At 34.6% G+C, this 144,179-nt stretch overlaps 4 protein-coding genes, 1 long non-coding RNA gene and 1 pseudogene across 22 annotated transcripts; 1 reads left to right on the forward strand and 5 right to left on the reverse strand.

Moving 5' to 3' along the window:
* Positions 1-11,323: 11,323 nt before the first annotated feature.
* LOC120069595 (disease resistance protein RGA2-like) lies at positions 11,324-29,885 on the forward strand. 3 transcript variants are annotated; one of them, XR_016524190.1, is made up of 3 exons: positions 11,324-14,504; positions 25,507-25,626; positions 27,156-29,885. XR_016524190.1 is itself a non-coding variant. In XM_090306565.1 (3 exons), the coding sequence occupies exons 1-3, from the start codon at positions 11,400-11,402 to the stop codon at positions 25,543-25,545; spliced, it is 2,214 nt and encodes a 737-aa protein (XP_090162691.1). In that variant the 5' UTR covers positions 11,324-11,399; the 3' UTR covers positions 25,546-25,732. The 3 variants fall into 3 exon arrangements, 2 of the variants coding, with proteins under 2 accessions (XP_090162691.1, XP_090162465.1); XM_090306565.1 differs by lacking the exon at positions 27,156-29,885 and having other exon boundaries at positions 11,324-12,219; positions 13,150-14,504; positions 25,507-25,732; XM_090306339.1 differs by lacking the exon at positions 27,156-29,885 and having other exon boundaries at positions 25,507-25,732.
* Positions 25,979-27,610, reverse strand: LOC150038691 (FCS-Like Zinc finger 6-like; annotated as a pseudogene).
* LOC120073618 (akuammiline synthase 2-like) lies at positions 27,684-31,446 on the reverse strand. The gene is made up of 3 exons (XM_039026429.2): positions 31,010-31,446; positions 30,276-30,715; positions 27,684-28,401 (listed from the first exon to the last, which is right to left on the reverse strand). The coding sequence occupies exons 1-3, from the start codon at positions 31,410-31,412 to the stop codon at positions 27,886-27,888; spliced, it is 1,359 nt and encodes a 452-aa protein (XP_038882357.1). The 5' UTR covers positions 31,413-31,446; the 3' UTR covers positions 27,684-27,885.
* Positions 31,447-44,891: 13,445 nt separating this feature from the next.
* On the reverse strand, positions 44,892-48,561 carry LOC120072941 (disease resistance protein RGA2). The gene has a single exon (XM_039025476.2). The coding sequence runs from the start codon at positions 48,407-48,409 to the stop codon at positions 45,212-45,214; it is 3,198 nt and encodes a 1,065-aa protein (XP_038881404.1). The 5' UTR covers positions 48,410-48,561; the 3' UTR covers positions 44,892-45,211.
* Positions 48,562-49,100: 539 nt separating this feature from the next.
* Positions 49,101-55,339, reverse strand: LOC120085809 (protein CYTOSOLIC ABA RECEPTOR KINASE 5-like). Of its 2 annotated transcripts, none has more exons than XM_039042019.2 (8): positions 54,987-55,339; positions 53,727-53,904; positions 50,817-51,073; positions 50,566-50,692; positions 50,212-50,485; positions 49,918-50,050; positions 49,722-49,808; positions 49,101-49,610 (listed from the first exon to the last, which is right to left on the reverse strand). In XM_039042019.2, exons 2-8 carry the CDS (start codon positions 53,818-53,820, stop codon positions 49,485-49,487), a joined length of 1,098 nt encoding a protein of 365 aa, XP_038897947.1. In that variant the 5' UTR covers positions 53,821-53,904; positions 54,987-55,339; the 3' UTR covers positions 49,101-49,484. The 2 variants fall into 2 exon arrangements, with proteins under 2 accessions (XP_038897947.1, XP_038897939.1); XM_039042011.2 differs by having other exon boundaries at positions 54,580-55,173.
* A 57,112-nt stretch (positions 55,340-112,451) lies between these two features.
* On the reverse strand, positions 112,452-121,596 carry LOC150038692 (uncharacterized). 15 transcript variants are annotated; one of them, XR_016529502.1, is made up of 8 exons: positions 115,385-115,715; positions 114,955-115,083; positions 114,745-114,836; positions 114,610-114,668; positions 114,442-114,521; positions 113,494-113,652; positions 112,815-112,945; positions 112,452-112,729 (listed from the first exon to the last, which is right to left on the reverse strand). It is a non-coding gene; the product is annotated as an uncharacterized LOC150038692 (long non-coding RNA). The 15 variants fall into 15 exon arrangements; XR_016529501.1 differs by having other exon boundaries at positions 114,745-114,862; positions 114,955-115,091; positions 115,385-115,693; XR_016529500.1 differs by having other exon boundaries at positions 114,930-115,091; positions 115,385-115,691.
* Positions 121,597-144,179: the final 22,583 nt, after the last annotated feature.

A 144,179-nucleotide genomic window follows, 5' to 3' on the forward strand; every position in this document is an offset into this window, starting at 1 on the left:
ACCTAAAAGTCCCTTGACTATTGGATGAGTATTTGAACTTTATGTGGAGACATAAAAGTGGATTAGGTTCCAGTAAATAGTTAAAATGATTTATAGTATATGAATAAGGTTGGGTACCTTATTCTGGTAACACTATTGGATCTGGCCTACTCTGTAGTTGTTACAAGGACTTGTAAAGTGCTACAAACGAAGTGATCCTAATTCGTTCATGTTGGGACATGAGGTGTGGGGGTGTCCTTGTGCAAAAGGGTTTGTACAAGATCGAACCACGAAAATCAGTCACTCTTACTTTATAACGTTGTTTACTGTTTAAGACTGACTATTTCAAAGCGATGACCTAGGTAACTTGACCTTAATCCTGAGCTAACAATGAACTTCTGTTTATTCGGGATTACCCTTAGATTTGCATAGGTGAGAGTTGGCTCAACAGTGTCGGCTTAATAAAACTCCCATTTTAGGGGTAAGATTGGATAGATAGCTGGGGACATAGGGTGCAAGATGGAATTCACTCCTACCCGCTTTTAGGGATAGTAGAGAGGTTGTTCCCTTAAGTGTTCATTCTGGGTCTTGAATAAGGGATCCTACCCTCTCATTGGCCTGAGAGAGACTCGGTTTTGTTGATTAGATCACAAAACAATTGTTCATTAGGGGATCAATGGGGACCTAAGAAACAAGAAGTAATTTTAAGGGTAAAATAGAGAGTTGACCCAGCCGTTATTGCGAACAACCTGTGAATGGTTGACTTAATAATCATGGTTATATCGAGTGAACATAATATATCTACAGTGAGGGGAGTTCAAATTGGGTTTGGGCTTGGGCCCAATATCTTCTTTGACTCAAATTTTCACTACGGTTTGACTTGGGTTGGACTTTGGATTCGAGTGACTTTGATTACTTGACCCGATTCAATTTATATTTCAAGGCCCAATCGAGCCATTAGCCATTTTATCGATCGTGGTCCAGGCTTAATCACCATTGAATTTGATAAGCCCATTGTTGTGATCATAGAAAGGAGACACGTGACATGACATTCTTAAGTTTACCACTTATTTGTCGACGTGTCAACTTGTGATTAGCCGACATTTCTCATTCAATAAATAGTAATATCATTCTAATTGTGATAGAAGCATAGTAGTGATAGTACTGCCATTTTCTTAACATATAGGAAACCATTCTAGAAAGTAAGAAAAAAATTAAGTTCAAATGAAAGAAACAAATATTGAATCGAATTTTAGAAAGAGAACGATTATAATGATGAGGTTATTGAAGTCATATCTATGTGTGGGCGGTTATGATTCTGTTGTGGTTTTCATTGAAGTCTATCTATAAAATGAGTATGTCAATTACCATAAATAAAAACTTACCTTTGATACTATCTATAAATAAAGTCTATCACTTATAGAGTCTATCACTAATATACTTCAAAAAATGAGAATTGAGTCTCCACACTATAACATTTTTTGCTTTAGATGTCAGTCCTCAAATTACATTGTATAAGTACGATGATAAATTATAAATCGTATTATATAGCATGTTATTTTAGGGTACGATGACGAATTATATTTTATGCGGTTTAAAACCAACATCAAATTTTCTAACATCGTATAAGTAAGATGATGGTTATTTTCATGCCTTTAGTGGGGCATTTGGACATTTTATATTGGGTGAATATAAATTTTGTTATATTTACAATTAGTTTTAGATTTTTCTATTTTTGCAATATTTTAGTCGCATTTTGTTGTATTTGCAAGGAGCCCTATATTTGTTGGTCACATTGAACTTAAAAGTATAAAATTATTATATACTAGTCATGTCTTTGTTTTCTTAAAGGAATAATTAAAAATTTTGTTTCTTCAATCCTATATAGTAGAAAGTGAATAGAAGATCCAAGAGTGTTACAATAAAAACCAAAATATGAGATTATCCTAAATTCTAGGAAGTAAAATGTCAAGTCTGAAAACTGTTACCCAAATGCAATTTAAGTTAAACTTCATAGACTAAAAGTACAATTTTTTTAAAAAAAAATCTAAAATATTAAGTGATAAATTATATGATTGAATATTTGATGAGATTGAACAACAATAAGTGTTGGTTAACTTAAAACGATCACTTAAATATTTCCAAAATAAAAGGCACTTAAATATTTTTCTTTTACAAAAACTGATTGTGATGTGGAAAGGCAACCACTTTTTTTTCTTGCAAAGGTATTGAATTAAATACGTAGGGTGGGGAATCAAATCACTAATCTCGAGGTTAATGGTACAAGCACTATGCTAGTTGAGCTATGCTCATTTTGCCAAAGGCAACCAGTTGGAAATGGCAAGACCTGAAGGTGTTCATATAACACATGCGGAAGCAATTTTAGGATCGGAGGCACTTAACTACATCAATTTTAGAAAATGAAAGCATGTTGTCCAAATACCGTAAACAGAGAGCAGAATTTGTACCAACCTTTTTGGAGACCAATTCAACAACTCCCTTTGATTCCTTTGCTCACGAACGGTGTGTAGACCATCTCTAGTGTCTTCCCTACTATTCTCCGGGCCAAGAACGACTTGTGGGAGTCTATAGAGATAGGGAATACTTGAAGGTTCAAGCTCTAAAGAGATATATGAAGGTAGGTGAGTTTGAGACCAAATTCCAGTAACATAACAGTATGGAAATGGTTGTCTTCAGCTCTCAATCTGATTCTACCTCTACTTATTGAGTGAATCCATGCATCAAGAAGCCTCAAGATGCAAGACACATGGTGGAGATGCAAGCAATAGTGGATTCTAGGTGTTCATGTAACATTACATGCAAGAGTGCATGGATGAGTTGTTTTTCCACTTTGAATCACCATACATAAGTGGGATTCCAACAAAATCCACTATCCTTGATCCAAAATCTGATTTTAGCTTGCATTTTAATTTTAATTTCAATTCTAAATTGAAATTAATTTTTGGTAATTATTTTGAAACTTTTCCAATTAATTTCATATGATTAATCCAATTAATCATTCTAACCTTGTGCAATCCATTATATATGAATCTTTATTCATGTATATAGTATTTAAAACACTTTTAAATACTTTATCTCTCATTTAATAATTTAATTCATAATTAAATTATTATGTCAAACACAATTGACGATAATACCCTTTCCCAATTTTGAACGATTCAAAGTTTCCTATCTAATTGTTCTAGGCTTTATTCCGATATGAGCTAGAAGGGGAACCTAATGGACTTACAGATCATGGGCTCCAACGATTCGAGGTTAACCGACTAATCTCATTATCCAAGCTAACCAACATTCGTTAACTACCAGGACACTCCACTAATGCCCAATAGCTGCACTCCCCTCACCGTATATTTATTTCCGTTCACTTGATATAACCATGTTCAGTAAGTCAATCCTTCACAGGTTGTTTGTAGCTATAGCCGGGTCAAATGTCTGTTTTACCCCTATAGTACTTTTTGTTCCTTAAGTTCCACTAATTCTCTAATGAACAATCGGTTTGTGATCTAACCATCAAACCTAAGTCCCTCTCGGGCCAAGGAGAGGATGGGGCTCCTTGTTCAAGTCCTGGAGTTAGTACTTAAGGGAACAACCTCTCTACTATCCCTGAAATGAGTAGAAGTGAATTCCGTCTTGCGAGACTATGTCCCTAGCTATCTATCCGATCTTATCCCCAAAATGGTAGGCTTGTTGAGTCGGCGATGTCTGGCCACTCTCACCCATGCAGATCAAAGGATAATCTCGTATAAACAGAAGTTCATAGTTAGCTCAGGATTAAGATCGAGTTACCTAGGTCATCTTGTGAAATAGTCAGTTTCTTCAGTAAACGACGTTATAAAGAGAAAGTGAATAGTTTCGCGGTTCTATCTTATGCAAACTCATTGCATAGGATGCCCCCACTCACATATCTCTACACGAACAATTTAGGATCTCATCGTTTGTACTTAATATAAAGTGGGTCGCGTCCATAGTGTCCCCAGGATAAGGTACCCAACCCTATCCTTATACTATAGACATTTTTGGCTATATACTTGAACTTGATCCTATGATATGTCTCTACGTATAGTTCGAGTATTCATGTTATAGCCAAGGATCTTAATTTATTGGATTTAGGTTAGATATTCGCAACTTACATATTCAATAACATCTTTTACTGAATAACCTCAATAACGTCTTTATTGGAAATAGAATATGTTTAATGATTTACAAACTACGAGTTTATAGGATATTAAACCCAATAAACTCCCACTTGGACTAGAAACTCTAGTGGGGTATAGGAAGTTAGGTGTGAGAGATAATATACATAAAGACAATAAACTAGGGCATCAACCATTCTCTTACATTTCTCCCACTTGCCCTAGTCTATCAAAACTCGGAGTCCTAGATTTACTAGATGATCCTAAAAAACTTTAGCCATGAGGGGTTTTGTAAACGAATCGGCCATGTTATGCTCTGACGATATCTGGGTCACTACAACGTCTCCACGATGTACAATCTCCCGGATCAGATAGTATTTGCGCTCAATATGCTTGTCGCACTTGTGGTTTCTTGGTTCTCTTGAATTTGCAACTGCACCACTATTATCACAATATAGGGTGATAGGCACATGCATATTTGGAACGACTTCTAAATCTATCAAGAATTTCCTCAACCATACTGCTTTCTTTGCTGCTTCACAAGCAGTTATGTATTCAGCTTCCATTGTGGAGTCCGCATGACAGTTTTGCTTCACACTTCTCCACACTACTGCTCCTCCGTTAAGAATGAACACTGATCCAGATGCAGACTTTCTAGCATCTTTATCGGTTTGAAAATCAGAGTCAGTGTATCTAGTAAAGATCAAATCCTTAGTACCATACATGAGTATGTAGTTCCTCGTTCTCCTAAGATACTTGAGGATATTTTAACGGCAATCCAATAATCATATCTAGGATTGGACTGATACCTACTGACTATCCCTACTGCGTAGCATATGTCAAGTCTAGTACATAACATTGCATACATCAAGCTTCCTACTGCGGAAGCATAGGGAATGCGTCTCATATCCTCAACCTCTTGAGGTGTCTTAGGACATTGATCCTTTGACAAATGAATTCCATATCTGTAAGATAACAGACCTCTTTTGGAATTCTGCATCTTATACCTAGACAACATTTTGTCTATATAAGTTGTTTGAGACATGACTAGTGTTTTGTTCTTGCGGTTCCAAATAATCTGAATCCAGAGAACATACTACGCATTTCCTAAATCTTTCATTTGGAACTGCGTTGCTAGCCATTTCTTGATGTCAATTAGGTAACCTATTTCATTCCCAACGAGTAGAATATCGTCAACATATAAAACTAAGAATGCTATAGTAGAATTGACGATCTTCTTGTAAACACAAGGCTCATCAATATTCTATTCAAAGCCATAAGATTTGATCGCAGTATCAAATCTTATATTCCAAGATCTAGATGCTTGTTTCAACCCATAAATGGATTTTTGAAGCTTACAAACCTTTTGTTCTTGACTTTGTGCAATAAACCCCTCTGGTTGAGCCATATAGATACTCTCCTCAAGATCGCTGTTTAGAAAGGCTGTCATGACATCCATCTGCCAAATTTCATAGTCATAAAAGGTGGCAATGGATAAGAGTATTCTAATCGACTTAAGCATGGCAAGGGGAGAGAAAGTTTCTTTATAGTCCACTCTCTCCCTCTGGGTATAACCCTTTGCCACAAGTCGAGCCTTAAAAGTTTGTAGTTTACCAGCTTGGTCTCGTTTTCTCTTGTAGATTCACTTACAACTAATTGGTTGATCTACAAGTTTCCAGACAGAATTGAAGTACATAGACTCCATTTCGAGGTCTATGGCTTTGACCCATTGATCACAGTCCACATCTTTTATCGCCTGTTTATAGATCGATGGATCCTATATGACGTCATCAGATATGACAACTTGTGTTTCTGTTAAACCCAAGTAACGGTCAGGCTGATGAACAACCCTCCTACTACGTCGAGGCATTCTCAACTCTTGAGAAGGATGTGACTGACCAGATGTACTAGTTTTATCTACTACTTTAGTAGATGAACTAACTCTATTTGTAGCATTTTTGGAAATTTCATTCAATACTAGTCTACTGCGAGGTTGATGACTTCTTATGTGGTCTACCTCTAAGAATGTGGCATTTGTCGATACAAATACCTTATTCTCTTGAAGATCGTAAAATAGACCACATTTTATTTCTTTTGGATAACCTACAAATAGGCATAGTTTTGAACGACATTCTAATTTTTTAGGATTCTGCGCCAACACGTGTGCCGAGCATCCCCAAATTCTAAAGTGACATAAACTGCCTTTACACCCTTTCCATAGCTCATAAGGTGTTTCTGAAACACTTTTAAAGGGAACGAAATTCAAAATATAGACAGCAGTTTCTAACGCATGTCCCCAAAAGGAATCAGGTAACTCAGCAAAGCTCATCATTGAGCGAACCATGTCCAACAAGGTTCTGTTTCTTATTTTAGATACACCGTTCTGCTGAGGCATATTAGGTGCAGAGAGTTATGACTTGATTCCGTATTCTATCATATAGTCCTGGAATCTTAAGTCCATGTACTCCCCACCTCGATCTGATCGTAGTGTCTTAATTGTTTTACCTAACTGGTTCTCAACCTTAGCCTTATATTCTTTAAACTTTTCAAAAGAATCAGACTTGTGATGCATTAGATAAATATGACCATACCTTGAATAATCATCAATAAAACTGATGAAATATTCATACCCACCTCAAGCTTTGACATTCATCGGTCCATAGAGGTCCGAATGTACGAGTTCTAAGGGTATTGTGGCTCTGAGACCTTTTCCATAAAAGATCTCTTAGTCATTTTTCCCTCAAGACAAGACTCACATGAAGGTAAAGAATTGTTTTCTAACTGATTTAGGAGTCCATTCTTAACCAATCTCTCAACCTTTTTGAGATTTATGTGGTCAAGTCTTAGGTGCCATAGATAGGCATTAGAAGAAACTTTTTGTCTTTTATTTTGAGTTTCGACTGTTCTAAACATCTTAGTATTTAAGAAAAATTTTTTTTTAGTTGGTCTTAACTTATATAAGTTGTTTTCAAGTATAGCAGAACAAATTTGAATATCTTTTCTGAAAATGAACGCTTCATTAACTTCAAAAGATATTTATACATTTGTTCCATAATACAATCGATAGATATTAAATTCCTCTTCATAAGAGGTGCATACAAAACATCTTTAAATATGATATATCTATCGTTGAAAAACAACTTTAAATCTCCCACTACTTCGGCCAAGACAACTTCTCCTGTTTCAACCTTGAGGGTGATCTCGCCTTCTTCAAGCTTTTTCCAGGAACTAGTTTCCTGAAAAGAGAAGCAAATATGATTAGTGGCTCCTGAATCCAATATCCAAGTTGAGGTATCATCCTCCACTAAACATGTTTCAGCAACTAGTAAATCATATTTACCTTGTGCTTCTTTCGAGGCAGGGGCATGAGGACATTCCTCAGTTAAGACAAATCTAGGTCATCTATTACTAGTGTTGAATTCAGATTGTTTTTCCATGTTGAGTAATTATCGCTGTTTAGTTTCTCGGAAGCTAAGAGTTGATCTAAAGAGCTAGTCATGCTGAAAAGAAAAACATATCCTTTTTAGTAAAAAAACATTAATCTTCTAAATTCAATCAAGTTTAGCAAAAACAACTAATAATGTACCCTTCATTATTATATTTTGCAACGATATTTCAATAGTTTAGAATAACCTCCACCGAGGGGTGATCGACTATTCCTCCGTTGAACCAAGACTATCTTGACTAGATACTATCACCAGAATAACTCTTATTCCTATAGTAACTCAATTATTGCTACTTTGGTCAAGAATTCACTAACACTTAGTAATTCTCGTAAGTGTGACTCTCCATTTTCAGACCTCAAAGATCGGAATCATTATGCTCCCGAAGTTGGAAAGACAAGAATGAAAACGGACCTGAGAGACCCTATCTATTTCTAGAGTTTGCGGAGTTTCGAATCCTATAATATAGCCTTTCGATTGGTAAGGTCGCTCTAGGGCAGACATGTAGGCGCATTATAGGAATCTCATGGTGCGACCTAAAGGAAGAGACCATAGGATGTGTTGACACACTTCTTTCTCCTACTTACTATGAACAACTTCCCTTATTCACCTTGGTATTGACTCATGCAAATACTTTCCGAATGGAGTCCGCTCCCAGGGCGGTCCAAGGCCAAGCATGAATCTCATGGTGTGAACTCTCAGGGACGCTAGAGCTAAAAGTACATTACTTCTCTCCAGCTAAAGTGTTCTAGACGGTTAGGGTATAAAAAGCTTAGCGATACATTTCGGCTAACTAAACATATCCTAAGTCTAGGTGATTCATCTGAGTATAACTTTTATACAGGATTTTTAACCTACGATGTCTAGGTGATAAACAAATTTTATTATCTCACACCATTCACGCATACTCATAAAATCGATTTAACCTAACTCAGACGCCAGCTCGATCTCCATGTAGTAGGTGTTCCGTGAACCGTCAACTTAAATACCTTCAACCTTAGTCATTTTATCTGACTTTTTGCCAAGATCTTGTCGGATGAGTTTTCTTATAACTTCAATTTTACAAGATATCGATCTATTCGAATCTAATTGAAATCGATCGAAATTTGGATTCAAATTAACCCTATGTGAGCATGCACCTTATCTTTGTTATAGATTTTAGATTTCTATCTCATTTATAACAATTATAAAAACAATTTATAACAAGCCTAATTTGAATATAACATTTATAATCAAACTAAAGAAGTTTCATGCTTCATGTTTTGTATATTTTCTCTTTTAATTAATATAACTTTTATATCAATTAATCAATTTTGAAAATAACCATTCAAGCAGCATCTCCCTAAATTAATACAACATTTATATTAATTTCATGAAATTTTATACATGCATTTAATTAATATCACAACTCTTATAACATATTAATTAATGCATGATTCATGCTTTCCTATGGTGGGATTTTAAATCTAAATGACATACATTATGCACATAAAATACTATTTAATTAAAACATACATTCAATAATGCATAATTAATTAAGTTAACTAAAGTGAATTGGTTTTGAGATTTTTAATCAAGCAAAAAAAAACTAAAATTATTACAATAATAATTTCAAATAGGGCTTGGACCGCTCCCGAACCATTCGAACCGCCCTAGGATTGTTTGAACCGGACCATTTTGCCTTTAAGTGAAGAACACACTTGGGCTGGAACTAAAAAACAGCATGCTGGAATTTTCGGCCAGCTTTGTACAGTCTCTGAATTTCTTCAAATTGACAGCCTAAATGGAATCTATTGACTCTCAAAATTTACAGACTCCATATGAACACATTAATGCCCATAAACACGTAGGCAATTACAATTAATTCCAATGAATTGAATGAGAATTAAATTCAATCCCAAAACCAATTTTCTTTAGTTTCTACACAGTTTCATCATATGAAAAGCTACCCACCAAGCTAAAATTAATGCATGTTAGGTGCCTTAATCATACTCTGATACCAATTGAAGGTGTTCATATAACACATGCGGAAGCAATTTTAGGATCGGAGGTACTTAACTACATCAATTTTAGAAAATGAAAGCATGTTGTCCAAATACCGTAAACAGAGAGCAGAATTTGTACCAACTTTTTTGGAGACCGATTCAGCAACTCCCTTTGATTCCTTTGCTCACGAACGGTGTGTGGACCACCTCTAATGTCTTCCCTACTATTCTCCGGGCCAAGAAGAGGGTGGGGCCCCTTGTTCAAGTCCTAGAGTTAGTACTTAAAGGAACAACCTCTCTACTATCCTTGAAATGGGTAGGAGCGAATTCTGTCTTGCGAGACTATGTCCCCAGCTATCTATCCGATCTTATCCCCAAAATGGTAGGCTTGTTGAGTCGGCGATGTCTGGCCACTCTCACCCATGCAGATCAAAGGATAATCTCGTATAAATAGGAATTCATAGTTAGCTCAGGATTAAGATCGAGTTACCTAGGTCATCTTATGAAATAGTCAGTTTCTTCAGTAAACGACGTTATAAACAGAAAGTGAATAATTTCGCGGTCCTGTCTTATGCAAACTCATTGCATAGAACGCCCCCACTCACATGTCTCTACACGAACGATTTAGGATCTCATTGTTTGTACTTAATACAAAGTGGGTCGCGTCCATACTGTCCCCAGGATAACGTACCCAACCTTATCCTTATACTATAGACAGTTTTGGCTATATACTTGAACTTGATCATATGATATGTCTCTACATATAATTCGAGTATTCATGTTATAGCCAAGGATCTTAGTTTATTGAATTTAGGTTAGATATTCGCAACTTACATATTCAATAACATCTTTTACTGAATAACCTCAATAACGTCTTTATTGGAAATAGAATATGTTTAATGATTTACAAACTACAAGTTTATAGGACATTAAACCCAACAAGACCCTCGACGACGAACAACAACCGGTTAAGGCACGACGGTCAATCAAAGAACAAAACCTGCAAAACAAAAACTCGTTATAGGCTGAGTCGCAAAACTCACTCTCTTTAAGACGTTTCGCGGTGTTGCCCAAGTGTGCAAGCAGGTCAGGAATACTGTCACATTTTCTCCAAGATAAGACAGCTTAAAAGGAAAATTCGATCGGAAATGCACCATTACCGACCGGAACACATACCCTTTCTAACTCACTGCTCAGAAAACAGAAAATTGAGGAGTAGGAGAGGAGAGGAGAACTTTCTAATGGAAGCAAAAAGTTGTGTTAATGATCTGCTGAAGACCACAACTTTTATAGGCCTTCAACGTGGAACGGTTGAGTGAGAAAGAGGCGAGAGCCTCAGAACGTGCAGAAGACTCATTGGAAGACGCACGCGGAGGACCAAGTTCCTTCCTTTTCTCTTTTTTCCGATTTTAAAACATAATAAAAAAAAATAATCACTCGCCTCGCCGACCGGACGGCGGCGCGCATGTGAGACGTCCGCCGAACCCATATTGGTCTATCTTCTCACTACCTCCAAAACATGGATACCTCTTGGGACCCAAACCCAAAGCTTAAGGTTGAACTACATCAGGCAGGCTTCCAAAACAAAATTTTCTAATGTAAAATTCTCCAACCAAATGTTAGTTTCTCTTCATTTTTAAAACTAAAATTTTCACCCAACATAACCACTTGCCTTGCTTGCTTTTTCTTCTTAGGTCGACATCAACCGTGAAGTCAACAGTCAAAGTCGCGGCTGGTTTAATTATTTTAGAGTGGAAAAATAATAAAATCTTCTTTGGATTTTAGGTCGTCTTCATATTCAAATTGCAATTCTTTCGAGGAAGCAAAAAGCAAAGAGAATGGCTGAATTCTTGTGGATTTTTGCTGTACAAGAAGTTCTAAAGAAGACAGTGAAAGTAGCAGCAGAGGAGATTAGTATGGCATGGGGCTTCAAGAAGGAGCTCTCCAAATTGAGAAAGTGCTTACTCAAATCTGAAGCCATTCTAAGAGATATTAACAAAAAGAAATTACACCATGAATCTGTGAGGATGTGGGTGGAGGATCTTCAACATTTTGTTTACGAGGTCGATGATCTGTTGGATGAGCTTGTTTATGAACATCTTCGACAAAAAGTCGACACAGAGAAAAGAAACAAGAAGGTGCGCAATTTCTTTTCATCCTCCAATAATCCTTTTCCGTTTCGTAGGAAGATGGCTAAAAGAATGAAGGACATTACTGAAACTTTGTATAAACATTACTGTGAGGCAAGCCCTTTAGGATTGGTTGCTCTGCTTGGGGAGGAATCCATAGAAACACATAAGAATATTAATCTTAAGCAGATTCGAGAGACAACATCGAATCTTAATTTTGAAGAAGTTATAATAGGAAGAGAAGTTGAAGTTTCAAACATAGTGAAGATGGTGATTGAATCTAGCAATGAACATCCAATGTCCATCATACCCATTGTGGGTATGGGTGGATTGGGGAAAACAACTTTGGCAAAGATGGTCTTCAATCATGAGTTGGTTAAAGATCATTTTGATGAAACTATATGGGTTTGTGTGTCTGAACCATTTATCATTCTAAATATTTTGGAAGGGATGTTTCAAAGTCTCACAAAAACTTCTAGTGGCTTGAACAAGGAGAATTTACTTCGAAAGCTCCAAGAGGAGATGCAAGGTAAAAGTTATTTGCTTGTTCTTGACTATGTTTGGAATGAAGAAGCTAGATTGTGGGGTGAGTTAAGGGAATGCTTAAAAAATATTGCTGGAAAATTTGGGAATAGTATTATTGTGACCACGAGGAGTGCAGAAGTTGCAACTGTCATGGAAACAACTTCGAGTCATCACCTAACAAAACTGTCTGATGATCAATGTTGGTCATTGTTTAAAGAGAGTGCAAGTGCAAATGGACTATCAATGAGTCCAAAGTTAGAGATTATTCAAAAATTGGTTATTAGAAGAATTGGTGGTGTACCACTAGTAGCAAAGGTACTTGGAGGGGCAACAAAGTTTGAAGGAAACTATGAGAGATGGTTGACTCAAGTTGAAAGTGTAGTAACAAATATATCCAATGATGACAAAGACTTTGTTTTTTCCACTCTAAAACTTAGTGTGGATTGTCTACCACTTTTTTCATTAAAGCAATGTTTTGCATATTGCTCAAATTTTCCAAAAGATTATGAATTTGCTAAAGAAACTCTTATTCAAATGTGGATAGCACAAGGGTTCATTCAAGCACAAAAAGGAAACAACACAATGTTGGAGGAGAATATAGGAGAAGATTATATCAACTTCTTATTATCTCGCTCCTTATTTCAAGATGTCTCTAAAGATATTGATGGGACAGTTACCCACTTTAAGATGCATGATCTAATACACGATATTGCTTGTGTTATTTCAAGTCATCAAAATTTCGAATTTAAACATAGCAATTGGAGTGAAAAAAGCACAAGAAAGTTACGCACAACTGTTATCAATAACAAGATGATTCATGATAAATTGGTAGACCTTGGTTCTTTACGTGTTTTAGTTATGAATTCACCATTTCTTCGAATCTTACCGGATTCAATTGGTATGCTAAAACATTTGAGGTATCTTGACATTATAGGTTCTTCGATATTGAAGCTTCCAGAATCTATTACTATGCTTTATAATTTGCAAACACTTAAACTTGGCACAAGAGTGGATCTTCCAAAGAACTTGAGAAAATTGGTCATGTTAAGGCATTTGCAATTCTTCTACATTTACATCAAGCAAATGCCTTTATGTATAAGCCAATTGATTCATCTTCAAACATTACCTGCATTTGTAGTAGGTTCTGAGAAGGGATGTAAAATTGAAGAACTTGGACCTTTAAATAACCTCAAAGGATCATTACAACTTTCAAGTCTCAATCGAGTAAAAAGCAAAAAGGAAGCTATAGCTGCAAAGTTGATGGGAAAGAAGAATTTATGTGAACTAACCTTTGAATGGGATGTTTACTCTGAAGAAGAAAAGCATAACAACTGTAATAATGACTTTGAAGTATTGGAAGGACTTCAACCACACAAGAATCTTCGATCGTTGTCTGTTGTTCACTATGGGGGACAAGTTTTGCCTAATGGTATCTTTGTTGAAAATTTGGTTATAATATTTCTACAAGAATGTAACAGATGTGAAATGCTTCCAATGCTAGGACAACTACCTAACTTAGAGGAGCTTCACATTTCCTCCATGGGTAGTGTGAGAAGTATAGGCAGTGAGTTCTATGGAAACACTCATTACTCCAACCAAAGGGTTTCTTTTCCCAAGTTGAAGGAACTTTCCTTTCGTCTCATGCAAAACTTAGAGCAATGGGAAGACGTAACAGATGGTATTGCTTTTCCATATCTTCAAAGCTTATCTATTGTCATTTGTTCCAAACTATTGGATGTTCCACATCACTTTGCATCTCTTCGAACTTTAAGAATTGTGGGATGTGAAGAATTGGCGAAGCTACCAAATGGGCTAAACTGTCCTAATTCCATTGAGTCCTTGAAGATTTCTGAATGTCCAAATTTGGCCTTAAATTTACATAATATGCATAATTTGAAAGAAATGGAAATTGTTGGATGTATGCAAGACTACGACTTTAGTCCTCTCCTGCACCAATCTTCAATACTTACACATCTTTCCTTGATTGATAGTTTGAGAAATGCAACTGAGCTTCCTCGACAACTTAAGTATCTCACAGCTCTGAAAGCTTTAACTATTAAAAATTTTAATAGTTTGGAAGCTTTACCTGATTGGTTGGGAAACCTTACATCTTTAGAAACATTGGGACTTTTTGATTGCAAGAATTTGAAATGCTTCCCTTCAAAAGAAGTCATGCTATGCCTCAAGAAATTGAATCATCTCCATGTTCGTGGATGTCCAATGCTACTACTTGGCCAAGATGATCCAGAGAAGGCCAAACTTTCCCATCTTCCCAACAATTGTGTTGATGTAAGGTTTCAGTCTTTATTCTTAATATATTCTAAGTTTCTATTTTTAAAGGCCCGTTTGGTAATTATTTCGTTTTTGTTTTTTGTTTTTTTAAAATTAAGCTTATTTTCTCCCCATTGCTTATAATGATTTACATCATTCTTAAGTACAATAATTGAATTCTTAGCCAAATTCTAAAAACAAAACCGTTTCTTTAATTTTCAAAATTTGGCTTGGTTTTTTTAAAACCACTGGTAAAAAGTAGATAACAAATGAAGAAATTTGGAAATAGAAGTAGTGTTTATGAATTTAATTTAAAAAATAAAAAATTTAAAACTAAGATTCCATGTGGTAACTATTTTATTTTTTGTTTTTGGTTTTTTAAAATTCAGCTTATTTCCTCCTCATTTCTTACATTGATTTGCATCTTTCTTAAATATAATGGTTGAATTCTTAGCCAAATTCCAAAAACAAAAATAACTTTTGCAAAGCTACTTTTTTAGTTTACAAATTTTAGCTTGTTTTTTAAACCATTGGTAAAAAATAGATAACAAAGTAAGAAATTTGGAAGTGAAAATAGTTGTATAGGCTTAATTTTCAAAACAAAAACAAAAATAAAATTGTTAGTAAACAAGACAACTTGTTTCAAACTAAGGCTAATGATTTTGGTTGGTTTTTAGTTTTTGAAAATTAACTTTACAATTAAACTTCTCTTCTACTTCTCAGTTTTCTCACGACGGTATATGCTTTCTACCCATTCTTACTACTTCTAAATTCTTTACTCTGTTATCTACTTTTTATCATTATTTTAAAAAAATCAAGTCAAATTTTGAGAACTAAAAAAAGTAGGTTTTCAAGAAAAACTTTTTTAAAAGGTGTGGAATTCAACTCTACAAATCATGGTAAGTAATTGAGAGGAAATAAACTTATTTTTTAAGAAACCAAAAAAAAAAAAATGAAGGCCTGTAACTATTATGGTTTTTGTTTTTGTTGGTTTTGAAAATTAAGTCTATGGACATTACTTCCACCTTTAAATTTCTTCCCACCAAATTTTGAGAACTAAAAATAGTAGCCTTCAAAAAAAAAATTTTATTTTTGGAATTAAGCTAAGAATTCAACCATTGCACAAAGTTGCAAATCATGATAAGAAATGTGAATGATGTAAGCTTAATGTGCGAAAACAATAACCAAAAATAAAATTGTTACTAAACAGAGCTGAAATGGTCTGTAACTAGGCCTTAAAATGCAGTTTTTAAAAATCTGTTTTTGTTTCTGAATTTACTTAAGAATTCAACTCTTTTACTTACAAATAATAATAATAACATTTTAAGAAAAATGAAATAAAACAAGTATAAATCTTTTAAAAACCAAATGATTAACAAACAAGACTTTTGTTTTTTGTTTTTTATCTTTTATAATTATATGTTCTTTTTACTATAGATTTCATCTATTTTAAATAAACCCTTAGGGGGTGTTTGTTTCAAAAGTTGAGATTGGATGAGTTAGGCATTAGAGATGTCCAAAAAACCCATGGGGTCGGAGCCCCACGGGGACCCGCCCCGAATGGACGAGGAATCCTCGAATACATGGGGAGGGAATGGGGAATTCTTTTTCCCATTTACAATTCGGGACCGGGGATGGGGAATATATTCTGTGACCCTGACCTCGACCCCGCCTCGACTTTTGTATATAAATTATAAATTTATAATATATTGTATACTTTGTTAGGATAATATAAAGGTTTTAATTATTTAAGTTTTAAAAATTTATTATTTTAATTCTTTGGATGTTGTAATATTTAAGATATGATGTTCTAATTGTTGAATTTTAATTTATAAAAATTATGAGAATTTAGCATTTTAATTATATAATTTTAAATTGAATATATATTATTGTTTTTATTATCAAAATTGATAAGATTTAAGGAATTGTTAAAAATATATATTTAATTGAAATAAAAAAATTGTTAGAAAAAAAATTATTGCGAGGAAATTTTTCTTGAGGGGAATCCAACCCCCGCAAAATCCCCATGCAAAATTCGTGGGGATGGTGAATGGAATAAGGGGACGGGGACGGGAACGGGGAGGACTTCCCTGTCCCTGTCCCGCCCCGTGAACATCTCTATTAGGTATCCTAAGTTCAACCCTTGTTTGGGGCATGGATTTAGGAAGCCTTGGCTTCCTACGTTCTTTTCCCATGGGTTTGAATAGTGTTTACTATTCAAACCTATGGGTTATCCCTTTTTTTCCCTAATTTAATCTAGGAAGTACGTTAGCCAACCTCCAGACACCACCTTCGACGACCACTGCAGCCAACTCCAACCTCGTCCATCCAACGACCGTCGTTGACTAACTCCAGCCGCCACCCTTCGATGACCACTGTTGGCCAACTTCGACAGCTACCTCTGGTGAACGTCGCCAGCTAACTCCGACGACCGTCGTCGGCCAACTCCGGTTGCCACCTTCGGCGACCATCGCCAGCTGCCACCTCCTGCGACTGCCACTAACCAACTCCAACCGTCACCAACCAACTCTGGCCACCATCTCGGTGATCGTCGTCGACCAACCTCCAGTCGCCACTGGCCAACTCCGACCACCATTGACCAACCTCTGGCAACCCTTCTTCCCCCTACACTAACAAAATTTCGACCACCTACCTCCAACCACTGCCACTTACTATCCTTGAATAACATTATTAAAAATACTCTTATTTATAACAAACTAGACAAATTTGTATATAAAAAGACTTTTAAGAAAAAATTTCAATACATATATGTTTTTTTTTTTTTTATGTTAATGAGTTTTTATTAAAAAAAAATGTTTAATTAAAAATGAATTTTTGAAAGATATTTTTTTCTAAGTCATTCCAAACACGCCAATATACTACAATTGTATGACTATATTTATTTAAGTTATATGTGTAGAACTATATAGGTGGAAAGTTCTAATTTTATTTAATAACATTTTATTTATTTTTATTTTTTTTATTATTATTATTATTTTTTGGCGAAGACTTAGAATAATTTGCTAAACGTAAATATTTTAAATGTTTTAAACAATTTAACGATCAAATAAAAGCTCAACTCAAAATTTATGATTTTTTATTCCTCAAATGTAATTTGATAAGAAAAAAAGTATAGTTCCCAATAATTGAATTTAATATTAAAATACTAGTTTATTTCAATTTTAAATTAGCGTATTATGGTAAAAAAAACAAATGATCATTTTCAAAATAGTTAGTGACAAAAGTGTATGAAATTTTATTTCTAAATCTAATAAGATTAAAATATCAAATTACTAAAACAATAGATTAAAGCAAATTATAGTCAAAATCTCTATTTCAATTTTTTAAAAAAAATATATATTCTAAATTTTTTAGTTTATTTTGAACTTAATTATTTTAAAATAATTAAGATGACAAATTTAAACTAATCTAAAATCTAATTGATGATTAAATACAAGAAAATATTTCACAAACTAAATATTTATAAATCTATACTTCATTCCCGTGCTACTTAAGTCTACCTTCCAAACATGAGTTTCTTAAACCCAGACTTCCAAAACCACACAGTTTTCTTAAACTCAGACTATCTAAACCTCTCAGTCTAATCCCCCAAGCTTAACATTCTCAGGTTTCTAAACATATGTGCCAAAGGATTTTTTTTAACGATGGCCTTATTTGGGAGGCCCAAATAAAAAATGGTCACCCGTAGAAAAAGTAATAAAAAGTGGTCTTTTGCTTACGTCATAAGCATGTGATTTTACTGATTCGGCCCTGAGATGCACCCCTCGCGCCTGCCAATACGAATTTACTCGATCCTTGATGGATTGTCACACGTTCCTCGATGCATAGTCACTCGATACCCAGCTTCATGGTCACTCAATACGGCTGCAATCGACACATGTATGCTTGATCATATCCACATCATACTCAATGCTTGTTTACTTTATACTCGATTATTTTGTCGGAACCTGCTCTGTAGTTAATGCTCATGTACGAACATATACAAGTTTGGGAATTTTCTGACAATGTACATGATTCTTTCCAATCAATTTCTTGAAATGTGAAGTAATTTTTTTTATTAACTAAGAAGAAACAAAACTAAAATACAAAAAAGAAAATCGGGATCACTTTCCCTTCTAAAAACCCACTTCACAAAACCTATTTTTCTTGACAAAGATCAAGTTATAAAGGCATTGAGATCATTTCACTATATTGTCTCACACCTCAAGTAAGTAAACATGTTTTTTCCTGCTTATTTATTTATTTTTTTTTACTTTTCTGACGATGTACGGACATACAAACATAGCAAAGAGAGCGAGTGAGTGTGATTTTGTGAGTGTGCACTAATACATGCAAGTAGCTCCCAGTGGAGCGAGGATGAGGGGAGAGAGCTATGAAACAGTAAGCATCAATTGAGAATACCAAGTATCGGGTGACGACAATCGAGTAGCGATTAGCTAGTATCACAAGTATTTAACAAATACCTATTTTCTTAAATGCTCACTTTCTGTATTGCTTTTTTTTTCAAGGATGGATAAGTATATATTCTTACATTATGGTGGTATATGGGATGACACAAAAGAATGCTATACTAGATGTCGTTTGAAGGGTTTCCTAGTTCCAAGCATATTGACATATGATGAGCTGATAAATCTTAGATATATGATATCATGCAAGTTACTTCGACAGAGTTCAAGATTATAATGAGGGTGAAATATAAGATGGATATTGATTCTCCTTCAGTATGCTTAATGGATGATACTGATGTTAAATTTCTCCTCTCAGAGTACGACCGTATAAATCGCAGGTATTTGTAAGTCTTGAGGAAATCAAAGAAATTCATCGCGGGGCAACATACCCAGAGAGATCAGACAAACCCCATGTGTGGAGGTGATGTAAATGAGCATGATGTTTGTCCATCGACTATCTCACTGGAAAATGACAACATTGATGTTAATATACCAAATGTATTGCATCCGAATACGACAATAGAAGATGTTGGGACATGTGTAAATGAGAATGTAATGATAGAAGAGGAAGAGGTTAGGAATGAAGAACAGACAACCCCAATTGTTTTAGGGAGTAATCTTTTTATTATGCAAGAACAACCAACCCAAGTTTTGTTAGGGAATGGTCTTTCTGTCGTGAATGAAGAACAACAAACTCCGATTTTGTCAAATGATTTTGGCCATTTTGTTGGACGTGTGCCTCGCCAAAATTCGACCAATTTACCATCTAGTAGTAACACCAGAACGGGGGACTTAATTATGTAACCACAGCCGTCTATAGGGTTAATGGATAAATTTGAAGAAGGTTAGATTTTCTTCAGCAAGAGTGATGTGAAGATGAGGTTAGCAATGTTGGCCATTAAGAACAACTTTGAACTGTGAGTTAAAAAATCAAACAAAAAATTGTAGTGTTCGATGTTTACACCAAACTTGTAAATGGGTCATTCGAGGAATTAAAATGGACGGATGTGATATTTTCAAGATCATAAAATGCACGCCCAATCACATATGCTCGATTGAAGTATTGAATCATTCACACAGGAAAGTTAGCGCATTCGTTATTGGTCACCTAATCAAGGATGAGTTCGGCATTGGTCGAGGGGACAAAGCACACTTGAGGATATGTGACAGCAATACGGTGTCAATATTAGTTATAACAAGGCATGACGTGCGAGAGAAACTACTTTTGCTCTTGTAAGGGGGATGCCAGAGGAATCATGTGTAATCTTGCATGCATATGGTGAGACTTTGAAGATAGAAAATTATGGAACTGTATTTAAGATTGAGCTTGAAGAATCAAAATATTTCAAAAATGTGTTCATGGCACTAGGTGCGAGTCTAAGAGGTTTTAAAAGTTGTCGACCCGTGACTATTGTAGAGGCACTCATCCAAAGGGTAAGTATAAGGGAACAATGATAATTGGTATTGCAATGGACAGTAATAACCAACTGTACCCGCTAGCATATGCAATTGTTAATGGTGAGAATGATCGAGCCCTGAAGTGGTTCATGACGAACCTTGAAACAACAATTAGAGAATGCCCTAACCTCGTATTTGTCTCAGAACGTGGACAGAGTATAGCTAATGCCATTGATATCGTATTTCCCAATTCTTACCACGGACTTTGTACCATCCATTTGAAAAGGAACTGGAGAAATACTTCAAAGACGAGGCTGTTAAAAAATTGTTTCACGATGGTTGTAGAGCGGTTCAAGCGTCATTGGGTTTAAATAATGAATTACAAGAATGGTTCCCTTGCTAGATATTTAGAGGATGCTAGTATTCAGCGGTAGGCACGGTGTTACCAATACGAGAACTGATATGATAACATGACCAGTATAGTGTCGAATGCTTCAATGCTATTACCAAAGAAGCAAAAGCGTTACCAATAACTTCATTGCTAGAATAGATAAGAGGTCTACTTCAAGGTTGGTTTCATGAGCAGCGAACAATGTGGTCTAATAGTACATCGACACACTCAATCTATATGGAGGGGTTTAGAGTGTGAAAAAGCTAGGCGATGCTGAGTAAATCCAATCGATTGTTATAGATTTCATGTCAAGGATGGTGGATTAGATTGTATTGTCAGTCTTAACACTCGAGAATGTAGTTGCAAGAAATTTCAATGTTTGGAGATTCCGTGTTCGCACGCTATTACTGCAGCTAAAAAGCGTTATATTAATCCGTTTACTCTATGCAGCAGATTGTATAGTGTTGATTCCCTAGTACTAGCATATGTAGAATCAATAAACTCGCTTGGTCACGTATCCGAATGGAATAGGCCACCAGGGTATATCGAGGTAAAAATATTCCCATCGAAAAAGAGTGGTACAAGTTGGTAAATGAAGGGTAAAGAGGATATCGTCTGCTAGAGAGCATGTCACATTAAAGAAATGTGCACGGTGTGGCCAACTGGGGCATAATAGACAGTGCAATGAACCACTTGACACGTCCAAACTCAACAAATGGGCAAGGACGACATAGGCGACCCAACAAACGTCAATATAAATTGTTCATTCTTCATACTGTATCATATAGATTGTTCATATGGGACCCTCAAAACTCTATATTATATAGATTGTTCATTCTGTAATGTAGAGACGTTCTGATAAATACTCGATATACAGTCACTCGATACTCAATACTCGTTAAGATATACTCGTTACATGATACTCGACAATACTCGATAAACATTGACTATATAGATGGTTGATTTACATGTACTATATACTCGGTGCATGTTATACGATACTCGACAATACTCGATAAAAATTGACCATATAGATGGTTGATTTACTTGTACTATATACTCGGTGCATGTTACACGATACTCGACAATACGCGATAAACATTGACGATTTAGATGTATATACTATATACTCAGTGCATGTTACACAATACTCGACAATACTCGATAAACATTGACCATATAGATGGTTGATTTACATGTAATATATACTCAGTACATGTTACACGATACTCGAGAATACTCGATAAACATTGACTATATAGATGGTTGATTTACATGCACTATATACTCAGTAATATTGTCTTAGATTTATAAATAATGTCAAAATTTACATAGATGGTATAGATTTACAAATAGTGTCAAAATTTACATGGAAAATCCTAATAATAAAAAAATTGATTTGTCCACAACTCGGCGTCGTACTATATAAAGTTTGGATTCAGTCTGATTTACAAGTAATGTCAAAATATTGTGTCGAATTTAAAACTTGTCAAAATTCACATAGATGGTATAAAAATTCACATAAATAATGTCAAAATAATATCAAATTTTACTCGGCATAAAAATATTGTGTTTTAAAAATAATGTCAAAATAATGTCAAATATCGATCTGCTCTATAAAAAAATTTGATATGCTCATAACTCAGCACCATACTACAACCTGAAATAATGCATCTTATCCTATCATAAGTCCTCCATACTCGAATTGGTCACCAAGTACTCAAAGTACTTGAGATTGAATATCCCACAGTCTAGTGTTATTCCCTTGTAATGCACCTGTATTGATACAGCTCAGCTTCCAAGGACTGGGTGCAAGGTCGGGTTTTGTATCATATAGGCTACAGAATTGTGCCAATGAAGGGAGAGTAAAGCATAGAGGCGCTAAGAATTTTAGCAAATGCTTCGCTGTGATATACTTGGGCAATGAGTCATACAAAAGGATGCATCCGATATTCATGTCCACGACCAACATAAACCAATGTTGCTTGTAGTTGACTAGGCTATAGATGTAATTGACATCTGCCCATCCAGGCTGGTGTTCAGGTACCAGTCCGAGCACGTAATCGACATACATGTGCTCTTTCTCCCATACTTTAGCAGCTTTTTCCATCATTTTCCCACATATGGCCTCGAACAAGCTATCTGGCCCTTGGAGGTTCAAGTGATTCTGCAAAATAGATAACAATAGGTACAAGTGTATATCAAATAGATAATAATACTTGAATCTCGTAGTCGTTGGAGTGACTACGAGCATCCTCATCATGGTGTGATCTATGTGTCTCTGAGGAGGTCATCTTGGCATTAATGTGCTCATATACGGGTTGTTCATCGACCCTAGCATCCCTATATTGCCTCTCCCTATCGGACATGATCAATGGTGTGGGTATGATCCTTTTCTATACAAAACAACGAAAGTTATATGTGACATTTACCTTAAATCCAAGTAAATTGTGACTCAAACACGTCTCGCACTATTGTTTTGATTGGGAGTGAGTATGTACACTCTCACCTCAGGAATCGAGGTACGACATGTCTATTGAGTCGGGTTGCAACTTTCCGACAACTGTTGAAATGATCTCGTATGCCTACACCTACCATAATTCATAAACGATTATAAGACAAGCATAAGTAGTAAATGACATTGACACTACAATTAATAGATCTCCTATGGCCAATGAATGGATATTACCTAAAAAGCATGAGGAAACCCTGGTAGGTTGTACATGACGATGTAGTTCTTATTGATCTTGGACCTTCTGCTTGTAGTTCTCGGACTTGCCAATCAATCCTTTTTGTAGTCCAAGTAACGTCCTCTCCCACAACATATTTCCCCAATCCATGATGTTGAAGTAATCTAAATCCTCCACGTCAATTAATAAGGTCTTGTCGATATTGGCCTTCGTTTTCTCCTTTCCGTCATAGCCAATTTAGTGTAGTAGACCAATATCATCTTCACAGCATCCATATCATTCTCAAACTCCATCTCTTTATACATTGTCTCTAAGGTACCAATATGGATGTCCCCTGCGAAAATCATTCCTCAAGTACCTATTACGTAGAGATTCAGTTCCTCCAGCCCTCCTCACAACTACTGGATTAGGTAACTGCCACAATTCTGTCACCAATAGGAGGTCTTCTTTGGTGAATGTTACAACTGTACCATTCAAATCGAATGTTATTGAATCCTTCCTATAGTCTTCAACGTCCCTCTATAGAATGTAATGGACCAATAGATTATTGAAGATAATGTCCATGTCCACAAATCGCCCAAATACAACCTTCCTAAAGAGATCAAGCTGAGCAGGAGTAAGCTTCTCTTTCACAATCTTGTTAGTCGTCCCAATGTGAGAGGATAGGCTGGTCACTTGGCCCGGGAAACGATCTTGAGGAGGAATCTTGAATTGTCTAGCCATACTGCACAGAATAACAAAAAACAGGGATAAATAAGAATTTTGTTCAATACTCGATACACGATGCACGTTCCTCGATGCACGATACAAGATACTCGATTTCTCGATACCCGATACATGCTACATGGTGTCTCTTACTCACTACATTACAAGTGACTAGATGGTCGATTTTCGAGCATTCAGTTTGATTTTCCACCTTCATGCATTATCCAACTCAAACCCTAAACTTCAGACGATCAGAAATAACAAAAATAGGAAAAGTGAAATGAAACAAACTCGAAGTTCAACCAAACATGCAAGATATGAAGAAAAAAAAATGAAAATCGTGTCGGTCAAGTTTCGAGTAACATGGAAGTGCATATCGAGGAACGTGATGTAGAGATAGTCGAGTTTTGAGTGAATGATGCCAAAATACAAAAAATGAGAAGAATGTTGCATGATGATAGTCGAGTTTCGAGTGAATAATGCCAAACTACAAACAAGGAGAAGAATGTTACCTGATGCAGAGATAATGGAGTTTCGAGTGTAGAGGTGTTATCGTCAAAGGATATACAATCGGACAAATAGAGAGAATTAATAGTTTGAGGTTGTAGGAAGTGGTGAAATAATGGACTTCAAATGTCTTCAAACGAGTTATGAATTCAAAATAATCGATTATAAAATAATCGAGCATTGAGTATGACGTGGATATGATCGAGTATACACATGACGTTTGCAACCGTATCGAGTGACCATGAAGCTTAGTATCGAGCGACCGTGCATCGAGGAACGTGTGACGAGCCATTAGGCACGAGGGATTCATTTTAAGGGTGAATCGATAAAATCACATGCTTATGACGTAAGCAGAAGACCACTTCCCATTACTTTCTCTTTAAGTGGCCATTTTTCATTTGGACCTCCAAATGAGGCCATCCGTACACAAAAATCCACGCCAAACACCCCTTAGTGTTTTAGTTAAATTTTAAAATCAAAACCTACTTTTTTCTAGTTTTTAAATTTTGATTTGAATTTGAAAATCATATTAACAGTAGATAATTAACAAAACAATGAAACTCGTACGGGTGGAAGAATGTTCTTATAAGCTTAATTTTCAAAAACCAAATGATTATTGAATGTGGTTTAAATTTTTTCATTTGAGAACTTCTATATAAGCACATGTTATTGGTTGAAAATTTTCAATTTATCAATTTTCTTTACTTCATAATTCTAAAGCTTCTAAGTTCTATCACTTATAAGTAAGGTTCTTTACTTCTCCTACCTTTTGAAAACTGAAATACTAACTTCCTTTTTCTCTTCTTTTCTTTTGGATACTTTAAATCTATTGAAACTTTGGATGTGGTTTATGCATTCAGGTCTTTGAGCTTAAACATAGTCATGAATATCTATGTTGATGAAAAATTCTACTTCTACAATTTGGCGAAGGCGACTTGGAGGAAGCCAAACTTTCCCATCTGCCAATGAATTGCGTTGAGGTATCATTTTTAAACATTTTACTATTATAGAATACATTATTAAAATTGATGGATCTTATTCATACTTTTTCATTTTAAAATTATATCTATAACTATTTTATTTCAATAGATACGATCAATACTCAACCTTCTTTTCACAATCTACACCTACCAGAAAATTTCACTTTTAGTGACCTTTTCAATTTTGGAGAGAAAAAAATTTCACTTTGAAAAAAAAAAAAAAAATTAAAGCATTTGGTAATCACACAAAATAATTTTTGAAAAAATAAATTTATGAAATAAGGTAGCTTGAGAGAAATAATTGAGATCAACTTGAATTTGTATGATGCATAAAATTACCGAAAGGCCCTCACTAGTCATCTACCTCACTTCTACCATGGTTGCCAACAACCACCACCGACCTACTCCAATGAAACTTTTAGCACCTTCGTCATCCTCCATCTACGATAAACTCTAAAAACCAATTCCAATGGCCACCACCAATAACAAACTTCAACGACCACTAGAGAATAACCAACTCTAGTAGCCAACTCCATCCCAGCCCGTAGAAATCTCTAATCACTACTACCAACTCAAACAACCAACTCTAATAGTCAACTCTAATAGAAATGTCCTAAATATGTTGGTAGATATGCATTTTAAGAAACATCTCGCAAAAGAAATTATTAACAAAAATTTTAGGTTAGAAATTAGTGTGATCTATTCAGTGGAGCGTAAACATTATAAGTATTTATAAGTTAAACAAAAATGAAACATAAATGCACCAAGTAAACCACTAATGCATTGATTGAAAATTTTATTTTTTATTCAGCCCACTCCTCGTACGAAGGGAGTGGGCTGAATTTTTAGGTCACTATATCTAATGGACATATTTGGAATTGTTCATGTAAATTTTGTATATGGCTACATGGAATGCTCATATACTTTTTTGTGTAAATGTTTTGTTTATAGCCATTAGAGGCTATATACTTCAAAACAATGTATGGAAGGGGATAGATTTATAGTTTTGTGATTTTGGAATGGCACGTTTGGATTGAAAATTATTGTTCTTGTAATTTTGAAATTATCATATTGCCATGGGGTTGATAGAGAGTGTTGTAAATTTTGAAGTCATTCATATATTTGAAAGATGGAAAGAATGAAATTATTAGTTGGATATATTGGATTGATATAGACCTCAAATGTGTAATTATTTATTTTAGTTGATGAAAGTTTGTCATATTGGAATACATGTAATGTAGGATATGAGATATGGAAAATTAGTATATCTAATTTGAAAAAAAAAAAACATAGATTACATCGAAAGCGTGTCAAAAATTAAAGAACTTGTCAATTATTTTGTATCAAAATAAGAATAATAATATATGATACATAATCAATGTCAAGAATCAATAAACTTGACATGTCATTAGTGTCAAGTGTATTACATTTTTTGACACATAAATTGTATCGAGCAACATATAATTTGACATTTTTTTAGATCAAATTATCTCATTATACTTAACAGTGGATCATTCGACGTTTTTCAGAAGCGTTAGATATACAATTACTTGACATTGAAGAAACGTCAAATAACCCAGCTTCTGCAGTAGTGTTGCTTCTCTCTACACGCCGAAGTGCAAAATGTTGTGTCTCCTCTGGATGTACACGTCACATCTTCATATATATATCTATATAGACTAAATTTGCAATTTAATAAAGAAAAAGAAATCGAGGAGTACCAGTACATGTAGATGTCACGGCCAGGAGCGAGGCGGCGTTTACAGAGGCCGCATGTACGGAGGAAGTGACCGGTAGGTGGCTGAGCGAGGTGACGTGTGGACTGATTTCTTAAATTTCTAGGAGAAACTAAGGCAAAGTGATTAATGGTGGTGGTATTATGAGCAAAACCGTCATCGGGTGGTGCAGATCATTGGCGTTCTGATCGAACGATCATACTGGTGGTTCTCTTGATCGGAAGGCGAAGGCGCTTCCCAAGCAACATCTCCAAAGACGAACCGAAAATTTGAACGGGAAGAAGTTGAGGGGAGAGAGTGGGACTACGCAATAAAATGCAATTGGCGAAACAAGCTATAAAAATAATGTCGGAAAATATTACATCTAAATCGTAAAACTCGTCTCTACACCCTCAATACAATTGAGAATAATTATTTTAACAGCCACAACATCTCAAATTAAACTTAATTCAAGCACTAAAAAGTGCAATTTGTCCCCCTCAAAAAAAAAAAAAACAATTGTGTACGAACAAATTTCAATCACTTAACCTAAATGGATAGTTGGATTATTAGAAGCAAAAGCAAGGAATTGTTGATCATTTTCCAATATGTTCATCTCATCTTCATCCAACATGATCCATGCTTCAATCCCATCTCCTAAAATGGCTTCCTTCAAAACAACAACATTTTTCAGCACTGAATTTTCAGGTCCTGCAAGGCTGACCCATGAAGGCTTTCCCCACCCGAAATCGACCTCATTTAGCCCCATATTTCGCCAGCTTGTAAATCCATATGAATATGGATTTGAAGAATAAAGCTCTTGCATTCTCATGAACCATTTTGAAATTGTTTGAAACCCTTCTTCTCCCGTCATTTCTTGTATGAACTTATAGTCGATCTCGGCAAATGATTGCTGAATAAGATTAACGAGCTTGCTCAGTTCTATCTCGGTGTTCGGCGAGTCGTAATGAGCAACTGCACTCCAGAAAATGTTTCCAATGATGGTTGGTGGTAGTGGTGGTACCATTCTTCTTCGGAGGTCGACTGCATGAGTCAATACCTACCAAAAAATGGAAACGGTTTTTTTTTTTTTTTTAAGGAAAAAAAACAGACAACTGAATGAGCTACAAATTAATAGATTTTGAATGTGATCTTAATTTCTCAATTTTTGGTGTTTAATATGTCTCTCTAAGTTGATATTCATTTTTTAAAATCTATTACTGACCTTTTTAGGTAAAATCAAATCTATAGACATATAAAATTGAAAATTCATTACCTCTTAGACACTTTAAATATATGATCCATTAAATACAAAATTAAAAAATTAATAACATGTCAAAGTGGGCATAACTCAAATGAGATATAGATAGATTAGTGATCAAGAAGTCTATGTGGTTTTGAAAATCTTGCCCGACACTATATTATACTAAAATAAATAGATTAAAAACATATTAAACATTTTTATAGTGTTTAAAGATCGACCCTAATAAACCATAAAAGTTAAAGATATAGTTGGGCAAATCTTGACATTTTTTTGTGTTTGGTAAAACATATTTAAACTAAGTCTATTAAAATCACTTTTAAAAAACATGTTAATTTCATGTTACTTTTAAAATAACATCGTTCTCGCTTTTAGATTCTCCTAAAATCAGGTAATATTTTAAATTAATATTTAGTTTTCAATTTTATACTTAAAAAAAGATTTGTTTTATATATTTATCTATTTCTTACCTAATCAAAACTATTTTATATTTTTCATGAGTTAATTGCATCATTTTTTAAAAAAAGTATATTCTATTCATTTTTTTAAAAATAAAGCTATTTTCCTTATCATTTAAAAATTAATCTATAACAAACAAAATTTATTATACTAAATAATTATTTAAAATTTGAAATTAAAAAAATATTTTTTAAAAAAAAAATATGATTATAAGTATATTTTAGTTATATATGATTATAAGTATATTTTAGTTATCCTAGTTAAAATAAGATACTTTTGTATTTATTTACTAAACACTCTAACCTACTTTTTCAAATTTAATCTGAAATTTACCAAACACTATTTTACTTCTTTGTACAGCTGATTTTTCTAAAAGCACAACTGCTGTTATTTTAAAAGCTACAACAATCCCAAACGGAACTTATAACTACTTTAGTTACTAATATTGACACAAATACTAAGGCCATGTTTAATAACTAATTCATCTTTAGTTTTCTGGTTCCGAAATTTATGATTGTTTTCTTCTAATTATTTAGTAAGATTTTCAATTTCCTTTTAACACATTTAAATTTTTAATCAAAATCTAAAAACAAAAACAAGCTTTCAAAAACTACTCTCTTTTTTTTTTTTTTAGTTTTTGTAAACATTGGTAGAAAGTAAACTACAATAGAAATTTAAGGATGAAAGTAGAGTTTGGAACTTAATTTTCAAAAACTTAAAATCAAAAATAAAATAGTTATCAAGCAAGTTTAAGATTGTACCTAAAATGAAAATCCAAAATTTAAATAAGGTAGCTATTAAATACACACTTTGTAAATTTCATGGATTTATGTACACAAAATTTAAAGTAATTTATAGACTTAGACCTTTTTTTTTTAAAAAAAAAAAAAAAAAAAAAAAAAAAAAAATTCTTAGAAACCTATTCGGGTACAGTTGTGAAAATTCACGAATTACTAAATTTGTAATTCATCCTAAATTATTCTTATCACTATTTTGAAGAAATCCAAAGTTTAATCTTAAAAAATGATAAGTTGAACAATTGAAAGTATAATAAATGAATCAAACCCTTACCAACGACCCAATCAAAACCATATCATAAAATTTATAATATCTGATTTTGAGGTTTGAGCTTTGATTCTCTTTTTTCACGTATTTAAATTTAAAGACTTAAAAAAAAGATAAATTTTTAATCCAGAAGAAATAAAGAAGATTACCGATGGTCGTGGAGAACCAGATGATTTCTGTATTGCCGCTATCATCATATACTTCCATATGAAGGCAGTAACCAATTCAACACTTGTGGGATTCTTCACATTCTTCCATTTCACTAATTCCTCTTTTAGCTTTAAAATGACATCACCTTTAAACACAAATCTTCTTCTCTTAATCTTTCCTTTACCTACAAATGGTGAATATCCTTTTGAAAGCCATGAATTTCCCAACAAATCTCTCCCCGGGAACGCCGCTGTCGACGATAAGTATTCGGGTAGTCTCCCTCCTCCTCTCTCTTCTGTTGACGATCCGGCACCGGCAGCCCACCGCCTTAGAAAGTTGCTCAGTGTTGTCCCGTCGATGATCTTGTGTAAAAAACAGACCCCCACGGCCACCCCGCCGCCGTTGAAGGCGTTGAGTTGGACTGCGACTTGAGGATATACTTCAATCCAATGGCAGATCCAAAATTTAGAAATTCATATATAATTCAAAATATGTTAATAAAACAATAATTTAATGGTACGCTAGGCCTCTTTTCTTCCATATTTAAAATAGTTTTTCCAAAATAAATTAATTGAGAACTTTCAAAATGTTAAATATCAAATTGAGAATTACTTAAAAGATTATACACCATTCCAAAGAAAGAACAAGATTATTGGTTTGAAAAATTGGAAGTATTCGATAGAGTCCTTTTTTTTTTGTTTTTTTTGTTTTTTTTTTTTTTAATTAATCTTACTTGCTTCCATTGTAGACGACGACATGTTCCGTGAAGATCGAAAAGGGATGAGTTGACTCAAAGACTCGAAGCTTGGTTGGTTCAGAAACTTAAACATGGCGCCGTGAACTCTCGCAAATTGAAAGAGGGCTCCGACGCCGTTGGCGAGGATTTGTGAGTCGTCTTTGATGATGCCGGCGAGAAGGTAGAACTCTGAAAGGGCTTTAGAGAGGGAGGTTTTGAGGGCATGGGAAAGATGGAGAGGATCATTGGAGTCATTATTGAGAGTGTAGAAGAAGACGAGAGAAGTGTAAGTGAAGGGGGAGAGTTGATCAAGAACTGAGAGTTTCAAGGATTTTAGATGAAGATATGGTGGGAAGGAAGATGGTTTGATTGTTTCACTTGATATTATCTCCACTTCCATGGCTTAGGTTTAGATGAAAATTGAATTCTTTTATAATGATTTTTGTCATTATTATATATACATATATAATTTTTAAAAATTGTAATGTGGATATAAATTATATGTATGACGATCACAAGTTGCATGACAATCATTTGTTATATAGACATCGGATTATATATGGTAAATTTTTTCTTTTTAAAAAGAATATTTCTAATATTTTATTTTCTTTTGAAAGATATTCGCGAAGATGAGTGTAACTTGACCGCACTCTCTTCAATAATGGTTGGTTTGGTTAGCTAGGAAGGTGATATTTGTTTGTTTATAATTATTTGTGTTTTGTGGTCCAAAGACCCTTTATATTAAAACTAATCAATTTGCGTTTATCAAATGAGAAAGACCCAACTATTAATTCTTTTTTCATTAGCCAACTAATTATATTTTTTAAGAAAAACAAATCCAACTAACAATCATAGTTATCCTTTAAATTTTTCCTTTTTTTGCTCCTTCTATGAAAATAATTAACACTGATTTGGTTTTTGTTTTTTTTTTTTTTAATTATGCTTATCAACACCTCTTTTCACCTTTAAAATTCTTGTTTTGTTATTTATTTTTTATTAATGTTTTAAAAAATGAAGCCAAATTATTAAACTAAAAAATAGTTTTCAAAAACTTTTTTTTAGTTTGACTATGAATTTAGCTATTTTACCTAAGAAATATGCAAACCATTATAAGAAATTGAGAAGAAATAAGTTTAATTTTAAAAAACCAAATGACTATCAAATGATGTCTAAGTAATTATAGACCTAAACTTTCATATTTTTATTTCGTTTTCATTTCTAAACCAACATTGATATACAATTGTCAATTTTTTTAATGCATAAAAAATTATTTTAGTTATCATCATTACTTTCTTTTGTTTTCAAGAATATGTGACGTAGGGAATATTACAAATTTGAACTATAATCATATTTGTTATTAGATGTCATTACTATTAATTTATAATTTTTTTGAATACTACAACAATTGTGGTGTGAGGGATTGAACCTCTGACTTTCTGGGTCAAAGTGTATGTCACATAGAGCTAAGCTCACTTAACTACTTTTAATTTATAATTTATAGAGGTTTTAATCATTTTAATTAAAACAAATTCAGGAACAAAGTTACTAGGCAATATCACAGGTTTATTTTTCTTTGTAATACAATAGGGAAAACATGATAAAGCAAGATTGTATTATCAATCTTTTAGTGACGATTATTTCATACATTATAACTCGACAAATGCACTCGCGCGTGTCAAATGTAACACTCAATAAAAGCTAGCAACAATAACTAAAATAGTCTTTTTTGTTCTTGTTTCTATAATACAGTTAATTGATTAAAATAGAATAATTCTCGAAAATTTATGAATAAAAATAAAATAAAATATATAACATCAAAAAATAATTTTTAATACAATATATTTTATAAACTCTTTATTAAAATATATATAACTTAATTTCAAATTATTTATTTAAAATTTGTAGTTTTCTATTGCTGAATAAAGTTAGACAACCTCTCTTGAAGAGATGCTCATACTATTGGCTTTTATGGTGAAAGAAAGCGAAGCATTTGAATATTGAAACATAAATAAATGAATTTAATTATGTAGATTATATTCAAAGTTAGAAACTTTCAAATTGGATCGAAACATCAAACTAAGATGAAGTTTCATGTACAAATTTAACATGTATGAATGTTAAATTTGTAGTTTCTTCAATTTGAATGAGTTATATTTGATTTTTGTCAAATAATAACTCAATTGAGTTAAATTTGACAAATGTTTCAATTTGTGTATTTATTTTATTTTATTTTGTATTTTGAAGAGTTACTAAGTTGTTAGCCTATAAATAACAACTTTGTTCTTCATTTGTAACATTCCAATCCAAAGTGAAGAGTTCTCTTCTTTCATTCTTAAGTTGAGTTAAGAGCAAGTATCCAAAAATTCTGTTAGATTCGAGTAGTTTGAAATTGCAGTTCTACTGGAGTTAGTCATTGTATCCTTCTGAGATGATCGTTATAGTCTGTTTGCAACTGATGTAGAGCGAATAAGCGCTTATCAGAAGCGTGCCTCAACTACGTTTTAGTGTCTCCAAAGATTTTTAGGTTCTTTCAAGTCTTTATTTATTTTTATATCTAAGTCTTGTTACATCATCTGATTTGAGTTTGAATACTATATAATATTTTTAATTGAGGTGTAATTAGTTTGTCTAGTATATTCAGTTCTATATATACCATTTTTCCCCACACATGCAAATTGGACAACTTTGTCATTTTAGAACTTAGAGCAAATTTTTGTGCCAACGGGAGTTTTCTTATTTAATTTCTATATTTTAAATTTTTTCAATAAAAATACTAATATTTTTTATTTAAAAATAAATAAATAAACGATTTTTTTCTTCTCTTAAGAAAAAAACTCGAATTTTCTCTTTTCTTTTAGGGACAGTTGCAAATATAGACATTAGACCAAAAGTATTAGCAGATATAATATAATGTAAAAAAATTTATAAATATGGCCAAATTTAAATATTCGATAGACCATATTATTGGTAGGAGTCCATTAGTGATAGACCATATCATTGGGAGGAGTCTATCAACGATAGAGTCTATCGCTGGTAGACTTATCTATATTTACAATTTTTTTAAATGATGTTATACACTTGGTTATTATTCTTAAAAATGCTATTAATTGTAATTACCCTTTCCTTTACAACTTTTCTCTAAATTGTTGAAATATAAATGAGTATATGCGAGTATAGATTGTACTTAAAAAAATATATACTAACAAAATTTTGAATTTCCCTAAAATAAATATAAAAATCTAATTTCTTTTTTATAAAATAACATATTTATAAAAGAAATGGGAAATTACAACTTTAATAAAAAAAAAATGGAAAATTGGGCGTGTGTCCCTAGATTTTGCTTTTTGGCAAACATGTCAAAAAACTTCCACCTGAAAATTTAATTACAATCTGATTTCTATGTGATTATTATGTGATTACTGATTTTTATGTGATTGTCACATCTGTAATTACAAAAAAAGTTGAAATCTTGTCTTTGGTTTCTTAAAATATATTTTTCATATAATGCAATTTTCCTAAAAAAAAAAATTGTAGAACCTGTGGCTTTTAACATAATTAAGTAAGAGTATTTTATTTTGTACGAGAAGAAAAATATTTAAATTAATTTTTTTTTAAATGTAATTAATTTACTTTATAAAAAGGGATTTTTTTTATTTTGTTAATTTTTTAAATAAAAGAAAAACAAATCTTCTTATACTTATTTAAATTTAAAATTTTTAAAAATGTAAAATAGAAAAAACTGTTAATATTTTTATTTTAAAATAAAGGTATAAAACAAGAAAATGCATCCATATGGATTTGGACATAGGCGCAAGGGAATAATGGAAGAAAAATTAAGTGATTTATTAATTATTATTGATTTATTTCGTAGACCTCACAAAACTCTTAAATGTTATTTTTTAACAAATAATGAATAGGGAAAGTATAGAAATCGTAGTATTAGAAATTTTTACAATAATGGGTGTGTGTTTTGCCACCCTACGACTCAAATGTTGCTAAGTCATCTTTTGTCCAATTTACATGAATTTTGACTCAGCCATTTAAAATTACGGCTAAATTATTTTTTTAAAACAAATGTTTGAAATGTGTACTTTGTGTTAAAAATATTCTTGAATTTTTAAAAATATCAAAAATATCCTTAAACTTTTAAAAATGGTTCTTAGTTTTGGAGATCAAGTTCGAAAATATTGTGGATTTTCAAATTATTGACAAAAATGGGGTACATGGGAAAATTTTTTTTAAAAATAGGTAAGAATGGAAAGTATTAACAAAAATAGGGTATTTTTTGGTATGAAGAAAAATCGTGTACGGGGTACACGATTAGCATTTAATCCAGTTAGTACCATGTCGGCTCAATTGGTCGACCAGTCAAAGAGAGACTCGTGGACCAGGTCCACGATTTTTTTTTCTTTTTTTTTTTTTTAAAAATCGATTGACTAATTATTTTTTTAATTGAAGATGTACAACAATATTAAGACTCCTGGACCAGGTCCACAAATTCCTTCATTATTAAACTTAATCATATAATTAATCTACAATAAAAACATAATTATTCTGCACTCATATTAAAAAAAAAAAAATGTCATGATACTAAAGAAGATTTACAATTAGTTCTTTAATTTGAAAATAAAAGTTTACATGAAATTTAAAGACAACCCTCTTGGCCCTTACCTCACATGGGGTTGTCTTTGTGTGCCTCTAAATTAGTTTCACCATGTTGTCATTGTCATCTACGACGAATACGCCTTCGATCAGTGTCAACAACATTGAGTCGTCTTGTTTGTTGAATAATACTTTCTATGTTGACCAATGTTTGGTGACACATTGAACCCAATTTTGGTAAATTGTATTGTACTAAATATTGTTGTATATCTCCAATAAAATTATTTTGTATGATGAAAAAAATAAATATTAAACAATATTCATATCATATATTTGAAATTTTTTTTTAATCTCTTACCATGCAGTAATAATAAGCGTCGTTAGTTGTGATAAATCGCCTCGTGATTGAATCGTACCAGGAAAAGTAGTCATCTGATACAGCTAGCTCATTTGTTATTTTTCCCTACGTACAACGATTATGTCATCAATGCCAGTAGGATATATATTCCCCGTGAATTCGACGCCAGTCTTGGTCGTGTTTACCTCTCAAATCAATCCGGTGTAGTGTTGGGAATGTATAGCAACAAAGGTACCGTTTGTTGCAGACTGAACTGACACACTATTTGGATGATGTCACTCTACTATATGGAAGCATATAAAAGGGCTAACAGTCAACCAGATGTTTTCACCATCACGACAGTAATCAGGTAGTGATGACCAAATATCTTATGTGTATGGCGTTCAATTAATCTGATAAAAAAAAAAAGATAATCATACATCCAAAATGTTTTAAATATTCATTTATACATACATTTGTTACCTGATTGTGCATCAATCTGTCAAATATTTTTTGGTATACTAGCAATATATTCGCTGATTGTTTAGAGGCAACTAATACACCACTCAATCTAAAATTATAGAAGATATAATTAATTTATATTCTTACATAAAAATATAACAAAATAAATATATAAATGAAATAATACCTGGCACTAAGTGGACGATGACCTGGGGCTTGTAACTGGACTTGTGGTGCTATAATTGGAAACCTATCATAAGCTCATACCTGTAGTAGTATCAGCGACGCTTGTGCATTGGTAACCCGACAAAGTTCTCTATAAAGCCATGCAAGATAGGCATCACCCCACAAGTACGTACCAACATACTCGAAATCAAACAGTAACGGGAGAAACATGAGATGTACTAGAGTGTTCAACTTGTCATGGAACAAAAATCCTCCAATAAGCTACATAATGTATGCTCGTGCATACCTACATATACTGATGTCATCTTTAACGTAGGGAATAATACGTTGATCAAATTGGAGTATGTTGTGCAGATGTCTCCCTTCTCCGACAACTCAAAACTATGGTAGAAGAACTATCCCATATCGATTGTGAACGATGCGTATTTTGTTGATATAGTTGTACAGGATTAGAAAGATCAGGCTCCATTACCTAAGAAATTCAAATTACTTTAGTAAGTCCGCATTCGTTATTAACTTAATAAGTTCGTATCTTGCAAATTATACATCGAACTTTTTGGCTTGCCTCTCTCCAATCCATTTCATTATGAATGCACGTACTTTTTGGCCGACCCTCTTCTCTTAGTAAGTTCGCATTCGGACGAACTTCTGTAAATGATAATTCTGGCCAATAATCTAGGTGTTTTATTGGATGGAAGCGACCTTCATAACATTGCTTGAAATGGGGAAATTTGTAGCATTCACCAATAAGAGGTATATATGTCAAATACATGTAATTACAAACTGCAATTACATGAGAGCATGGAATCTTGAATGACTGCCACTTAGTACAAGAACAAGTTTCTTCTTTCAAGCTCAAAACTTATGTGTGTTGTTCTTTAGAGGGAGAAATCATACTTATGCCAGTTTGTACTTCAAAAGTTTGAGTTTCCTTATCAATAGATGTCACTGTGTGTGCAGATACTCGGTTTTCCCACCTCTTAAGTTTTCTCAGGGCATATTCTGTATACATGTCCCCATAGTCAAATGCTTCACTAATCTCTTGTCTTCGACGTTCAAAATACAGTATTGTGCGATAAAATATTAGCCTAACCAAAGAAGTAATTGGTACATTCTAGCACCTTTGAAAATACCATTTATGCATTCAGCTGCATTGTCTGTCATCCACCCATAGCGGTACCCATCGTCATGTGATTGGGTCCATTTTTCCAAGTCAATATCAGAAAAATATTCAAGGAATTCAGGGTTCAATTTTTTCAATTCTTTCATGCACCGAATGAACTTACGCCTTTGGTGTTGATTTCATGCCTTAAACACCAAATCTTTTAGTTGTTTTGATTTATATTTCGTATTGAAATTACTGGCAACATGTCGAAGACAATATCAATGGTACGCTCTAGATTCATTCCAACTAATTTCCTCATTATTAATTACAGCAAGAATGCTCTTATGTCTATCAGAAATCAAGCAAATATCATCTCTTTGGTTAACATATTCATGCAATGCCCACAAAAACCATGACCAACTAGACGAATTTTCACCTTCAACAATAACAAAAGCAAAGGAAAATATATGTCCATTTGTATCAATAGATAAGGCGGTCAATAATTTCCCCTTATACTTTCCGTAGAGATGAGTTCCATCGATCTGGATTAATGGTCTACAATATTTGAACTCTTCTCTTGCAGGACGGAAGGACTAGAAAACTCGACAAAAAATAGTCGTACCTGGCACATCAGACGGAAGAAAATACAAATCTCATCGTGTTTCTAGATTGTAATGAACAAGAGCACTCAACCAATACAGAAGCTCTAAATATGATTTCTCTCAATCACCAAACACAACAATCAACGCTTTTTTCTTGGCTTGCCACAGCCATATTATTTTTTTAATTGCTTGTAGGGCCACAGATACCCTAGGATCAGCTCTAACCAAATTTTGGATTTCGATACTCATAAAATTTGAATCAAGCTGTGAGTGATCCTGTGACAATTCTGAAAACAAACATGAGTGTTCCCCTTCAAGTTTGGTGATTTCGGACATCCCATGAGTTTTACGCCGACATGCCCGTAACCTCCAATCACAACTATCCTTCCACTGTTTGCATTTGACATACCAAATATCTTAATTTGATTCCACTATAATAATCTCAGTGTTCTGTCACATAGTATTTTTTATAGCAAGTTGTAAATCTTCTTTAGTATTAAATAACATTCCTTTTTGTGTTAAACTATAATTATCTACACATATACTCCTTTCCTCCAAAGTTAACCCTCGTTCACATGTTGAATGAGTAATTTTCCAATCTATTTGGGTGAATATAACCGATGGTACCAACTCAAGATCATGTTCCCCACTCTTATCATTTCCAAATAATTCATCAAGTTCAATATCAATATCATTATCTCCATCATTTCCAAGTTCAAGAATGACTAAATCTTCATGATACATCGACATATTTATTATGATTTTTTTCAACGGTTATAGTTGACAAAAAATATTATTTCTTCCTTTATAAGAAATCCAAATATTTTCTTAAATCAACCCAACAAATAGTCCAACAAAATCCAATTTCTAAGTTCAACATATAAGATCTAAAGATTATATATTTAAGTCAACCCAAATCTAAGATCCATAAACTATACATTTAAATTAGCCCAAAAAAAACAAAATAGTATATTCATGAATCATATATTTAATTCAGCCCAAATGCAAATAAAATGATATATATATGAAGTCATCTTCATTTTTATAAACGAATATATATATTTTCTTAAATCAACCCAACAAATAGACCAACAAAATCATCCAAAAAAAATAGCCCAACAAAATCTAATTTCTAAGTTAAACATATATCTAAATATTATAGATTTAAATCATGGATTCATAAACTATACATTTAATTCATCCCAAATGCAAACAAAATAATATATATATAAAACAATCTTCATTTTCGAACTTATCCTCATACATATATTGGGAAAAATTAAAGAAAAATTTTATTTAAGGCGGGATGACAAAGATTGGAGACAGCGGGTGGTAGATCGGCTCACAGTGACAGCAACAAGAGAGGAGAAAAAGGTAATTGTGAAGACGGTGGATTTGGCGACCGGTGGTGATGGGGAGGAAGAAAAGAGAAAAATCTCTCGGATAGGGGGAAAATAAGGGGTTGTGACCGTTTAAGGGACCACTAAATCGTGTACCTGGTACACGACTTAGGGTAATTATGGACCCGATCCACGATTACCTTGGTCAATGTTCCATGACTGCCACATTGGCAGTTTGCACATGCTAGATCATAGGGACTCGTGTACCAGGTACATGATTTAGTTCTAATCGTGTATTGGGTACACGATTAAAAACCCTATTTTTATCAATATTATCCACCCAACTCTATTTTTGTTAATAATGATTAAAATAACATTATTTTAAAAAAATTAGTTTTGGATGAAAACTATTAGTGTTTTGCTTAAAAAATACCCATGAACTTTTAAAATTTTTAAAAATACCCTTAAATTTTTTTTCAAAAAAAATAATATGTATATACCCTTAGGGTTAGTATATGAACAACAAATTGGTAATACATCATTGTAAGAATATCTTTAAAACTTTCAAATTTTTTATTGGTACACTTACCCTTCAAGAAAATTAAAAAATATATTTACTATTTATTTATACTCTCCATCAGCTCTCTCTTTAATTTCCTCTCTATCCCCTACTTCAACTCATGACTCCTATTTTCTCTCTATTTTCTCTTCTATATTCTTCATTACCCACTTCTTTTTTTTATTGATTGTTTGACATCTGTTTATCTAAAAAAACGTCATATTTATTTAAGGTATATAGACTATAATAATAAAAAAGAGAATAATGGAACCACCGATGGACCTTAAGACTTAAACACATGAATTAATAAGGTTGCATGTTAGCAATTAAGTGTGTATTAATAGCCAAATACGTCTTTTTATATTTAGTTATTTATTGTTTGGTGAGTTTTAAGGAGAGAATTTAATTTTGAGTTTTTTTCAGATTTTTTGAGATTTTATGCTTTAATTTGAAATTGTGATTTATATTTGGGTGCTAAAAGAATTGGTGTAAAGATTGGACAAATGAGAGAAAAACTAAGAGTATCTATCTAGAAAAAAATGAGAGATCTAATCTATATATATAATTTGTTTTAAAATGGGTTCTTTTTTAACTCAAAATACTTCAAATAAATTGATCACTAGACTAATGGAATGAGAATTTTTTTTAACTTTTTTAAGGTTAAGAATATTAATGTAACTTTTGAAAGTTCAATAATAATTTTTAAACGATGTATTAATAGCTTCCGTCCATATACTAATAATATGTGGAATTTTTTTTTTCAAATTTAAGGGTATTTTTTAAATGGTTGAAAGTTGAACGATAATTTTGATACAGAGTACTAACGATTTCCATCCAAAATTAATGATGATGATACTTTCATACTATTCTTCGGCTATTTTTTTTTTACCTAAAGTAAGTTCAATGGAATTCTTTATAATTTAGCATTTAAATAACTAGTTTGAAAGTTATTAAATTTAAATAAAAATTTCTATAACATACTATATTAATTTTCTTTTAAAAAGAAACTTCCGCCGAAATAGATTTAATAAACCAAGTTACTACATTTTTTCCTTATTAAGAAAAATACACAAATCATATAATGCTCCTTTCTTTTATAACAATTTAAATTTTACACCTTGTTTGATAATGATTATTTTGCTTTTTGTTTTCAAAAACAGTTCATGAAATCTATTACATCTAAATTTTAGCTTCCACATATTTATTTATATATTTATCTAATGTTATGTTGTTGTGATTATTATATAAATATTACATTTAAATTTCAAAATTGATTATTTATTGAGAAAGATAATGAATATGTTTAAATTGAATATTTAAATTTAGATTATATATGTGAATAATTCGATTTATATTTATTTATTTCTACTAAAAAATTAATTAGCTTTTTTAGGCCAAAATTTTAATAATTTATCTTTAAATTCAAATTGTCATATAAAACTAACCATAATAAACGATTTAGTGATAAAGTTAATTATTTAATTAAAATTTGCTCACATTATTGATTTAAATTAATTGATTTTTTATCTAAAAAAAAGTAGCGGGAAAAAAATTCCCATACTCGATCCCCGCAAATTTTCTGTAGGGAATCCCCGCCCTGATCCCCGTAGAAAATTTCACAGAGATGGAAAATGAAATGGGGAGCAGGGACGGAGATGGGGAATGGCATCCCCGACCCCACCCCCGCCCCATGGACACATTTAGGCTCCCCTAAACTCAACGCTTCTCTTTAAGGATTTACCCACGCACGTTAAAGAACCTACAGATCTTTCTGTTTCTTCATTTTCAGCAATGGCCGCACAAAAATGACAATAAAACATTCAGTTTTGAAAAACCTAGATGAAAAAATTCTCATACTTCCTTTTATAATAATATCAACAAGAAAATTGCGGACAAGGAAACCAACAAGATTGGAACATTCCAAAACAAACAACCAAACAGTCCATCATGAAGTCAACGGGAAAATATTCAATATTTCAATAAAAGAAAATTTACATTCCAAATAAAAACAATAACAATGCAAATATACAACATCTGAATTTACAAATGGACAATGATTAAGTGCACTCTACTTCCCTTTTCCTTACACTTCAAAATAAAGTAAAACATTTCAATCTTTTTAAATAAAAATTTTTTGCCACATGCATATTATTATTGGGTGTTGCTTAGACCGTAAAAAAAGGATCGTTACACCCAAGTTCTTTTATTTGTAAATATAGCAAAAATAAAATAATATAAAAACAAACAAACGTTTGATCAAATTAGCAATGAGGGAGAAATACCTCATGTACCTTATAAAGATTTTGTGAGATCTCTCCGATGTGAGATCATCAACATGCATGTGTGTGCATATACAATACAAGTTTTGAAAAACAAAATTTTTTGTAAAAATAATTAACAACATAATAAAAAGACATAATCATTCTTATTGGTTTTTATTTTTTACAATGGAGAGTACGGGGCGGATTTGAACCAAGGAGAACTTGTAGTTACTAATTATATACTCGTATGTCAACTGTCTGATGCTCTTCTTTTCCTATTCTTCTTAGTTATTAACTGAAGGAACCGTGAGGTTCACTACAGAGAACAAAATATGTATTATACAGAATTTATAACATGCTTTTAGAAGGAAAATGGAGAAGAGAATTAGGGTTAGAAACAAACTTACCCTTGAAGAACAACTTCTTCACAATCTCCTCCTCAATCGGTCACAACAATTAGAAAAACTCCCAAGAACATAGCAATCCAAGATAGCCACCACCACAAAATCGTCCTCTATGTTTTGCTTAGGGTAAGATGAGAATATCAGTAGTTGTGGGCTCTGAATCTTTTTGGGAGAGGGAGATAAATTTTTTAGAGATATGAACTTTTCTGGGAGAATTCGTTTTAAATCACACAGAGACCTTCTCTGTAATCTTCTTAGGAAGAAGATGAATAATCACACCCAAAAAATCACCCCCACTAACACATTATTTTTTTAGAGAGAAAATAGGGGAGGAAAGTTAATTAATAACTCCCTCCATTTAATTTTAAATTAAAACTAAATTTTAATTTAAATAATATTATAATAACTAATTTATTATATAACTATATGTTATATCAAAATATAACACATAACCTATAGTTTATATTATATCAAATATAATATAATCTATAGTTTGTATTTTCTCTCAATAAAATGTGGTATTTTATTAAATCAAATTTATATTAAATTTAATTATATGAATCCAATTCACATAATTAATATTTAAATCATATTCAAATATTTAATTCCTCTCAAATAAACTTTATATTATAATGTATCAAATACATTATATTAATTATATCATGCATAATTAATTCTCTCAATTAATTTAAACAATTCAAATTAATCTAAAATTAATTCTCAATAATCCCAGTTGAGCTATAGATGAGACCTTATAGATCTGTAGATTGAAGCTCCAATGATACTTGAATAATTAATTAAACACCTTTAATTAAATTACTCAACATCCGTTAACTGTCAGTCACTCCACTAAAGACCGACAGCTGTACTCTTCGCACTATAGATGTATTTCTGTGTCTATTAAATATAACCAATCCACAATGCGATGACCCTTCACAAATTGCTCGTAAGTACAGCTGGACCAAAATTATCGTTTTGCTCTTATAGTTACACCTAACTCTTTTAAGTGTCATTGATCCCTCTAATGAACAATAAGTCATAGTCCAACTATGACCAAACCCCTCTCAAACCAAGAGAAGGTGTGACACTACAGTGTTCAAACCTCGGAATCAGCCCTTAAAGGAACAATTTATCTACTTATCCTAACATTAGGGAAAGGGTGAATTCTGTCTTATGTAGTTGTGTTCCCAGCTCCCAAAATGGTAGGCTTATTGAGTCGACGATCTAGCCACTCTCACTCATACAAATCAAAGGACCACCTTCATAGACAGTTCACAACTCACTCAGGATTCAGGTCATGTCATCTATGATCATCCTAGTGAAATGTAAGTCTTTACTACTAATGATGTTATATAATGAGACTAATCATTTCATATTCCGGTCTTATACAAACTCCTTTGTATAGAACACCCCCGTTCACATGTCTCTACATAAATGATTAGGATCAGATCATTTGTAGTACTATACAACAATTATAATATCTACAAAACGGGCCATATTCGTAGTGTCACCAGGATAAGATACCCAACCTTATCCATCTACTACAAACTATTTAGGTTATCACTTAAACACGATCCACCTATATGTCTCTATAGACATGTTTAAACTACAGAAGATAACCTCGTATGTTAGTTTATTGGTTTTGTGGGTTAATGTTACTAAATGTTGAATAAAATGCCTCAGACTTTATTAAATGAATAAATAATTTGTACATTACAATTACAAACTACATGACCCATGAGATTTAGAGCATCAACCCCAACAATTACCTAACTAGTCCATTGAAAACATGATCAGTTACGTTATACAAGTGTATTACAAGTAGGATGTACATTAATGTAACAATTAAAATAATGGTATTGACATGACCTTCGCCCTTAAGGGTTAGAGATTCAATCCTCCATGCCCTAGTTTTATTGCACTTAAAAAAAATAATGGTTATTTTCAATGTTAAGAAAAATGTATAATCGTGAAGAAATGTTTGTTGAGAAAATGCCTGACAATGTCAATTGAACAAAAACTTGAAACTCAACTAAAATATTAACTTTGTTCACAATGCAAAAGTGAAGGAGAGAAGCTAAAAGGTGTAGAAGTGAACTTGCATGAGAGACATAACTCAAGAGTGTTTTAGAGTTCGACAATCATTAGGACCACCTATGTTGCATATAATTGCATGCATCTCTTCTTTTTACACATAACAAAAAGATTAAAAAATTCAATTAAAAAAAGTTATTACATAACAAATTTAATTGGACAACCATCTAAACTACACAAAAATAGGTATAATCCAGCCAGCACCATATCTTTAGAGTTTGTTTGAAATGACTTTTTGCAAAAGTCTCTAATTGACTTCAGGCAAGCCTTGGCCAAGTTGTAGTTGTGGACAACCATAGACGTAAAGACGAATCAATTTGGTGAGACGTAGCATAGCTGTGTTTGAAGGCAAGTGTTTCAAATTTCTACAATAGTAAAGACCCAATGTCTCCAAAGAGGTAAGGTTTCCCAACCATTCTGGTAAAGCTTCAATGTCACCAAAATCGCCAATCGTTAAAGTTCTCAATGAAGTGAGGCGCTCAAGTTGTGGAGGAAGTTGTTTGATTGCACTTTCTTCAGCATAATTAGTCAATCGAAGCTTCACAAGAGAAGGTAGGTTTAGGAGAAGATTAAAGTCATAATCTTGAATGCCTCCAATTATATCCATTTCTTTTAAATTGTTGAGATGTTGATCCAACCCTTGTGGCAATGCTTTCAACCCATCTATAAATAAAACAGACAATTTGTGCATATTTTTCAAATTCAAGGTCAAACTAGAACATCCATCTATTCTCAAATCTTCAATCGAGTTGCAAAACTGTAGCCCATATGGCAATGTTGCCAATTTATCACATTTATGAATGTGTAAAGTTCGAAGACTTTTAACACCATCTTCATTAGGAAATCCAAAAAGATTTGGGATACTTGTTAATTTGGGACAGCCACGAACGTATAGATCTTGAAGATGAGGAAAAATAGTTCCAACATTATTATCATTTGAAGCAACTTCTTCCCAATGTTTTAGGTTGTGCATTTGAGAGAGAATAAATTTTTTCAACTTAGGGAAAAGTGCCCAATGGTTTGCTCCATTTCTTCCATAGAATTCATTCCCTATACTTTTTACATGGTGTAAGGATGAAATCTTGAGTTCTTCTAGGTTGGATAATTGTCCAAGCATTGGAAGCACTTCACATCTTCTACAATATCTTAGATGTATCACAGTTAACTTGTCAACAAAAATACAATGAGGAAGAAGTTTCCCTGCAAAGTTTTCGATGCTTAAGAATTGAAGATTTTTGTGTGGTTGAAGCCCTTCCAATACTTCAAAGTCATTGTAGTTATTATTGCTACTTTCTCTTTCTGGATGCAAACTCCATTCAAAGAATAGTTCGCATAAATTCTCCTTTTCTTTCAACTTTGCACTTCTAGCTTCCTCTTTACTTTTAACTTGCTCGAGATTTGAAAGTTGCAATCTACCTTTGAGATTTTTCAAAGGTTTGAGCTCTTCGATTTTACAACCCTTTTCAAAACCTACTACAAAGCCCGATAACGTTTGAAGTTGAGTCAATTGACTCAGATGTGGAGGCATTTGTTTTGTCTTTTCAGTAAAAGGGATGGAAAATGTTAGATGCCTTAAATTGACCAGAAGTCCCAAACTCTTTGGTAGCTCTTTTATTAAGCTTCCAAGTTTTAGTATTTGTAGATTGCAAAGCAAAATAATAGAGTGTGGAAGCTCCTCTATCTCCGAATTTGATATGTCGAGATACCTCAGATGCTTCAACTTATCAATCGAGTTTGGTAAGTTTTTCATAGATGAATTCACAACTAAAACACGCAAGTGAGCGTTATTTGAAATCATATCATGAATCGTCTTATGAACCATTTTTCTATCACATATTAATGTGCGTAACTTTCTTGAACTTTTTCGACTCTCATCGATATAAAATTCTTTTAGAAAATTTTGAATTGTGCCAGCAATATCATGTATAAGATCATGCATTTTAAAATGAGTGATTCCTCCTTTTCCATCCTTGACAACATCTTGAAATAACGACCTAGATAACAAGATATCAAAGAACTTCTCTCCTATATCCTCCATCTTAATATTGCTTCTTCCTTCTTGTAGTTGAACAAACCCTTGTGCTATCCACATTTGAATTAACTCCTTTTTTTCAAACTTGTAGTCTTTGGGAAAGTTTGAACAATATGCAAAACATTGCTTTAAAGAGGAAGATGGTAGACGATCCACACTTAGTTTTAATATCGATAAAACTAAATCTTCATCTTGTAATGGAATATCTATGACACTCTCCAAAGTTTTCAGCCATCCCTCATAGACTCCTTCAAATTTTAGTGCTGCTCCTAAAACTCTAGCAATCAATGGTATCCCACCAAATTTTTTCACCAACTCCTCACGAATAACCTCCAACTTTGAAGTTATAGACAATCCATTTGTATTTGCATTTGAAGTTTTCTTAAATAATGACCAACATTGATCATCGGATAATCTTTCTAAGTGAAGCCTTGGAAGTGTCTCCATGATTCGTGCAACCTCATTACTCCTCGTAGTTACAATAATACTATTTCCACGATTTCCAATGTTAAGTAAACAATACTTTAACTCATGCCACAAAGAAGGATTTTCATTCCAAACATCATCAAGCACAAGGAAATATTTTTTACCTCGCATCTCTTTTTGGAGTTCACGGAGCAAGTTTTCCTTACTGTCCATGCCACTTGAAGTACCCCTAAGAGTTTGTAAAATTGCTTCCAAAATCATGTTGATGAGAAATGGCTCGGACACACATACCCATATAGTTTCATCAAAATGTTTTCTAACCACCTCATGATTGAAGACCATTTTTGCCAAAGTTGTTTTCCCTATTCCACCCATACCCACAATGGGTATGATTGACGTAACTTGTTGAATATTGTTACTATCAATCACCTTTTTCACCATGATTGAAACTTCATTGTCCCTTCCTATAACTTCAACATTCTCATCAAGCTTCGAGATCGTCTCTCGAATTTGGTTAAGCTCATTGTTCTCTATTTTTGTGAATTCAAGGCCTACAAGTCCTAAAGGGCTTGCCTCAGAGTAGCATTTACTCAAAGTTTTAGTAATGCCCTCCATTTTCTTTGCCATTTTGTGGCGAAAGATAATAGGATTATTGTTGAAGGATTTAAATGAAATGGAATTACACACCTTCATCATTTTTCTTCTTGTTTCCATCCTTCGCCGGAGATCTTCGTAAACTAGTTCGTCCAATAGATCATCGGCTTCGTAAACAACATGTTGAAGATCCTCCACCCAAAGCCTTACAGAATCATGGTATAGTTTTTTCCTGTCAATGTCGCTTAAAATGGCTTCAGCCTTGAGTAACCATTGCTTGAGCTTGGACAACTCCTTCTCCAAGCCCCAAGCCAAACCAATGTGCTCAGCTACAAGTTTGAGTACCTTCTTCAACACTTCTTGCACAGCAAAAGTCCATAGGAACTCAGCCATATTGTTAATTATCTCTTTTTTGTTGATCTGATCTTTACTTTACCAAAGAACTGAAGAAGATCCAAATTCCCCAGGACTTGGTCAAACAAGAATAGGACAAAAATTTTCAACACGCTTTTAATTTGTGATCGGGAAGGTGCAAGGAACCTAGTTGCTTTGAACATTGGGAAAACCAATTTGTTCAATAAATATGGACTTTTTGTTAATGCGTTTGGGGATGAAAATGACATGGCTGGAAATGACTTTGTTTTAAAAGGTATTTTTAAGTATAAAAAATGGTTAAGTACTTATAAGTCATTACCAACAGATTCTTTTGAGTTTGCTGTGAAGTTGAGTTATTAAAATAATGAAAAATGTGCAATTAGATTTTAAATTTGCCTGGTTGATTTTTGCTTCCCTTTTAACTTAATTGGTTAAAAAAATGAAGGTGAATGTGAGACTTCAAGTCAATGACCACCTGATGGCAAGGTACAAATGCTTAATCACTCTAGCTAGGTACAAGTTTAGATTGACAATTTTATTTTCTTTTTAAGATTAAGATTAGGAGAGGAGGAATTCAAACATTTGATCTCTTAATCAAGATAATAAGCACTTGAAAGACATGTAAGAGTAGAGTGATCGAACTTTGAGAATCGAAGTAAGTACTTAAAAGCAAGAGCAAATAAATTATAAATAAATAACACTATTTTCCTTGACAACCGAAAAAACCAACCCATATCCATTAATATCAAGAGTGAGGGAAAGCAAACAATAGTCCATATGTGTTTTTCCAGCACACCATGCAGCACTCCCACTGAGTCTCACTTGATGACTCCAAAAGCGAAAGGGTGAGAACATTTTTAACAACCGAGGGCTATACCAACAGGCTACACAAGAAGAATTGCTTACAAGAAAACCAACCTATTTTCAATCCAACCAAACATGACTCGAGGATCTTCACGAGAAAAAAACAACAATAATAATTGGAATAAATAATGAATATTATGAATTCTATATGGTCACCATGAAAGCAAACTTTGCAATGTAGGCGCTCACATATATCAACAGTGAGTAAGAAAACTGAGATCAATTTACTTCAAGGTTCGGCAGCCGGAGCGGGGGCAGGTGGCTTTAGAAGCGGCTGGAGAGCCTTGACGACAATGCTCATGTTTGGCCTGAACTCGGCTTCGTACTGCACACACAGAGCTGCCACAGCAGCCAGCTGCAATAACCATAATACCAAAGTCAATGTCGTAGTAATATCTACCTATTTCACTGCAATGCTAATTCTATTAGTGAAAACAACAATGTGTGCAATAGAAACAGAAGTTACCTTGGCAACTCCTTTGGGGGGATATTCACCCTTCAGCCTTGGATCAACACATTGTTTAACTTTGTCTTCACTTAGTCTTGGAGTAGCCTTGAACAAACAGAAAACCATCCTTTTAGACTCCTAAAATTTGAGCAGCTGTAGACAAAAAGTCAAGAGCACACTGAAGAACAATAAGAAAGCAGCCATATGTGCTCACCCAAGTAACAAGACTCTGCTGCCCACGAGGCATGGTGTGATCAACAGGTTTCCTCCCGGTTAAAAGCTCAAGTAGAACGACTCCAAAGCTATAGACATCACTCTTTTGTGTCAATTGTCCAGTCATTGCATACCTGGAGAAGAGAGACTTGAGCATCAGGACACTTCCTTCCTAGCTACTTATCCAAATTCCAATGAACAAAAAGGACAGAGTAAATGTCTCCATTGAGAAGTCGACATTTAGGAGAGAAAGAAAGTAAGAAACCCCAAAGAAAAGAGATTTCAGAAACATTACTCAGGAGCATGATAGCCAAAAGTTCCTAAAACTCGAGTAGAATGAAGTCGAGCAGCCATGTCAGGAGCCTGGTTTGAAAGGTTGAAGTCTGCAATCTTTGCTTTGAAGTCTTCGAAGAGAAGCACATTGCTGGATCTAACATCTCTATGTATGATAGAAGGTTGAACCTTCTCATGCAAGTATTCCAATCCTCGAGCTGCATCAACAGCAATTCTCACACGCTGCATCCAATCAAGCACCGGACCAGGCTGTGCCCCTTGCACTCCCTTTCTACCTGTGTAGAGAAACAACTCGTGAAACTAACTGGCCTATATGAAACTGAACTAAGAGACTGAACTTAATATGGTGGTGTACCATGCAATATGTCATGTAGAGAGCCCATAGTTGCAAACTCATATGCAAGTACACGGAAATTTCCTTCAACACAATATCCATGCAACTCAACAAAATTTTCATGTTTCAACCTTGAGACTGTAGAAACCTGAAACATGCCATAAACAATTAAGGAATAAGGAATCAGGACTCAGGACCCAGGAAAATAATGTATCTAGGACATGATAGATTTGTAATGTGCTAAATCTATTACATCGATACTGAAGACAAACCTGAGTCAAAAAGTCAACACTTGAGTCGGGCTCAGAGGAAACATCCAGCTTCTTTACTGCCACAGCTTTCCCATCATTTAACTTAGCATAATAAACTCGACCATAAGATCCTTCACCAATCAATGCCTTGGACCCAAAGTTATCAGTCTTTTCTTTCAGTTCTTCCAGAGAAACCGCTGGCACTTCTATGGGAGGTGGAGTTTTTGGTGCTTCAGGTTTGACAGGAGCTGGCTCTTTTGAGCCCCTGTGATTGTGACCTAACCGGCATAAAATATATAAGATAAGACTTAAATCACACAGCAAACAAATCATAAACAAAGCAACAGCTCTTAAATCCAAAAAGAACATCACATACAAAATAGTAACCCAGATACAAGACAAATCATAAACAAGGCAGAGTTACAACAAGATAATCCAAAACAGGGGTTAGGGAACATCTAAGAAGCATATGGATATGGTAAGGCTACAACGGAGATCAAAATCCTACATATTAAGAAACAAGGTTATAAAGCCAAAAACCAAAAACACGTGCCAAAAGGCTATTGAGATTCACCCTTCCATTTATCTTCATGATATAGCATGGCTATGCTATACCATGACCCAAGAGTTGCCTCAGACAAGAATGAAACTTTCATAAATATGCTTCACAAATGGTATGTTTGAATAACCATGTTAAATCACCGATTGACCCAAAAACTTAAGCTGATGGGTGAAGGTAAATTTTATATCATATCATCTAACACTCTCCCTTACCTGTGGGTTAGAAAGATGAAGAAGACTTAACAAGTGGAAATTAATATTAATTGGAGAGAAAGTAACATTGCAAGAGTTTGAACACACAACCTCTTGGACACTTGCTCTGATACCAAGTTGAAATTTGGAAGAAAGTAGTGTTATATTATTCTTCTATATAATGAATCAGATACAACGTATTCTTAAATAGAAGAAAGACCAACTATCAATAAGGAAAAAATCTTACATACATAAATGATGAATATACACAATAAACCTCCAATATTACAAGAGATAAAGGCAATCAACCAATATCATTATTATTTGTGATAATTAACTGGTAGGAACTACAGAACTGGAATTAAAACTGAACTGTTCTTTGCCTTCAATCCTCTCGGTTCCTCTTTCTATAACCACTAAATGTCCCAAATAATCCAATCATATTCCCGGAATTTCCTTACTAATTTTCCAAACAGTACTCTGCCCCCTGAAACACACTTGTCCTCCTATTGTGATTGGTCAACCAGTCTCCCAAAGCAAATACAGGAATAGTAAATGGGGCAAAATCGATAAAGATAACTGTTTTCTATCTTTCACCTTTTTCTCTGATTCGTTTGCCTCTTTAAATTCCTCCTACTAGTTCCTCAGATCACTCATCAATTTCCCAAGTCATGGAAAATATCCTCAACTCCTATTAAGAGCTTACCTTTTTTAACCTCTTTCTTATCAATAGAAGGCTGTCTGTAACTTTGTATACCCATACATATATGCATATATTGAACAAAAAGCATAATGAAACCTTCAACTGTTTAACTTGGCCACCACTGCATCTTCTCCTCAAAGGCTCAAACATAATTAAACCCACCTGGCATCCCCATTCTTGGTATTCCTTTTGTCCAGATATCAATTCTCCTCTCTTCGTGGATTTCTTCAGTTTTCCTTGCCCAAAATGACATGAATTGAGTTTGTTTTTCTTCTTCTCCATGAACTCTATTTCATTTGTCAACCTTATCTAACCCTTCTCTTTCTATTCTCAGTTTCAAGTAGCCTTCCTAAAAAGCACTTCCTCTTTCTTCTTTACAATAAGTGCTTTGGAAAACCTAACCAACCCTTCCTTTAGACTTCTCTTGCCAGAACCATAAATTCCTTCTCTAATTCCAATGAGAAGGTAAAATGTTCAGTAACCAATTGCTATCTCAATGATGAACACTAAACTTTCTTCTTGGATCCCTTCAATTATCCTTCTTCCAACATTTTCATCCAGTTACATTGCCTGCAATCAAGTATCCCAATTTGATAGCCCTCAGGATGCCACACTTATACTTGCAATTTCCAACCCATATACAAATCAATCCACTTCTCACTCCATCTGCTTCCATGCAATGATCCTCCATCTTTGATTTTTGACAACCTTGACCATTCTCTATTGGCTCCTCTCCATCTAATTCTAAGCATGATTTTGTTTCTTTCAGATTTTCCCCCTTGGACTCCACCCACCTCTGCCTCCCTCAATCACTACCTTCAAAATATTATGAACTTCCAAAAACTCCAGATTCATTCTCATAGATCAAAGTACTTTAATCCATTTTGATAGGAACCAAAGAATTGGAATAGAAATTGTATCTACAATTTAGAAACAACTTAACAAGAAATCAAGGATCTTGGACATCTTTCTAAGCAAGTTCAAGCCCAAACAATTGAATCTTTGAGAAAATCGAGGGTTTTCCACATAATAGCGTTGCCTACACCCCTCTCAGTCTCCCACTTACTCTATTTTATAACCATCCCACTAGGCACTAACAAACTCCTCAACTAAAGACAAACGTGGCCCAGATATCCTAATACTTCCCTACAAATATTCAAAAAATATATATACACTATACATACAGAGGAGAGACAACGGCGCATGTATACTATACATACAGAAATGTTAATTTCGTTAACTTTATAATCCAACTTCCATGATATTGAGTGCCGTCATTTCAACTAACATACTCGATGAGAGAACAGAAAAAGAAAAAATAAGCACATTTAAGAAATCCAGTTAACTTAATTATTCCAAACACTAAATAAATTTTACACAATATCGATATCTCAAAGACTTCAGAGTACATAGATAAGATTCACCGCAAATCCTATAAAATGGTGTAAGCATCAATTGATAGATTAGAGTATTACCATCTCCATAACTTCGTGGGCTTTTCAGGTGCTCACTTTCTGCTGATGGGTAGGCCTCTTCAACTTGACAAGTACAACAAAGCCACCTGCGCATTCTATCCCTTTTACTTAGATATAGATCGTCTTTAGTACCTGTATTCTTCAAACGTACGAAGTAACCAGGAGGAGGGGCATGCGCCTGCATGTAACCAAAAGCTCTAATAAAAACAATTCTCTTGTTTTAAAGATGTGAGACAGATTATTAGTAGTCAAACAGAAATGATCTGCAAGATATCCTTTTGCTTAATGTGAACAGCCAAAAAAAAAAAAAAAAAAAACACGAAGGCTCAAAGGAGAAAATTAATTTTTTTCATGGAAGGCAAAAGAAAAATGACAAAAGAGCAAAAAAAGGGGCAACGTTCCTCATGATAATGGTTGAGATATACTCAAGAATTCATTGATGAAGAATGCGTTAGATGTTTCTATTCCACCTATAGCTCACCTTGTCAAACTATATATTACCTTAATAATCTCGACATTATTTTATTACCACATAACTCGAACCCCCACCCTTAAATGTGATCACATCCTTGAACAATCCAACTTTCAGTCATAGTAGAACGACAGCCAATTCCAACTATTTTAAAATACAACAATGCCAAAATATCCCCTCCCACAACCAATTTTAAATTAACATCAAGACCCCCGAACCAATGCTTGAAAGTTTCCCACCTTTCAGGAAACTAATGTTACGAAGAGATAAAGAAGATATGCATATAAATGGAAATTTGAAACACTAATTCAAATGGGAAAAAAACAATTGCATGTAATGACAAAGCTAATCAAATGAAAGAAAGATTCCAACGATTCTTACCACTAAACCAAAACGATGATGATCTCGGCCGTCCATTATCAATCAAACCAGAGATTTAAAATTCAAAATCCCAACAAAATCAGCAAAGCAAAAATAAGAGAAAATAAACACACAAACCCAGATAGAGATTGATTGATCCCTTAAAAACCAAACCAAACCAAATCAAATCCCAGAAACAGAAACAGAAAAAGAAAACAAATCACTCACAACCCAACAAGCAGAAAACACAAAAAGCCCAAGATTCAACCCTGTTCCAGAAAATCAAAACCCAGATACAGAAATCGGAATTGAGGGTGAGGAAAACTGAAAGAGAAGGAAAGGAATGAGAGATTGGGGAAACGGGAAAAGAAAATAATCAAAGAAGAACAGATCGAGAAGCGAATTTAGAGGGGAGGGGAATGGATTACCTTCTGGTTAATGCCTCTCCTGGGCTTCGGGAAGAGAAATGGAAGAATAAAGGAAAAGACAGGGTGGAATTTGCGGGATAGGTTTGGCTTTGGCTTTGTTGGGTCTTCTTCGGTTTTGGCTTTTCGGTAGTTATTCGGAGAAAACGCAATGAACGGATGACAGAGAAGCAAACGCGGGGCAAATGGCAACGGCGGAGAAGTTTTCCTTTCCTTTCTCTTTCTTTTTAGAATTTATTTATTTATTTTTTTTTTATTTTTTGGCCTTTTTCTTTTTATGAATTTTGAATTTAAAAAATACGTAATTTTTGCGAATTGTAAACGTAACTGCCAGAGGGATTGTGGTGTAGATATCTACTTTTGTTCGATGGCTCTTAATTGGTATTTATTTAATTGACTCTTTCAAAAAAAAAAAAAAAAAAAGAAAGAAAGAAAAAGAAAAGAAAACTATTTATTTCATTGACTTCGTTGACGTTTACTTTTATATAGGTCATTTGTAGATTTTTAATAATAATAATAATAATCTTTTTAAAAAACAATAACAGTAATACATTTTTCGAGTAAAATCTCAAATTCTTAAAAACTAATAATTATTATGAATATTATAATAATAAATAGATGTTTATTACTTAGTATCTCAAAATCATGTGCCACTTCTGCATGTTAGTCTACTGCCACGACATTTTGTGGATCTTAAAATAACACATACATGTGAGAATTTCACTTCAAAATTCCACGAATTTTCATATTATTCAATTTTATAATTTTACTTATTTTATGTTTGTAGTTATTTTATTTTATATTATATTATATATATTTAATACTATTATATAAATATATTATTATATTATATTTTCTCTATATTCATATTCTCATTAAGCTCTTCAAATTCACATCACGTTATCAGCACGAGCTCCTTTTGTTTTCTCAGCTAAAGGTAGCTCCTAAAGGTATGTCGGTTTTTCCTTCTTCTTTATAATTAATAAATTTAATGTTATTTTTCATATTCAATATCTATTAAATTTCTAACATAAGTACAATAATTTATTATAGTGTTGTCATGACAAATCTCACAAAATTAGAATTTGTCGCCTTTGATACTAACGACAATAATTATTTGTCATGGGTACTTGATGTCGAAATCCATCTAGATGCTTTGAATCTTGGAGAAACAATTAAAAAATAAAATACGACATCCGACAGAGCAAAAGTTATTATTTTCCTTCATCATCATCTTCAGGGATTAAAAATGGAATATCTTACAATAAAATATTTCCATATCTTGTGGAAAATTTTGAAAGAGAGGTATGATCATTAAAAGACAATTATTCTTCCTAAAGCCCATTATGAGTGGATGCATTTGAGGCTACAAGATTTAAATCAGTAAGTGATTACAATTCCGCAGTATTTAAAATCAGTTCAAAATTATTGTTATACGGAGAAAAAAATTACTAATGATGATATGTTAGAGAAGACATTTTCTACATTTCATGTCTCGAATATGCTCCTGCAGCAGCAATATCGAGAGAAATATTTTAAATAGTATTCTGAATTAATTTCATGTTTTATCTTGGTCGAACAAAATAACGAGTTATTAATGAAAAATCATGAATCTCGACCAATCGGAACGACACCATTTTTTAAAGTGAATGCTGTGAATTTTAATAATAATCGTGGTTGAGGTTGTGACCATGGCAAAGGAAGAAATAATTATTATTTTCGTTTTCAAAAGAACCACATAAAATGATGATCACAAATGAAAAACTCCACAAGATAAGAGTTCAAAAGTGTTGAAAATAAATGCTTACGATACGAAATGACTGGGCATTGGTCACGTACTTGTTGTGCATCAAAACAGTTAGTTAGCCTTTATCAAGCCTCCCTAAAGGAAAAAGAGAAAAATGTGGAAGCAAATTTTGCATACCAGGATAATGGCATATTTGACCCATCCCATATGAGAAATTTAGATGTGGTGGACTTCTTTGAATCTCCTGAAGAGAAGATTGACACAGTTGGTGGCACATCAAGTGTTTCTTTTGACTTTGATAATATTTAGACTTAATGTTTTTTTTTTTTTTTTTTTATCTATCTTCATGTTGTTTTTTTAAGTATTGTTTTTCTTGTTGTAATTATTTTCTTTTAATGAAAAAACATGAATCATTTTCATATGTTGGATGTTTCAAAAATAAGCAAAGGAGATCTATGTCTGGTAGATAGTGCAACTTCACACACAATACTTACAAATAAAAAATACTTTTCTAAATTGACAATGATGAAAGCAAAAGTAAATACAATATCAGGTTCAGCAAACTTGATCGAAGGTTTTGGAAAACAAATATTATTTTACCTAGAGGAACAAAATTTACAATTGACAATGCATTGTTCTCTAGTCAATCAAAGAGAAATTTTCTAAGTTTTAAAGATATACGTTGCAGTGGTTATCATATTGAGACTGATAGTAAAAATAATGTGGAATATCTATAAATCCTATCCACTATCTTAAATGAATAACGTTTATTGGAAAAGTTGTCTGCTTTATCTTCTGGATTATATTATACTCATATACGAGTAATTGAAGCATATGCAACAATGAACCTGAAGTTCATGAATCCAGACATATTTACAATTTGACATGACCAATTTGGTCATCTAGGATCTATAATGATGAGGAGAATTATTGAGAATTCAAATGGACATCCATTGAAGAGCTAGAAGATTCTTCAATCTAATGAATTATCATGTGATACTTGCTCTAAAGAAAAATTGATAATTAGACTATCACCAACTAAAGTGGGGACTGAATCACCTGCATTTTTAGTACGAATTTATGGTGATATATGTGGACCTATTAACCCACCAAGTGGACCATTTAGATATTTTATGGTATTAATAGATGCATCCAGTAGATGGTCAACTTATTATTAAGTCGAAATCTTGCATTTGTAAGATTACTTGCTCAAATAATTAGGTTAAGAGCACAATTTCCTGATTATACAATTAAGACCATTCGTCTTGATAATATTGGTGAATTTACATCCCAAACTTTTAATAATTATTGTATGTCAATTGGGATAAGTGCTGAACATCCTGTACCATATGTTCATACACAAAATGGTTTAGCAAAATCATTCATAAAACGTTCGCAATTAATTACAAGATCATTACTTATGAGAATTAAGCTTCCTTCATCTGTATGAGGACATGCTACTGCACGCCATCACAATTAACTTATGGTCATAAGCCAAATATATCCCATCTGAGAATTTTTTGCGTGTGCAGTATATGTTCCAATTGCTCCACCACAACACACTAAGATGGGTTCTCAAAGGAGGTTAAGAATATATATTGATATGATTTTCCATAAATGACCAAATATCTTGAACCTCTGACAGGTGATGTATTTACTGCATGATTTGCTAATTGTCATTTTAATGAGGCAAATTTTCCAACATTAGGAGGGAGAAATTAAGAAGTTGGAAAAAGAAATTATATGAAATGAATCATTATTGTCTCATTTAGATCCCTGTATAGATCAAGTGAACTTGAAGTTCAGAAAATAATTCATTTGCAAAATATAGCAAATCAATTACCAAATGCATTTATAGATGCAAAGAAAGTAACTATGTCACATATACCAGCTGCAAATGTTCCATCAAAAATTGATATCCCAACACAACAAGTTGTCACTAATAAGTCTGGAACACGCCAGAAGCGTGATAGACCAGTGGGTTCCAAAGATAAAAATCCTCGAAAACGAAAATTAATTAATAATGAAAAAGACTTGGATGGGGATGTAAATACCCATAAATAAATTCTTGACATGATTAGTGAGGAAGGTGAAATACCTAAAGATAATAATGGGATTTTAATAAACTATGTCATGTCAGGAAAAAAAATGGAATCGAACTAATGTAATTATTGACGACATTTTTGCGTATAATGTTGCTCTTGATATTATATTTGAAAATGAGGATCCTAAACTAAAATTTGTTGAAGAATTTTGACATAGAAAAGATTGGCTTCAATGGAAAGAATCAATCGAGACAGAATTAAACTCACTTTCAAAACGTCAGGTTTTTGGATCAGTAGTTCGAACACCAGACGGTGTTAAACCGGTGGGATACAAATGGGTATTTATGAGAAAACGAAATGAAAATAATGATGTCACAAGATATAAAGCAAGACTAGTTGCACAAGGTTTTTCATAAAGACCTGGTATTGATTTTGAGGAGACGTATTCTCCGGTGGTAGATGCAATTACATTAAGATATTTAATTGGCTTGACTATGTATAAAAGTCTGGATATGCATCTTATGGATGTAGTCATAGCATATGTATATAGATATCTTGATAATGGTATTTATGTGAGAATCTTATAAGGATTTAAAGTACCTGAAACATATACATCGAATTCCAGGGAATGATATTCAATAAAGTTACAGAGATCACTATATAGATTGAAACAATCAGGAAGGATGTGGTACAATCGCCTGAGTGGATATTTATTGAAAGAATGATATCAAAATAATCAAATATATCCATGTGTTTTTATAAAAAAAATCACAATCAAGATTTGTTATTATAACTATATATGTTCATGACTTGAATATAATTGAATTCCTGAAGAGCTTTCAAAGGCAATAGTATTAAGAAAGAATTTGAGATGAAAGATTTTGGAAAAACAAAATTTTGCCTTGGTTTGCAAATAGAATATTTATTCATTAGTCAACTTATACAGGAAAAATTTTGAAAATATTTTATATGGACAAAACACATCCATTAAATATTCTAATGGAAGTTCGGTCATTAGATATAAAGAAAGATATATTTCGACCTCGAGAAGATAATGAAGAACTTCTTAGTCCTGAAGTACCATATCTTAGTGTAATTGGTATACTTATGTATCTTGCTAATAGTACAAGACCAGACAATGCATTTTCAATCAATTTATTAGCTAAATATAGTTCTTTCCTACAAAAAGGCATTGGAACGGAATTAAGCATATGATTCATTATCTCCGAGGAACAATCGATATGAGTTTGTTTTATTCAAATAAATCAAATTTTGATCTAGTTGATTATGTAGATTTTGGATATTTATCTAATCCACACAAAGCTAGATATCAAACAGGTTATCTGTTCACAAGTGGAGGAACTGATATATCGTGGAGATCGGTGAAACAGACTATAACGGTCATTTCCTCAAATCATGTTGAAATTCTTACAATTCACGAAGCTAGTCAAGAATGTGTATAGCTAAGGTCAATGACTCAGCACATTCGTGAAACGTGTGGCTTGTCTTCTAACAAGAATCTCCCAACGATATTATACAAAGACAACACAGCTTGCATAGCCCAAATTAAAGAAGGATATAGTGAAGAAGATAGAATAAAACATATCTCACTGAAGCTTTTCTACACTCATGATCTTGAAGAAAACGACAACATCACTGTACAACAAATTTGTTTGAAGGATAACCTGGTAGACTTATTTACGAAGGCATTACCAACCACAACTTTTGAAAAATTGGTGCACAACATTAGAATGCGGCGATGCAGAGATCTTAAATGATGTTTTCGTGAGGGGGAGTAAATATATTGTATTCTTTTAGGAGAATGTATTATATGAAATATGTACTATTTTTCCTTCACTGGGATTTTTTCCCATTGGATTTTTCCTGGTAAGGTTTTAACAAGGCATATTTCATATATATATATATATATATATGGGCATCTAAGGGGGAGAATTATGAATATTATAATAATAAATAGATGTCCATTGCTTAGTGTCCCAAAGTCATGTGTCACGCTTCATGTTGTCCACGTGCCTTGTAATTTTTCATACTTGGTGTTCATGTAAGTCCACATCCTACTTGCCACTTTGTCTATAAATAGTGGCATTTGGTGGATTTTAAAATCATATATACATTGGTGAGAATTCCACTTCAAAATTCCACTAATTTTCATATTATCCAATTTTATAATTTTAATAATTTTAAGTTTTTAGTTATTTTATATATTTAATATTATTATATAAATATATTATTATATTATATTTTCTCTATATCCGTCTTCTTGTTGTGTATCTCAAATTCACAACAATAATAATAAAATCATGGTTAAAGTGAATATAACTCCACTTACATATAGAATGTTATTAAGGATAAAAATATTTGTGGTTCGAATCTCTCCACTTTTTATTTTACTCTAAAAAAAATAATAATAATATATTTTATAATTGGAAGATTAAATTTAGACTGTAACCAAACAATAAGTGGAGACAAGGAGAATAAAACCATTTTAGGAAATTAATTTCATCAATTAGATTTATATTTAACTAGTTTTAAGTACAAAATAGTCATGTATACAACCATGATTCAAAAATGTAAATCTGGAAAACAAAATACATATATTCATAAAATAGTGTAATGAATGATATTTCAAAAAAATGGAATCTTTATATAATTAGTAGTAAATCCTAAAATATCAAAATATTACAAAATTAAAAGATGGGAGAGGATATCATATGTTAAAAATGTCTCAAAATGTTACTAAAATCTAGTTGTGGAATATTATTAAAGTTTAGGACATTTGTGAAACATTAGTATTTTGGTCCTTACTATTATTTTGACACCTAATATGTGCTTTCTAACACTTACTTCACTCTAGTCAACCTATGTAATGTCAACACGTATCTATGTCTAAGTACATTAATAAACATATTCAAAGTATATTTAAGGGAAAAAAATTACTGTCAAAGTGAGCACAACTCAACTCAATAAATGTAATGACCCGACTTCTTAGGACTTATACTAGGTCGTTACTATATGCAAGCATAAATCTCAAAACAACCATCTCATAAATTTTAACTAGAATTAAAAGAATTTTATTTAATAAATAGTTTTTTTTTTTGTAAAATCTAAATAACTGAAATTTTTTTATCGGGGTTTCCCTAAAATATAAGTTCAAAATAAATTTCTTGAAGCTTTATAAATAAAAATTTCAAACAATGAACTCTCATTTCAAACATCAATACTAGAACTTAAAATATTAAAACATGAAAACATAAGCAGAAGCATCTCTTTGGTCCCAATGGCATGATCACGGATTCCTTTTGTCATTCGTCGGTCTATCCTGGCTCTTACCTGAAAACATAACATAAGAAAGTATGAGTTTAAAATACTCAGTAAGTAACTCCACTACTGGGGTCGGGCTATGCATTTATGTCCAATAAAATGCAACTTTCTAGTGAGACATGCAAAAACCTCTACTAATCCTCGATGGCCATCTAGTGAATAGTTTAACCTGGCTTATCATAGATGGGATGTACCCACAAATCTCTGGTGAAATCCCAAAGGGGGATCACTAACCTCTAATGAAATCTTGAAAGAGATCACTAACCTCTGATGAATCCCGAAGGAGACACTAACCTCTGGTAAAATCCCGAAGGAGATCCTTAACCTCTAATGAAATCCCGAAGGAAATCACTAACCTCTGGTAAATCTCAGAGAAAACAAAAACCTCTGGTGAATCCCAAAGGAAACACTAACCTCTGATGAATCCCAAAGGAGACACTAACCTTTAGTGAATTCCGTAGGAAACAAAAACCTTTGGTGAATCCAAAAGGAAATACAAACCTCTAGTAGGTACATGTCTACAGGTAGGGGGTAACTATCACTAACATAAATATCATGCATCATAAAATAGAGTCCCACACATAAACCATAACATAAAGTTCATTCATCCTCATACATGTCAAATAAGATGTAGAGTCATGCTCTTACATTCTTGTAAAATATCTTATAAAATAAGATCATGCTCATTCTTATCACATATATCAAACATGACATTCATATGTTCATATTTCCTCTCTAATCAAATATCATGTAGTCTTAGAACCATCAAAATTATCTTTAATTTTATCACCTGACACGAAGGCGGTTCCAATAATAAGATTTCTTACCTCGAATTGAAATTCCAAAATTAATCCAAGAAATCAACATCCAATAAAAAACTTGAATTAATGTCTCAAACGCTTTGTTTACTCCAAATTTATTCCAAATTTCGCTCAAAGATTTAAATCTACATATAAACCATAATTTATGATTTAAAATCCAATTTCCAACATTTATAACTAATCCAAAACGTTATGTAGTCTTAATACTCACCACTTATGCGGCATAAAGCTATGGAACTTATTGATAGTACACTAACGACTTTCAAAAACATGAATTGATACTCCAAATCTTATGGGTAAATCAAGTTTGGTCCGGAATTCAGTGTGTACTAAAGAATCAATCAAGAAATCCAAAGAAAAATCATCAACAACTCACCAAATAAAAATTTGGCAAGCGGTGATGGCCAGCGGATGCACAACGGCGAACAACTAAAAAAATATGAAAGTAACAGAGATTTTTCTCAATAATTGACCTCCCTTTGGAATGAAGTGAATGGTTTGGAATGAAATGCATGGTTGTATTTATAGAGAAAAAATATGTTGGAGTTAGCATGCAACTAGCTGAAGAAATCAAGATCAATAAGCTGACTAATTAATCAATTTTAGCAAATAAGACAGCATGCTCATATCAGAAAAATAGGATTTTAAGAAATTACCTTTATAGAACTCTTCAATTCAGCAAATTTAACTGCAATCTCCTTAAACCACCACTTGATCTTCCTTACTATTCTCTAGGACCTTAGATTGATTTGTGGGAATCAAATTTAGCTAAATTTTTGGGAATTAAGAGGGAAAGAACTTTTGGTTATTTCTTGAGATAGAAAACTCTCTCCTCTCTTCAAAAACAGAAAAAACTCATCTCGCATGGCTTGAATTCTCAACTTAACAAGGCTGAGAATTATCTTTTTCAGCATACCATGTGAACTCACATGAAATTGACACGAAGTAGGTCAAGATTGAGTTGTCAAAGTGGGATCAACCCACTAGAAGGAATTTTCTAACTTAAAAATTGATTTTCAGATTAAAAAACAATTTTACTTTTAATTTTGAAACTAATTTTCAAAATTAATTAGAAAATTCAAAATATTAATTCTATAATTAGTATTAATAAAAAATCATTAATTTTATACCAAATTAATTCTATAATTAATTCTTAAATAATTAATTAAATAATTTAATTAATATTAATTTAATATCGAATATTAAATTAATCAAACACCAATCCCAAATATGAATCTTGATTCATGTAATTAATATTTAAATCAAATTTAAATACTATCTAATCCTCCAATTTCGTTTAATTCGATAATTAAACGTGCAATTATATCGTATATAATCACTAATTCATTTGATTCAAATTTGAACGTTTCAAATTAAATACATCACTCTATTCTAAGGTTTAATCCACTTGTAAGCTAGTAGGGCAACCTAATGGACCTACAGATCATGGACTTCAACTATCCAAGATTAATTGGCTAAACTCTTTAAACCGAATTAATCGACATTCGTTAACTACCGGGTCACTCCACTAAAGCCCAGTAGTTGCACTCCCCTCACTGTAGATATATTTTTGTCCACTTGATTTAACCGTAATCAGTAAGTTGGCCCTTCACATATTGTTCGTAATAATGGCTGGGTCAAAATGTTGTGTTACCCCCGAGATTACATATTACTCCTTAAGTTCCACTGATCATCTAATGAACAATTGGTTTGTGATCCAATCAATAAAGTGAGTCCCTCTTGGGCCAATGAGAGGGTGGGGCCCCTTGTTCAAGACCTAGAATCAGTACTTAGGAGAACAACCTCTCTACTATCCCTAAGAGCGGGTAGGAGTGAATTCTGTCTTGCACCCTATGTCCCCAACTATTCTTACCCCTGAAATAGAAGGCTTATTGAGCCAAGCTGTTGAGTCAACCCTCACCTATGAAAATCTAAGGATAATCCCGAATAAACAGGAATTCATACTTAGCTCCGGATTAAGGTCGAGTTACCTAGGTCATCAATTTGAAATAGTTAGTCTTAAACAATAAACAGTGTTATAAAATAAGAGTGACTCGTTTCTTAGTCCAGTCTTATACAAACTCATTGCATAGGATGCCTCCACTTGCATGTCTCCACATGAACGATTTAAGATCACATTGTTTATGCTAAATACAAAGTAGGTCGCATTCGATAGTGTTACCAGAATAAGGTACCCAACCTTATTCATATATTATAGACCGTTTTGGCTATTTACTTGAACTTGATCCATCTTTCTGTCTCCATATAAAGTCCAAGTATTCATATAATAACCATGGATCTTTGATTATTAGATTTAGTCTTTACAAGTGTAATTTATATATTCAATAACAGTTTTATTGAATAAACACCAATAACATCATTATTGCAAATAGAATATGTTTAATATTACAAACTGTGAGTTTCAGGACATACAATCCAACAAACTCTTGAAGAAAATCAAATCAGAGATCCTTTTGAGTAGCGGAAGTGGATTGTTCCAAATTCCATTCAGAATAAACACAAACATTTTACAGACTTAAACGGAAACAAACAGATTATGCATAAACCGAAATTACAGCATGCTACCAAAAGATATAAGGGATAAAGTATGCGTACATTTGAAGAACTACAAGTATCCCTCGATCAATGTCCAATGTGTCCAACGGTGCTCTCGAACGCAACGAACGAAACAGCCAACAACACGAACAACTGGATGCTCCTCAAACCCATTCGAGTCCGACTCGATCCACGAACAAATTTAGAACACCACCATAATGGTTACCTTGGTATTCTCGGTGTGAGAATCCATGAGTTGTCGGCTTTGTATAAACTTGGATTGAAGAAGACATGAGGTATACAATCGAGTAAGTTGGAGATAATGAAGACTGTCTATCGTATGGACGATGTACTCGATCGTTTAGAAGATGAAGCCTATCGTATAGACTTTTGCTACTCGATCCTGTAGGAACGATCAAACGAGTAACTATCGTATAGTTAACTCTTAGCTCAATCGTGTATGCTGTTAACGCTATCGCTTAGTAAAAACACTTTTTACTTAATAGCCTTTTTCATGAGATTTTTCTGAAATGAATCAACTACCAATTTTTGGAAAACAGTCTTCCTTTTTATCTCATAGTTACCATAAAACTTCCAATAACCTCCCACTCAATTCGATTATTAAAGAAAAAAAATTAATTATCATATAATTAATATATTATAAATAAATATGATAACCAACTTATCATATTATATTTATATCTATAGTTTTAATATTTCATCATATGAAACATATAATGTATAGTTCTTTTTCTATTTTATGGTATTTAATATAAAACATATTTATATTAATTCCTCCAATTAATGTATCTAATACATCATATCAATTATATCACATACAATTGAATTTCTTCTTGTTAATTTGAACACTTTAAATCAACCTAAAATATTATTCATAACTTGAACCCATTGAGCTACGAAGAGGACCTCATGGACCTGTAGCTTGAAGCTCCAACGGTATGTGAATAATTGACTAAATTATATAGTCACGAGATCCACCATTCGTTAACTATTGGTCACCCCACTAAAGATCGACAACTGCACTCTTCTCACTACAGATATATTTTTGTGACCATATAACCAATCAATAGTGTGATGACCCTTTACAAATCGCTCGTAAGTACAATTAAGCCAATTTACCGTTTTGCCCTTGTAGTTACATCTAACTCCTTAAGTACTACTGATTCCTCTAATGAACAATACGTCATAGTCCTACTATGATCGAGTTCTCTCTTCCAAAGAGAGGGTGTGGCCACTATGTTCAAGATCGGAATCAGCCCTTATGGGAGTAATTTATCTATTTATCCGTGCTTCAGAGAAGGAGTGAATTCCGTCTTGTATAGCTGAGTTCCCAGCTCCCCAATCAGATGAATTCCCAAAAAGGTAGGCTTGTTGAGTTAGCAATCTGGCCACTTTCACCCCATACTAATGAAAAGACCACCCTTATAGGCAGGAGTTCCCAACTCACTCAGGATTAAGGTCATGTCACCTATGGTCATTTTAGTGAAATGTAAATCTTAATTATCAACAGCGTTATATAAAGAGACTAATCATTTCGGGGTCCGGTCTTATACAAAATCTTTGTATAGGATACCCCCGCTCAAATGTCTCCACATGAATGGCCAAGATCAGACCATTTGTAGCACTTATAACACTTATAACACTTGTAACATCTACAAAGACCGGTTATCGTACCACATCACATACATGCTTAAGTTACATGAAATAACCAAGGATCTTAGTTTATTGGATTTGAGTAAATGCAAATAAAATAACATTTATTTTATTCATAACAATGTGTGCAAAATGTTTACAAACTACGAGACCATTGGGAGAATTAGGACATCAATCCCAACAATCTCCCATTTGTCCTATTGCCTTAGGAGACTAATGTACAATACATAAAAATAGTACAATATACAATAAACTTGGCCATACTTTATACCCCAGTATCATCTCCCACTTGCCCTAAACAAGGTGTCGCATGTCCTGTTGACCAAGACTCTCCAGATGACCCTCAAACACTTTAGCCGTGAGAGCCTTTGTAAACGGATCAACAACGTTGTGTTCCAACACAATCTTCGTGACTATCACATCACTGCGATGCACAATCTCCCTGATCAAATGATACTTCTGTTCGATATGCTTACCTCTTTAGTGACTCCGAGGTTCCTTAGAATTTGCCAGAGCCTCACTGTTATCACAATAGAGAGTGATCGACAAAGACATATTTGGAGCAACTTCCAAATCTGTAAGGAACTTTCTAATCTAAACAACCTATTTAGCAGCTTCACAAGTGGCTACGTATTTGGCTTCCATAGTGGAGTCCGCGATGCATCCTTACTTGATGCTTCGCCAAACTACGACCCCTCAATTCAAAGTGAACACTGACCCTGGTGTCGATTTTCGAGAATCTCTATCAGTCTGAAAGTCAGAGTCTGTGGATTCTGTAAGGATTAATTTCTTATCTCCATACACAAGCATATAGTCCCTCGTTCTCCAAAGATACTTGAGGAGGTTTTGACTGCCGCCAAGTGATCTAATCCTAGATTGGACTGATATCGACTGACAATCCCTACTATAAAGTAAATGTCAACAGACTAGTGAAGAGTATATAGACCTCCAATTCCAGAACTATATGATAGAACATGGGATTACGCCCCAACTCTCGGCCCCAGGTACACCTCAGCAGAATGGTGTATCAGAAAGGAGAAATAGAACCTTGTTGGACATGGTTCGGTCTATGATGAGTTATACCCATCTTCCAGACTCGTTTTGGGGTTTTGCAGTGGAGATTGCATGCTACATTTTGAACAACGTTCCCTCGAAAAGTGTTTCTAAAACACCTTTTGAGTTGTGGAAAGGCATAAAGGTAGTTTACGCCACTTCAAGAATGAGGGACTACATGCTCGTGTATGGAGATAAGAATCTGATCCTTACAGGATACACCGACTCTGACTTTTAGACTGATAGAGATTCTCGTAAATCGACATCAGGGTCAGTGTTCACTCTGAATGGAGGGGTTGTAGTGTGGCGAAGCATCAAGCAAGGATGCATCGCAGACTCCACTATGGAAGTCGAATACGTAGTCGCTTGTGAAGCAACTAAAGAGGTTGTTTGGCTGAAGAAATTCCTTACAAATTTGGAAGTTGTTCCAAATATGGATTTTCTGATCACTCTTTATTGTGATAATAGCGGAACTGTGGCAAATTCGAAGGAACCTCAGAGTCATCGTTGAGGCAAGCATATCGAATGGAAATATACCACTTGATCAGGGAGATTGTGCATCATGGTGATGTGATAGTCATGAAGATTGTGACGGAGCACAACGTTGTTGATCCGTTTACAAAGGCTCTCACGGCTAAAGTGTGTGAGGGTCATCTGGAATCTTTGGGTGTATGGGACATGCAGCATCTTGTCTAGGGTAAGTGGGAGATGATACTGGGGTATAGAGTATGCCCTAGTTTATTGTATATTGTACTTGTAATTATTCATGTATTGTACATTAGTCTCCCGAGGCATTAGGACAAGTGTGAGATTGTTGGGATTGGTGTCCTAATTCTCTCAGAGTCTCGTAGTTTCTAAACTGTATACATTGTTATGAATAAAATAAGAGTTATTTTATTTGGTATTTACTCATATCCAATAAACAAAGCTCCATGGTTATTGAATGAAAACTTAAGCATGTATATAAGATATACAAGTGAATCATGCCTTAAGTGATAATCTAAATAGATCTGTAGTATAAGTATTAATGAGGGATACCTGATCTTGGTGACACTACGGATACGACCCGTTTTGTAGAAGTTTACAAGTGGGTGAACTACTACAGATGGTAGATCCTGACCATTCATGTGGAGACATGCGAGCAGGGGTGTCCTATACAAAGAGTTTGTATAAGACCAGACCACGAGATGACTTGTCTCTTTATATAACACTGTTGATACTTGAGACTTACATCTCACCTAAACGACTATAGGTGACATGACCTCAATCCTGAGTGTTTTGGGAACTTCTGCCTTTGAAGGCGGTCCTTTGATTAGTATGGGTGAGAGTGGTCAGATTGCCAACTCAACATGCCTACCTTTTTGGGGATTTGTCTGATTTGGGAGATGGGAACTCAGTTACACAAGATGGAATTCACTTCTTTCTCGGAGCAGAGGTAAGTAGATAGATTGCTCCCTTAAGAGCTGATTCCGAGTCTTTAACATAGTGGCCAAAACTGCTATTTGGAAGAGAGGACTCAGTCATAGTAGGACTATGACTTATATTTATTAGAGGGATCAGTGGTACTTAAGGAGTTAGATGTAACTACAGGAGCATAACGGTTATTGGCCTAGTTGTACTTACAAGCGATCTGTGAAGGATTATCGCGTTATTGATTGGTTGATATGTACACATAATACATTTGTAGTAAGGAGAGTGGAGCTACCAGTCTTTAGTGGAGTTCCTAGTAGTTAACGGATGGCGGATCCCGTGATTAAAGAGTTTAGTTAGTAATTCACCTACTGTTGGAGCTTCGAGCTACAAGTTCATAAGGTCCCTTTGGTAGCTCAATGGATTCAAGTTGAGAATTAGTTTTTGGTATTGATTTGAAATTTTCAAATTGAAAAGAGGAGATTTGATTATATATGATGATCGGTACATCAAATGGAGGATTAATGTAAATGAGATTTTGTGAAATCTGGATTTCCATTTTTCCTACTTAAGCAAGTGGAAGTTAAATTCTATGTTGAAGTGAAGGAAATTTCTAGGTTTGAATAGATTTTCCTTAAGTAGTTTTTAGTTAAGCTTTAATTGATGAAAAATTGGCTAAGCATTGGACTAGGCATTGCTATGCGTTGGCCATAAGATTTTGGAGAGATTACTTGGGCAAAGGGAAAAGTTGAAGTAGGGTCAAGAGTGATGCATGCCTTAGAGGTTAGACCAATGCATAGGCTTGTTGGATGCGTTGGATGCATTGGATGCGTTGGATGATGAAAGCGTTGGATGATGGATACGTTGGATGCGTTGGATGTTGGATGCGTTGGATGATGGATGCGTTGGATGCAATGGACGCGATGGACGTGGCAGCACTATGCATTGGTGATGCATTATGCATTGGTGATGTGCTATGAGTTGGTAATGTGCTATGTGTTGGTGATGTGCTATGCGTTGGTGATGTGTTATGCATTGGTCATCCAACGGTTTGTGGACGCATGTGCCGGTTGATGGTGTCCAGACATAGGTAGGTTGCGGCAATGGATGGGTGCAATTTTGACTAACGCATATGAGAGTTGATAGACGCATGCAAAGTCGTCATCTTAACATGTGGCTTGTTAAGAGGAATTCTTAAACATTAAGCAAATTAGATGGATGCATAAGAAGACATGTAAAGGATGAGGGCTATGCATTGGTGAAAGGAGAAGAAGAAACCTTGGCTTTCACTGATGTAAGAATGCGTTGATGGTGTGAAGAAAAGACACTTGGACATGCAGCCAAGTAGGAGGTGTCGGCCGTGGAGCAATCTTGGACGCCTATAAATAGGGCCAAGACTTCAAATGAGAACTCAAATTCTGTTCAAAGGACATAAATAAGAGTGTGTGAGGACTAATTGGGAGAAGACTATGCGTTGATGGAAGAACACATGCGTTGGTAGCAAGACCATGCGTTGGTCAAGAAGTTCCAAGAGGGGAGATGCTGTCGGGCAGAAAAGACAGGAAGTAGCATCAACTTGAAATGAGGATTTCTCCCAGAATACTTATGATTTGGAGTGATTCTAAAGCCATCTAAAATCTAGGAGAGTCTAGTTTTCAGGGTAGGGCTGCCGGAGAAGAATATCTAAGGAATCGGGCTGGAAAGTGAGAAAAGGACAGAAGGGTCAGGCTGTCAGGTAAGCTTGGGCCAGTCTTGAAGATTTTGAGATTCTGGCCAAACCACGAGAATTTCTGAGCTAATATTTTATGGTAAGCTTTCTGAGACATTTTAGAACATGTTTACAGAAGGAAGTATCTTAAAATAAGGTCTATAACTATGAGTAATATAAACTGATATTTGAATCTGGAATTTAGGGTTCAAAAGGGAAACCAAGGAAACCTAAGGAACTTTGGAAAGGAAAGTTCCTAACCAATCAAGGTGAGTGGTTATTGTGTGTTGTATTGGCATGATCAGGGATATATGTATAATTTCTATATATAGGTAAATATATATAGGGGATAATGTTAAATTGGCATGATCAGGGATATATGTTTATCTTGTTACTATGCTTGTTAAGATATTGCTTGTATGTTTGTGTTGGAAACTGGAATTGTACCTGGGATATATAGTTAGCATGCTTGAAAAGGTACTTGGTAGGAAAATATAGTCGGCTTCGGTCAGTGGGAAATTATAGTCGGTGACGACCAGCGGGAAATATAGTCATGTTACCTAAGCATAGCTAATGAGAAAATAGTCGATGTGCACATTGGCGGGATAATAGGGTACAGGGAATGTTTTCACAGGAATTGTTGATACATTGCTTTAGTGTACGTGTGAAAGTATTGGGGAAAATGTAGGATCATGCCAGGGATAACCAATGGTAAAGCTAGGGATGTTTTCATTATGTGATAACCAGCGGTCAAGCTGGGGTTGATTGTTTTTAACCAGCAGTTGAGTTGGGGTTAATCCAGCAGTTTGGATGGAGAAATACTTGTAAACTTGTGGTAATGTTCTTGTTGACTATGCATTGATTTCTAGAAGTATATTTCTCTAGTCAAAGTTATTTGTTTATCTAAAGGCACCACTCACTGCCCTTTATAGCTCATGTTTTCCATGTTTTATGTTCCCCCCCCCCCCCTCCCCAAAGTATTGAAAGGTGAGGAGTTCCAGGGTGCTGCTAAGGTCAAGGTCTGCCACGTGCCACAGTTACACTTTCGGAGGGTTTTACAGTTGTTGTTGTAAATTTGTAATTAAGTCTTGGAGTTGTATAAATGTTACATTGTTGTAATAAAATGGGCCTACTTAATCAGTTGACTGTTCAATTTGTACATTGGTACCAGAGTTATTTCCGCAATGAGTTTTTAGGCAGTAGGTGTCAACGAAAGGGTTGATAACTGCTTCACTCATGCCCTTTCTCAGGCTCGGAGGGTAATCTGGGGCAGGGTGTGACAGATTTACATTAAGTACCATGAAATAGAAAAAGAACTATGGTTTATATGTTTCATAAGAAGAAATATTAAAACTATAGGTTATAAATATAATATAGTAAGTTGGTTATCATTTATATTTATAATAATATTAATTATTGGATAGTTATCTCTTTTTCTCTAATAACCAATTGTGGGAGGTTATTGGTGGTTTCATGGTAACCATGAGATAAAAGGAAAAATATTTTCCTAATTTTAGGAGATTTTTTAGAAAGTTGCTATTCTTGGCAAGTTCTCACGGAATCGCTATCAAGTGAATAGGATTCACTAAACGATAGCTGAAGACAGACTAAACGATCGTGGAGTGACACTACACGATAGTTCATCAATTAGTCATTAGCTAAATGATCGCGGAGCATTTGCTATACGATCGCAAAGTATCTTCTAAATTATTGGGCATCGTCTATATGATAGACTTCTGTCATCTCCTACTTGCTCAATCGTTTACACGATTGTTATTCCTCCGGTCTCTTCCTCTAACCAAGTCCACACAGAGCCTACACTTCTGGATTCTCACACCGAGAATACCAAGGTAGCATTATGGTGGTGTTTTACTCAACTCGACTGAGTCGAGGTATTTGGAGGTCATTCTCTGTGTTCGTGATCTTGGAAATCATTGTGTTCATGGTTGTTGTTGATCGTGTAGTGTTGCGGTTGCTGTGTATGAGCGTTCGTGCTCAAGGGAGTTTGAAGATGAGTCTTTAAAGGTATGATAATTTTTCCCTTGATCTCTTCTGAAAGCATGTTGTAGTTTCGTATTGTGCATGATCGGTTAGTTTCCAATTTCTTGATTGTAATTGTGTATGTTCAAATACAAATGGAATTTGGAACGATCATTCTGCTGCTCATGAAAATCCTCATATCTGATTTCCTTCAAGAACATATTGCGCCTCTCCTAAATCTTTCATTTGTAATTGAGCGGCTAGCCACTTCTTAATATCCGTCATAAAACCTACATAATTCCTAATGAGTAGGATATCATCCACATACAGCACTAGGAAAGCTACTGAGTTGTTGATGATTTTCTTGTAAACACAAGGCTCATCAACATTCTGATCAAAGCCAAATGATTTGATCGCATTATCAAATCTAATGTTCCACGATCTAGATGCTTGTTTCAGTCCATAAATGGACCTATTAAGCTATCAAACTCTTTACTCTTGATTTGGAACAATGAACCCCTCTAATTGAGCCATGTAAATGGTCTCCTCAAGATTACCATTCAGAAAGACAGTCTTGACGTCCATTTACCATATCTCATAATCATAAAATGTGGCTACTTACAGGAGAATCCTGATAGACTTCAATATGATAATAGGTGAGAAAGTTTCATCATAGTCCACTCCCTCGATCTGGGTATAACCCTTTGCCCCGAGTCTAGCCTTAAAGGTCTGCACCTTTCTATCTACACCTCATTTTCTCTTGTAGATCCACTTACACCCTATAGGTTTTACCCCATCAGGCTGATCCACAAGTTCCTAGACAGAATTGAAGTACATAGACTCCATTTTTTGATTCATGGCTTTAATCCATTCATCTTTGTCAACATCATCCATTGCTTGCTTATAAGACAAATGGATCCTCAATTCCATCATCAGACATGATGTTTTGGGCTTCAGTCAAACCCATGTAGCATTCTGGTGGGTTCGCAACCTTCCTACTACGTTGAGGCAGTCTCAACTCTTGAGATGATTGATGACATGAACCGACATCAACAACTTTTATTGATCTATCCGTCTGTTCAACAACTCTTGTTGAACTCTCAGTAGTCTCAGTAGAAATCTCATTTAAAACAAGTTTGCTTTGTAGTTTATGATCCCTAATATGGTTTTCTTCCAAAAAGATAGTATTTGTCGATACAAACAGCTTATTCTCAGTCAGATCATAGAAGTATCCACCCTTTATTTCTTTGGGGTAGCCTACAAAGAGGCAAACTTTCGATCGCGGTTCCAACTTTTTAGGGTTAGCCATAAGCACATGGGTCGGACATCCCCAATTCCTGAAGTGGCATAAACTACCTTTACGACCTCGCCATAGCTCAAAAGGTATTTCAGAAACCTCTCCATAGCTCAAAAAGTGTTCAAAATGTAACATGCAGTCTCCACTACAAATCCCCAAAATGAGTCTAGAAGATGAGCATAACTCATCATAGAATTAAACATATCTAATAGGGTTCTATTTCTCCTTTATGAGACACCATTCTGCTGAGCTGTATCTGGGGCCGAGAGTTGGGACATGATTGTGATGTAATATTAAACAATAGGTTAATGAATAGAATATGATTATATTATTATTTATAGACAATTATAGGATAATTGTTTCGACATTTTCTCTGTAATCGTGTGATAGTAGGAGGTTACATTCAATTTTTGTAACTGAAGAATAAAATGAAAATAGTTTTCGTTTTGCAAAAAAAAAAAAAAAAAATAGACATTCGCTCACGTTTGGTGTATACTACCTATCGCATCAATAGCTCAATGTTTTTAAACGATCGTATACACGCGCACAGCTTACTAAACGATCGCATAGGATTTCCTAAATGATCATCAACCTGCTCCCGAGTATCCGATACTCTGTGATCGTTTACCCCATCGTTTACATGACCCGACCAACGTTTGGTCGTCTTCATCCTCGAAGAACAACAACTCCTTGCCTTGAAGCTTCTTCACAAACGATTCACAGACTCAAACAACTTTGGAATTACCGACTCGATAGCAAGTTCATATGCCTAGAAACCCTTACATTTAACTTCGAATGAAAAAGAATTTTAAAAAACAGAGGCTTTATCCCAGTGAAGGGGCATCATCACCCCACCAATGACGTTTGTCCTGCCTCGCTGGGGCGTCATTGCGAAGTAGAAATCTTATAACTTAGGGTATTGGGAAACTATTTTGCTAAAACTAAAATTGGTGTTAAAATGTGGTTTAGCAAAGACTTATATAAGTTTGTTTGCTTTTCAGTAACGGTTTTAAAATGATTATAGCCATAATTGCTCTACTTAGCACCGATAAGCTAAATGGCGAGAATTACGCTAGTTAGAAACACATGATCACGACTATACTTATCATCGAGGATCTTATGTTTGTCCTTACGGAGGAGAGTCCTCTTATTCCACCTCCTAACGCCGCTCGAAATAGAGGCTTATGAGCGCTAGATATGGGCGAACGAGAATGCTTGAGCCTATATCTTGGCCAATCTTAATGACACGTTGGCCAAGAAGCATGAGCCCATGGTCTCAACGCGTGAGATCATGGAGTCCCTACGGGGGATGTTCAAACAACCGTCTGGACAGCTCAAGCATGAGACTCTTAAACACATCTTCAACTCCAAAATGGAGGAAGGCACATCTATTCATGAACACAAGCTTAACACAATGGTCCACTTCAATGTGGCGGAGATGAATAGGTCTAGGATTGATAAGGGCAGTAAGGTTAGCATTATCCTGCATTCGTTGCCATAAAGCTTCTTGTACTTTGTCAGCAATGTGATTCTGAACAAAGTGGACTATACCCTTATAACTCTCCTCAACGAGTTGAAGACATACCAATCCTTACTGAAAAGTAAGGAGAAGATGGGAGGTGAGGCAAATGTTGCCTCGTTTTCAAAGAAGTTCCATCGAGGTTCGACTTCTGGAACGAAGTTTGCATCTTCTACTCCTTTCATTGGAAAGTGGAAGAAGAAGAAGGGTAGTAAGGGGAAGACGCCTGCTAAGCCACCACCTATCGCCCAGCGGAATAGGCATCCAACACCGAAATATTTCCACTGCAACTAAGATGGACACTGGAAGAGAAATTGTCCTCGTTGGCTTAAAAAGAAGAAGGCAGCCAAGGCTAAGTCAAAACAAGGTAAATACGATTAACTTGTTTTGGAAACTTGCTTAGTGAAGAATGATGATTCTGCCTGGGTTATTGATTCGGGCGCCACTAATCATGTTTTTCTTTTTTTCAGGGGATTAGATCTTGGTGGCATCTAGAGGTTGGTGAGATGACGTTGCGAGTAGGCACCGGGCATGTCGTCTTAGCTGTGGCAGTGGGAGTCCAGTTGACTTTACATAAGAAATTTCTTATTTTACAAGATGTATTTGTAGTTCCTGAGTTGAAGTGTTTATTCATAAGGATGGAGTTGAGATCTGTACAGTAAAACTAGAAAATAACTTGTATGTGCTAAGGCCGTTAGCATTAAGTTCTCTCCATAACATAGAGATGTTTAAAACTGTCGTAACTCAAAATAAACGTCAACGGGTTTCTCCAAAAGAAAAAGCCCAACTTTGGCACCTTCGATTAAGGCACATCAATCTCAACAGGATTGAGAGATTGGTGAAGAATGGGCTTCTAAGTGAGTTAGAGGAAAATTCTTTACCGGTGTGCGAATCTTGCCTTGAGGGAAAGATAACTAAAAGACCCTTTATTGGTAAAGGTTATCGAGCCAAAGAGCCTCTAGAGTTAGTACATTTTGACATTTGTAGTCCTATGAATGTGCGAGCCTGGGGAGGCTATGAGTATTTCATCACCTTTACTAATGATTACTGTAGGTATGGGTATGTTTATTTGATGCAAAAAAAGTCTGAATCCTTTGAAAACTTTATAGAATTCAAGGCTGAAGTTGAAAATGCATTGGATAGACGGATTAAGACACTTCGATCGGATCGAGGTAGAGAGTTTTTGGATTCGCGGTTCTAGGACTATTTAATAGAATATAAAATCGTTTTCCAACTCTCAGCGTCAGGTACACCTCAGCAGAATGGTGTAGCGGAGAGGAGAAACAGAACCTTGTTGGATATGGTTCATTTGATGATGAGTTATGCTTCGTTAGCTCAACATTTCTAAACGATTGTATACACGCACACAACTTACTAAACGTTCGCATAGGATTTGCTAAATGATCGTCTAGCTTTTTCCTAAACGATCATGCGTCTGAGCATTTACTAAACGATCGTCTATACGATCGCGACCCATTTACTAAACGATCGTGTACCATTTCCCAAACGATCAAGCATCGTCTAAATTGAAGGAGCTCTTATACAAGAGTACCTATGGGCGGAAGCGAGATCGTTCCAAACTCATTGTGACAGAATTACTGCATTCACAATCTAACAGAATAGATATGCATTTAACAACTAACTACAGGCATGCTTTGAAATTTAAACAACAAGAGAACAAGAAACGTACCAGTTGAAGAAACCTTCTTCGCCTTAGAATTCGTTCTCGTACAAGGACTCCTCCTCTCACTCTCGCTGAGAACGTCCACTCCAATCATTCACTAAATCACGATCGTCTACACACGAACGGACTCCACACGAACATAGCAGTAGAGAGGACACGACCACTTAGAACCCTCGGCATTCTCGGCGTGAGAATCCAGAAGGTATGGGCTCTGTTGGATTTGGCAGAGGGAAGGAGGAAGAGAAGATCGTATACCATGACCAAGCAAGTGGGAAAAGGCAGGTGTCTATCGTATAGACAATGCTTGATCATTTAGAAAAAGGTACATGATCGTTTAGTAAATGGGCCACGATCGTATAGACGATCATTTAGTAAACGCTCGGGTGCGCGATTGTTTAGGAAAAAGCTAGACGATCGTTTAGCAAATCCTATGTGATTATTTAGTAAGTTGTGCGCATGTATACGATCGTTTAGAAACATTGAGCTATCATGTAGACTCTCGGTTTGCTATGCGATAGGCAGTATATACCAAACATGAGTGAATGTCTATTTTTTTTTTTTTTTTTTTTTTTTTTTTTGCAAAATGAAAATGATTTTCATTTTATTCTTCAGTTATGAAAACTAAATGTAACCTCCCACTATCACATAGTTACGGAGAAAATGCCAGCACTTATCCTATAATTGTCAAAAAATAAATAATAAATATAATCATATTATATTCATTAACCTATGGTTTAATATCACATCAAATGCAATATATGAACCATAGTCTTTTCTCCTCCATTAGATATAAATCGTATTTATATCATTTTCCTCCAAATAATGTATCTTATACATAATGTCAATCATATCATATATAATTAACCAGTTCAATCATATCATATATAATTGAACTCCCTCTTGTCAATTTGAACACTTCAAACTGACCCAAAAACTGATTCTCAACTTGAATCCATTGAGCTACCAAGGGGACCTTATGAACCTATGGCTCGAAGCTCCAATAGTGCGTGAATAGCTGACTAAACCCTTTAGCCACGAGATCCACCGTCCATTAACTGCCAGGCATTCCACTAAAAACCGACAGCTGCACTCACCACAGATATATTTCTGTGTCCATCGGATATAACCAATCAACAGTACGATAACCTTTCACAGATGCTCGTAAGTATAATTGGGCCAATTTATCGTTTTGCCCCTATAGTTACATCTAACTCTTTAAGTACCACTGATCCCTCTAATGAACAATATAACATAATCCTACTTGTTAGAGTATTTCAGCATGCAGTGGAAGCAACAATGATCAATAAGCACTCTAATTCATTAATTTTGGCAGTAACTAAAGCATGCTCATCAATCACAAGATGGTTTGAAGCTATACCTTTGTAGAACTCCTTGAAATCTTGACTCTCAATTGTAATTTTCTCCGGAACTTACTGTGAACCACCTCAAGATCTTTCCCACTATTCTCTTGGAGCTTTAGAATGAGTTGTGGTACTCAAGATCAGCTTGAATGAAAGGAAACTTGGAGGAGAACTCACTGCTACAACCCACCCTAAGAACAACTTCTTCAGCCCGAATTTTTCAGCAAAAAATCTTTTTAGATGCATGCCACAATTCCAATCTTCTTTATTTATTGCAGGTCTTTCATGCAAAGAAGATGGCTGCATGAGATGCAGCTTATGCTTGGAGTTATTAAAGCCAAAATAAGTGGGTTTTATGTGAGTTAGTTGAAGGTTTAATGGAAAAAACCATATTTCCATTTTGTGTTGTTTTTCCAAAATTTCATTTTTTTTTCAAATGATTTCAAAAATCAATTTGATTTTAAAAATTGAAAATATTATTAATTTTGTAAAATTAATTTCATAAATGAATTTTCTAATAAAATTAATAAATTATTATTTAAATAATTCAATTAATTCTAATAAATTTAATATCAAATATTAAATTAATTTTACACAAATCCACCTTCATATATTTAAATCATATTTAAATATAAATTCTCCTATTCCGTTTATTCTAATTTGAACGTTTCAAATTAACTTGTCATGCTACTCTAAAGCTAATCCATTTACGAGCTAGTAGGGGAACCTCGTAGACCTACAAATCATGGGCTCTAATGATCCGAGATTAATTGGCTAAACTTATTACACCGAATTAACCCTCATTCATTAACTAATGAGTCACTCCACTAAAGCCCATAGTTTAACTCCTCTCACTGTAGATATATTATGTCCACTTGATATAACTATGATCAGTAAGTCGATCCTTCACAGGTTGTTCGTAATCATAGCTGGGTCAAGATCATCGTTTTACCCCTGTGAATACATCTCGTTTCTTAAGTTCCCACTGACCCTTAATGAACAATTTGATTCATAATACTTATGAATCAAGTTCTTTCTCTATCATGAGAAGGCAGGGCCCCAATTGTTCAAGACGTGGAATCAGTACTTAAGAGAACAACTTATCTGCTAACCCTAAATCAGGTAGGAGTGAATTTCGTCCTGTAGAGCTATGTCCCCAGTTATTCATCCGATCTTATCCCTAAAATGGAAGGCTTATTGAGTAGTGCTTGTTGGACTACTCTCACCCATGCAAATCAAATCACTCATAGCTAGCTCAAGATTAAGATCGAGTTATCTTAGGTCACTTAAAATGAAATAGTCTGTTCTAACAGTAAACGGTCATTATAAAGAAAAGTGACTATTTTGTGGTCCAGTCTATATGCAAACTCATTGCATAGGATGCCGCCACTCACATGTCTCTACATGAATGATCTATGGATCACATCATTTGTATTATCTACAAAATGGGCTGCATCCAATAGTGTTACCAAGATGAGATACCCAATTTCATCCATATACTTATTAGACCATTTAGGCTATATACTATTAACTTGATTCTGTTTATGTCACCACATAAAGTTAAAGTATTCATACTATAGTCATGGATATGTTTATTGATGATATAATGCAAAATCAACAACTTTATTGAATAAATTACTCAATAATGTTTTATTGATAAATAGAATGTTTAACACGAACTGCGAATTTTAGGAGATTCCCAACACTTCTATGTGTAGACACCTCTAGATCCATGAGAAGGTGTGTGGCACCACATCGTTCAAGCCCCGGGATCAGTCCTTAAGGGAGCAATCTATCTACTTACCCTTGCTTTGGGGAATGAGTGAATTCCATGTTGTATAGCTGAGTTTCCAGCTCCCAAATCAAATGAATTCCCAAAGTGGTAGGTTTGAGTCAGCGATCTGGCCACTCGCACCCATGCAAATCAAAGGACCACCCTCAAAAGCAGGAGTTTCCAACTCATCCCGGGATTGAGGTCATGTTACCTATGGTCATCCTAGTGAAGTGAAGTCTCTGTCATGAACGAAGTTATATAACACTACATAACACTTCGTGGTCCGGTCTTGTACAAACTCTTTGTATAGGCACCCCCACTCGCATGTCCCCACATGAATAATCAGGATCAGACCATCTTAGCAAGTCACAATACTTATAACTATTCTACAAAGCGGGCCACATCTGTAACGTTACCAGGATAAGGTTTCCCTCCTATATCCATATACTAAAGACCATTTTGGTCATCACTTAAGACATGATCCACCTATATGTCTCCACATACATGCTTAAGTTATAAACGACAACCAAGGATCTTAGTTTATTGGTTTGTGGTAAAGCAAATAAAACATCCAATGTTCATAGACAAAAGTGAAGAAAATATCATATATTATACATCACAAGCGTTTGTTCAAAACTATGTTTACAAATTACAGGACATGAGAGTTTAGGGCATCATCCTCAACAGATTCCATGTTCTATCATATAGTTCTGGAAGTCTAAGTCTATATACTTTTCACTACGATCAGATCGTAGTGTTTTTATCTTCTTACCTAACAAGTTTTCAACTTCAGCCTTATACTCCTTGAACTTTTCAAGAGCGTCAAACTTATGTTGCATTAGGTATAGATACCCATATCTTGAATAATCGTCTATGAAAGAGATGAAATATTCATACCCACCTCGAGCTCTAACACTCATGGACCTTAGAGGTCTGAATGTATAAGCTCAAAGGTTTCCTTGGCTCTATCACCTTTTCCTGTAAAAGGTCGTTTGGTCATTTTTCCTTCAAGACATTATTCACGCCGGCAAGGATTTTTCTTCTAAACCTTTTAGAAGTCCACATTTCACCAACTTCTCAATCCTATTGAGGTTGATGTGACCTAACCTTAGATGCCAAAGATGGTCATTTTCCTTAGGAGAAACCCTTGGTCTTTTTGCAGTTGTTGCTACTTTGAACATTTCAGTATTAAGCAAGGCTTTTATGACTAACGACTTTAGTACATATAAGTTATTTTCCACTGAACCAAAATCAATCTCCATACCATTCTTGAAAATAAACATTTTATTCTTAGAAAAGGAGACGGTATAACCTTGTTCAATTAGACAAGAAACTGAAATTAAGTTCCTTTTAATATGAGGAACTACATAAATATTATCCAGTAACATATAACGTTTCTTGTCCAAAAATGACTTCAGCTTGCCTACAGCAACAGCTGAAATATCCTCACCAGTACTAACTCGAAGAGTTAACTCTCCATCTTCCAACATTTTCTAGGAACTAAATCCTTGGTAGGAAGAACTTACATGATTAGTAGCACCTGAATCACGTATCCAGGCAGAATCATCATTCTTTACCAAACATGTCTCCAAGACAAATAAATCACATTTACTGTCTTTAGACTTCTTCCTCTTCTGGAGAGTAGTGGGATCAGTATCAGAACCTAAATAAGCTCCAAGTTTCAGTTTAGAGAACAATTCTCGTCGATGAACTTTTCCAGTGTCAGCAACAATTGTTTTCGCTTTTAGTCCCTTGACATTCAAGAAAGACTGGAGATTATCTTAGAAATTGACACTACTGATTTATTTATCATCCATCCCTTTGTGCTAAAAAAGTGAGAACTGATGTTCAAACAATTCTTGCAACAAGTCCATAGTCTTACGTACAATGATCATGTTCTTAACCCTTTTGGCCAATGCATTAGGTATGCTAGCCAAAATGTGAAGTTGGGCCATCAAATTAGCCTTCATCCACACCTCATATGCATTACAAATATTTCGCGGTGCATTAAGGGTCGAGACTTGAGGACACTCATCAACCATGACAAACTCGAGGTTGTTTACCATGAAATATGTTTTAAGAGACTCTTTCCAATGTATATAGTCGGTCAAATTAAAAGAGGAAACTAATGGAAAATCATACATGTTCCTGAAAAAACAAAGACATTGATCTACATTAGATTTTATCAAGTACTCTTTAAAACAAAATCCAATTTTGTTTAGCAAAATCTAAATGAACCCCATGTGACATCTAGTTTTGCAATGACACTTCAGTGGTTTAGGACAAAAGCCACCAAAAGGTAGTCAATTTATCCTTCCTCTGAATTGAGGCACTCTCAACTAGTCATTAACACCAGAACAACTCTTATTCCTATAACGACTAGCCATCATTGATTTGGTCAAGAAATCATTAACTTGCTTAACAATTTCCTGTAAGTATGACCCTTCATTTTAGACCACAAGCAACCAATCCAAAGGGAAAAAATCCAATTGCGGCAAAAACTAAAGCAATCCTATTCGTGTTTGGAGTTCACCTTGATATTGACCAACTGCACAAACCATCCGAAGGGGGGATGCTCCCAGGGCGCCACGAGGTCGTGCAAGAAGATCTCACAATGCAAACTAATGAAGGAGACCGAAGGACATGTTGACCACATCCTTCACCCAGTTACTATAAATACTCTCTCATCCACCTTGATATTGACTCATGCAAACACCAACTGAAGAGGGATGCTCCCAGGGCACCACGAGGCCAAGCATCAATCTCACAACATGAACATTCAGGGAGAAACGTGAGTGGAATTAACATATCATATATATCTTTTCCTCCCACTGAGTATTTTATAACCCATGGTTTAGTTTTCTTAGAAAAAAACATGGCTAATGATTTTAATTAAGTGTCTTTTTAGGTTTGCCCAAAAGTAACTCTTACTTTGGAAAGTTGAACAATTTTTTATCATCATTCATTAAACCCTTTAATGAAGTCTTTGATCAACTGTTGCATGCTTGTAGCAAATCTATCTAATTCACCTTTCCAGGTAGGTTCTCAGGTAGGGGTGTTCCATTTCTGTTAGTTTAAATACCCCAGCCTAGACAGAACCCGCCTTAGATAAAAGGTCCCTTATAGATAGATTTAATACAAATTTAATCTTTTATAAAAATCAATTTAATCCTATTAATCGATTCAAAAGATTAAACTTAGGTATCTAATCTCATTAGAACTAGGAACTTAGGTCTATCTCAATCAAATTTTAAAACCCTTTTAAAACATGAGTTCACCTATGTTCGCATGCAACTCTTTCTTATTGATTAAAGTTATAATTTCCATTATAACTCTTATAAATGGAAACAACTAAAACCAACCACAATGTAAAGCAACAAATACAAGGCATTCATAATTCTTATAAATAAGCCTAAGTGTCATGCTCCATGCATTGTTCATTCATTACTACTTTTATATAACTCTTATATAATTAAAGTAAGGAAACAAGCATACATGCTCTCATACACCCTTATACTATAACACCTATAGTATAAAGATGATGCATGAATATGCTTAATGCATGCATAAATATATCTTTTATATTATATGATGCATGAGCATGCTTTCTTGTAATTTCATCATGCCATTTACTATATTATAACACTTATAATATATGATGCATGAATAAAATGCATAACCTAAGGTGGGTTTTAAATCTATATGTCATACATTATGGCATATAAACAAACATACATCTCATGTACATTAAGTAAAAGTTGATGAACCGGGATAATTAGCCTCAAACCCTCAAGAATAAAGCTAACTATTACAAAGAGCATTACCAGTTCAAACAGGCAAACTGGGTCTTGAATCGTTTGGGCGAAGATCATGTCTCCTTGATCATGTAATAGCTCATTGTGATCGTCTAGCAACGCTGTATGAGCATAAATGATCGTGTACCTTTGACTATGCATTGAAGCATGAAGGTCATGTGATCATGTAGCGTACACCGTGTAACACACACCTTAAACGATCGAGTAGATGACAATGATGCGGTGAAGCATAATCGTCTAAACGATCACTGAGTAAGCGTCAAGTATCATATATCGGGTGATCATGTAGCCAGTGACTATGCAATGAAGCACGTTGAACTACACGATTGTTTAGTGTGCGTGCCTATTAAATGACAAGCATCAAATACTCTATGCGATCGTTTACCCCAAGCGTCCACGCGATCGAATAGCCAACACTACACAATAAAGTAAACTCTTTACTCAATCATTTAGCATCAGCTATACGATCGTTTAGTAAATACTACACGATTGGGTAGAACTTTTCTACACGATTGTTTAGCCAAATCTTAACGATCGTTTAGCTTGGGCTACACGATGCGACCAACTTTTAGTCTTATTCCTCAATGAGAACAACATCTTCATGCTTCGAAACTTCATCACGAACGACTCAAAAAACTTCACACTTCGAATGCAGATCGATTTCTTGTTATTTATGCCCAAAAATGCAGAGGCCCTTATAAATTAACACTTTTTAAACTTAAAGAAAGATTTAAACAGAGGCAATCATCCCGTAAACATCCATCAAAACATCCATAAACACATTTAACTTTTAAATGCATTGTAGAAAACTTAAAACCCACCACAACTATAAAAGAAGTTCAATACAACAATGGAATTTGGAAATCAGAACAACCTAGCTCTGATACCAATTGAAGAAATCAAATTAGAGATCATTTAAGCAGCGGAAGTGGATCGTTCCAAATTCCATTCAGAATGAACACAAACATTTTACAGACTTAAAGGAAAACAAACAGATTATGCATAAACCGAAATTACAGCATGCTACCAGAAGATACAAGGGATGGAGTATACGTACCTTTGAAGAACTCTTCTTCAAGTATCCCTCGATCAATGTCCAATGCATCCAACGATGCTCTTGAATGCAATGAACGGAACAGCCAACAACACGAACAACTGGATGCTTCTCGAACCCATTCGAGTCCAACTCAATCCACAAACGAAATTAGAACACCACCATAATGGTTACCTTGGTATTCTCGGTGTGAGAATCCAGGAGTTGTGGGCTCTGTATGATCTTGGATTAAGGAAGACAGGAGGTATACGATCGAGTAGACGATCGAGTAAATGGAAGATATGAAGATTGTCTATCATATAGACAATGTACTCGATCGTTTAGAAGATGAAGCCTATCGTATCGACTTTTGCTACTCGATCATGTAGCAACGATCAAACAAACAACTATCATATAGTCAACTCTTAGCTCAATTGTGTATGCTGTCAACGCTATCACTTAGTAATAACACTTTTTACTTTATAGCCTTTTTCGTGAGATTTTTCCGAAATGAATCAACTACCAATTTTTGGAAAACGATTTTTCTTTTTATCTCACAGTTACCATAAAACTTCCAATAACCTCCCACTCAATTCGGTTATTAAAGAAAAAGAATTAATTATTATATAATTAATATATTATAAATAAATATGATAACCAACTTATCATATTATATTTATAACCTATAGTTTTAATATTTCATCATATGAAACATATAAACCATAGTTCTTTTACTATTTTATGGTATTTAATATAAATCATATTTATATTAATTCCTATAATTAATGTATCTAATACATCATATCGATTATATCACATATAATTGAACTTCCTCTTGTTAATTTGAACACTTCAAATCAACCCAAATCTGATTCTCAACTTGAACCCATTGAGCTACCAAGAGGACTTCATGGACTAGTAGCTTGAAGCTCCAATGGTACGTGAATAACTAACTAAACTCTTTAGTCACGAGATCCACCATTCGTTAACTATTGGTCACTCCACTAAAGACCAACAGCTACACTTTTCTCACTACAGATATATTTTTGTGTCCATATAACTAATTAACAGTGCAATGTCCCTTCACAAATTGCTCATAAGTACAGCTGGACCAATTTACCATTTTGCCCTTGTAGTTACATCTAACTCCTTAAGTACTACTGATTCCTCTAATGAACAATAAGTCATAGTCCTACTATGACTGAGTCCTTTCTTCCATAGAGAGGGTGTGGCCACTATGTTCAAGACCCGAAATAAGCCTTTAAGGGAGCAATTTATCTACTTACCCCTGCTTCGGGGTAAGGAGTGAATTTCATCTTGTGTAGTTGAGTTTCCAGCTCCTCAATCAGACGAATCCCCAAAAAGGTAGGCTCGTTGAGTTAACAATCGGCCACTCTCACCCATACTAATCAAAAGATAGCCCTCGTAGGTAGAAGTTCCCAACTCACTCAGGATTAAGGTCATTTTAGTGAAATGTAAATCTTAATTATCAACGACGTTATATAAAGAGACTAATCATCTTGTGGTCCGGTCTTATACAAACTCTTTGTATAGAATATCCCTGCTCGCATGTTTCCAAATGAATGGTCAAAATCAGATCATTTGTAGCACTTTACAGCACTTGTAAAATCTACAAAGCGGGTCGTATCCGTAGTGTCACCCGGATTAGGTATCCCTCCTTTATCCATCTACTACAGACCATTTAGTTTATTACTTAAGGCATGATCCACTTGTATGTCTCACATACATGCTTAAGTTACATGAAATAACTAAGGATCTTAGTTTATTGTATTTGAGTAAATGCAAATAAAATAACATTTATTTTAATAATAACAATGTGTACAAACTATTTACAAACAACGAGACCACTGGGAGAATTAGGACACCAATCTCAACAATTCCGACTTTGACTAAAACTCCAGTGGATTTACATATATACAAATATATACAATGTTGAGTATGAGAGAATAAATACACTAAACTAGGGCATTAGATATCCTGTATTTCTCCTACTTGCCCTAGTACTATCCATTTCGTAGTCTTAGTCCTATTAAGTGACCCTCGAACACTTTAGTCGGGAGGGTCTTTGTAAATGGATCAGCCAAGTTGTCTTCTGAGGCTATCTGTGACGATCATGTCTCCTCGATGTACGATCTACCTAATGAGATGGTACTTGTGCTCGATATGCTTTCTGTGCTTATGGCTTATTGGTTCTTTGAAATTTGCAACTACTCTACTATCATCACGATAGATGGTGATTGGCAGAAGCATATTTGGAACAACTTCCAAATCAGTCAATAACTTTCTGAATCATATTGCTTCTTTGGTTGCTTCACATGCAGCTACATACTCAGGTTCCATGGTGGAGTCAGCAATACAACTTTGCTTTATACTCTTCCATACTATAGCTCCTCCATTCAGAGTGAATACTGACCTCGAAGTTGATTTCCTTGAATCCACATCGATCTAGAAGTCAGAATCAATGGCTCAGACACTTAGCACCATACACGAGTATATAGTCCCCCATTTCTCGAAGATACTTGAGAATATTTTAACGGTAGTCCAATGATCATATCTAGGATTGGATTGATATCGATTGACAATTTTAACTGCATAGCATATGTTGGGACGTGTACACAACATGGCATACATTAAACTCCCAACTGATAATGAATATGGAATTCGTTTCAAAACCTTAACCTCTTGAGGTGTCTTAGAACATTGTTCTTTAGACAAATGAATTTCATGCCCGAAAGGTAACATACCTCTCTTGGAATTTTTCATTTAATATATAGACAATATTTTGTCTACATAAGATGCTTGGGATAATGCCAATGTTCTATTTTTGTGGTTTCGAACTATTTGGATCCTAGGAATATACTGCGCATCTCCCAAATCCTTCATTTGGAATTACATAGCTAGCCATCTCTTAATGTCAGCTAGAAATTCTACTTCATTTCTGATGAGTAGAATATCATCAACATATAGAACCAGAAAAGCTACAGTCTTGTTGACAATTTTCTTGCAAAAACAATGTTCGTCAACGTTCTGTTCAAAGCCACAAGATTTGGTTGTAGTGTCAAATCTCATATTCCAGGATCGAGATCCTTTTTTAACTTATAAATGGATCTATTAAGCTTGCAAACTTTTTGCTCTTGACCTTGTTTAATAAACCCCTCTGGTTGAGACATATAGATACTCTCTTCAAGATAGCCATTTAGAAAAGCTATCTTGACATCCATTTGCCAGATTTCATAATCACAAAATGCAGCAATGGGCAAGAGTATTCTAATAGACTTGACCATAGCAACCAGAGAGAAGGTTTCTTCATTGTCCATCCTTTCTCTTTGGGTAAACCTTCATTGTCCATCCTCTCTCTTTGGGTAAACCCTTTTGTCATGATTCTAGCTTTAAAGGTATGTACCTTACCAGCTTGGTCCTGTTTTCTCTTGTATATCCATTTTCAACCAATAAGTTTTACTCCTTTTGGCTGATCTATAATTTTCCAGACTAAATTGAAGTGCATTGACTCCATTTTGAGGTCCATGGCTTTTATCCACTGGTCTCCATCCACATCTTCTACTGTCTATTTGAAAGTCAATGGATCCTCTAAGCCATCATCTGATATGACGACCCGAGTTTTTGTTAAACCCATGTAATGGCCAAACCTCCCACTACATCGAGGCATTCTCAATTCTAGAGAAGGATGTGAAGTACCAATTTATTAACAACTCTTGCCAAAGGACCAACTTGATCAACAACTTTTGTTGATTTATATATAGTTTCTCTGGTCGTTTCACTTAATACTAGCTTACTGCGAGGTTGATGGTTTTTTATGTGGTCTTCTTTTAGGAATGTTGCATTTGTCGATACAAATACTTTATCTTCCTAGGGATCATAAAAAAAACACCTTTTGTCTCTTTAGGATAGCCTACAAATACGCATATTCTTAAACGTCATTCCAATTTCTTTGGATCTGCACCAACACATGTGTCGGGCATCCCCAAATCCTGAAGTGATGTAAATTACCTTTATGTCCTCTCCATAACTAAAAAGGTGTTTCTAAAATACTTTTCAAGAGAACCATGTGCAAAATATATACCGCAGTCTGTACTGCATATCCCCAAAATGATTGAGATAATTGAGTGTAACTCATCATCGAACAAACCATGTCCAATAGGGTTCTATTTCTCTTTTCTGCTATACCATTCTATTGAGGTGTACCAAGTGCTATGAGTTGAGACTGAATTTCGTGTTCTATCAAATAGTCCTGGAATTTTAAGTCCATATACTTGTTACCTTGATCTGATAGTGTTTTGATCTTTTTACGTAATTGGTCTCAACCTTTACCTTATATTCCTTGAACTTTTCAAGTGTTTCGGACTTATGATGCATTAGGTAAATATAGCCATATCTTGAATAATCATCTCTAAAGTTGATGAAATATTCATACCCTCCTCTAGCTTAAACATTTATCGGACCGCAAAGGTCTGAATGTACCAGCTCTAAGGGTTATTTGGCTCTAAGACCTTTTCCTATAAAAAATCATTTAGTGATTTTACCCTCAAAACAAGATTCACATGGAGGTAGAGAGTTATCTTCTAACTAGTTTAGAAGTCCACTTTTAACCAAACTCAATCCTTTGAGATTAATGTGTCCTAATCTTAAGTGTCAAATATAGGTATTTGGAGAAATCTTTCGTTTCTTATTTTGAGTTTTAGGTGTTTTAAACATCTCTATATTCAAAACAACCTTTACCTCAGTTTTCTTAATACTTATAAGTTATTTTCCAGTTTTGCAGAACATGTTTTAATACCTTTCGAAATAATGAACACATCATTATTTTGAAAAGAGACTTTGTAATTTTGTTCTAGCAAGCATAAGATATTAAATTCCTTTTCATAGAAGGAATATAATAAACATTTTCTAGTAAAATATATTTATCTCCAACAAATAACTTTACATCTTCCATTGCTTTAGCTAAAATAACCTCCTCGGTCCCTATCGTAAAGGTTGTTTCACCTTCAATAAGCTGTCTCCAGGAACTAGTTTCCTAAGAGAATGCACAGATATAATTAGCGGCTTCTGAATCTATTATCCAGGTTAATTTATCATTTTCCACTAAGAATGTCTTAGTGACAAGTAAATCATATTTACTTTGTTGTGTTTTTTGTGTTTTTTCATCTATGACATTCTTGATTTCTTTAGCAGAAGCCATATTCTCGATTTTCTTAGCCAGTATATCAGATATATTTACTAAGATAAGGATTTAGGCCTTTTCATTTGCCTTATTCCATCTATCATATGCATTTCAAACCTTTTGGTTTGCAAAAGAACTGGAGATTGAGGACATTCCTCTGTTAAAACGAATTTTAAATCATCATTTGCTAGTATATTCAATTTCCATATTGAATAATCATTACCATTAAACATATCAAAATCAAGTAACAATAAAGAATTCAACATGCTAAAATTTAAACAAATTCTAATATGTAAATTTCTTTTAAATCCAATTCAATTTTAGCAAAAGAAATAATGTAACCAAATTTCATTATTATTTGCAACGATACTTTAGTGAGTCAGAATAGATGCTACCGAGGGGTAGTCAAATATTCCTTCACTGAAGCAAGACATTATTGACTAAATACTACCTCAAGAATAATTCTTGTTCTTATAGTTATTCAGTTACCGTTTTTGGTCAAGAACTTACTAACACTTAGTAACTCTTGTAAGTGTAACCTTCCATTTTTAGACTTCAGAGGTCAGCCCCAATGATGCTACCGAATTGGAAAGTCAAGGTTGGGAATGGACCTAAGAAATTCTACCATTGCTGAAGTTTGAGTTGTTCCGAATCCCATGTTACAACCCTCCGAAGTGATAGCCACTGAGAAAACGACTAGCTTATGTCGCCTAAAAAAACAAGCAGGCGCAACATAGGAATCTCACGGTCTAAACTAATGGAAGAGACTGTAGGACACATTGACACGTATCTTTCACCCACTTACTATGAATTACTTTCGTTATTCACCTTGCTATTGACCCATGCAAACACTTTTCAAATGGAGCAGTCGAGGTATAATCGATACGAAGTCGAGCATGGATCTCCCATTGAAGTGTTTTGCTATGTTATTGGGTAAATTTTTACTTAGGTTCATTTCGGCTAATTAAACAACCTAAGTCTAGGTGATCTTCCAAATATAACTTTTTTATTTGGATTTAACCTACGATGTCTAGATGATAAATCAGTTTAAAAAATCACATTACTCACGTACGTTCATAAAATCTTGTTAACAATGCTCAATTATTCAGCCATAATCCCCAAGTAGGAGGTGTTACGTAAATCGTCAACTTAAGTACCTCCAACCTTAGATAGAATTATATACCGGTTGAGTTTATAACCATAGTTTTACAAGATAACGATCTATTTTAACTATTAAAATAAGTTGTTATTTGATAACCTACGTGAGCATGCATTTTATCTTTATTATGGATTCTAAATGTCTAAACCGGTTTTTATAACAACTTATAAAACTTTAGACATGATTAGCATTTTTGTCCGTTCACGTCCTCTTGAAGTCCGGTTGCTCAAATTAGCTCCTAATTACTCCAAATTAACCCCGAATAGCTTATAACGAAGGATTCTACCTCCAAGATGCTCAATACCTATAAAATCACTAAATAAACACATTAAACATAGTAACAACCTAGAATTAAGAAGAGGAAAATAGCACACACTCATAATTTCTCCAATTAACCCCAAATTCTCATAACGGTCGATTCTACCTCCTGAGTGCTTGATACCTTTAAAAACACTAAGTGTTAGGGTTGATTTCCTAAATCTCATAGGGTTTTATAGTTTGTAAACTTTGTATGAACAAACTGTTATGTGATTAATAATATATGATATTTTATTCACTTTGTCTATAAAATATGTAATATTTTAGTTTCATTAACCACAAACAAATAAACTAACATCCAAAGTTATCGTTGTAACTTAAACATGTATATGGAGACATATAGGTGGATCATGTTTAAGTGATAACCTAAATGGTCCGTAGTATATAGATAAGGTTGGGTACTTTATCCTTGTGACACTACGAGTATGACTCGCTTTGTAGGTGTTATAAGTGTTGTAAAATGCTACAAATGATATGATCCTGATTATTCATGTATTATACATGCAGGCGGGGATATTCTATACAAAGGAGTCTGTATAAGATCGGACCACGAAATATTTAGTCTAATTATATAACGTCGTTCATAATATAAACTTTCATTTAACCATGATGACCATAGATAACATGACCTGAATCCTGAGTGAGTTGTGAACTCCTGTCTATGAGGGCGATCCTTTGATTTGAATGGGTAAGAGTGGCCAGATCGCCGACTCAACAAGCTTACCATTTTACGGATTCATCTAATTGGGGAGTTGGGAAAATAGCTACACAAGATGGAATTCACTCCTTCCCCGAAGCAATGGTAAGTAGATAAATTACTCCTTTAAAGGCTAATTCCGAGTCTTGAACAATGTGGCGCCACACCTTCTCTTGGCCCGAGAGGGGTTTAGTCATAGTGGGACTATGATCTATTGTTCATTAGAGGGATCAGTGGTACTTAAGGAGTTAGATGTAACTACAGGGGTAAAACGATAATTTGGCCTAGTTGTACTTACGAGCAATTTGTGAAGAGTCATCGTACTATTGATTGGTTGTATGTAATAGACATAGAAATATATTTGTAGTGCGAAGAGTGCAACTGTCAGTCTTTAGTGGAGTGCGCAACAGTTAACGGATGGTGGATAATGTAATTAAAGAGTTTAATTAATTATTCATATATCATTAGAGCTTTAAGCTACAAGTCCATAAGGTCATTTTGGTAGCTCAAAAGAATTTAGTTGAAAGTCAATTTTTGGGTTAATTTGAATTGTTCAAATTAATAAGAGGGAATTTAATTATAAATTGATTCAATTATATATGATATAATTGTTATAATGTATTTGATACATTATAGTTTATTTGGAGGAAATAAATATTTGAATGAGATTCAAATATATTATCTATGAATGTGATTCATAGTTGTTAAATTTAATATAAATATGATTTATATTAAATGTCATAAAATAGAGAGAATGAACTATAGTTTATATTGTATATGATGTAATATTAAAACTATAAGTTATGTGTTATATTTGATATAACATATAGTTTAATATAAATAAGATATGATAAATAAGTTATCATATTTATTTATATTATTTTATTATTTTGAATAATGAATTCCTCTTTTCTATCCAACCACCTTAGTGAGTGGTTATTTGGTTTTATGGCAAAGGAATAAAAGAAATTAGTTTCTATTCTTCCTGGCAAGACTATCGTGAAACACTACACGACAGTACCTACACGATTAAGAGATTTGCTAGACGATTGAACATCACAGAAATGTTCTGTCTGCTTCAATCTTCTTCCTCCTCCAAACTCAAACAAATCCTTCAAAACTAAAATAGTCAGAGGCCACCATTCTAGGGTTATCACCCTAAGAATACCAAAGGCTCAGTTCCATAGTGTCTCCGTTTGGTTCGTGAAGTTCTTGAAGAAGGTTTTCAAGTTTTTGCTGAGTTCGAGGCTCGTGACCGTTCGAGGGACATACACGAAGAAAGGTTCTTCAAAGGTGATATCTCTTGAACCATTTTTCTTTGTAAAAAGCATGTTGTAATTTGTTTATGAGTGCATTTCTTGTATGTTTACTGTAAATTTGTTTTTCAATAAATATGGAATTTGGACGATCCGCTTCCGCTCAAGGATCTCCTTGTAAAACGAGTTCCTTCAATTGGTATCAGAGCCAGGTTGTAATTCTAATTCCAAATTCCATTTATGTATTTGAAGTTGTTTACATTAATGGTGGGTTTTAATTTATACATTGCATTTATATGGAGAAAACGAAACGGTGGTTGCCACATCGTGTAACTAGAGCTAAACGAGCGTTTAGATTTTGTTATGTGATCGTGTAGAGTTTACTACACGATAGTGTAGGCTTTCATGCTCATCGCATAGTCAAAAGCTACACGATCGTATATAAACGGTTGTCTATACTCGACGCCTCACTGCTTGACGATCAGGAGTTTGCTACACGATCAAGCTGCAAGGGTTCTTGGTGGAGCAGTTTGAGGCGAATGGTTTAAGACCCGATTCACTTGTTCCGAATAGGTGCACTCATTTTGTAATAATTTAGCCATTTATTTCGGATTTTTGAGATGTTATATCCCGGTCCATCGACTTTAGTTAAATATACACGTGATGTATGTTTATTTTATATGCCATAATGTATGTCATATAGTTTTAAAGCCCACCATAGGTTATGCATTTATTTTCATGCATCATTTTATATTATAAGTGTTATAATATAATAGTATGCATGATTTAAATTACATAAAGCATGCTTATGCATCATATAATATAAGAGTTATACTATATGTATGCATGCATTATAGCATATCCATGCATCATTTATATTATAAATGTTATAATATAAGGTTGAATGGTTGTATGGAATGTATGTAATAGTCTAGTTCATTACTTAGTTATATAAAAGTTATATATTTGTAATGAATGAACATTGCATGAAACATGACACAACCTTAGGTTTATTTATAAATGTTATAAATTAACTTATATATGTCATTCATGTGATGGTTGGTTTTAATTATTTCACTTCTTATAAATTTTATAACAAATTAAGTTATAATTAAAATCAATAATAAAGAGTTGCATGTAAATCTTAGGATATAATCATTTTTTTAAAGTGTTAAAAAATTTGATTAAGATAGACCTAAGATTAAGTTTCTAATGAGATTAGAAATCTAAGTTTAATCTTTTAAATCAGTTTAATCGGATTAAATTGATTCCTAATAAAAGATTAGATATGTAACAAATGTATCTATAAGGGACCTTTTGTCTAAGGCTGGTTTTGGCTAGGCTAGGGTACTTAAGTCAATGGAAACGTTGCACCCCTACCTGGAAACCTACCTGGAAAGGTGAATTAGATAGATTTATTACATGCATGCAAATTTGATGAAAGCCTGTTAAAGAGTTTAATAAGACGAATCAAAGTTGTTTAATTATCAAAAGCAAGAGTTGTTTTTGAGTAAATTAATCAAACACTTAGATAAAATCAGCAGCCGTATTTTCTAAGTTAATGAACCCTATGTAGAACACTCAGTGGGAGGAAAATAGGGTATATGATACTTCACTTTAACCTCTACACGTTTCTCCCTAATAGTTCACACCGTGAGATCTACTCTCGGCCTCAAGGCACCATGGGTGTCCCCCTACGGGTGGCGTTTAGGTAGGTCAATACCAAGGTGAATGGAGAGAGTGTTTATAGTAAGTGGGAGCGGGACGTGTGACAACACATCTCTCGGTCTCTCTCATTAGGTTGGATAAAACTTCATGCATCGCCTTGTGGCATCGTGGGTGTCCCCCTAAAGCATGGCAATTTTGCATGACACTTTATTTGATCTCCAAAAATGGATAGGGTTGCTTTAGTCTCTTGTTCTAATCGGCTTTTCCCTAAGGTTAGCCCATTAGAGTGGGACTCTAGAACCTAAAATGAATGGTTACACTTACACATAATTGTTAAAGATGTTAACAAATTCTAGACCAAACAATAGTGACTATTAGTTACAGTTACAAGGAGTTCTTTATGTCTAATGGTTGGGAATGTCTCATTTCAGTGAAGGGGCACTTAATCACCCTATGGTGACTTTTGTCCTGCCTCACTAAAGCATCATTGCAAAATAGATGTCACTTAGCGTACATTATACTATTTTTCCAAAACATGATTGGTTTTCTAAAAGTGGTTTAATACAAGTAGATTTAATTAAGTTTGTTCTGTTTTAGTAATTTTATTATGGCTATCATGACTCTAAGTTTACTTGCCGCAAAAAAATTAACTGGCAAAAATTATGCTAGTTGGAAAAATACCATAAACACGATTTTAATCATCGATGATCCACATTTCGTCCTAATGGAGGAGTGTCCTCCCATTCCACATCCTACTACTGTTTGAAACATTCGAGAAGCATACGAGCGATGGACAAGGGCGAACGAGAAGGCCTGAGCATATATCTTGGAAAGCCTTAACGAAGTCTTGGCCAAGAAGCATGAGCCCATGGTCACTGCACATGAGATCATGGAGTCCCTAAGGGGAATGCTCGGACAACCGTCCGCATAGCTCAGGCACGACATTCTCAAATACATCTTCAATTCACGTATACAAGAGAGGTCATCAATTCGGGAACACGTTCTCAACATGATGATCCACTTCAATGTGGTGGAGATGAACAGGTCAAGCATTGATGAGGTCAGCCAGGTTAGCATCATTTTGGAATCTTTACCAGATAGCCTCCTTCACTTCCGTAGCAATGTTGTTCTGAACAGGATTGACTACAACCTGACTACTCTGCTCAATGAGTTGTAGACTTTCCAGTCCTTGTTGAAAAGCAAGGAGAAGAAGGGTGAAGCAATTGTCGCTTCATCATCTAAAAAGTTCAGCAAAGGTTCGACCTCTGGTACTAAGTCTGCACCTTCTTCCTCCGGCACCAAAAAGTGGAAGAAGAAGAAGAGTGGAAAGGGGAAGGCTGCTGCTAACCCAGTAGTTGCTGCTCCAAGGGGTAGACAACCAGTGAGGGTTGACAAGGGAAAATGTTTCCATTGCAACCGAGAGGGGCACTGGAAGAGGAACTGTCCTAGATATTTGGCAAAAAAGAAGAAGGCCAAACAAGGTAAATGTGATTTACTTGTCTTGGAAACTTGTTTAATGGAAAATGATGATTCTACCTAGATTATTGGCTCTAGGGTCCCTAACCATGTTTGTTCTTCATTTTAGGGAATTAGTTCCTGGCGGCAACTTGATGTTGGTGAGATGACAATGCGAATTGGAACCGAACACGTCGTCTCAACTGTGGTAGTGGGAAGTCTCCGGTTATCTTTACAGAACAAATTTCTCATTTTGAATGATGTATTTGTTGTTCCTTATTTAAAAAGGAATTTAGTGTCTGTAAAGTGTCTTTTAGAACATTCTTATCATCTAAACTTTTCTTATAATAAAGTGCTTATTACTAAGAATGGTGTTGATATATGTTCTGCTAAACTAGAAAATAATTTGTATGTGCTAAGGTCGTTAGCAACAAATGCCCTCCATAACATAGAGATGTTTAAAACTGTCGTAACTCAACACAAATAACTTAGAATTTCTCGTAAGGAAAATGCCCAACTTTAGCACTTAAGATTAGGACATATTAATCTCAATAAGATTGAGAGGTTGGTGAAGAATGGATTTCTAAGCAAGTTAGAAGAAAATTTTTTACTTGTGTGTGAGTCATGCCTTGAAGGAAAGATGACTAAAAGGCCTTTTACTGAAAAAGGTGATAACGGGCAGAAATGCACGTTATTATAGCGCAAAGATAAAAACAATGAAGGATGGCTATGGTAAAAATATATAAAATTGCGTCCAAAAGCATTAAGTTTAGAATATTGCGATCGCATGTGGCCATCGCATTAAAGCAACTAACTTGTGTATTATGTGCAGAAAATGCGTTGGCGCAAGACAGAATTGCGATCCAAGGAAATTAACGTTTGAGCGCATTAAGAGATTGCGCCCGCAAGGCTATGCGATCGTTTGCATTCATGAAAATCTGCTCAAGAAGGTGGCCGCATAGAGCCGGCGCATCAAGGTAAAAGCTTAATAAATTACGATGGGACAGAAAGCTGATGACAGTCGATACTGAATTAAGTTGACAAGCCATTAACGACACACTGTCGCAAGTACACTCAACTTTTCGGTGACAATTATCCAGCACATCAGACAGAGAATTAATGACATCCCATCAATGCAACCATTTGAGAGAAAAAGCTCTTCATCCTGAAGCCCTATAAATACCGAAGGCCACCTTCATTAAAGGAGTTCGGGAAGTTTACCATATAGGAGATAGTTAGCCTTGTTCATAGTTTTCTTATACTTAGAAGGCGGAGGCGAGAGAAGAGAGAAGACGCCAGAAGATCGTCCTAGTTAGCTCGAGAGAGTACCAGGGAGCGTGGAAAACAGAGAGAGGGTCGACTCTTTGGAAAGCAAGAATATCTTTTGAGCAGAGTAGAGAAAACAGTGTAAAAGCCTTGGGAAGCAAGAAATTGCTACCAGGCTTCTTATCTTATTTCACATTGTCATTCTGTATTTCGATTTCATTTATAGAAAGTATGTGGACATATTGAGGAGGACCACATAAGGGAGCACAGAAAGTATGTGGACATATACATTCTAACAGATAGTTGATAGCTCAAAAGGATTTAGTTGAGAATCAGTTTTTGAGTTAATTTGAATTGTTCAAATTAATACGAGGAAATTTAATTATATATGAAATAATTAAATTGATTCAATTATATATGATATAATTGTTATAACGTATTTGATACATTATAGTTTATTTGGAGGAAATAAATATTTGAATAGGATCCAAACATATTATCTATGAATAATGATTCATAGTTGTTAAATTTAATATAAATATGTTTTATATTAAATGCCATAAAATAGAGAAAATGAACTATAGTTTATATTGTATATGATACAATATTAAAATTATAGGTTATGTATTATATTTAATATAACATATAGTGTAATACCTACACGATTGAGAGATTTGCTAGATGATTGAACATCACAGAAACGTTATGTCTACTTCAATCCTCTTCCTCCTCCAAACTCAAACAAACCCTTCAAAACCAAAATAGTTAGAGCCCACCACTCTTGAGTTTTCACCCTGAGAATACCAAAGGCTCACTATGGTAGTCTCCGTTTGGTTCGTGAAGTTATTGAAGAAGGTCTTCAAGTTTCTGCTGAGTTTGAGGCTCGTGACCGTTTGAGAGATATACACGAAGAAAGGTTCTTCAAAGGTGATATCTCTTGAACCATTTTTCTTTGTAAAAAGCATGTTGTAATTTGTTTATGAGTGCATTTCTTGTATATTTACTATAAATTTGTTTTTCAATAAAAATGGAATTTGGATTATCCGCTTCCGCTCAAGGATCTCCTTGTAAAATGAGTTCGTTCAATAAGGACATTAAACATAGTAACGACCTCAAACTAAACGGAGCGAGATAGCATATTTTTTGTGTTATCACGTTCTCAAGTTCATCTTTCATGAAGGATCTCTTAACGAAGAGCATCCATGAGTGCGTTCAAATCTTTTCAATTTCATCGTGACCGAAATACAACATATACATTCTAACAGATAGTTGTGCAACTTAACACTAATTAGTGGCATGCTTTGAGAAATAAACTACAAGGGATTGAGTTCACATACCAGTTGAAGACTCTTTTCAAACTCGAACTCCACATAGTGGAAGAACCTCTACGAACTCTATCGCCCAACAAATCAATATGCTATGGCAGCACGATCATCTACACGAATGGCAGCAACACGAATAAGCACGAGCAAGGAGAAGTGGGGATGACACCACAAGTTGGAGCCCTTGATATTCTCGAAGTGAGAATCTAAAGTGTGGTCTTTGGTGAATTTGGTAGAGGTCGGAGAAAAGACTGATCATGTAGACGATAAGCAAGTGGGAGAGAATGTTATCGTATAGCGGAGTGCTTGTCGTTTAGACAAAGCTACACGATCGTGTAGGTTTTATTAAGAGATCGTCTAATAAAAGGTATATGATTGTTTAGAAAACGCAGCACGCTAGGCGATCGTTTAGGAAAGCTAAGCGATCGTTTAGAGAAAGGCGTGCGATCGTTTAGATGAGAGGTGTGCGATTGTTTAGACGATGAGACTCTATCGTATAGGCTCTCAAGCTAGGCGGCTGATACGTTTTCACACCGATTGCGAATTTTCGAACATTCTGCAAAATGAAACAAATTTTCATTTTATTCTTCGGTTACAATAACCGACTACGAATTCTCCCACTAACACACGTTCGAGGAGAGGTTTTCAGCCAATTATCATATAATTAACCAAATTAATTAATAAATGAATATAATCATATTATATTCTTACCCTATAATTTAATATCATATATCTACTATAGTAATTTCTCTTCCACTTGATATAAATCATATTTTTATCTAATTTCCTCTAAAATAATGTATCTCATACATTTAGCTAATTATATCATACATAATTAACCAGTTCAATTATATCATATATAATCGAACTACCTCTTGTCAATTTGAACATTTCAAACTAACCCAAACACTGAATCTCGACTTTATCCAAGCTACCTAGTGGACCTGTGTCTTGAAGCTCCAACGGTACGTGAATAGCTGACTAAACTCATTAGCCTCGAGATCCACCATCCATTAACTGCTAGGTATTCCACTAAAGACCAACAGTTGAACTCTTCTTACCACATATATATTTCTGTGTCCATCGGATATAACCAATCATGAGTACGATGACCCTTCACAGATGCTCATAAGTACAATTGGGCCACTCGTACCCATACAAATCAAAGGACCGCACTCAATGGCAGGAGTTCCCAACTCACTCAGGATTGAGGTCATGTTACCTATGGTCATCCTAGTGAAGTGAAGTCTCTATCATGAACGGTGTTATATAACGAGACATTAACACTTCGTGGTCAGGTCTTATAAAAACTCTTTATATAGGACACCCTCGCTCGTATGTCCCCTATACGAATGATCAGGATCAGACCATCTGTGACAAGTCACAACACTTTTGTCCATTTCACAAAGTGGGTGCATTCGTAGCGATACCAGGATAAGGTTTCCCTCTTATATCCATATACTATAGATCATTTTGGTTATCACTCAAGACATGATCCACTTGTATGTCACCACATATATGCTTAAGTTACATTATCACTCAAACACTATAGCCGTGAGAGCCTTCGTAAATGGGTCAGCAACATTGTGCTCTGAAGCGATCTTCGTGACAATCACATCCCCTCGATGCACTATCTCGTGGATCAGATGATACTTCCACTCTATCTGTTTGTCGCGCCTGTGACTCCTCGGCTCCTTGGCTTTTGCCACTGCCCCACTATTATCACAATATAGGGTAATGGGCCTAGACATATCTGGAACAACTTTCAGTTCTATCAAGAACTTCCTGAGCCAAACGGCCTCCTTAGCAACTTCGCAAGCCACTACGTACTCTGCCTCCATAGTGGAGTCGGTGATGTACCCCTACTTAGTACTTCGCCACACTACAGCTCCTCCGTTAAGAGTAAAGACTGGCCCTGATGTGGACTTACGAGAGTTCTTATCAGTCTGAAAGTCAGAATCCATGTATTCAGTAAGGATCAAATCCCTAGATCTATACATGAGTATTTAGTCCCTCGTTCTTCGAAGATACTTGAGGATGTTCTTCACTATGGTCCAGTGACCCTAGCCTGGGTTAGACTGATACCTACTCACCATGCCCAATGCGTAGCAGATGTCTGGAAGAGTATAGAGTATCGCGTACATCAAACTGCCAACGGCAGATGCATATGGGACCCGTCTTATCTCCTCAACCTCTTGAGGCGTCTTAGGACACATGTCTTTAGACAAAGTGACTCCATGCCTGAACGACAGTAGGCGCCTCTTGGAGTCCTATATCGAGTACTTGAGCAACATCTTGTCAATGTATGATACTTGAGACATTGCTAGCACTTTGTTCTTATGATCCCGAAAAATCTGTATATCTAGAACAAACTAAGTCTCTCCCAAATCTTTCATTTGGAATTGGGTCACTAACCAATTATTAACTGCAGTCACTAGACCTACATCATTCTCAATGATTAGTATATCGTCTACATACAACACTAAAAAGACTACTGATGCATTGATGATCTTCTTGTTGAAACAAGGTTCATCAATGTTTTGGTCAAAGCCATACGACTTGATCGCAGTATCAAACCGTATGTTCTAAGATCGAGATGCTTGTTTCAGCCCGTAAATCGACCGGTTCAGCTTGCAAACCTTTTGCTCTTGACTTTGGCTATGAATCCCTTGGGTTGCACCATGTAAATGGTCTCCTCAAGATTGCCTTCAGAAAGGCCGTCTTGACGTCCATTTGCCAGATCTCATAATTATAATAAGCTACAATGGATAGAAGGATGCGAATCGACTTTAACATGGCAACAGGCGAGAAAGTCTCCTCATAGTCGACTCCCTCTACCTGGGTAAAACCCTTTGTCACAAGTCGAGCCTTGAAGCTCTGTACCCTTCCATCAGCACCACATTTGTGCTTGTAGATCCATTTACAACCTATAGGTTTTACCCCATCATGCTGATCTACAAGATCCCATACTAAGTTGAAGTACATTGACTCCATCTCGAGATTCATGGCCTTGACCCATTCATCCTGGTCAACATCCTCCATTGCCTTTTTATAAAACAACGGATCCTCAACGTCGTCATCTGCTACCATAGCAAGGATTTTCGTGAAACCCAGATAGCGAACGAGCGGGTTCGCAACCTTTCCACTACGTCAAGGTTACCTCAACTCTTGAGGTGGAATCGACCTACTAGATGAACTTCCATCAACAACTCTCGCTGATGTAGCAGGCTCTTCAAAAACTCTTGTTGAAGTTTCAGTAGTTTCATTGGAAAGCTCATGCAACAAGACTTTACTTCGTGGACTGTACTCCCTTATATGATCCTCCTCTAGGAAAGTAGCGTTTGTTGAAACAAACATCCTATTTTCTGAAGGATGATAAAAATAACCCCCTCGTGTACCTTTGAGGTAGCCTACAAAGAGGCATAACCTCGACTGTGGTTCAAATTTCTTGGGATTAGCCTCAAGTACATGTGCAGGGAAACCCCAAATGTGGAAGTGACGTAAACTAGCTTTACGCCCATTCCAGAACTCCAGAGGTGTTCTCGCAACACTCTTGGAGGGAACATAATTCAGTATGTATATCACAGTCTCCACTGTGAAACCCCAAAACGAGTCCGATAAGGAATTGTAACTCATCAACGAACAAACCATGTCCAACAAGGTTCTATTTCTCCTCTCCGCTACACCATTCTGCTGAGGTGTACCCGATGTTGAGAGTTAGGAAACGATACCATGTTCTATCAAATAGTCCTGGAGTCCAAAAACTCTCCACCTCGATCAGATCGAAGTGTTTTAATCCGTCTATCCAATGCATTTTTCAACTTCAGCCTTGAACTCTTTGAACTTTTCAAACAATTCAAACTTTTGTTGCATAAGATAAACATACCCGTACCTAGAGTAATCATCAGTAAAACCGATAAAATACTCATAGCCACCTCGGTCTCGCATATTCATTGGACCACAAAGGTAAAAATGTACTAACTCAAGAGGCTCCTTGGCTGTATAACCTTTTCCAGTAAAAGTTCGTTTAGTCATCTTATCCTCAAGGCAAGACTCGTACACTGGTAAATAATTTTCTTCTAACTCACTTAGAAGTCCATTCTTCACTAATCTCTCGATCCTATTAAGATTGATGTGCCCTAAATGAAGATGAAAAAGATGGGCATTTTCTTTTAGAGAAATACGTCGGTGTTTTGTTTAAGTTACGACAGTTTTAAACAATTCTGTGTTATGGAGGGAACTGATGGCTAACGACCTTAGCACATACAAATTAGATTCTAGATTTGTTGTACAAATAGTAACACCATCTTTATGAATAAACACTTTATCCATATTGAAAGAAACAATGTATTTACATTGTAATAAGCACTTTACAGAAATGAGGTTCCACTTAAGTTCGGGAACAATATATACATCATTCAAAACTAGAAACCTATTCTGTAAAGCTAACTGGAGCCCTCCCACTGCCAAAGTTGAGACGATGTGCCTGGTGCCTACTCGTATCCTCATCACACCAGCCTCCAGTTGTCGCCAGGATCTAATCCCCTGAAAAGAACAAACGTGATTAGTGGCGCCCGAATCAATTATCCAGGCAGAATCATCATTCTCCACTAAACAAGTTCCAAGTACAAGTAAATCATATTTACCTTTATCTGCCTTGGCCTTAGACTTGGCGGCCTTCCTTTCTTTCAACCAGAGAGGACAGTTCCTCTTCCACTGTCCATCTTGGTTGCAGTGGAAAAACTTTCCATTTTCAACCGATGGTGGACGCCTTCTTGAGACGACAGGCGGCGGGTTAGCAGGCGCCTTCCCTTTTCCCTTACCACACTTCTTCTTCTTCCCTTTTGCACAGTTAGAAGTAGAAGGTGCAGAATTCGTCCTTGAGGTCGAACCTCTATATAACGTCCTAGAGGATGAAGCAACATTTGCCTCAGCCTTCTTCCTCTCCTTACTTTTCAGTAAAGATTGGTAGGTCTGCAACTCGTTGAGGAGAGTTGTATGGGTGTATTTCACTTTGTTAAAAATCACATTACTAACAAAGTGCAGGAAGCATTCCGACAAAGAATGCAGGATTATGCTAACCTGGTTGCCCTCATCGATAGTAGACCTATTCAACTCCTCCACATTGAAGTGGACCATCATGTTAAGCACATGTTCACGAACAAAGGTGCCTTCTTCCATTTTGGAGTTGAATATATACTTAAGAGCCTCATGCATAAGTTGTTCAGACGGTTGTCCAAACATCCCCCGTATGGACTCCATGATCTAATCGCTAAGACCATAGGCTCATGTTTCTTGGCCAAGACTTGCCAAGATGTGGGCTCGAGCCTTCTCATTCACCCATGTTCATCGCTCGTATGCCTCCCAAACATTTCAAGCGGCATTTGGAGCTGGAATAGGAGGACAGACCTCCGTAAGAGTGAATATAAGATCCTCGATGATAAGAATCGTTGTGATCATATGTTTCCATGTCGAAAAATTGTCGCCAGTTAATATTTTGGCACTAAGCAAAGCTAACGTGGCTATTGCCATTTTGAAAACTTGTTGCTGAAAATACGAACAAAACTTTATTGGATTTTGCTAAACCACGTTTAACCAATTAGTTTTGCAAAACAGTTTCAAGTACCCTAAGTGAAAGACTTATTTTGTAATGATGCCCTAGTGAGGTAGGACAAACGTCATCGGTGAGGTGATCAGATGCCTCTTCGCTGGGATAAGACATTCTCAACCATTAGGCAGAACCAACTCTTGGAACTGAACCTAACAGCCACCATTTATTCGGTCTAGAACTGTTAACCTTTAACAATTTCACGTAAGTGTGACCCCTCGCTTTCGGTGTTAGAGTTCCGCCCTAATGAGGCCACCGTAGGAAAGAAGAAGATTAGGACAAGAGACTAAGTTACCTTATCCACTTACAGGAGATCAAATAAAGAAACGCACAAAATTTCTATCCTTTAGGGGGACACTCCCAGGGTGCCTCAAGGCGATGCGTAGTAACTTTATTCAATCCAACGAGGGAGACCGAGGGATATGCTGTCACACTTCCCGTTTTCACTTACTATGAACACTCTCTTCATCCACCTTGATATTGACCTACACAAACACCATCTGTTAGGGGGACACGCCAAAGGTGCCTCGAGGCCGAGGGTAAATCTCACGGTGTGGACTATTTAAGAGAAACGTGAAAGGTTTAAGTGAAGCATCTTATGCCCCAAGTACCGCCCACTGAATGTTCTACCTAGGGGTTCATTAACCTAGACAATCCAGTTACTGATTTTAGTATAAGTCATCTTTTTTTAAAAAAAAAAAAAAAAAAAAAAAAACTTTGCTCATAAAAAAAGTTTGTCTATTAATTATGAACAAGTTCAAGTAGTCACATTAAAACACTTTAATGGACTATCCTTAACTTGCATGCATGCATCAAATCTATATAATTTACCTTTCCAGGTAAGTTCCCAGTTAGGGGTATTACGTTTCCATCAACTTAAATACCCCAGCCTAGACAGAACCCGCCTTAGACAAAAGATCCCTTATAGATAGATTTGCTACACTTTAATCTTTTATTAGTCAATTTAATTCTATTAAACTGATTAAAAGATTAAAGCCTTAGGTTTGCTGATAACTGGTAGAAATGCAAGTTATTATAAACCTTTTATTTAGAATTATGAAGGCTAACAAGTAGAATATGCGGTGATTATACTAAGAATTCATGTGAAAAGTGAGCTTAAGTCGATCAGCATTGAAAATCTCAGCTAACCCAATATTATGCATTATTCTGCGTCCAAATGTCTATTTTTGTAGTTATCGCAGGAATTGATCGCATGCGTTGAATCCCACCATCGCAAAAGTGATTGCATACATTCGTCGTATGGATGTTGTGGCCATTAACCGCATGTGTCCATCGCATAGAGGTTGTGGCTACAAAGTAATAACCATAATAGAGGGATGAACGCAAGGGTGCTGGAATGTGATGGTACTTCGGAAACCAAGCATGAATGCATACATTTGGAGCATCAAAAAGATGATGTTGACATTTCACCTACCACGCCGTTAGTAGTAGAGATTCAGAGCAGGCCATCACGCCGTTAGTAGCAGAAATTCAGAGCATGACCATTAATGTTGTCGGCGATTGAGCTTTATAAATAGCCTTAGAGCCCAACTTCAAATCATCCAAGCTTTTACCTTAAGGCAGATCCTTGTGATCACAGACGAAAGCGTGAGAAGACATTCTTTGAGAGTTTTTCATTTTTCTAACCTTTTCGAGTGACGACCGGAGCTTCGCTGGAGATAGATCTCGAGAGAGACTACTCCACCGCCCATCCATGGCACCATCGGCAGCCTTGACATACATCTGATGGAAGCAAGATGTTGCCTACATCTGGCCCTCCATCTCTCTTCTATCTCTGTATTGTATTACATTTTGGCTTAAGACATTAATATATTTTGTGATCAATGCATCTCTTTATTTCTTTCAATTCCATCTTCATTTATCTCTTCTTTATCATCCTTTACTTTCATTGCAACGACTAAGTAAGATTGCTAGAGTATCGCATACTTAATCATGCGGCATAGACATATGAAGCATGTAGCAAACCACCGAGAGGTGTGCGTTGCACAAGTATAGTGAACAAATCCTCTTTGCTTAGTGTGAGGCTGTAGCATTGCTTGTCTATGAGTGGTCGCAATGCTTGTCTATAAGCTAACCAGCGGCGACTAACTGCTTGAGAGGGTAAGTAGTGGAACTCACTGAGCAAAGTAAGCAGTGTTCCTAGAGATAGGAATAATCTTATGTCAACCATGTTTTATCTAATCATCTTGTCTTATGAATGCATCATTCATCATTTGGGCATACTTGAGAGAGTAGTCTAAAAACCAAATCTAGGCTTGAGAGAGTCAGATTGGATCGCATGAGCAAGAGTAGAGGCTTAGGAATAAGTTCTATTTGCTATTACACAGCGCATGTACCCTAAAACAAGGATATGGTGGTATGCGGTTACCTTGTTTTATGTGAGTTAGCTCGCATAAGCAAGAATAGAGACTTAGACATAAGTCCTATCGACATTATCGCATATGCATTGCATGCGTCCTAGACAATTGTGCATAGCATGATCGCATAACTTATGCTGGCTGGGGTTACCCTTGCGATCAAGCTTATTGATGTAATGAAGTCATCCCCTCCACCATTTTATCTATTTTCCATGCATCTTATTACGCGTTAACAGTTGTCGTGTCTCTACCAACTCTCACAGTCATATTTCTATTGCTTAATCTGTTTTGTTAGGAGTAGGAATAGCGCATAGTACTTAAACTTCATTATTATTTTATTATTCGCCGCAAACACATCATTTCACAACATTTAGCTACAAGTCCATGAGTTCGACCTCGGATCACCCCGAGAAACTTGCGATCTCGTTATACTTAGCAAGAGACCAAGAAAACTTGTGGCAGGAATGCATAGTCATCACATAAATTCTTAGACACATATTGCATATCCCTTAGTCCAATGCATGACCAGCGACGCATGGAGAACGAACGCATATCATAAGATGCGCATATTTACTCTCCATTTTCCACACATCAGTTGCTAATCATATTAGAACAGTGATCTTAGGTCTATGTGATCCAAGTTTTAAACATTTTAAAATCATGAATTAAACCTAAGTAAGCATGCATGTCTTTCTTATTTCTTTTAGTTCTAATTTTTCTTTAACTTTTAGAAAGAAACAACTAAAATACATCGCGCACAACTAGGTGTTTATAACAACATTTATAAAGTAACCTATGTGTCATGCTTCATGCAATGTTCGGTCATTAGTATACATAACTTTTATATATATACGCGTAATAACCAAGCAAAACGTGCTTTCCATTCACCTTTATACTATAGCAATTATAATATAAATATGATGCATGTTAATGCTTCTTATGCATGCATAAATATAACTCTTATATTATATAATGCATGAGCATGCTCTTACATAATTAAATCATGCTTCTCTAAACTATAACATTTACAATAAAGAGATGATGCATGACCAATGCATAACCTAAGGTGGGATTACTATATGTGCATAACATATGACATATAAAAACCATACATCGCATGTATTAAACTAAGGATTAATGGACCGGGATGAGCCTTTAAAAAAACTGGAATGAAATAACCATATCTATTACATTTTCCATCGAGAAAACCGGTTCACAAGCGAACTGGGTCTTGAACCACCAAGAGAAGTCCATCGTTTAGTAAACGCCGAAGGTAAACGATCGCCCAACGCGCACTAGACGATAGGCGCAAAAGCTAAACGATTGCTTAGACGACAACGAGGCTCTGAAGCTTGATCGTCTAAGTGATCGCTTAACGCGACGTAAGGTAAACGATTTACCGTGCATTGCTAAGCATCGTTTAGTCCGTTACTAAGCGATGAAGCTTGTTGAGCTAAATGATCGTCTAGTGTGTGCATGCTTTAAACGATACGTGAGCATCCCATCGTCTACACGACCCGATACTCAACGATCGCTTACCCCATCGTCTACACGTATAGATCAACCCTTGATCGTCTTCTTCCTTGAAGAACTGCAACTCTTGCTCCGATCTTCTTCACAAACGACTCAAGACTCAAATTAACTTTGAATTACAGACTCAATAACGATTAATAATGCCTAAAACTGCAAGGGCCTTTACAATAATCCAAAAATGTAAAATCGAGACAAACATCCCAGAAAATTCATTAATCCGCACATCCACAACAATTTAACCCTTAAACAGAGTAGATATGCATCCACCAAGAATGTATATGTAAATTGTTGCAACAATGAAATTGGAATATCATAACCTGGCTCTGATACCAATTGAAGGATCTCTTAACGAAGAGCATCCATGAGCGTGTTCGGATCTTTCCGATTTCATCGTGATCGAAATACAACACATACATTCTAACAGATAGTTATGCAAATTAACACTAATTAATGGCATGCTTTGAGAAATAAACTATAAGGGATTGAGTTCACATACCAGTTAAAGACACTTTTCAAACTCGAACTCAACGCAGCAGAAGAACCTCTACAAACTCTATCACCCAGCAAATCAGTCGGCTACGGCAGCACGATCGTCTACATGAACGGCAGCAACACGAACAAGCACGAGCAAGGAGAAGCGGAGACGACACCACAAGTTGGAGCCCTTGGTATTCTTGGAGTGAGAATCCAAAGTGTGGTCTTTGGTGAATTTGGTAGAGGTCGAAGAAAAGACTGATCATGTAGACGATAAACAAATGGGAGAGAGTGCTATCGTATAGCGAAGTGCTTATCATTTAGACAAAGCTACACAATCATGTAGGTTTTACCAAGCGATCGTCTAGTAAAAGGTATACGATCGTTTAGAAAACGCGGCACGCTAGGCGATTGTTTAGGAAAGCTAAGCGATCATTTAGAGTAAGGTGCGCGATCATTTAGACGCGAGGTATGCAATCGTTTAAACGATGAGACTCTATCGTATAGGCTCTCAAGCTAGGTGACCGATACATTTTCACACCAATTGCGAATTTTCATATATAATCATATTTATATCTAATTTCCTCCAAAATAATGTATCTCTATCTCATACATTTAGCCAATTATATCATATATAATTAACCAGTTCAATTATATCATATATAATCGAACTCCCTCTTGTCAATTTGAACATTTCAAATTGACCCAAACACTGATTCTTGACTTTATCCAAGCTACCAAGGGAACCTAATGGACCTGTGGCTCGAAGCTCCAACGATACGTGAATAACTAACTAAACTCTTTAGCCTCGAGATCCACCATCCGTTAACTGCCAAGCATTCCACTAAAGACCAATAGCTGAACTCTTCTTACCACAGATATATTTCTGTGTCCATCAGATATAACCAATCATGAGTACGATGACCCTTCACAGATGCTTGTAAGTACAACTGAGCCAATTTAGCGTTTTGCCCCTATAGTTACATCTCACTCCTTAAGTACCACTGATTCCTCTAATGAACAATACAACATAGTCTAACTATGTGTGAACACCTCTCGAGCCAAGAGAAGGTGTGTGGCGTCACATCGTTCAAGCCTTGGAATCAGCCCTTAAGGGAGCTATCTATCTACTAGCCTCTACCTCGGGGAAGGAGTGAATTCCATCTGGTGTAGCTGAGTTCCCAACTCCCAAATCAGATGAATCCCCAAAATGGTAGGTTTGAATCAGCGACCTGGCCACTCGCACCCATACAAATCAAAGAACTGCTCTCAATGGCAGAAGTACCCAACTCACTCAGGATTGAGGTCATATTACCTATGGTCATCTTAGTGAAGTGAAGTCTCTATCATTAACGGTGTTATATAACGAGACGTTAACACTTCGTGGTCAGGTCTTATACAAACTCTTTGTATAGGACACCTCCGCTCGCATGTCCCCTACACGAATGATCAGGATTATACCATCTGTGACAAGTCACAACATTTGTGACCATTCCACAAAGCAAGCTACATCCGTAACATTACCAGGATAAGGTTTCCTTCCTATATCCATATACTACAAACCATTTTGGTTACCACTCAAGACATGATCCACTTGTTTGTCACCACATACATGCTTAAGGTACATACAGATAACCAGAGATTTTATGTTTATTGGTTTGTGGTAAAGCAAATAAAACATCCAATTGAGCAAAATCAAGATGTGAAGTAAAATATCATATATTATACAGCACAAGCATTCGTACAAACTGTTTATAAACTACAAGACACGAGATTTTAGAGCATCAATCCCAACACTTCAATGCTAGGATAAACGAGGGATCATCTATTAGGGATCACATGATGGTCCACTTCAACATGTCAAAAATGAACAGGGTTATCATAGACGAGTCCAGCCTAGTAAGCTTTATTCTAGAGACTCTTCTGAAGAGTTTGCCATAAATCTGCAGCAACAATGTAATGAACAAACACTAGAAGAAATTCGCGCTTTAATATCGATTTTAAACCGACATTAAAGATAGTGTTATTAAAGCCCTTTAATGTCGGTTGCCTTTAATGTCAGTTGCCTTTAATGTCAGTTTTAAATTGATATTAAAGGGCTTCAATAACACAACCTTCAATATCGATTGTAACCGACATTAAAGACCTTCAGTGAAATTTTCAACTGACATTAAAGGTCTTTAATGACGATTACAACTGACATTAAAGCCTTTTTTTTAATTCGTAACCGACATTGAAGCCGGAATCTGTCCATTTTTTTTTAATTTCATTGTTGAATCCATTTTTTTGGTCAAAAAGTATAACATGACACATCATCATCAAACGTTGTGGCTATGACATATTATTCATATATGGATTGTAAATTTATTACATTTAATCCACAAATTCTGCTATAAAATTATAATTTAAAAGGTTGTACAATAATTCAGGCCTTGAAAACACAAATTACAAGTAATACAAACATTATGATTTTACAAACACTATGAGTTTACCGTCCCTTTCCACTTGGTAAGTATGGATCCTTTCATAATTCTTCTTGAACAGACCCCTCCAGCTTCAGCAGTGTCTAGTTATAGGCATCTTTGTCTGACCACTATTGTTCAAAGGATCACAAACAAAACATGTTTAAGACAAAGGATTGAAAGTGAAAATATCATCAGAATTCATATTCAACTAACCGTGTTTATTGGGAATGTGCATAAATGGTACATTCAAGGCAAAATTCTTGTAGTGAATGTGTTGGATCTAGAGTTCCCCAAGAAAAAGCATAAAGAGGTTGCGATACCAAATCTTTACTCTTTTGTTGCACCTGCAAAACAAGAAAACTCAATAGTTGAATAAATGAGAGAATCTTCTTTTTCAAAATCTTTACTCCTTTTTTAAGAATCTTCTTTTTCTAAATTTTTGACAGCATAACGATGCTACCACAACAAAACCAAAAATTTACCTTGAACCTGTTCAAAGAAACACTCCCAAAAATATTTCACAACCACTTGTTCTCAACAGAACTTTCAGAATTCTCAAAAAATTAATATTCAAGAACACATACATCAATAAGCAAATTTAGCTCACAATGTACTTCAAATCTCAAAAGTTGTCACAAAAACTACCATAGTGCATGAATAACCTACAAACTACCATAGTGCAACCCACAAACTCAAGCACCTTGAATCAAATCTAAACTACAAATAAATAGTACCCATGAGTCATAAGCAGGTGTTACATTCTAATCCAATATGGTCCAAAGAGAAATAAGCACACTATAACTTTTTAAACAGGAATTTCCATATCATTAGAGTCACTTGAAAACACTTAGAAACTGTGCTTAAAACTGCAAGCATTCAAAAATGTACTTACCAGGAACAATTTTTACGTGAATCCCTTACTGTTGCAAGAAATCCATCTCCTCCCCACCCCTTCCAAACACCTAAAAAACACACTAACAACATTATTAAAAGTATAGGGTAGAACGAACCTGGCGGCACGTGTGACGAGACATGCGAACGACGACAATGCCTACCATATAGTAAAAAAACGTTTAAAATAAATCAAAACAAGCAAGCAATACGTAAAAGAAGATTAGAATTTAAACGCAAGGTAGACACACAAACAGCTGACTTACCTTAGTAAGCATCTAATAACAGCATAAGCTGACTTCATTAATAGTATTGAAATCAGTACTAGGCCAAAGGTTACAAATCAGTTGGAAGAACTTGCCATACAATTTCATAATAAGAATGAGCTTATATCCATAACAGACTATTGACACCTAAATCTTTAATATCAAAACTCTGACAACGCTCTTCAGATTAGTAATGAATGGAACTTACAAGGATTGGATTAATAGAATTTCACGATAAATCCCATGCTAAAATGTTTTGACTAGAAGTTTCATGATTTCTTCAATCAATTTTAGAAAATGACGGTACAACATGGATTGGAAAACAAAACCGGTAAATACTTCATTCCATAATTTTGAAGGCATAGACATTAATTCTCAATAGAGCCAATAGCTCCAATGATCATTGCCAAACAGTTATTAGACAGTAATATCCATCCAATCTCCTATAAACAACTAATAAAATTTTAGCAGTTGTTTCATGTCAATACATCATAGCCATTCATAATATCTAGACTAGAAATATTTGTCCTCTTTTCCCCTTCCCTTCTCTTCTTGAGCCTCATAAATAAACCAACATCAAAAAGAGGAGATATGATTATATGAATATAAATGATACCAACTGTTGTTTCATGTCAATACATCCAATCTCTAGCCATGTTAAGTAGTAGACAAATAATGCGTACCAACTGTTTTATTCTCCACAAAGCATTGCAGTGCAGTTACAAGTTCACGCTTACGCCCTTTGGCCAGAAGACCTACGCATCTGAAAAATGTGAACATAAATGATAAATAAGAAAGTAAGCTAGAGATCTATTAGACTATTACAAACTACATATGGAACTGGAATGCACTTGTGCCGAGACACAGCAGCCAGCAGCTGCAGCACAAAAACTCCAAGCCAATATCCAAACTGAAAATCCAATGAAGAATTCTCAACAGGGGGAACGCATCAAAACCTGTTACTTCAAAGATAAAGTTCTTATTACCTCAATGTCATTCTCAGTTCTTGGACCGTCATAGCCTCAATTCTCGACGGGTCATCCTTAAAACTTTGAATGTCTGCTTTACAGTCATTTTCCTATATGTAAAAGTTGAGTAAAAGCCCTAAATCCGAATAAAGAAGAGAAGCATAATAGGTAATTGAAATATACTCAAACAAAAAACATCTCACAATAGTCTCTTCCGAAATTTGTTACCAGACTTATATCTCTCCTTGTCCCGCCAGGCTCTGAATTCTGTGTGGATAAAGTTATAGAGGATTGACGCCATTACATTCCTTTGCACATTAGGTATCAATGTTGCAACTCTCAACCTACTCTGATTCACTACAAGGCTAAGGGGAGTCCGGGTTAGTCCAGATGAACAATGAGTCAATTGAAATACTACTAGTACAAGTAACAAAACCATATTCTAGTTAGGAGATGCAGAGAGCATTTCAGTCAAGAGAATGAGCTCACTCTTCCTAAGAATTTAACACTTGTTTTTCATATATGAAATGAGCCAAACTTTCATTCAAATTGAAGAGACTTGATTGACTTTTCCTTAACTTATGAACAAAGATGGATACAACAAAATAAAAAAAATAAAAATAAAAAAAGAGAAAAGAAATTTGGTGAAAGGGCAAACCTGGAGGGATGAAGGAAACTTCTAAACCCCAATTGCAAAACTGACTTCATTGACAAATATGAGATAAGAAAAATAGTATGCAGAGGGATAAATGCGTTACAGTGAGACTTTGAGAGAAGAAAAACAAGATTTATAGAAGCAGAAAAATGAAGCGGCAAAGACGAGCAGAGGGGAAGAAGAAGAAGAAGAAATTCCAACTCAGAAGGAACTTGAGAGTGTTGAGATATATATGTGGGTAAACAACTCAAGAGGTAGGGTAAGATGGAAGTGTGAGAATGAGAGGAAAAAGAAAATAGGGGGAGAGTGAAGAGGGAAATGAAAAAATGGAGGGAAAATAGAAAGTTTGAAGATAAATTAAGCGGGTCTTTAATGTTGGTTTAAAAAAAACTCAGTAAAATTCAAAATTCCATCAATCCAAACAAATATCATAATAAACCACAAAATCTACAAAAAGAAGTGATTTCTCAAAAATCAACAAACGCAAGTAGTTAGCATAAGAAAGGAGAACACTTAATAACCATCTATCAAATAAGAAAGGGGAACTCTAAAGATTAATTTCGTTTGGCAAAATTTATAAACATAAACTAAAAAACTTATAAACATAAACAACTCAATGGAAGCCATAAACAAACTTATCAACCTAAGCATGTAAGCTTATCAAAACTAAGAAAAAATACTAATAACAATCAAATTCATTTGAACAAATACATAAATATAAATGAAAACCATAAACAATAATTAAGTTATGACTACCATAACTACAGGATAGTCAAAGCACTCCAACACATATTTTAATTTAACACTTTAGAGAAAGACTCAATAAGTTCCCCTTCCCACCATGAATCAAACTTTACCTAGTAATTCAATATGGTAACAAAAATTTCAGTATTGAGTGTTTGCTTTTTTCTTCTTTTTCCCCCTTTTCGTAAGAAACAAAGAATGTCAATATAATCACAAAGCTGAAGTTGCATTATTAGAACTAAAATATAACTAACAGTGAAAGCAAAGTGAAAATCAAAAAACAAGCATACGCTATCAACCTACGGTGCTCAATATTAGAAAAACATACGCTATCAACTACGTGAAATGAAGTATCTATTGACAATGTAACCCATGTAATATTTCAAAGAGGAGCTCTTATACACGGGTTAGAGCTCATTTATTGAAGATAAGTGGTCAAGGAATTGGACCTTGTTTAAAAGTCACTTCTTCCATTTTGAGTGAAATGCAAAAATTGGAAGAAGAAGTAAAGGCTCGGCTAGAAAGAAAAGGTCCAAAGAATGTTCCCTTACTGCCTCCGGTCATAACAATTGGTGGTGTTAATATCAGTAATTCTTCTATTACAAGAAAATTGGACTTTGAGAAGAAGAGAAAGTATAGTAGTAGTGACTAAAGCATGGGACATTATTGGAGATAGTTTTGATTCTTTTGAAGATGTTGGTATGTTGGAAGTAGCAAATTTATCTTTAGATGAACCAGAGTTAGAGGTTGATGTTTTGGGAGTTCATGGTGGTGGTGAAAGTGATAATGATGTTGATGATGATGATATTATGGTGATTTAAGATTTGAGTGTTTCAAGTTTCTCTATTTTCTAGTCTTTATGTTAATCCATATGTTACTAATTTGGTTTGTACTAAGAACTTTGTGGTGGGACAAAGTGATAATATTTCAAGTTTCTTTAGTTTGTACTAAGAATTTTGTAATATGTATTTCGTATTGGGTTTTATGTCCTAAAACTCGTGGTTTGTAAACAAAAGAACTTATTCTGAAAATTCAATAAGTTGTTATTGAATATATTGTTTGTAGAAATCCAATAAACCTAAGTCCCTTGACTATTATATGAGTACTTGAACTTTATGTGGAGACATACAAGTGGATCAGGTTCGAGTAAATAGTCAAAATGATCTATAGTATATGAATAAGGTTGGATGCCTTATTCTGATAACACTATTGGATGCGGCCTACTCTGTAGTTGTTACAAAAAGTTGTAAGGTGCTATATACGAAGTGATCCTAATTCGTGCATGTTGTGACATGAGGAGTGGGGTCGTTCTATGCAAATGATTTTTTGCAAGATCGGACAACGAAACAGTCACTCTTATTTTATAACACTGTTTACTGTTTAAGACTGACTATTTCAAAGCGATGACCTAGGTAACTTGACCTTAATCCTGAGCTAACTATGAACTCTTGTTTGTTCGGGATTATCCTTTGATCTGCAAATGGTGAGAGTAGACCAACTGCCTCTGCTCAATAAAATTCTCATTTTGGGGATAAGACGGGATGAATAGCTGGGGACATAGAGTGCAAGATGAAATTCACTCCTACCCAATTAAGGATAGTAGAGAGGCTATTCCCTTCAAGTGTTGATTCTAGGTTCTTGAACAAGAGGCCTCACCCTCTCATTGGTCCGAGAGGGATTCAATTTGTTGATTGGATCACAAATCAATTGTTCATTAGGGGATCAGTGGGACTTAAGGAACAAGAGGTAATTTCGGGGGTAAAACAGAGATTCGACCCAGGTGTTATTACGAACAACCTGTGAAAGGTTAACTTACTAATCATGGTTATACCAAGTGGACATTATATATCTACAATGAGGGAAGTTCAGCTACGGGCTTTAATGGAATCACCCATTAGTTAATGAATGGGGGTTAGATCGGTCTAATGAGTTTAGCCGATTAATCTCAGATCGTTGGAGCCCATGATCTGTAGGTGCACAAGGTCTCCCTACTAGCTTGTAAATGGATTAGCTCTAGAATAGCATGATAAGTTAATTTGAAGTGTTCAAATTAGAATTAAATGAAATTGAAAAAATAATATTTAAATATGATTTAAATATTTAAAGATGGAATTGTGTAAAAATTAATTTAATATTTGATATTAAATTAATTAGAATTATTTAAATTGCTTAAATAATTACTTATTAATTTTATTTAGAAAAATAATTTATGAAATTTATTTTGTAAAATTAATAATATTTTTAATTTTATTAAAATAATTGATTTATGAAATCAATATTTTAGAAACTGGAAAAGAGATGAAAAATCACAAAATGGAAAAATGGCCTTTTCCATTGTCTTCTTCCAAGTAGTTCACTAACAACCCACTTCAAGCTTCATTAAACACCAAGCATGAGCTGCATCTCATGCAGCAAACCTCTTTGCCTGGATGTCTACAATATATTGAAGAGGTTATAATATTTTTTAAATAATGCAACCAATCAATTTTTCTAAAAAAAATTGAGAGAAGAAGGGTGTTCTTCACGTTGGGCTGCTGTAGTGAGCTTGTCTCCAAATTCCCTTAATTCAGGCTTATTTTGAGTCCCACAACTCAATCTAGAGCACCAAGAGGATAGTAAGAAAGATCTTGGGGTGGTTTACAACAAGATTCAGAGGAGATTTGCAGCTGGATTCAAGCTTTGAGGAAGTTCTACAAAGGTTGTCACAAAACCCATTTATTTTTGCTTAAGCATATTTTCATTTCTGCCAAAATTAATGAATTAGAGTACTTATGAATCCTGATCACTTTCGCTACACAATGGTATATTCCAACATTTCATTGATTAATTTTTATGTTATTAATTTGATATCTTATGTTTTGGACTTGGTGGATTATATTTTAGTATCTTTCTTTATGGTTAAATTTATATATATGAAAAAAAAATTAAATGACGTATCCTTAGACATATTCGTATCTTAGTTTTTTAGAAATTGACGAATCATCAAATCCGATCGTATCTATATCAGTGTCTATGCTTCATAGAACAGAATAGAATACAATCTTACCACCCTTCTCAACGAGTTGCAGACTACGAGTCCTTGATGAAAGTCAAAGAACAGCACGTGGAGGCTAATGTTGTCAGTACCTTGAAAAATTTTCCATAGAAGTTCTATCTCTGGGACTAAATCTACGGCTTCTTCCTCTGGTACAAAAAATGTAAGAAGAAGAAGGTGGTAAGGGGAATAAAGCTACCCCTACTATTGTCGCTCATAAGGTCAAAAAGGCTAAGATTGTAAAGAGAACCTGTTTTCATTGCATCTAGACGGGCACTATAAAAGGAACTGTCCAAAATACTTGGTTGAGAAGAATAAGGCAAAAGAAGGTAAATACGATTTGTAATAACCCTAACTTTTACATATATTTTAATTAACTTAATAGAGATCCTTACTTGTAAAACATTATTTCTAAATAAAATTTAATCTAAAGTTTAGCAATAGAAATCATAAAATAACAATACATTTTTTAAATATGTAGTAAATATATAATAAGTGTGTGATTCTAAATTAACTAAACTAAAATTTTGGCAAGTTGTGATTCTAAATTAAATAAGCTAAAATTTTGGCAAGTTGCATCATCCTCGACGATCTCATCATCATCTACATGACTACTTGAAAAAAAATTAAAACACGAGAGGTAGTATAAAACTACTCTGTTAGTGGTTCCCATTATAAGGAACCTTCATGCTAAATCACACACACCATGCTTGCATGCTTGCATAACCTATCATAACATATTGGTCATGAGACAACCTAACTAAAATTGCACTTGCTTGCATATCTTTACATACATATTCATATCCTTGATTTGACGTCATGCTATGCAAAAATACCCTATACCATAACATGAACTAGTTTGATTTCCTAGGCCCAGCTGTTTAGCAGAAACTATACTTATCATATCATGCTTGCTGCATAATGTAAACATGAACTAGTTTCGTTTCTTAGGCCTAAACGTTTAACAGAAACAACACTTATCATAACATGCACCTTGTTACATAACATAAACTACTTAGTTTGGTATTTCATGCATAAGATATTCTTTCTTAATTCCATGACATATAAGACTACTTACTAGACTTCAATGCAATGTAACACACAATTATGGCATACTTAACCTAAGCATGTACTACCAATCAACATGCTATCATAAATCATGGGAAGCAAAAAATCATGGAAAATTTACACATTGTAACACGCTTTCTCAAACATTAATCACAAATAAAAAAATATTTAATGAAACATATATAAAAGAAACATAATACAAATCGATCGTAATCATTAATCAAATTTAAAAATTCAACACATTACAATTCAATGGATAATTATTTATAAAAGTCAAACACAACAATTAACCATAAATCACATATATATTATAAAACATTCAATTAGAAACATATGACGGAAACTACTTACAACTAATCATACAACTATACAATTAAACAAGACAATAATAAAACACCCAATTCGGTAACTTATGATAGAATCCACTTACCTCAAGCTTGAAATCTAAAACTTTTATAAGATCCCTATATAACATTTATCATGATTTCAATTAGTAATTTAGTTTCCTAAAAGAAACTCATTAGCTAGCTAAGTACACTATTCTAGTTAACTTAAACTACATATTAATTATCATAGTTATCATTACTAATAAAATTATTACATATATGAATCTCATATCATAATCTTTATGTTATTAGCCTCTGATCTGTACCTAAAAAAACATGAAAATTATTTGTAAAATTTAAGATTAATGAAAGAAATTGAAAACTCGAGTAATAATGTTTTTACCAAAATTTAGTCCTATGCAAAATATATCGTAAAAGTAAATTTTAATGCCTTAAACATAATTTTTGGCTAACTCTAAGTTTCTGGTCATGATTACAAAGTTTCATAGCCAATGCATTTTAATTTTGATATCAAACAAGCTAAAATATGGCGTAAACTGATAAACACAATTTTAGACTAGTTTTTAGAGATTGTTTTGAACCATTTTTTATTCTGGTTTTCAGATCTAAATCAACATTTTGAGATCTAAATATCACTAAAAATAATACCTAGGTTTTCTAAGAATAACCACTAAAGATTACTGGAAGCTAGAGAGAACTGTCCTTACCATTAGATGTGCTTTCGTCTCTACCATTAGGATGGATGGAGAAAACTTTAAATATCTAAAGAGCTTGAAATAATTATGGAATACATTATAGAAGAGGCCATGAGCATGTTCGGGATCTATAAAAACTAACAGGGAAAGATTCACTAAAAAACTATATTGAAAAGAGATCATTTCTTACCGATATGATGCTACCGTTCAACAATCTCGTGATATCCAAGAACACCAATTGAATCAACTTTGAAAATTCACTATTCTCTCTAGGAACTGTAATTTACATCATTAAGATAGGAGCTAGGAAGAAATTTTTAGATTTATTTAGGCTATCTTAAAAGTTAAATGGAAAGTCACTTAGATAACTTAAGAGACAAGGTTTTTAAAAAGTGAGCAAGCTCTTTTTTCTCTCTCCTCGCATGCACAAACATGAAGTCTTTCAATGGAATTTTGGGCTCCTCAATTCACCCATGGATGGAAGCTCAAAAGGTTAGGTTCAGAAAATTGTACTATGGGTGATGTCAACTTGAGTTTTGATTAAAATTCTTCCTATTTCCTATGTACTTTTTTTTAAACAATCACCAACACATGAATTTAACCTTTTATATTTTTAAATTCCTAATTATATTATTTTACATTCCTAATAATTTAATTAAAACTCATGACAAAATTAGAAACTACAAAATTGTAAGTAACAAAACCATACATCCATCTAATATCAAATTTTTTACATTACCTTGCATATGTATTCATTCTTCCATTCTAAAATTAAAATAACTAAATATAAATAAAACTAATTAATAATATTTAAATAAAATTTTTAATTATAGAATTGTAATAATCATATGCAACAAGTGTTGACATCAACCTTGATAGAATATATATATATATATATATATATCACTTAAGCTTAATGGCTCTCAGTCCTCATAAATTTAGTTTTCAAATGGCTCTAAATTATATTTAAATAATTTATTATACAAGTTTATCTAAACTAGCACAAGCACAATAATATTGTAAATTATGAAAATATCCTTAATGATTATTCGGGTCATTACATGATTTACTAGTTTTAGAAACTTGTTTAGTGGAAAATGACGATTCTGCCTAGATATTTAATTCAGAGACCACTAACTATGTTTATTCTTCTTTACAAAGACTAGTTTCTGGCAGTAGTTAGAGGCTAGAGATATGACTTTATGGGTTAGAATAGGGCAGATCGTCTAAACAGTTGCAATTGGGAGATAAAGTTATTTTTTTATTCTAAATTAATATTGTTAGACAATGTATTTTTTGTTCCAAATTTTAAAAAGAATTTGATTTCAGTATCTAGTTTATAAGAACATTCATATAATATATCGTTTATTCATGATAAAGTGTTTATTTTAAAAAAAAAAATGGCATTGATATTTGTTCAACAATAAATAAAAATAATTTATATGTCCTAACATCGTTAGCATCGAAAGTGCTCTATAATGTTGAAATGTTCACACTGCAACTACACAAAATAAAAGACTAAAAGTTTCTCCAAAAGAAAGTGCGATCTTTTGCATCTAAGATTGAGTCACATAAATCTCCATAGGATTGAGAGGTTGGTCAAAAGTGGACTTCTAAGTCAAGGTATCAAATTTTTGGTGTGGAAGCGAGTGAATGATTGTGTCAGTGAATTCGTTTCTGAATAACTTAAAACAAAGAAGAACAAAACAATAAATATTAAAACCTAAGGCATGCTTTCTAAAATGACGGAGAAGAAAGGAAAAGAGAAACAAACAAACTTACCCTAGAATAACCTTTTATTTGTGTTTTCCTCTCTGTTGGTCACGAACACTTTATGAACACAGTAGGAGAGCAGTGAAACTTGGACACAAAGGCAGAGGGTCGGCTTTCTTGGTTAATTTTGGGTGAGGGAAAAGGGAAATTTCTTGAGAGGATTTTCAACAGAGGAAGCAGATGATGTAGAGAGATTCTGATTATTTTTCATGTAATGAACTATGCCACCACTAACACCTTTGCAGTGTCTTTCTTATATGAGAGATGAAGGAGTAACTCCCTCTCAACACGTAAAATAACTCTTACTTTTAATTTTAATTATATTAGAATTCATATAATTAAAACAGACTATATATTATATCATGATATAACTAACTTTATATTCTCTCATATAATCTATAGTTTTAATATGAATCATATTCATATTAATTTTAACCTATAGTTTTTATATGAATCTCATTCTTATTTGAATCATATTCAAATATTCTCTCATTAAACTTTATAGTATAATGTATCCATATGCATTATATTAATTATATCTCATACAATTAATTTCCTTCAATTAATTTGAATAATTCAAATTAATCCAAAATTAATTGGTTCTAATTTCCCCTTATTGAGTTAGCAATGGGACTTTACAGACCTACAAATTAGATGCTTCAATGATACGAGATTAACTAATTAAAATCTTTAATTAAATTAATCAACATTCATTAACTACCGGTCACTCCACTAAAGACTGACAACTGCACTCTTCACACTATTGATATATTTATATGTCTATTGGATATAACTAATCAATAATAAGTTGACCTTTCACAAATTGCTCATAACTACACTTGAGTCAAAATTACCGTTTTACTCCTATAGTTACATCTAACTCCTTAAGTACCACTGATCCCTCAATTAGTTATAGTCCAACTATAACTAGACCCCTCTCTAGCCAATGAGAGGTTGAGGCACCTCATTGTTCAAGACACGAAATTAGGCCTTAAAGGAGCATTATCTATTTACACTATGTAACAAGAAGGAGTAAGTTTTTTTTTTGTGTAGTTGTGTTCTTAGCTCCCCACTCGGACGAATCCCCAAAATGGTAGGCTTATTGAGTTGGCGAAACTGGCCACTCTCATCCATACAGATCAAAGGACCATTCTTACATGTAGGAGTTCATAATTCACAGGATTAAAGTCAAGTCACTTATGGTCATCTTAGTGAAATGTAAATCTCTTCAGGTAATGGCATTATAAAGAGAGATTACTCATCTCGTGGTCCGATCTTATACAAACTCTTTGTATAGGATACCTCCACTTACATGTCTCCACACGAATGATCAAGACCAAATCATTTGTAATACTTTACAACAATTGTAATAATTACAAAATGGCTTATATCCTTAGTGTCACCAGGATAAGGTATCCAGCATTATCTACCTACTACAAATCTTTTAAGTTATTACTTGAACATGATCCACTTGTATGTCACCACATGCATGTTTAAGCTATATTAAATAATCTAGGATTTTAGTTTATTGGATTTGGGTTAATGCAACTAAATATTAAATAAAATAACAACTTATTTTATTAAATAAATAATCTATTTATACAAATAAATTTACAAACTACAAAACCACGAGATTTAGGGCATCAACCCCAACACTAAGAAGTTAGAAGAAAATTCTTTACCTGTATGTGAATCTTCTCTAAAAGTAAAAATGACAAAACGACCTTTTTATAGGAAAAGGTCATAGAGCCAAAGAGACCTTAGAACTTGTACATTAAAACCTTTGTGGTCCGATGAATGTTAAGGCAAGAGGATGGTATGAGTATTTCATCCTTTTTATAGATGATTATTCTAGATATAGGTATGTTTACCTGATGCACTTGAAAAGTTCAAGGAGTACAAGGCTGAAATTGAGAATTTATTGTGTATAAATATAAAAACACTTTGATCAGTTCGAGATGGAGAGTATATGGATGTGAGATTCCATGACTATTTGATAGACCATGGAATTACATCTCAACTCTCAGCACCTGGTACACCTTAAAAAAATAGTATATCAGAGAGGAGAAATAGGACCTGTTAGAAAGGAGATCGTTAATTCGACTCCAAACCGAAGCAAAAGAAATTTGTAAATACCGAACTACTTCTATTACTATTAAAACGTAGCAACAATGGTAAGTCTGAGTCGGTCTGCAGAGAATCGTGATTTGTTTTGTTAAGTTAATTTTCTAATTAGAGTGATAAATAGGGGGAGGGGGAGGATTGGTATGGAAGAGATATATTCGTGAAATTAAAATAAAAAGGAGTAAATGTAATCTAGGATAGGAGTCTATCTAATTTCTAGAGCAAGAGAGAGTTCCTATGTAATTTCTTTCATTAGGCACCAATTAATTACACTGAATCTGTTAATCCCTCAACCTATTAGAAAATCTAATAGTCCAATTAGCCAAATTCGATATTAAACCAAATTAGCCCTAATTCAATTTACAACTCTTCTTTCTTAGTGACATACAAGTTAAAAAATTGAATTTCATTATGAAAGGGTTCAATTGTTGAGACATACTACAAGCCGAAAAGTCATATCTTGTAGCATGATTTATTTGGAAATATTATACTAGGGCATACATGAGTTTGACCAGAAAAAGTCTAGACCCTAAATATGTGATCCTAATACTTGCAACTAAATCATTCAATGATGCATAGGCTAGAATGATTTTGCAAACAAGAATTTCAACAAACTAATTTGTCAGAAGAATTTATCAAAACTCCATTAAGATTAAAACAAATCCAACCAAAGAGTTCACAAGATTGCAGTTAAATTAATTAAGAAACCTTCAAGAAATTAAACACAGGGCTCTTGCTCAAAGAAACTAGATAGAGATTACCTCTCAATTCATAGAGAAATTTGAGATATACATCCATTCCATTGATTACAACCCAAAATAAAAAGTGAAACTAACCTAAAGATACCGAAAATTGAAGGGAATGGATGAAAGAATGAGTTTTACTTTGGCCTTCATCAATTTTTCTGAAAATTGAAGGGAATGGAGTATTTATAGGAAAGATCGCAGCGTAGCAACGCTGAAAACAGCGTTGCAACGCTCACTTGCACATGCGCTAACCATGTCCGTCCGTCAAATTTTGCAGCGTCGTGATGCTATAAAGCAGCATTGCAACGCTGCACATTCTATCTTAGAGCGTCAGGCTAGCATTGCAATGCTATGACAATGCAGTGGTAGTTTCGTGATTTTCACTATTTTGAAGCCTGACAGCTCAAATCACCTCCAAATTGCTTCAAATCAGTCCTATTTGTCTCCGATTTCTTGGTTCTACCTCCTCGGTTCATGATACCTACAAAATAAGGCAATAAACACATAAAATCCATTAACAAGCCTAAATTAAGATAAGAATAATAGCTCTTTCTGAGAGCTAACAGGATCCTATTAGACATGGTTCGATCGATGATGAATCATGCTTCTTTAACTAACTCGTTTTGAGGTTATGCAGCGAAGACTGCAGCTTATCTTTTGAACCAAGTTCCATCAAAAAATGTTTATAAAATACCTTTTGAATTAAGGAGGTGTCGTAAAACTAGTTTACGACATCTCAAGATTTTGTAGTGTCCAACTCATGTGCTAGTGGCTAACCCAAAGAAATTGGAACCACGTTCGAAGTTATGTCTATTTGTAGGCTCCAAAGAAATGAAAAGTGGTCTCTTTTATGATCCAAAAGAGAATAAAGTATTTGTATCGATAAATGCTACTTTCTTGGAGGAAAACCACATTAGGGAGCATAAACCAAGAAGTGAAATCGTATTGAATGAGCTTTCCAATGAGACTACTGAAACTTCAATGAGTGTTGTTGAAGAAGCTAGCACTTAAATAAGAGTTGTTAATGTTGCTTCATCTAGTCAAGCACATCCTTCTCAAGATTTGAGAGATCCTCAACGTAGTAAGAGAGTTATAACCCAATGTACTTGGTGTTGGGGTTTATGCCCTAAAGTCTCGTGTCCTATAGTTTGTAAACAATTTTGTACGAATACGTGTGATGTATAATATATATGATATTTAGTTCACTTTTTGACTTTGCACAATTAGATGTTTTTATTTTACTGCAAACTAATAAACTTAATATCCCTGGTTGTCTTTATATAACTTAAGCATGTATGTAGTGATATACAAGTGGATCATGTCTTAAGTGACAACCAAAATGGTCTGTAGTATATGGATATAGGAGGGAAACCTTATCCTGGTAATGCTACGGACGCGGCCCGCTTTATGGAATAGTTACAAGTGTTTTGACTTGTCACAGATGGTCTGATCCTGATCATTTGTGTAAGGGACATGCGAGTGGGGGCGTCATATACAAAGAGTTTGTATAAGACCTGACCTCGAAGTGTTAACATCTCGTCATATAACTCTGTTTATAGCAGAGACTTCACTTCATTAGGATGACCATAGAAACATGACCTTAATCCCGAGTGAGTTGGGAACTCCTGCCATTAAGGGCGGTCCTTTGATTTGCATGGGTGCGAATGGCCAGAGCGCCGACTCAAACCTACCACTTTGGGGATTCGTCTGATTTGGGAGCTGAGAACTCAGCTTCACAAGATGGAGTTCACTCCTTCCCCAAAGTAGGGGTAAGTAGATAGATTGCTCTCATAAGGACTGATCCCAAGGCTTGAACGATGTGGTGCCACACACCTTCTCATGGCATGAGAGGTGTTCACAATAGTAGGACTATGTTGTACTGTTCATTAAAGGGATCAGTGGTACTTAAGAAGTAAGATGTAACTACGGGGGTAAAAGGGTAAATTGGCCAACTGTACTTACGAATATCTATGAAGGGTCATCATACTGATGATTGGTTATATCCAATGGACATAGAAATATATCTATGGTAAGAAAGTTCAACTGTCGGTCTTTAGTGGAATGCCTAGCAGTTAACAAATGGTGGATATCGTGGCTAAAGAGTTTAGTCAGTTATTCACGTACCGTTGGAGCTTCGAGCCATAGGTTCATAAGGTCCCCTTGGTAGCTTGGATACAAGTTGAGAATCAGTTTTTGGGTTAGTTTAAAATGTTCAAATTGATAAGAGGGAGTTCGATTATATATGATATAATTGAACTAGTTAATTATATATGATATAATTAACTTTATTTATGAGATACGTCAATTTAGAGGAAATTGGATATAAATATGATTTATATCTAGTGGAGGGTCTTATCCTGTTGGCTTTGTTTTGGTTTTCTTGCCATGTCTTTGCTTGGGCTTTGTTGCTTTGATGCCTTGATCCCGGGCTGTGGGATCCCCCTTGTTGTTGTATAATAATATCACCTATTCTAAATAAAAAAAAAAGACTATAATTAATATATGATATTAATTCATAGGTTATGAATGTAATGTGATTATATTCATTGTCTATTAATTGGATGGTTAAGTGATAATAGGTCGGCGTCTCTTCTGTTTTCATAACAGATGAGTAAGTTGAAGAATCGCTTTGAGACGCTTAAATAGCTCACGGTGTGTTAAGCATTGTATGCGCGGACATTGTGTTGAAGTATGTCATCGCTTAGTAAAACCAGTGCCTATATGATAGTGTTGAACGATCGCTTACCTATACGATAGTGCTGAGCGATCGCTTAATGCTTACACTCGCGCGCGCTATTTACTAAACAATCAAGCCATTGTTTAGCGCTCGATAACTAAACGATCGTATAGACGATCGCTTAGATTTTTCTACACGATCGTTTAGACAATCGCTTACCTTTCCCTACATGATCGTATATTTTACCTAAATGATCAAGCACTTTGTCTATACAATGGACAATCCTATCTCCCACTTGTTTGATCATTGTATACAATCTCCCTTCCTCCTTCCCTCTTCCAAATCCGAATAAAGCCCACCCTTTGGATTCTCACTCTGAGAATACTGAGGGCTCTGAGTGGTGGCGTCGTCCCCGTTTCCTTCTATTCGTGTGGATACTGTTCGAGGTAGATGATTGAAATTTGCTGATCGTTAGCTTACCATTTCAGTGAAAGCGAGATTTGCTGTGAAGAATAAGTCTTCAACTGGTATGATCTCTTGATCTCTTATTTATTGTTCCTTTGAGCATGCCAATAATTTAACCTTATGAATGCATATTAGTATGTTCAAATGTATATATGGAAATTCTGTCACAGTGAATTGGAAAGATTCGCTTCCGCTCATAGGTACTCTTGAATAAGAGTTCTTTCAATTAGTATCAGAGCCAGGTTTCTAATATTCCAATTCATGGTTGCAAAAGAATTGCATTTACATTCTCGGTGGGTGCAGCATGTCTACTCTCTCTTTTAATTGTTAATTCGTTTGTGGATGTGTGAATTAATGGATTAACCTCAATTTGTTGAATTCTTCAGTTAATTGTAAAGGCCCCTGCATTTTTTGGCACAATTAATTGTTATCGAGTCTGTAATTTCAAAGTTAGCTTGAGTATTGAATTATTCATGATGAAGTTCGGAGCAAGGGTTGTTGTTCTTTGAGGAAGAAGACGATCAAGCGTTGGTCGTGTCGTGTAGACGATGAGGTAGACAGTCACTGAGTATCGAAGGCTCAATTGTCGTTTATACGCGCATGCACACCAGACGATTGTATAGCTTAGCAAGCCTCATCTCTTAGTTACTAACTATATGATCACGAAGTAAATGCGTGGTAAATCGTTTACCTTTTGTGTGCTAAGCGATCATCTAAACGATCAGGCTTCGTGGCCTCATTGCTGTCTATGCGATCGTTTAGCTTTCATGCTATCGTCTAGAGTGTGCTACACGATCGTTTACCTAGAGGTGTTTACTAAATGATAGGAGCTTCGCCCGGTGGTTCAAGACCCAGTTCGCTTGTGAAACGCTTTGCTCTGTGGAATAATGTAATAGATAGTTTTTCCATTCCGATTTTGTGTTGGTTCATCCTAGTCCATTAATCCATGATTTTATACATACGATGTATATTTTTCTTTTGTGTCATATGGTATGCACATATAGATAAATCCCATCTTAAGTTATGCATTGGTCATGCATATTCTCTTTATTATAAGTGTTATGATTTAGTGAAGCATGTTTTAAATTACGTTAATGCATGCTCATGCATCATATGATATAAAGGTTATATTTATATATGCATCATTTATTTAGCGTAATATTTATAAGCATTATAAATACTTCGTTATGTGGCATGTGTGTTTTAGTTGTTGATTTTATAATGGTTATAAAATGAAATTAGAACTAAAATAGTTAGTAAAAGGTTAAAGTGTAGCAAATCTATCTATAAAGGACCTTTTGTCTAAGGCGGGTTCTATATAGGCTGGGGTAATTAAGGTGAAGGAACCAGAACACCCCTACTTGGGAACCTACCTTTACTTGGGAACCTACCCCTACTTGGGAGCCTACTAAGAAAGGTGAATTAGATAGATTTAATGCATGTATGCAAGTTAAGGACAGTCTATTAAAGAGTTTAATGTGACTACTTGAACTTGTTTTTATTTCAAAAACAAAGTTGTTTTTGTGCAAACTTAATAAATGACTTAGATTATAATCAGTAGCCAGATTGTCTAGGTTAATAAACCCATTAGGTAGAACATTCAGTAGGAGGTACTTGGGGCATTTGATGCTTCATTTAAACCTCTTGCATTTCTCCCTCATAGTCTACACCGTGAGATCTATCCTCGGCCTCATGACACCCTGGGAATGTCCCCCTAAAGGATGGTGTTTGGGTAGGTTAATATCAAGGTGGATGAAGAGAAAGTTCATAGTAAGTGGGAGCAAGAAGTCCGACAGCATATCCCACGGTCTCTCTCGTGGGATTAAAGTTTCTGTGCATTACCTCGAGGCACCTTAGGTGTGTCCCCCAATAGGATGATTGTTTTGCGCATTTCTTTATTTAATCTCCTATAAGAGGATAAGGTTACTTAGTTTCTTGTCCTAATCTACTTTTTCCCTACGGTGGGTGCACTAGGGTAGGATTCTGGGGCTGAAAACGAGGGGTTACACTTACGCGGAATTGTTAAGAGTTAACAGTTCTGGACCGAACAAATGGTGGCTGTTAGGTTCAATTCGAAGAGTTGATTCTACCTAATAGTTGAGAATTCTCATCTCAATGAAGGGACATCTCATCACCCTACCGGTGATGTTTGTCCTGCCTCGCTAGGGCATCATTGCAAAATAGAAGTCTTATCACTTAAGGTACTTAGAATCTATTTTGTTAAAACTAATTGGTTAAAAACATGATTTTTTGCAGTCTTATAAAAATTTATTCGTTTTTCAACAACGATTTTAAATGGCTACAACCACTATCAGTTTACTTAGCATCGAAAAATTGAATGGCCAAAACTATTCGAGTTGGAAACATATGCTCACGACGATATTCATCATCAAAGATCTGAAGTTTGTCCTTACCGAGGACTGTCTTCCTATTCCACCTCAGGAAGCTACTCGAAATGTTCAGGTTGCGTATGAGCGTTGGACATAGGAAAACAAGAAGGCCCGAGCCTATATCTTGGCCAGTCTTAGTGACGTGTTGGCCAAGAACCATAAGCCCATGGTCTCAGCACGTGAGATCATGGAGTCCCTGCAGGGAATGTTTGGATAGCCGTCTGGACAGCTCAAGAATGAGGCTCTGAAACACATCTTCAGCCCCAAAATGGAAGAAGACACCTCTTTTCGTGAACACGTGCTGAATATGATGGTCCACTTTAACGTGGCGGAGATGAATGGGTCTAAAATCGATGAGGGCAGTCAAGTTAGCATTATCCAGCATTCATTGCCAGAGAGTTTCCTCCACTTTGTTAGCAATACGATTTTTAACAAAGTGGACTATACCCTTACTACTCTCCTCAACGAGTTGCAGACTTACCAATCCTTGCTGAAAAGTAAGAAGAAAAAGGGAAGTGAGGCAAATATTGTCTCGTCTTCTAAAAGGTTCCATCGAGGTTCGACCTCAGGAACAAATTCTGCACCTTCAACTTCTAACTCTAGAAAGGGGAAGAAGGAGAATGGTGGTAAAGGGAAAGGGAATGCGTCTACTAACCCGCCACCTGTCGTCCAGAAGAAGCGTCCACTACCGGTTGAAAAAGGAAAATGTTTCCACTGTAACCAGGATGGACACTAGAAGATGAATTATCCTCGTTATCTGAAGAAAAAGAAGGCAGACAAAGGTAAATGTGATTTACTTGTGTTAGAAACTTGTTTAGTGGAGAATGATGATTTTGTTTGGATAATTGATTTGGGTGCCACTAATCATGTATGTTCTTTTTTTCAAGGGATTATATCCTGGCTATAGCCGGAGGCTTGTGAGATGATATTGCGAGTAGGTACAGGGCACGTCGTCTCAGCTATGGAAGTGGGAGGCATCCAGTTAACTTTACAGAATAGGTTTCTTGTATTAAAAGATGTCTTTGTAGTTCCTGAACTAAAAATGAACCTTATTTCTGTAAAGTGTCTGTTACAATGCAATTACACTCTTTCTTTTAAATTGAATAAAGTGTTTATTCATAAGGATGGTGTTGAAATTTCTATAGCTAAACAAGAAAATAACTTGTATGTGCGAAGACCGTTAGCCTTATGTTCCCTCCATAACATAGAGATGTTTAAATCTATCGTAACTCAATCTAAACGCCAACGAGTGTCTCCAAAAGAAAATGCCCAACTTTGGCACCTTCGATTAGGGCACATCAATCTCAATAGGATTGAGAGATTGGTGAAGAATGGCCTTCTAAGCGAGTTAGAAGAAAATTCTTTACCAGTTTACGAATCTTGCCTTAAGAGTAAGATGACTAAAAGACCTTTTACTGGGAAGGTTATCGAGCTAAAGAGCATCCAGAATTAGTACGTTCTGACCTTTGCGATCCTATGAATGTTCGAGCTCGAGGAGGCTATGAGTACCTTATCAGATTTACTGATGATTACTCGAGATATGGGTATGTTTATCTGATGCAACGAAAGTCTGAATCTTTTGAAAAGTTCAAATTATTTAAGGTTGAAGTTGAGAATGCTTTGGATAGATGAATTAAAACACTTCGATCAGATCAAGGTGGAGAGTTTTTGGATTCTGAGTTCCAGGATTAGAACATGGAATCGTTTCCCAACTCTCAGCGTCGGATACACCTTAGCAGAATGGTGTAGCAGATAGGAGAAATATAACCTTGTTGGACATGGTTCGTTCGATGATGAGTTTGTATAAGACTGGACCACAAAATGGCTAGTCTCTCTTTACAACATCATTACTTGAAGAGACTTACATTTCACTAGGATGACCACAGGTAACTTGACTTTAATCTTGAGTGATTTTTGAACTCCTGCCTATGAGGGCAGTTTTTTTATCTATATGAGCGAGACTGGCCAGATTCGTTAACTCAATATGCCTACCATTTTGGGAATTCATTCGGGTGGGGAGCTGAGAACACAGCTACACAAGAAGGAATTCTCTCCTTCCCTTTGTTAGGGTAAGTAGATAAATTGATCCCTTAAGGGCCAATTTCTAGTCTTGAACAATGAGACATCTCTTACTCTCACTAGTCAGAGAGGGGTCTTGTTATAGTTAGACTATGAGTAGTTGTTCATTAGAGGGATCGCTGGTACTTAAGAAGTTAGACGTAACTACAGGAGTAAAATGATAATTTTGACCCAACTGTACTTATAAGCAATTTATGAAGGGTCAACTTACTGTTGATTGATTATATCCAATGGACGCAGAGATATATCTACAGTGCGAAGAGTGCAACTATCAGTCTTTAGAGTGATCGAAAATTAATGAAGGTTGATTAATTTAATTAAAGAGTTTAATTAATTAATCTCGTATTGTTGGAGCTTCTATTATGTAGATCCATAAGTTCCCTTTGCTAGCTCAATAAAGGGTTAATGAGAATCAATAAATTTTTTATAATTTGAATCGTTTAAATTGATTAAAGGAAATTAATTTATGAGATATAATTAATATAATGTATTTGGATACATTATAATATAAAGTTTAATAAGAGAAATAAATATTTGAATATGATTCAAATATTAATTATATGAATGAGATTCATAAAAGTTACAGGTTAAAATTAAAGAGAATATGATTCATACTAGAATTATAGGTTATATGAGAGAATATAAACTATGGGTTATATTATATGTGATATAATATAAATTATAGGTTATATTATATCGGATATAATATAAAGTATTATTTGATTATATTTTTTGAATATAATTGAATAGGTTTTAATTATATTATTATTTTAATATAATTATATTAATTATATTATTATTTTAATATAATTATATTAATTATATTATAAAATAAAATAACTCCCGGAGAATTATTTTCACGTTGAGACAGAGTTATTGGATAACCCCTCATATCTTTCTCATATGGCATGATCCAGAGGATTTTGCAGTTCAGATCACTACGTGAGAAAGTTTGAGAACTCCTTGAGATCTTCATCTTCCTCCTCTAACAATTCTCTCAAAAGAAAAATTCTCCCTTCACCAAAATCAACTAAGGAAAGCCCATACCTCTACCTTCCGTTCTCACCTTGAGGATAGCAAGGAAGACTTTAGTAGTGGTATTCCTCTTGTTGTACATTAAAGAGTTCATAGGAGGATTTCTATTCATGACCTCCCTGGAGAGGAAAAATGAGAAGGAAAGGTTTCTTCAAAGGTAAGTGTTTTCTTCTACCCTTTCCTCTCTGTCTATTAATTCGTACGAATTATTTAGGAAGCGTGCTTTAGGACTTAATGTTCTATCATATGTGTCCATCTTTTCTATGTTATTTCAAGTTTCAAAAATGAAATTCTTAGACACAAAGCGATTAATCGCTTCCGTTGCAGGAATTCGATTCCTTTAATGGTATCAGAGCAATCGTGTCTCTAAATTTTTTTTAACTTAAATTTAGAGAATTGGTAGGTTTGCAAAAATAGAGATATTTCACTACATTGTGAATGGTTTGAAAAAATAGAGACCGTTAGCCTTAAGTTCCCTCCATAACATAGAGATATTTCATTACATTGTGAATGGTTTGCAAAAATTGTATGTTTTAAAAAATGGCACTTAGTTTACTGCTTTAAATTGTATAAAGATGTAAGGGCCCATTGTTTTGGGCATTTAGTTTTGCTATCGAGTCTTAAGTTTGTGTCTTGGAGTTTTAGCAAGGGTTGTTGAAGGAGGTAAGTAGATCTGGAGCATTTCTGGTGAAAATCGAAGTAGAGCAGTAGCTTCTGGCATAGAGCGTCGCGATGCTCTTGCAGAAGCGCAGCAGCGCCCTAGGAATTTCAATAGAGCGTTGCAGCACTCATCATAGAGCGCATCGGTGCTGCTTGAAATCCTGTTGAGCATTGCTACGGTCATGTTACAGCACCACTGTGCTCCGAAAGGAAAAACAAGAGCGCAGCGGCGCTCCGAGAAGTCCACATGCGCACCTGTGTCATGGAGTTCGTGGATTTGAGGCCAATGTGGTGCATGGAGCAGTTTTTTGCTTATTTTAAGTAATTTATTGTTTTTTAATTAATTAAATTAATATTACTATTTATTAATTTAATTAATTCTTACGAGTGCCAATTTTAGTCCAATTTTGTGCTGTTTAAATTCATTTTAGATTTGATGTATAATTATTTTATATATTGCACAATATATGCCATATAGTTTAAAATATCACCATAGGATAAACATTTTATATCCATGCATCGTATTTAATATAATTGTTATATTATAAAGTTGCATGATATTTTTTAAGCATGTTCATGCATCATATCAAATATAAATGTTATGTTATATAATTGCATGCATAAATTGTTGGGATTGGTGTTCTAATTCTCTTAGTAGTCTCGTAGTTTATAAACACTCTGTAAACATATTGTTATTAATAAAATAAGTGTTATTTTATAAGCTTTTACTCAATCCAATAAACTAAAATCCTTGGTTATTTCATGTAACTTAAGCATGTATGTGGAGACATACAAATGGATCATGCCTTAAGTAATAACCTAAATGGTCTGTAGTAGATGGATAAATGAGGGATATCTTATCCTGAAGACACTACGGATACGGTCCACTTTGTAGATGTTACAAATGTTGTAAAGTGCTACAAATGGTCTGATTCTGACCATTCATGTAGAGACATGCAAGCGAGGTATCCTATACAAAGAGTTTGTATAAGACCGGACCACGAAATGATTAGTATCTTTATATAATGTCGTTGATAATTGAGACTTACATTTAACTAGAATGACTATAGGTGACATGACCTTAATCCTAAGTGAGTTGGGTACTACTGCTCATGAAGGCGGTCCTTTGATTTAGATGGGTGAGAATGGCTAGTTTGCCAACTCAACAAGCCTACCATTTTGGGGATTCATCTGATTGGGGAGCTGGGAACTCAGCTACACAAGATGGAATTCACTCATTCCCTGAAGCAGGGGTAAGTAGATAAATTGCTCCCTTAAGGGCTGATTTCGGGTCTTGAACATAGTGGACACACCCTCTCCTTGGCCCGAGAGGACTTAGTCATAGTAAGGTCATCGTACGATTGATTGATTATATGGACACAGAAATATATCTGTAGTGCAAAGAGTGCAACTGTCGGTCTTTAGTGGAGTGACCAACAGTTAACGGATGGTGGATCATGTAATTAAAGAGTTTAATTAGTTATTCACATACCGCTGGAGCTTCAAGCTACAGGTTCATAACGTCCCCTTGGTAGCTCAATGGGTTCAAGTTGAGAATCAGATTTTGGGTTAATTTGAAGTTTTCAAATTAACAAGAGGAAATTCGATTATATGTAATATAATTGATATGATGTATTTGATACATTATCATTGGAGGAATTAATATAAGTATGATTTATATTAAATACCATAAAATAGAAAAAGAACTATGATTTATATGTTTCATATGATGAAATATTAAAACTATAGGTTATAAATATAATATGATAAGTTGGTTATTATATTTATTTATAACGTATTAATTATATGATAATTAACTATTCTTTTTCTTTAATAATCGAATTGAGTAGGAGGTTATTGGAAGTTTTATGGCACCTATGAGATAAAAGGAAAATGGTTTTCCAAAATTCGAAGGTTGAAGTATTCATTCGGATTGATCTCACGGAAAGGTTATCAAGTAAAAAACTTTTACTAAACGATAGCATATAGAGCATACACAATCGAGTATCGAGTTTACTATACGATAGTTACTCGTTTACTCGTTGCTACACGATCGAGTAGGAAGTCTATACGATAGGCTTCTTCTTACTAAACGATCGAGTATCTAGTCTATACGATAGACTTATTCCATCTCCCACTTACTCGATCATCTACCGCCTTCATTCCTCTATCCAAAGTCACACAGAGCCCACAACTCCTGGATTCTCACACCAAGAATATAAGGTAACTCTTGTGGTGGTGTTCTAGTTCCGTTCGAGGTTCGAAGATCAAGTTGAACTCGATTGTGATCGAGGTTCATCTAGACGTTCGTTGAGATCGCGTTCTGATCGTTGCGTTTGAGTTCGTGCTGTTGAACGAGTCGTTGAACAATCGAGGGATACTTGAAGAAAGGTTCTTCAAAGGTTTGCATATTCTATCCCTTGTTTGTTCATTTAAAGAAGCATGTTGTAATTTACCATTTATGCATAATCTGTTCCGCTGGACATAATTGTTTATTCTTTCTCAATGGGATTTGGAACGATCCGCTTCTGCTCACTGCTGCTCTATTTAAAGTTCCTTCATCAATAACATGTCCTTGCATCATACTATAGTATAAAAGTTATATTATATAGTTAGATGATGGATATGTTTAATTTTCATTAGTTTATAATATAAAGTGTTATATTGTATATAATGGAAATGGAAATGCATAGAGCATGACATTACTTAGTAAATTTAAGTATTATATTTAATTAATATCTATAGATGCATGATTATAGGTTTTACTTATTTTCATTAATTTATAAGTATTATAAAGTTACTGAATTAGACTTAAAATCTATAATTAAGAGTTACATGTAAACATAACCTAAACTTAAGATGAAATATTTCTAATATGATTAGAAATAAGTTAATCTTTTATTTTTTTTTAATAGGATTAAATTGTAAATAATAAAAGATTAATATATAAAATAATTGTCTATAAGGGACCTTTGTCTAAGTAAATTTATGTCTAAGTTGAGGTATTTAAGCTGACGGAAATGGAACACCTCTACCTGCAATACATGATTAGGTTTATTAAAGTGTTTAATAAACAAGAATCATTTATTGTTAAACTATCCAATATAAGAGTTATATTCACAACTACAAAAACAGTGTTTCCTGACATTTTTTAAATGTAAAGAATGATTTTTCTTAACGTTTTTAAAAACATCAAGGAAACCAGTGTCAAGAATGTCAACTTTCTTAATATTTTAAAAACATCAAGAAAAGTGACATTTGACATTTAAAAAACGTCAAGAAACACAAACATTTGACATGTTTGAAATGTCAAGAATATGGGCATTCTTGACAAGGAAAAAACGTCAAGAAATTTTGTGAACTTGACGTTTAAAAAACATCAAGAAACACAGACACTTGACATTTTTGAAATGTCAAGAATATGAGCATTCTTGACAAGGAAAAAAACGTCAAGAAATTTTGTGAACTTGATATTTAAAAAAGTCAAGAAATTTGCTTGTGATTTTTTTAGAAAAATCTACAATGTTGACGTTTTTACCTATAATTGCTCCTATGTTTTGATCCAACAACCACATTTGGTATATAAATGACATACACTCATCAATCTAATAAACAATATACAGGCGAGTACAAACTTATATATCAACAAAAAACTTCTAATATCTCTTTATAAAAACTTAACTTCTTTAACATTGTCAATATATACAACCCAAGGAACATAATTCTAACAGTCAACCCATATGGACACTTCCAAAACAATATAAGGAACATAATTCTAACAATCAACCCAATATGAGCAGTTTAAAAAAATACATTTCCAAAACTTCTATCAACAAAATCATTCATCTACCCACACATGTACCAATCCAAAACTATCCCTCCTTCCCCTCCCCCCCGGTGCATATTTGAACAATACCAAAAGATATTTACACCTATATGGATATGAAGTAAATCCAAAAATTGATCAGCTAGCCAAACACATCCAAAATGACCAACCATGATCACATGTAGCAACCTAAAAATTCAGTAAACTCTATCCGTACCTCATCTGACTCGATTTGTGAGTACGGTATTATAACATAAAAGCCAAATATTATAATGGGTTCTATTTTTTCCTATGCTATTTGAAATGTCGAAATAACGATAACATACCAAATTTGAGATGACAATGCTTCTTTTGTACACAATAACCCTCATATACCTCATGATGTAGTATCCACATTCGATGCTCCCAACTTGTAGAGCACAATACAGAGAAAAAAACCAGTAAATAAGAATAAAGTAATTCTTATGCACTAGATGTCTACTTAATATGATGAATAAGTAGTCATTGTTAATTTATACTTGCCTTTACTCCATAAGATTTGCTTCCGGCTTTTCTTAATATTATTTTGAGATTGAAACATCGCAATTGCCCTATTTGTCAAGAAATAACCACAAATTATTCTAAAATAAAGTACACTTTAAAGCATACACTACAAATGAAAAAGGTTAACTTACGTGTCAGTTATATATCGTATATCTACCCGTGATGTTGTCCTTATTGAGTCTAGGTAGTACACAGTATCATCGTATGCATTTATAGCAAGTAGTGCCCAATGACCACTAGTTAATAAAATATAATTAGTATTTTTTATTGCTAATGGAAATTGATAAAAAAACAAAACGTATTTTAACTCACCCAAGATTAAAAAGATCAAGAACTAATTGGTTTGCTTCTGAGACCATCAGTCTACTACACAGGTTTCGAGTTTTATCTTCATGAGAGTTATGTCCAGAAGAAATGAGAGATGGATCTACAAAATTGTGTTGAGAACTTTCCTTTGAATCAATAAAGGATGAGTGCAAGTGCCTACAAAGATTTATAACATAAATATAGACGACCAAAATTGGAAAGAAACGTCAGAACTAAAGTCTACAAAGGATGAGTGTCACTTACCTTAAAGATTTTCAAATCTTCTGCATTGCAATTTACATTCACCTTTATCTTGTCTCTTCGTTTATCTGGGACTTAATCTCTTCTACCTTAATCTTCTCTTTCTATTTCTTTTCATATGCAATCTTCATCTTGTCTGTTTGTTTATCTTGAGATTCGATCTCATCTACCAAAAATTGCTTGGAGCAACTTCCATGTCTAGAAAATGTTGTAGAAGATGACATTTGAAGACGAGCTTCTAATTCTCTAACACGTTGACAAAGTGCTTCATTCTCACTTACAATTTCCTTATTTTCATCCTTCCCATGTTTTGACTTTCATTTCATTGTATGAAAGTAAGCCGTTGGAGTAACAAAATCACCAACCCCACGCACACGCTCGTGGCTTTCTTGAGTACCCAAAGCTTGTGTTAAGATATCATTGAGAGGGTGATGTTTGTGGTATAATGGATCTAGATTATTCTTTGAGATCTCATCCTAAAAAGAAATGAAATTTAATATAATTAAGCTATATGTCATATACTTCATGTAAATTTAATACTTGTCTTACTATACGATTGACAACTTCTTAAACATCTTCATTGTCATATTCTTCTTTCTTATTAACTTAAGCCTTCTCCCACAGGTTAGCTCGATCAAAATCACTTTCATTTGAAGATACTTTCTTCTACAATCAAATGAAGAAAAAAATTAGATATTGTGATAAATTTAGGAATCGTGAGAACATATACTAAATGTTGGGATTAGTGTCCTAATTCTCTCAGAGTCTCGTAGTTTGTAAACTGTACACATTGTTATGAATAAAATAAGAGTTATTTTATTTGGCATTTACCCATATCCAATAAACAAAGCTTCATGGTTATTGTATGAAAACTTAAGTATGTATATGAGATATACAAATGGATCATGCCTTCAGTGATAACCTAAAAGGTCTATAGTATAAGGATTAAGGAGGGATACCTAATCCTAGTGACACTACGGATACAGCCTACTTTGTAGAGGTTTGCAAATATTGTGAACTACTACAGATGGGTATGTCATCTTCATTGTATTCCACAAACTTTTTTTCTCCTGCATTCCTAATACGTGTTACATCAAACATAATAATAGCTCTCCGTTCTCTCTTCTTTTGATTGGTGGTTTCATTTGACCTCACAACTACTATTTCTTTGTCATCAAACTCTAAATCTTTGTCACCCACTGTACTATGCTCCATTTGGTGTATAAATCAAAAACTGCAATCAAATTTAAGAAACAATTAGCTTTATATACATATTAAGCAAACAAAAAATCAAATGTGATTGATAAAAATTATAGATTAAAAAAAAACAATTATCTTATTACACAATATATAACCTACCCATAAAATGTTATGTAGGTGTTCGAGTGCCTTCACAATTCGATCATACATATGTTGACATATTCTCATCCACGTCATTATGTACATCAACATTCGACATATCATTGGGTATTCCTTGATAGTATAATATTGTATCTCCAAGTTTGTCGTCATTATATCTATCTTCAAAGTCTCTTTGTGGTGGGGTAAGCACAATTGAACATCTAACATCACTTGGATCCTCAACATAAAATACTTGTCTTGCTTGGGTTGCTAGAATAAAAGAATCAAACTTGTGACCATTCTATTTAAATCAACTAAGACAAAATCGAGCTCATTGATTTCGATACCACTATTGTTCTCAACCCAATCACATCTAAACACAACAACATTAAACGTATGATAATTTAGTTCTCATATCTTTTGTATCACTCTATAAAAAGACATATCTCCAATGATGGGATTTTTATCTTTTGAACTAGACACTTACATTGTTTTTGCAACTAAACTAACTCCACTATTTTGTACACTTCGATCCTTATCACAAGATTTTGTATGATAGCGACATCCATTAATTACGTAATTGCCATACGTAATCACAAAAGGATGAGGACCATGAGCAATCCACCTCATGTTATCTGAAACTTCAGTATTTCCCATTTCAAGCTCAATTGTAACCTACCATAAGAATTTCCATTCCAACTCATGCATTAAAAAGTGTATGTAAAATAGATTAAACATTTTACCTCTTCTTGTAGCCAAGATATAAAATTCTAATTATGTTCCTCCATTTCTGATTTTTGGACTTATTTCAATGTTGCAATTGCAAAGCCATCATATGTTCTCTTTGAAGTGAACATTGAAACATTATAGTTAGATGATAGCTCTAAAAAAGAGCTATAATTTCTAGCTTAATTTAAGCTCGTTAATGGATTTTACATGTTAATTATGATATTTTGTAGGTATTGAGCACCAAAGAAATCAAGCTTAATGGATTTTACATGTTAATTATGTTATTTTGTAGATATTGAGCACCAAAGAAATCAAGCTTAAGATGTCAATCGAGGTTAATTTGAAGAAAATTGGAGTCAATTTTAGTATTAACTTCAAAGGAGGAGAAATGACCAAAATGCCCATGACTGGAGAGTTCAACCCTCGTTCAACACTACAATGCGACACTGTAAGGCAGTAGGCTGGTATATAGGGCAGCATCGCAACACCCATGTTAGCATCGCAACGCAACAAAGATGGATGGAATGCCAACGCATCTGTATGCGTGCGCTTCGTCACAACAGAGCATCACGCCACCATCGCACCTATACCCCAACGGTCAAGGCCCGGATCTAGCACTACAATGCTATGCCAATTTCTATAAATACTTCTCTTCGTTTTAAGGCTAATTTTTATGCAAAAACTTATGGAGGCCAAGGAGAGGCTCTACGTTCTTACCCTTCCTTTATCTTTTTTGTATCATTAGGTTAGATTTATTTTATTTATTTTTTATTGTGGATGATGGATTGGAACTTCTTCTTCGATTTTTCTATGAATTGCTTGAGGTAATCTTTCCATTTAGCTTTTTAGAATAATACCTTTATGTAGTTTCTTGAGACTTACGCATAAGCATGATAACTAATTGATTCTTAGTTTTGTCATGTTCTTGCCATAATGTTGAGCTAAAATCACTCTAATAACAATAGTTAATTGTACATTTGATTCCTAGGATGTACTAATTGCTAGATTCAAGGGAAATTTAATTAACTAATTAGGTTGGCTAATTGGTTAATCAACACAATTGAATCCTAAATCGTAATACGCATGTTTTTATTTCTATATGGACTCTATAGAACCAATTAGAAATTAGGAGCATGTAGTTTAACTAGGGAATGACTTTCCAACCTTAATTAATATCTAGGACGCTTTCTAGGTTCGGTCCTTGCTAGTTGTCTACCTTTGTAAAGGCTAGCTAGGTCGAATCGAGCGAGTTTTTGTGCATGCACAAATCGGTTGCATGTTTAATTTACGGAATTCGATGATTGAAATTGCATTGAGCATCCATCTTGTTCTAGAAGCTAGATAGATCGATCCTAGTTTACATTTATCCCTTGTATTTCAATTTCATGCATGTTTTCCATTATATCCAAACCAAAACCCTCCGTTTTTACTGCTTTCCATAGTCAAATTTAGCTTAGGAGTGACTTAATTTTTGGCTCTCTGTGGTTCGATCTCGTACTTGCCGTAGTTCGATGACTTATAAATATTATTTGTTCAACTAGGGTTTATAGGTGACGAAAAATCTCTAGCTAACATCAAACTATGATTAATTATTCATTAGAGGGATCGGTGGTACTTAAGGAGCTAGATATAACTATAGGGGTAAAACAGTAATTTTACAATTGTAGTTATGAGCAATTTGTGAATGGTCAACTTACTATTGATTGGATCCAATGGACACAAAAATATATCTACAATGTGAATAATGCAGTTGTCAATCTTTAGTGGAGTGGCTAGTAATTAATGAATGTTGATTATTTTAATTAAAGAGTTTGATTAATCTCGTATCATTGGAGCATCTAATCTGTAGGTCTAGGTCCATAAGATCTCTTGCTAGTTTAATAAGGATTAATAAGAATCAATTAATTTTTAGAATAATTTGAATTGTTCGAATTAATTAAAGAGAATTAATTGTA

The sequence above is a fragment of the Benincasa hispida genome, chromosome 1 (assembly GCF_027475165.1).
Source record: "Benincasa hispida cultivar pf3 chromosome 1, pf3_genome.v1.1, whole genome shotgun sequence".
NCBI lineage: Eukaryota > Viridiplantae > Streptophyta > Magnoliopsida > Cucurbitales > Cucurbitaceae > Benincasa > Benincasa hispida.

Excerpts from the sequence above, each read along its gene's own strand:
- LOC120072941 (XM_039025476.2), bottom strand. The coding sequence starts at position 48,409 with ATGGCTGAGTTCCTATGGACTTTTGCTGTGCAAGAAGTGTTGAAGAAG.
- LOC120085809 (XM_039042011.2), bottom strand. The coding sequence starts at position 54,615 with ATGGACGGCCGAGATCATCATCGTTTTGGTTTAGTG. Across the intron at positions 50,486-50,565 it reads TCTACATGACATATTGCATG|GTAGAAAGGGAGTGCAAGGG; the intron begins GTACACCACCAT and ends TTCTCTACACAG. Across the intron at positions 49,809-49,917 it reads AGCAGAGTCTTGTTACTTGG|GCTACTCCAAGACTAAGTGA; the intron begins GTGAGCACATAT and ends TGTTTGTTCAAG.
- LOC120069595 (XM_090306339.1), top strand. The coding sequence starts at position 11,400 with ATGGCTGAATTCTTGTGGATTTTTGCTGTACAAGAAGTTCTAAAGAAG. Across the intron at positions 14,505-25,506 it reads TTCCCAACAATTGTGTTGAT|GTCTTTGAGCTTAAACATAG; the intron begins GTAAGGTTTCAG and ends TTATGCATTCAG.
- LOC120073618 (XM_039026429.2), bottom strand. The coding sequence starts at position 31,412 with ATGGAAGTGGAGATAATATCAAGTGAAACAATCAAACCATCTTCCTTC. Across the intron at positions 30,716-31,009 it reads GTCGTCTACAATGGAAGCAA|TATATCCTCAAGTCGCAGTC; the intron begins GTAAGATTAATT and ends ATTGGATTGAAG. Across the intron at positions 28,402-30,275 it reads CTGGTTCTCCACGACCATCG|GTATTGACTCATGCAGTCGA; the intron begins GTAATCTTCTTT and ends ATTTTTTGGTAG.